At 37.0% G+C, this 144,179-nt stretch overlaps 4 protein-coding genes across 5 annotated transcripts; 3 read left to right on the top strand and 1 right to left on the bottom strand.

The window, feature by feature from the left end:
* The first annotated feature begins 34,596 nt into the window (after positions 1 to 34,596).
* LOC145681682 (zinc finger MYM-type protein 1-like) lies at positions 34,597 to 35,982 on the top strand. Its single transcript, XM_081753301.1, has one exon. The coding sequence runs from the start codon at positions 34,597 to 34,599 to the stop codon at positions 35,980 to 35,982; it is 1,386 nt and encodes a 461-aa protein (XP_081609427.1).
* An 11,928-nt stretch (positions 35,983 to 47,910) lies between these two features.
* Positions 47,911 to 100,289, top strand: LOC145680186 (uncharacterized). Of its 2 annotated transcripts, none has more exons than XM_081750429.1 (4): positions 47,911 to 48,192; positions 62,003 to 62,152; positions 64,259 to 64,716; positions 76,285 to 81,482. In XM_081750429.1, the coding sequence occupies exons 1-4, from the start codon at positions 48,019 to 48,021 to the stop codon at positions 77,084 to 77,086; spliced, it is 1,584 nt and encodes a 527-aa protein (XP_081606555.1). In that variant the 5' UTR covers positions 47,911 to 48,018; the 3' UTR covers positions 77,087 to 81,482. The 2 variants fall into 2 exon arrangements, with proteins under 2 accessions (XP_081606555.1, XP_081606554.1); XM_081750428.1 differs by lacking the exon at positions 76,285 to 81,482 and adding an exon at positions 99,406 to 100,289 and having other exon boundaries at positions 47,915 to 48,192.
* LOC145681313 (uncharacterized) lies at positions 93,777 to 97,155 on the bottom strand. The gene is made up of 2 exons (XM_081752975.1): positions 96,513 to 97,155; positions 93,777 to 94,286 (listed from the first exon to the last, which is right to left on the bottom strand). Exons 1-2 carry the CDS (start codon positions 96,741 to 96,743, stop codon positions 93,777 to 93,779), a joined length of 741 nt encoding a protein of 246 aa, XP_081609101.1. The 5' UTR covers positions 96,744 to 97,155.
* Positions 100,290 to 118,333: 18,044 nt separating the features above from the next.
* Positions 118,334 to 128,838, top strand: LOC145680185 (uncharacterized). The gene is made up of 3 exons (XM_081750427.1): positions 118,334 to 118,731; positions 122,677 to 122,826; positions 126,704 to 128,838. The coding sequence occupies exons 1-3, from the start codon at positions 118,531 to 118,533 to the stop codon at positions 128,327 to 128,329; spliced, it is 1,977 nt and encodes a 658-aa protein (XP_081606553.1). The 5' UTR covers positions 118,334 to 118,530; the 3' UTR covers positions 128,330 to 128,838.
* The last annotated feature ends 15,341 nt before the right edge of the window (positions 128,839 to 144,179 follow it).

The raw sequence follows: 144,179 nt of genomic DNA, 5'->3' as shown, positions 1-144,179 counted from the left end.
AAATATGACGCACAAAAGAACAAATGTTGTTGGAAGTTGTTATCTTATTTCATTGCTTTAAGTGCGCTCTTTGAACTTCACTGATTTACAATTTTTAATAAGATATATCTTGCGTTTGTTTGTGCGCACACTAAAAATATTATGTGCACTTAGGCGCACATATGGAGTATTACTTGCTGCAGAAATCTCAAGTTGTTATTCTTTGATTTAGAGAAAGTCATGAATTTTCTGTACATTTTTGTCTACGGATTTTCTTCGTTCCTGTGCGCGCACAAATGGAAATATTATGCGCACATAAGCGCACATATGGAATACTACTTGACAACTAAACATGAAGTCGTAATTCCAATATCATACTTATGCGTTTCCCTGATGGTGTACACTTTTATCGTCGTTTTCATGTGTTAGTATGTGCGCACAGAAAATGATATTGAGCGCACATAAAGGCAAATATGACGCACAAAAGAACAAATGTTGTTGGAAGTTGTTATCTTATTTCATTGCTTTAAGTGCGCTCTTTGAACTTCACTGATTTACAATTTTTAATAAGATACATCTTGCGTTTGTTTGTGCGCACACTAAAAATATTATGTGCACTTAGGCGCACATATGGAGTATTACTTGCTGCAGAAATCTCAAGTTGTTATTCTTTGATTTAGAGAAAGTCATGAATTTTCTGTACATTTTTGTCTACGGATTTTCTTCGTTCATGTGCGCGCACAAATGGAAATTTTATGCGCACATAAGCGCACATATGGAATACTACTTGGTACAGAAATTTGAAGTCTGAATTCGAATGTTGCACTCAGGCGTTACCCTGGAGTGCGCTTTTCTATCATCATTTTCGTGTGTAAATATGTGCGCACATAAGCTGAAACTCGGCGCACATAAGCGCACATAAGACGCACATAACAGCTGACTACAAAATATTCTACTATTTGAATGTGGGGGAGGGGGGTAACGGACCTACATTGGGGCGAGGTTAGTGGAATATCCTGGAAGAGTCAGGGTATTTGAAATTTCCGGGTGTTGTGCAATTCTTAGAATTTCTGCGACTAATCAGAGAGATTTCAAGCTTCTCAAAGCATAATGCCGGTTGTGTAACAGCGTGGACATTTTTGATCATAATTATTCGTCATCGCTTCCTTGCAGTATCAAACATGTTATTTCAAAAAGAATTTTCTACTACTCCTTTAACCTGTCATTTCGAACAGACAGTAGTTGATGGAATAATAAAAACAAAAATGTATGTAAAAAGAAAGTTCTGTTAACATTTGATTCAACAGAGAAAGGAACGCAGATATTGTAAAATATTTTACAAAACATTATTGAGTTTGTACACTCATGTCCAAAATTATTGTCGCATGGCGGAGTATAATTTGTTGTTGTAGGAGTATAATTTGGTAACGAATTCGCCCGGTATTTCTTACAATGTTAGTATGTGTATAATCGGTAAAGACATGTAAGTGGCAAATTTCATGTTAAAAGAGCAGCAAATAAGAACAATAAAACAAAAATAAAACTTTACTGTCCATTTAGAAATATTTTGTTTTACAAATTCTAATTTTTGTATTTATAATTCTTTTCCTATGAAACTTATCACAAATATACAATTTCCGATTATACACATAGTATCAGTATTAAAAGTACCCTGCAAAATCATTATCAAATTACATTCTCACAAGAAGACAGTCATAGATATGCGATAATCATTTTGGACATCAGTGTACTTTTTATAATAGTTAAATGTACCTTTTATAATAGTTGAGGTCGTAATGAAAGGAAAATTGTTATATTTGAATGAACAGAGGAAGAACGTAAATATTGTAAAATCATTTTCAATGCGTTTTTTTATTATTTTACTCGAGATTTCTTCGTAGTTTGTTATTAAAATACAGTACTTACCAACATATCCTCATTTTATTGTCCTAACAAACCAATATATGTTGATAGTAAAGTAGTTTAGATTGATTGGGTCTTCAGTGTTTCATGTCACGTCCCCCCCTCCCCCCGTTACAAAATCCTGGCTAAACGAACCAGTATATGTTGCAGTAAAATAGTTTAGAATGATCGAACCCCTGGTGTGATGACCACAGTATTTCATGTCACGGCCCCCTTCCCCCCCTCTTTCACGAAATCCTAGCTACGTGCCTGCAACTATCTGATGTGATGCTCGCAGTTTGGAAACATTCCTTCTTCTGTTTCACAAAATCACAATTTTCCTCATAATATGGATGTTGTCCGGTCATTTTTTTTCTCCAATTCTAAACTTGCATATGTAAATCATCCCTCTCTCTCCATGTTTGAATCTCTCTCTCTCTCATTGTCGTTCACTTTGAAAGCACATGACTTGAGATCAAACCTTCGACTCTTGAAACCAAATGTAAGCGTTCTGACAATAAGCTATCCTAACTCTATACGTTTGTTGCTGAAAGCAGTGTCATTTTAGATTTTGCCTGGGGGAATTCTCAGTCGACATACGAGTTTCACTTTTTTTTTTTTTGTATTACTATACACTTGCTCAAACAACATGTGTTTATTAAACTCAAGAGAGGGGGTAATTACACCCTCCTGTCCTGGCCAATGACACTCCTGGAGTATTTGCTTGTAATTACCTGAAAGAAATGAAATTAATCATAGAATAACACTCATTTCTGTGAGTAGTTTTTGTCTCTGCACCCGCATTACAAACTTTGGAAAACACAAAACCTACTGCCGTAATTGACAATTTCCATAGATTTCACAAGGACCAGCAATCCTAGCCTCCTAGCTCGCAATCTTTGAAGAAGGGAATGAATACAAATAAAGGCTTTTATGAAGCTATGGGAACGCTTCGTGACATTTTTTACTCAGGTTTTAAAAAATCACTTCAGAACAAAGGAATGAAAGAGACGGTTTTAAAGCTATAAACCTTGTAAACCTGGTTCGTTTTTTCTTCTTTTTTGTCTGAATGGAAAGAGTATATTACGTCACACTGCTTTACAAAAAGAGAAGTAGAGGAGAGAGATGAGTTGTATTGAATACCAGAAGGAAGCAGGCAATCGAGACGTGTTTTTCTGAATGCATAAGGAAACGGCGTAAGGGTTTGTTATTAATTTGGACAAAAGTTTTGTAACGATTTCTAATTTTTGTAACTGTACTTCCACACGTAAAAGAGAGGTAGATCCGTATTGCTTGGACAATCCTACCGCGGGGAAGGCTAGTCTACTGCCCGAGTGGTGACTGATCGGCGACTGGGATAACTGCCAATTTCAGGATTCTGCGTAACAATTTCTGATCCCTGTGGAAGGGAGAAAGCCTCTCAAGGCCTATCTCAAACTCCAATGGTGAGTTGACACTTACCACTGAATCCAGGACGATACACAATATATTTCGACGTGTTCGCGGTACACGCAAGGTGGTAGCCGTTGAACGATAGAGGTAGGTAGGGGTGGGTCCGGGAATGGTCAAGCCTTCCCGGGTTCTCCTTGGGCTGAATTCGGTTGAATTCTACCGGGATGTGGTCATACCTTAAGATTTGGTAGCTGTATTTGTACTAGCAGCTTACTTTATAACGTTCGGGTGCCATCCCTGCAGAACATATAGACCTTGACTCGCTAACAAAGCTGCCTCGGCAAACAGATCAACTGGTAGCCACTAAAGACTTCGTGCGCAGAGGGCGTATCCCACTTCCTGATTTGATTGAACGATCAGGGTTACATTCTTAAAAGGCATAATCAAGGTTGAAGGACAAACCTTGAAGGCATACAAGGACCTTGCAGTCCAATGTAGTTGATTTACGGGCTAGATGCATTTTAGCAGAGCCAGCCCGTAAATCAGGCCAACAGACGTAGAGATACGTAAACCATTATCCATCTAACGTATATTTCTACTGTGTGGCGTCGGGTCCACCCAACCGTAGCCATAGCTCTAGTTTCAGTGCTCCTGCTTTAACGACGGATATAGTTCTGGAAGCTAAACCCAAGAGAGATGCCCAAAACCTTAGGCTGATATTTTTCTTATATCTCTGCCCCTCCACTTTCTTATATCTCTGCTTCCCTATTCGTACCGAGCGGTATCAATTGAATTTCTGTAGCGCTAACGTTGAGAAAAATAGCATTCCCTTCATAGCTATCGAATTAGATTCTCCCTTAGCTGAATCGTCCAATATCTCTCCAGAAATTAGTTGTATCTACGTAATATGTTGCGCAGCGACTCGACGATAGTTTGATTACACTGTTCAACATTTTTTTACTTTTTATTTTTTTACAGAAACGAAAGTAACCGTTCTTTATTGATTTTTGACCACAGAACGCGACAATCGCACTTAAAATTCTCTCCTGGCTCAGGTTTCTGAGTAATTTAGCGTTTTATATTTTGCATATAACGCTATGGGACATTATAAGTAGCTACATGATTTGATATTATTGTATTACACGGTACAAAGTGTCGTTCTTGACAAGTATTTGCTGCATATTCGTCTTGGCAACGTTGTACGTTATCAACAGCTAGTGCGAGCATCTCATGAGTTACGTGAGGCATGATAGGAAGTCGCAACTAGCTCCAGTTAACGTCTCTAGTCGTTTTCGTGGCGTGCTTCAAGCAGTAGTTTGGCAGACTGTCTGTGTTACTGGTGAACCAGCAGTTTGAAAGTAGTGAGTGAGGACATTATCGATGTTGTACGTATTGTTTTCATTGTGAAGTGTCAGTGATTCAAGGAAAGTGCAGCAATGCCCCGCGATTGTAAAAATTCGATGGACATTTTGTGCTACATATGTGACGTGCTACATATGTGCTACATGATTTGTGGTTCCAGAAAGCGGCCATTGACTACTGCAGTGCGAAGAGCATATTTACTATACTTTCTTTCTCGTGTTGGAGACTAGGATAAATCATGAGCTCCCCACGTTTGTAGCACGAGTTGTTCATTTACTTTCAATGCCTGGATGCATGGGAAGAACGTTTCCATGCGCTTTGCTGTGCCCACCATTTGGCGTGAACTAGCAAACCATAGTACAGACTGCTATTTTTGCATGCTACCCTGCTTGAAGAAAGGTATAAATACGAAGAAGAAGAGGAAGATCGAATACCCAGTGATACCATCTGTCATTCGTCCAGTGGTCCATGGAAAAGGATTGTCTGTTCCCTTTCCCACGGCTACCATTCCGACGGAAACTGATACAGAGAATGAGAGTGAAGTTGAACCTGCTCCACATACCAGTGACACTGATCCTTCATTTGAGCCGGGAACCAACTATCCTGAACCACACCGACCCATACAAGCGGAGCTTCATGACCTGATTAAAGATTTGGAACTGCCAAAGAATAAAGCTGCGGTCTTAGCATCTAGGTTACAGCAGTGTAATCTTCTGGAGGATACCGTTAGGGTGTCAACTCTACGCGACCGTCAAAAAGATCTTACAAAATATTTCGCTACACCGATGAGTTAGTATTTTGCAATGATGTTCCAGGTTTGATGCAAAAACTGAAGATTCCGTACGAAGTAGAAGATAGGAGACTGTATAGACGCCTCCAAAACAAGCCTTAAGGCTGTGCTACTGTACAACAGTAAGGAGATATCAGCAAAAATCCCTGTTGCTTATGCACCCCTAGGTAAAGAAAGTTATCCCATGTTGGAACGCGTTCTGGATCTTATAAAATATTGTAAACACAAGTGGTTATTTTGTGGTGATTTTAAGATGATTGCAGTTTTGCTTGGTCTACAGGGTGGCTATACAAAGTACAGTTGTTACATATGTGAGTGGGATAGTCGTGCGAAGAATGCCCATTACACTCAAAAGGAATGGCCACGACGAACAGCTTTGTTGCCAGTCAAAATAAGCATTTCAAATGTACCTCTCGTGAACCCACAAAGCATTGTGCTACCACCATTACACATCAAACTTGGACTCATGAAGGCATTTGTGAAGGCTATGAACAGGAATGAACGTGCATTGGCATACTTGTGCCAAATGTTTCTGCATCTAAGTACAGAAAAGAGTAAGCAGGGAATGCAATATGTCACACACACTTGGGTGCAATATGTCACACAAAATGCAGTTTCTTCATTCCCATCTTGATGTCTTTCCAGTGAATTGTGGATCTTTCAGTGACGAGCAGAGAGAGCGATTTCACCAGGACATTTCTGCGAAGGAACAACATTACAAAGGAAAGTGGTCAGTTTCAATGTTAGCTGATTTATGCTGGATGATTCCAAGAGATGCTCCAGATATTCCTCACAAGAAACAAGCAAAGAGACTGCGTGTTTAAAACAGATACTTTAGATAACTTTTACCAATACAATTCTTGTCCTGTAGCGCAATGTGCAAAATGTTAAAAGTGCTATTACACCAATAGTGTGCCAGGAGGACGTTATATTTTTGATATTGATATTCAGTGTCCAAACATTTATAAGAGACAGCTATTTTTATTTCCGTAATTATGTTAATGTTTGTTACTTTTACCTTTACAGTTTCATTATCATAGCGTTATATGCAAAATGCAAATTGTGTAATTAGTACTAAATCTGAATTCCGAGCACGTATTTATTGTGTTTTTCGTGTTCAGCACCCCAAAAAGTTTAAGGGATGGATATTTCTATTTACGTAATGATTTCAAAGTTTGGTACTTTCACCTTTATTATTTTATTATAATAGCGTTATATGCAAAAGGTAAATTATGCAATTACCACTAAATCTGAGCTAGGAGCATATTGTCATTTTCATTTCATTGTTCAGCGTCCAAGAAGTTATAAATAATGGCTATTTTTATTTCCATAATCATTTCAATGTTTTGTGAATTTTAACTTTACAATTTCATTATTATAGCGTTATATGTAACATGCAAATTGTGTAATTACAAGTAAATCTTACCCAGGAGCACATTTTTATTGTCAGTTTCGTGTTCAGCACCCCAAAATCAATAAAGGGTGACAATTTACATTTCTGTAAAAAAAAAAAAAAAAAAAAAAAAAAAGTTGATTGTTGCACAGTGTTACTTGCATTATGCAAGGACGTACAGAGGGTGTGGATGTATGGGTCTAGACTACGGATGGGCAAAATAGGTTTTTATAAAAAACGGAAAACGGTTTCTAGAAAACCGAAACCCGAAGAACCAACATTTCGGTTTTCTCCAAAACCGGTTCCTTTTTAACCGAAACCGGTTTCGGTTTTCTCCAAATACCGGTTCGGTTTTCACCGAAACTGGTTTCGGTGAAAATTTTTGGAAATCACATAGAACTATTTCTGTGGAAACGAAATCGGTTTCCGGAGAACAACGAAACACTATTCTGATCACAAAAAGAACAAATTTTGGAAAAAACCGGAACCGGTCTTGAAGAAAACCGAACCAGGTTTAGAGAAAACCGAACCAGGTTTGGAGAAAACCGAACCAGTTTTGAAGAAAACCGAAACCGGTGTCAGTGAAAAAACGAACCGGTTTTTGGAGAAGACCGAAACCGGTTTTTGAAAATATTAAAGGGCAATTTCGTTTTTTTAAAACCAAAAAACCGGTTTTTGTGCCCACCACTAGTCTAGACCTACGAAATCCCGACTTTTCTATAAATTTAGTCTAATTTAGCGTAATTTTACAATTTTAAGGTCAATTAACCCTCATGTTGCATTTGTACCCTACAAAAAACTTAGGAGGCCTCCAAAAATATATCCCTGGTCACAGAGGACTCCCTGCACAGTGGTGCTTGGCTCGTGTCCTTCCAATCTTGAAACCAACTAGGTCTGCAAAGCTTGCAATTAGCTACAGATCCATTGCTATCACCAGTTGTGTCTGGAAGCTCGTTGAACGCTTGGTGAATAAAAGCTAAGTTTGGTATTCGTAGTCAAACCCTTGAGATAATTTGAATGTTATGTTTTCTCTATCTGAGCTACTTCTGATAATCTTGCTAGTGTCAAAAGCTAGATTGAAGAGAATCAATCTCAGCAGCCCAATGTTGATAATGGAAATATTATTCTCAACATTTTGTCAATAAACTACTCAGTAATTGCCTCGCCTACCGCAGCAGCAAGTTGTAATTCTGTTGGTTACGGAAAAGAACGATTATAAAAAATTAGTGTATATATCAAACTAAACTTAATTTCATGGTTAACCAATAATCGAAAATATACAGTTTCTAGAAAAGATAAACAGAGCTATAAATTAAGAAATACAATTTAACTCCACACAGTGATTTTTTAAACTTATAAAATGCTTAAGTTGATAAGAATAGTAGCAATTTGTGCTACACCTAAACGTTATACGTGTATTTGTTGTTCTTGTTCCAACATTGCATATAACGATATAGAAAAGGAAATTAAAACTTATTTTAACATGGCAACGAAAACAAATAGTGGTATAGTAAAAATTTGATGTTATGTAATGTTTTATTGAGTATTCATTTGTTGCTGAATAATTTGAAAATGGTTGCTGAATAATATTTCCTTACGGTAAATTTGTTTATATCATAACATCGTATATTATGTGTACTCGTAATTTGCATTAAATAATATTTGATATTTTATCTTTGAGATGCATGACTGATTGTACTTTTAATAATTACAGTACTTTTATTTATAGAACTACTTTCAAATATCATAGCGGTTATATTGCAGTTTCCGTACAATTCTAACCTCTCGGAGCAGAGTAATCCTATATTTAACCAAGCATATTGTTAAAAATCAGTGCAAAGTAACGCACGTATCCCTGTAACTTTGCACCAATTTGTAACTTCTGTAATTTTTGGTCCAGCCTGGTGTGAATCTATAAAATGTGTAGTAAATTTTCCATCATTAGGGATTATAAATACACACACAGACTCATAATTCTAACACAAATATAATAAATTATGTACAATTTGCAATTCTTTATTCCTGCAGTCAACAATGTTTTAGAAATTTACTGAACATTTTCTGAAATAAGTATGTCTATGCCGATGTTTTATATTACATTAGTCATGTAGATACAAAAACCTTAACTATTAACAAATACGATTATCATCAGTATATTTTGTGTTATGATATAATAACGAATTACTATCACTTCTATAACATTACAGAATTATTATGATAGTGAAACTAAGCAAGCATCGGGTTAAGTTTAGAGTTGCCCTTTCCTTTTTTTAATAAAAAAAATTAGGAAAATTGACAGGAGAAATAAGGTAAGAAATAATGATTTGATGTTCTTATGTGATGTTTAGGTGCGTAAGTTTGGCAGCAAAGTTATGTTTAATACGGGAAAAGATATGTACTATTTGCAACACGCGGAAGGTTTCGATCATTTAGCAGCATGTTTCTCGTATAGGATGGCGAATCGGTGCGTTGAATGTAATATTTTCAATTGAGTTTTACAGAATGATATAAGAATAATGAAAAGAATCTATTAAATTCTTGTGAGAACCACGGATTACTGAATTTAAGTGATAATTGAAGCTTCTATGAGAACCGGTTCCAGTCACTGCTCTAGTCTAACTTAAGTCTTACCGAGTAACCTAATCTAACTTAAACTAGCCAAGCCTAATCTAACAATGTTTAATGTTTTAGTTGCTTTTTTCTAGGTTTGAAACTGGAGGGGTAATTCTAAACTTAAGCCTAAGCATCTCATGAAATCTACATTCACTTCGCACCTCATTGCAAATTAGCCTATTACATAGGTCAGATGTTTTGTTGTAGCTCTGGAATTGAATACGATATTTGATTGGTTTTGGATTGCTGATATTGCTGATACATCTTCCCATAAATATTTCAAAATATTTTTACGGTCTGTCCACTTCCACTAGTGTCCCATTTTTGTCATGGCCTTCAAAATAAAGCCCTGTCTCCTTTGATCTGACCGAGAAACAGATCTCTATCATATCAAAATACAACAAATTGAACTTCAACTTTCTACAAAGGTTTTCAGTTATGCTCTATACTAGAAGAGTTACCGCATAATCTTCATCTTAAGACATCCCCAAATTTAGAGCATGTGAAAAATTTATATACACCGTATATATTACATGTGTTGATTCTTTATCTTAATGAGTAGAGACCAGTGTTTAGGCATTAAAACCCTGGAAAACAGGTAGACAAATAGGCACTTAAAATTTTAAAGAATAGACAGTAAAATAGGCAATAAACTCGAAAGAATGAAGATAAATACTCAATAATATTACAAATAAATTCAAGTTACAGATCATGTTCAAAGAATAAAGAAACATATCTGTTTGTTAATATTTTATTTTGCTGTATATAGAAAAACGAAGCATGACATTAATTCCATGTATATTTGGTAAATACATTCTATACAGCACTTATTACTACACATAACAGTCAAAATTTTATACACTTTATCAGTACGCACAGCAGTCCAAAGTTTTACAGCATTTTATCAGTACACACAGCAGTCCAAAGTTTAATGGCATGTTATTGCTATAAACAGAATTTCTATTTCTCGGAGAAAGAATAATTCTTTCTTGGAATACTAAATTATATTATTTTTACAATAAAAGTCTTAGGTTGAAAAAATGCATAGAATAAGCAACATTAGATACTAAAGCAATTATTTTGGCAGGAAGAGGTGAAATAGGCAAAATAGACAAAATGAAATTGGCTTAAATTGAAACTACAATACTATAACTTAAACTATAACTTTAAAACTTTATTTTTGATCATATCTTTACCATTTAAGAATAGCCCTTTTGAGTAACATTCAGTTTCTATTAACTAGTAATGTCGTAAACTTCCTTATTAGTATTACTACTATTCCTTTACATTTGGAACTAAAATCGTATACCCTTGACGTACCGGTACTAGAAGGGAGTCGTACCATTATATCCAGTTCTTGTAGATCATCATCTGCTACACGCTTACCTGATTCTGCTCATCGATCCTCGTTCTTGTTCTATTGTTATCGGTCTCAGTACTTTCAGCAACTGATGCTGCTAACCTATAATTAGTTTCCTACATTTCCATATGGTGCTAAGTAGCCCATTCTGGATTCTTAACTACACGTTCAGCAATCTTGCGTTTCGCTATTTTATTGCATTACTAAATGCACTACTTACTCCAATATCGTCTTCATTCATATATGTTGAAAACAAACTTAATCACTTACTTCTTCACAGTACATAAAAAATGAAATGAAATCTTCGAGTTTTACGTCCCACGTTTATGCCGGTTAGGCTAAAGAAGACGGTGATGAAGAGTAATGAATGAGATGGTGGAATGAAGAAACTGGGAGGAAATGGGAGAACCCCGAGAAAACCCACGCACACCATGTTTGTCCGCCACGAAGTTCACTTGGCAAGGGCTGGAATCGAACCCGGGACCCCCAGCACCAGAGGTGAACGCTCTACAACTGAGTCACCGCGGCCCTTCACAGTACATAAAATCAAGATAGATTCAGATTTATTTTGACTTATCTTTTGCGTAAATCTGTCAACTAAACTTCACTGTCTTTACATAAATCAAGTTACAGTTCAACTACTGCCACACTTCCAGTCATCCTCTACTTTACCGTTTGTGGTATCGTGTCATTTCTGCATCACAAAATACAGCAATGTTCCCAACACACACTAACGATCTATTTTTACTGTTCGATATAAAGTAACCCCTTTTGGTGCAAAGTATAACCAACTTTACAGCACATTAGTCCATCATTTACTTCTCATTTCTTGCTATATCAATACACCATGTGTTTACAACTTGTTTCTATCCCATGTGTTTCTACAACTTGCTACTACCATCTCACCTACGTGTACCATAAAACTACATAATAAACCTGCACCAATTATCACAAATACAGTAAGGAGATCACCTACATCAAGACGATACACATCTTCTTCACCAGCATAAGGGTTCCTAGCTACAACATCTCTATCTCTTTTCCACTTAAGTAACAAACCAGAAGACTTACAGCTGCGCAGAATCGTCGGTACGATATGAATAAACAAAGACTTTCTATACCAAAGATAACAGGCAGCTAACAAACCCACATTTCCCTTCATTATATGAAACGAAGACCTTCTGCCCGAAATTCTGAGAGTTTTGTTATACAGCAAACGCTCGGAAAAATCACGAGTCCACAAGAACGCATAATTTTGTGTTTTAATTACTTTCTCATACCCTGATTCAATGGAATCTACAGATACCCATTTATCACTTATAGTTTTACTAACAGAATCAGATAATAAACACCCAACGAGTACCCTCAAAATCTCCAAACGCAATACCATATTCAACAAGTTCCTCCAACGTATCAATAGGAGCAAGCATTTTGGGTTTAGTCAGAAATCGAAACAGCTTCGCCTGGTAAGCGCAACTTATCACGAGGGATACATAAACCCAAAGTAGGAAAACTATTCGGAAGAAACTACTTCCGATCGGAGGCGACGATACTGAAACTCCCAACATAATCGAGAAGCTGTTAAGAAATGTTAAACTGTGTTCCAATTTGCGAAAAGACAGTTTTCTGTACATGAAACGTGGAATAACTGAAACCAGAATGTAGATTATTAATATTAGGATCCACAAACTATTCTGAAATGGGAAATATGAAGTCATCCAGGAGGGATAAAAACTGGGAACAGGAACAGAAAAAAAACTCCATAAACAATTTTTTTTAAATATTGCTTCAAAATCCTGTAAATCTTCCTCTGAAATTGTTATACCAGTATACATTCCCTCACACTGACCCGATATGATATCTTTTTTCTTTCCAGTGTAAGTGCCATTTTCGAGACGAGTACCTACCTCTACCCAGTTATGAAATAGTTTCAAATCTAACGAACTATTCAGTTTTTCTGACCAAGTCATAATCAATTGCCCTTCGTCTCCACCCAAATCTATGTCCTCATCATAAAGGGCACTCATTTCAACTCCAGATATAAAACCAGTAACAGATATTGGACACTTGTACAAATTTTTGAGCTTGTCAGGAAACAAATCTGCTCTCTTCTCAAATTTTCCGTTCTTCCAAGTATCTAATAACATTATGTGTTTTGGTGTTTTACAAGATCCGTCATGAAAAGGAAAGAAAGTATATAAATTAATCACAGAGTTGTGATTACAAGAAAAGGAACAACATTTATAATACTTTCTAGTAGAGCAGTGTCGAAAACACTAACAAAATCTTTTTTTTCATATACAGTGTTATCAACAATTAGCATTTTGTTTTGTGGTTTCCAGAACGAATAGTGTCTCAATGAATTTATGGCACTTTCAAATGATGCGTTTTCCCCCAGAAATATCACACAAACCACATCTGAAGTTTTGCTGAATAACTGAAAAGGGTCCAGAACATCCGTTGGTACTGCAGACGAGTCTACTTTCCTCATTGTTAACACTGTTCTGTCATGATTATCTTTCAACACAGGATTTGAATAACCGTTTTCACCACTAAACACAATGAAACTGTTCGAGTTACTTAGATGGAGACTCAAAATATCGTTTACACGTTTCATAATTGACGTAGGTTCGCTTTACACCATCTCTGTGTAACACTCGTAAATAATAATTCGATATTGTGGTCCCAGTTCGATTAAAATTATTTTAATAATCACCAAAACTTATCACGATAATTATTTCAATAAATAAAACTATTTTTGTCACTTTTAAACTTTGTATTTCCTTAATACTTATCATTAATTTTGCAGAAATTAAAAATACACTTCAATCACTTATGACTTCCTCTTTTGTTATGTCTTTAACAGTATAAATAAAACAAGTTTAAACAAGTCTGGCCACAAGGTTTGTTATCATAAGGTATCGGACTATTGTCCTAGTTGCCCTAAAACTAAATATAAGTAAACGTTTTTGTTGCTTCTATTAGGCAATAAATTACCCCCAAAATATTAATTTCCAAGTCTTAACATTCTTTGTAATATGTCATTCATTCTTGAGTTTCTTTTTGTGTTATTCTTTATTTATTCTTTTATTTGTTACTTTCCGTTTTGTTCGTGTCACATGTGCAAGTATCTTGAAAACTAGAAGAAATATACAAGTTGCCACTTAAAATTCAGTACAAAAGTAATAATAATAGCCCAGACAATTAGGACAGATTAGGGAGTAAAAGTGAGGGGGAACGCGAAAGGACTTCCTTCCCCCACTTCCAAAAATATATATATGCCGTCCGCCCACTTTCTAAAAAAGTGCAATGGGCAAAAATAGGCACGGCGGACGGTGTGACCGTGTCGTGTCTTTTCGTCCCAAGTAGCGTTTCGTCCCAATCCCACCACGTGTCGTATCGTTTCGTCTCAGTACTGTTTGAATACGCTTATAGGTTTCGGCCCGCCATGTGATCGAGTAGCGTTTTGTCCAGTACTTACACACATACACACACACACATACATACATACACATTAGGGTGGTCCTTAATTACATGGCGAATTTTTTTTTCCGAATTTCTTTGCTCCCAACCTCTAAATTGGTTCCATGTCGGACCCAATTTATCCATGAAAAAAATGGGCTCAATCGAATAATATTTAACCGACCCTCAAGCTACCTAAAGTTTGAATGCATATCCAATATGTTAATATATAGGAAAAGTCTGGAATAAACCCTTCTTACTTTAAAGCGGCTGAAGGGAAAGGGACCAAATCTTGGATACAGGGATTGGAAGTAATCCACATCTGATCCTGAGAAATAGCATGATGGCGGCCATTTTGAAGTCCGCAATTTTGTATTCGGACCCAAAATTTAAAATGGAAATGATGTTTTGTGACATCGTTTTTGAGTAACCTTTCATTATAAAAACATATCTTCCAATATTTTCAACTTATCTCTAGTCATTTAATTCTTTTTAGCTTTGAAATAATAGTTTATTATCTTTCAATATTGTGTTTTTCTTTATAGGTTACTGAAATATTAATAAACTATTATAACAAACATACATGTAACAAGGAAATAATTATATATGTTGTTATATAATTACATCCCGTCGAAATACACACCAGCCTATACTGAAATTATTTATATGAAATGAAATTACATAAATAATATAATGATTGTTTAAAATAATAATAAAAGAACGCTGAAGGCTGTGGATAACTAGCCAAATTCTAATGTATCATTAAGCCAATTTTTGTAGCATCTGGATACTTTTTTCTGTGTTCACTGACTATCTGCAATATGTAGTATTTCTCTTTTTCGTCCTTTGTTAAAATGTTCCCGTATTCTTGTATCAGTTTCACACCTCTCTCTGCAACATCATTCACCACCACAATGTTTTTCAATATATTCAACCAATGTTGAAAGTTCACATCTTCTTTCCAAGTAGATGGGCATGAGCATTTCTTTCTTTACTTTATGGTTTAATTCAAATAAGGGAAACTATTCAACAATCTTATAAATCTGCAGCCCGTACAGAGATATAGACTCACAGAATATTAAGTTTTATTACTTCGGAGCTTTTATTTTCCATAGTTGATAATTATTACATGTTCAGAGATAAATGGAAAATAAAGCCAGACGTCTGTCGTCAAAAGCTACCTCAAAATGATATATCATACCATGTCATTTCTATTTAAAATTTTGTACCCGAATCCAAGATGTTGGACGTTAAGATATGCCTAATCTCGGTCACTACTCAGTATCAGGTATGGATCTACTTCTACAACATCTATCCAAGATATGATTCCTTTCCCTCAGCCATTTTTAAGTTACAAGAGTTTATTATAAATTTTTGCCATATACTATACATTGTAGATGCATTCAGATGTTTAGGTCGCTTGGGGGTCGGTTAAATATTCTTCGATTGAACCCACTTTTTTCACAGATTAATGTGGTCCGACATGGAACCAATTTAGGGGTTGGGAGCAAAGAAATTCGGAAATCGAAAATTAAGGACCACCCTAATACACATACACCCATTGATTATGTTTACAGTGCGATAAAGTCCATTGTTAGCACCAGACAGGACTCCGTACCCTCTTTTATTGCGTACCCTCTTCTGTGATACTGTGGATATGTAGCCATCCTTCCTCCACTTCTACTGCTTCAAAAAGGCTAAGGCAGCATACATTTTGATAGAGTCCCGTAATTCATTATATGCTATATACATATTTGTCAGACCAATGTTTTGTTCCCTATTATTACTAGCAGTGGTGGATCTAGCCCGGAGCAGGGGGACCTAGCCAACCCCCTAGTTTTTTTAGTGACAAAAATAATTTAAGCTATTATTTACATTTTTTAAAGTTTATATTAACTCATGATATCTTTATCATAGTCTGGATTCTGGCTGACTCCCTCAGTTTTAACCTTCAGACAAATAAAGATTGTTTCGTGAAAATTTAAGACTTCAAGTGTGTCATTTAAAGTTGAACACAGCTAATTTTCGAAAAATCGCAATGTTTGAAGACACATAACATAAAATCCAGTGCAGATATTGTTAATAATTTAATATATATATATATATATATATATATATATATATATATATATATATATATATATATATATATATATATATATATATATATATATATATATATATATCTTTCATCACTTCCGTGTAAGACATCACCTGTGTGTCGCTGGGACGAAATTCTACTTATTAGTCTGTTCACTAATCAATAAAAATAACTCGAAACGCTACTGGGACGAAACGCTACTACACCGGCACGAAATGCTACGGATTTTGCCTTGGGACGAAACACTACGGAACCGGTGTGACGTCGTCTCCCTTCCTTTTCAGATTCACTTATACACCTGGGACAGATCATATATACAGCGGCGGCCGCTGAAGGGGAGCCACTGTGCCGTGGCACTACCACAAATAATACAAAAAATAATATAAATAATATTTGCATCTTACTAAATAATAAACTTTTTTAAATTTTATGCACAATACTTTACATGCAACGTCATCATTGCTCACGAGAAGCCGCGCTCAGTGATTGAATGCGCTCAGAATTACTCGCACGCTAGCAGTACATAGGCCATCTCTACCCTGTTCGTGCCAAGTTCTCCCGTGCTCTCCCGACTGTTCTAAAAATGGTTTGTGCGCATGCTCGTTAGTTGGAGAGCAGAAGGAAAGTACGGAGAAATAACCAGCGTTTTGTGCCAGGGGCTGCTAAATATGCGATTCGAACTGGCATTGGTCGCTGGAAGTGTGACGTCACGCGGAAGAGAGGAAATCGCGTCTTCTGCTTTTAGCATATATTTTTTGTATGCTCCGAGCATACTCTAACTTCATTTGATTGTTGAAACTACATAGAGACAAAAATATTGCTAATTCTAACACTACAAATACGCAGAGTAAATTGCTATATTATAATAAATTTATATTAATGTTATCATCCACTCATTGTTGTTGTTTTATGAATATTGATAGGAAATGTTAGTGATAATTCTAATTGCAGCCCTCAGAAGTCACAGAACCCGAAACGCATTGATTGTTTTTCTTTGCACCGTGTTTCTTCATTATTTGGGCTTTGTTGTTGTTTTTTTTTTTAGGTTGAGATTGTTTAAATAAATGTTCTTGTTTTTACATGTGTTTCTACTATATTTTGGGTTTAGTTCGCGGAAAATGTGCCCGAATAAAATTCGTAAGCGCGAGTGCCATGAGGCTAATAACTGCAAGTCTCATTAAAGGATCTGAGCCAGAACCTGACTAAGCACGAGCCTGAATGAAGGATGTGAGCTGAAGCAAAAATGAGTACAAGCCCCACCAACGCCAGTGAGCTCGAGTCCCACTGAGTGTTGAAGTCTGTGCCCAAGTAAGCGCTTGCCCGAAAGAGATCAGAGAGCACGAGCTCCAAGGAACCTAGTTAGTGCAAGCCTCATGAAAGATATGAGCCCGGGGCCAAATAAGCACGAGCTTCAACGAGAATAATGAGCATGATCACAGTAAAGGTAATGAACCACATTAGTGAAAACTGCGCTGGTATCAGTGAGCTCGAGTTATATTGATGGTAGTGAGAACGAGCCCAGCTGACGGAAGTGAGCCAACACAAGTGAGCATGAGTCCAATCCAGATTAGTGTGCCCGAATCCAAGCAAGTGCGTGACCGAAGGAAACTAGACAGCACGAGTTCCAAGGAGCTTAGTGAGTTCGAACCTCATTAAAGAATGTGAGTCCTAGACCAAGAAAGCGCAAGCCTCAACCAGAATAAATAGCGCGAACCTCACTGAAAATATTGAACCCGAGCCCACATTAATACACACTGGTGTCAGTGAGTTTGAGCCCCATTGATGAGTGAGCTCAAGCTCAGTTGATGGGAGATAACACGCGCGAGTGAGAAAGAGTCTAGTTAAGATCAGTGACCCCGAACCTAACTAATCGCGTGCTCGCTCGAAATAGATTAGGGTGCTCGATCTCCAAGGAGCTTAGTGAGAGTGAGCCTCACTGAAGGATGTGAGACCGAGCCCGAGTAAACGCGAGCCTCATTGAAGGATATGAGCCTGAGTTTGAGTAAGAGCGAGCCTTAACGAGAATAGTACCCACTGAAAGTAATAAATTCATTGCAAGCCCCACTGATGTTATTGAACACGAGGTCATTAATGGCAGTGACCCTTACTGTAGTTCAGATTAGTAAGCCCGAGCTTTATTGAGTGTAATGAACCCAAACGTGTACTCCAATGAAATGGAAATGAAAATGAAATGAAATGAAATCTTTAAGTTTTACGTCCCACGGTTATGCCGGTTAGGCTAAAGGAGACGCTGTTTATGAGAAATGAATGATATGGTGGAATGAAGAAAGTGGGGGGAACCGGGAGAACCCGAGAAACCCACGAGCACGGTGTTTGTCCACCACAAAGTCCACACGGCGCGAGTTGGAATCGAACCAGGGATCCCAACCACCGGAGGTGAACGCTCTACCACTGAGCCACCGCGCCTCCACCCCCAATGAAATTAGTGAGCACGAGCTCCCAGCAGTCTAGTGAGTGTGATCAGGGCCGGATTTAGAGGGTGTACCGTGCACGTGCACCCCTTCATTGTAAATATACACTATCTAAAATGAGAAGCTAGCAGTGAAAATAGCAACACTTTCCGAAACTCTCTGCCATTATTTTTCCGTTTGGGGCTTAAGAGAAAGCAGAGCTTTGCAAAAGCAATACATTAAGTTGATTTTCTGAAGATTGAAGGAAAAGGATTAGCCAAGCAAAACAATATAACATTTGTCAAGTAGGACAGAAAACATGCGACCTTCTTTAAAATAACCGCCCCCCTCCCGTTCTATGTATCAGAGTTGTCAAGGGTAAAGAATATTGTCACATGTCACTTTGAAGAGTTTTAGTGAGATTGGTTAGTTTGGTAATTATTGGTGCACTCCCGCTCAGAAAATCCTGGATCCCACCCTGAGTGTGATCCTTATTGGAGGATGAGTCCTAGCCCAAGTGAGCACGAGTCTCAGCGGAAATAAGAACGCAAGCCCCATTGAAGGTAACAAACACGAACCCATAAGCTGCACATGTAACCATTTTAAACGTTAAAGCGAATCTTTAAATTAGAATAAACGCAATGAACACTACATATTGGTATACGGTAAACCTTGTTTTGAGCGAGCTATACTGGCGGAAAAGAGAGCAGCCAATCAGGTTTGTCTCGATTATTTTTTTGGCTTCACCGAGTTATGGGGACAAAATGGGCAAATCCTCTTTTCTAACATTTTTACTCGTCCTACAGGATCTGCATCCTTGACTCTAGTTATTTAAATTTCTTTCAAGATCTTTATATGTTTGAAAAACAAATTGTTTTCTCTTAACCTTTTACTCCTGTTCGCAGGAGCGTCATTTCAGACTTAAGGAGGGCAAGAGCACCAGCAACATAAGATTTTCACGTGTTGTACTAGTATATTAGTAGACAATCGATTAAAGTATATGTATTACTCAAACTCTTGGGGGGGGCATTTGCCTCCTCCTGCCCTCTAAATGACGCTCCTGTGTGTTTGTTCTTAACAATTCCATACCAATTCGATATATGCAGAGAAGAAATTGCATGAGGGCGGAACTTTTTTTCTTACAGATAGTTTATGAAGTTCGTGTTGTAAGTCTGTCTCATAATCTTTCGGTAAGAAATGCATAAAATAAATATTAGCATTGATTACATCGACTCTGTCTGCGCGTTTACACCGAGAAACTCACTGTCGTTGTATCAACAACATTTTAGGAAAGGGGTGCTATGTTATACATGGAGTCTTCCTTTCTCAATTCGACCATTGAGCAACAACAAAGTTATTTTTATTCATTTTTGTCTCAATAATTACCCATTCTTTATAAACTTCACGCATCGACACCGCTTACTGTATTCCCTACAATGTGTTTGTTTCGTGCTCTCTTCCACGTGACGTCACGTCGCGCAAGAATTCTGGGTATTTTTTTCTCTCGATAGCAGAAAATGTGCTACCTGTAATACTCTATATACATTGGTTTTGTGCCACGATCGAAGGTGGCTCGAAGCGGACGAAAGGAGGCTTAAGTCGGCTGGAAATCTAACACGTGACTCCTGATTCACTTGTTCCTAGTGAAGTGTTTCCAAACTAGTTACTTATTACATATCAATATGTACCATCTAGATTTGACCCTCCCAAAAATCGATTTGGAGTTTATTTCGTTATTGTGTTGTCAACCGAGGTATGACCCCCCACCCTGATTGAAACATAAACACATTGTGCGCCTGAGTGTTTGTGGTGTATGTATGTAACTTGTCAATTATATATTTTTGCGAAGTTTTGATGCTGGGTTTTTAATTGTAGTGTTGTTTTCTTCTTTCTCTATATTTGTAACTACTTTCCGTGAAACCAGAACAATACATTACGATGAATGCGACAAGTAATTTAGTGAAATATTCGTTTTCGTCCCTATCATATGACGACAAAGTAACTTGAAGCAGGAAATTTAGGAAAGCAAATGCCTAATTGCAAATTGTGTGTTGAGCAAGGAAAGATTGCATAAATTTAACATGAACATATATTTGAAAAACAGTTGAAATTTGTGGTTGTGATGTAGCCAATCCTTTATTTGGTTTTCCGTGTGTTGTTTGGGTGGGGGGTCGCAAGCTGGACAAAATCTGCTTTATGTTTATAATAAGTTAACTGTAGGCACAAACAACTTCATTCTAAATCTCTCTCTCGATATATATATATATATATATATATATATATATATATATATATATATATATATATATATATATATATAAATAATATGTAACTATACGGTTTGGCTCAGTCAATTTTTAAGAAGAAATTTTTAACTTTTTAAATGAATCTCGCATAAAAGTGCTCTCAAGAATTTTTCTCTCAGCCAACAAACGAATGTGCATATATGTTTGTGCGTCTCAATTGCCACGGAGATCGCAGACTTCCTCTCTCCTTCCCATATAAGGAGCTAAAATTCAGCACAATGGACAAACGTCGTCTCAAAACATTCCTGTCTATGGGCTGTCATGGCTATTTTTAGCTCTTGACATCACCAAACTGCGTAGCAAACTGATTCTTTTACCTAGCAACACGACGAGACGGAAAGAAAAGGTGCTTTAGTCTGACTTACGTACACGGGGAAGCAACCACGAATGAATTAGCTGGGACAAACATACGACAAAAATGAAGTATTTGTTACATACGTTTAGTAAACTCTTCATTAGTACCTAGAACAAACAATTACAGTGTACGAATAATGTCAAGTAATATTTGTAATGTGTGAATAAAATTGTTTTGGCGACATGGATCTGGAAAACGGCATACCATTCAATTCGCTACAAGGAGGATAAGAGGAGAGCAACCCGCAACCTACTGGATAACACCCCTGGATACCCAATACAGTCTCCCTTTCCAGTGTTAAAGTGAATAAAGTGTTAGTGAATTACGAAAATTTACCGAGTGACGAAATATAACGAACGATTCGTGTCTACCGCGACATCCGCGTCTTTCTTATTAAATGGGCCTACATTATTGGTTATTAAAAGTGAAGTGCCACTGTTTATGTATTATATGTTCATAAAGTTTTAGTGTTGTGAATTAAAAGTAAAGATAGAAATTCGAGTATCCTTTCAACATAATAATCATGGTTTAAATTTACATATGTTTATTTTAAGAAATAATCTAATTAATTTTTCTTTGCAGCACGAGTGATTAGCGCCTATGCAACTTAGTAATACATACATTAATAAATTGCATTAGCGCTATGGAATACAATTAGAGTTAACTTTGTGCCGGTTTCCCGTAACGTTCTGACCGAACTCTGAACCTGTTGTCCGACGGCTATATGGTCAGTTGCAATGGTCGATCAAACCCACTAGATAATGCTAAAGAAGACAGTCGAGCGGTGGAGAATCGAACCCCAGACCATAGTGAATGCGTAAGCCCATTTTGGGACCGTAGGACACGAACCACGTACAGTAACAAAAGGGTTTATCCCGATAGGGAGTGAGATGTACCTGGATCGAACCCAGTACTGTTATATATGAAAACAGACAGGGATAGACGAGAATCGAACCCAGGACTGTAATGTATGGCTTTCCTTTGTGGGAACGTACCAGGACTCGAACCCTGATACTGTCATAATATGGCTTTCCCGACCAGGGACGTTTAAGGTTCGAACCTGATACTGTCATAATATGGCGCCCGATAGCACAGGAACGTTCGGTAAAACCGCATAAAGGCGACGTTAATTGTATTTTATTGATTAGGTAAATTGTAGTGCCTTATTAGTGCTATTTAATTTTGTTGTTCTGGCATTAGTAAATTAATTATCATGTCCGTAAATAGAGAAATAATTCCTGTCTTGCATGAAATGCGAAAAATATGGAAAGAAACAGAGTATTTAATAGTAGAAAGTCAGTTCAGATATAGAAAAGAACCTTTTACATTGTCAGAAGTCGAAAATGCCTTAAAAGTAGACCAGGAAGTTTGCAAAATTCGTAAAAGAGCTAAACAGGAAATTGCAAAATCTCTTTTGGAAAGGAACATAGAATATAGGGCTGAAATTGAAGATAAAATTGTTGCTAAAATGTATGAAATACGCAAATCTGATTTCTATCGAAAGGTCAAAGATGAATGTATTCTTGAATCAGAATTTATTTCCTTGTCAGACATTAAAGGTAAATTGAAAGTTCACTATGAAAATTCAGACATTGTACGTACTGCTAAAGAAAGGTTAGCTGAAAGAATATATAAAAGATATTCAAAGCAATACAATGTTAGTTGTAACAGGGATTCCAGCGATAATCAGAAAATAAATTGTCAAGTTGTACCACCAAAACGGGTTAGGTTTGCTGATCCTCTCGAAACTGCAACTTTTGCGCATCCTTCTGTGAAAATTAATGAGTTAAAAAATTTTCAAGATCATGAGAATAGTAAAAGTAAAACAATACCATTAAAAATAGAACTTGCTGAAAGTAATTTAGAATTGGTTGAACGTGAGTTTGAAGGTATTTTGTGGGACTTTGCCCCCGTAGCTCAGAAAGCATACGCACGAACAGTGAAAAATGAGTGTGTTGAAACTTGTACTATTTTGCCATGTGTTAGGTCTCAGTCACCACCTATTGTAGTAAATCAAGCCAATATTGAATTTTTTGACAATGAATTTGAACAGGTTGAAGAAATGTCTGAGAGTGAATTAAAGGTAGAAAATGAAAGCATTTCTGTTGTCAGTCACGTTAACATTGAGTTAGGCCAAGCCAAAGAGTTTGTTTTGTCTCTGTCAAATAGTTTTGTAGGAAGAAAAAAGAAGAACAACCCAGCTGTCTTGCAAACCCTACCAACCAAGTCGATCACGTTTAGCGTAGCTCTGTGTGTGAGCGAGCGAACAGCTGTTCCAGCTGTCATTTGTTTGTTTTGTAAAGGAACAAAAAAATGCATTCATGGATGCAATGCGTGCTTCACTACAGAAAGGTTTATTAGAGTTGTAATAAATTGTGTTGAGGATGAAGGCAAAAGCGGCCTGCCCACGCAGTCTTGTAGTGTATGTTTATTAGAGGAAAATCGCCTCTATGGCACCTTGCTAACCAGTAAATTAGAATGCGTTCCGTTTCTCAAAACTTGTTTATTTTTTGTGTTTGTTAGGGTTGTAGAGATTTGTCAAGAGAATAGTAGTTCTTTAAGCTGTGAGTTGAAAGTTAAAAGTATACAGATAGGACAAATGAATTATGTCACCTTTTGCATAGTTACTTGCACTTTAATTGTGTATTTAGAATATAGTAGAAACGGCTTTACGCCAGGTAGGCCTAATGGTAATGAACATAACTCAATAACGTGGGAAAAGAAACTAAAAACCTGTCAAGAATATTTTAGTAAATTACGAAATGTTGTTTGTCAAAGGGCAAGAAAATATAGTTTACAGGTTCAATGTGGCAAAAGGCACCGGCAACATAAAAAGAAAGTACGTAAAGTCAGACGGAAATTAAAAAGAGTTAAATGTATGCTGTATTGTTTTTCAAAATTTTCCAAGTATGTTCGTAAATGTTCTTCCAGAAATAAATGTAACAGTCGCGTTAATGTTCAGACAAGTAATCGTAAATGTCAAGTTGTGTTGTCGCAGCACGGGGATCAAAATTTTGAATCAAATCACACTAGTAATTTAGCGATCCATGGCGTAGTAAATAGGTCAGGTGCTGACCATTCATCACCTACAATCAAACATCACGAACCTTTTCAGGAAGAATGTGGTAATCGGGTGAATAAATTTTTTACGTCTAAGCGATCTGAAAGTGAACGTAACAGTAAAATTAAATGTCAATCACCAACTATTGTCAGTGATGTGCCATCAGCTGATCGCAATGTCATAACAATAGCTAAGCATACAGGTAAATGGAAAAACCTAGTGAATCAAAAAATGCAATTTAGGATATACTTTGAATACCGTAAAACTGGTGCACAGCGAAAATTATCACAAAAGAAAAGTAATTGCAACTCAAAAAGTGATAAATTAGTCAATTTCTTGTGCTATGCAGCAGTCATACATATTGAGAAACCATTCACGCTATTTGTTTATTGGCAAATGAAACCTTTGAAAATTGTTTTTGTGTTGAAAAAGCCTCGAGTAGGTGTAGGATAAACGAAACTTTGTTAAGCCGGACTGCTTGTACTGTATGAAACCGACACTTGCAATGGTTTTAATATTTCAACAAAAAAAAAAAAAAATCTTGATATTTGAAATATACGTAATACGAAATTACTTGTAATAGTATATTTTTTCGTTAACGTATTTACAACGAAGTTTAATTTTTTGAATCATAGAAAATATAGTGTTTCCTTTCGAAGTGCAAGAGTAAATTTGCGTAGTGAAAATTCTCAAATACAGTGAAAGGAAATAAGTTTAAATGGTGAAGACGTAGAAAATCTATACAAAATATTTTATTACAGTGTTGCAATTTTACAAAATTAAAATGTTTTGAACCACGAATTTAAATATTTTGGTAAGAAATCTTTTGGTAATAAAACCTGAATAAGCATGCTTTAAATTAACGAATTAAAGATTTCAATTTTAAACAACAACCTTGCGTCAATTAATAGTAATGTATACTTACGATGTGTTGTATCAATTTATTTGTTTTAACCAATCAGTATGCCTCTGGGATTAGTAATCAGCTGAGGATACTTGAATTTTGGTGTGGTGAGTTATTGTAGCAGTATGGTTTTACACTTGTACCCACCTTCAGGCGCGTTGTTAAGTTAAAAAGAATATATAATGAGACATCTTACTATAAATCAGTACCAAGTAAGTTGTGTACATGTTAATTGTTAGCAACTATTGTTGCATTCACTTTGTAGTAATTTTTTCGTTGAATACGAAAACATTTCAAGTAGTACTTGAAGACATTGAAGCAAAGGTTCCTCCAATATTATGGGTTACTCATATTATGTAATGCCCGGAGTAGGCAATTTTCTTATTAGTCCCTTCTATATTATTTTTGAACTTTACCCAAATATCCTATCTTTTCACTTTGCTTCGGGGATGGAAATAAATGATATTTTGTTGTGGGTAGGTATCTTCGAAATTTCGGAGGGCAGACACTTTGAAAAGTGTAATGGTTTGACAAACCATCCACTGCTCAGTCCATTCTTGGTTAATATTTAACCGGAATGTAATAAATGTAAATATTATGATATTGAGTGCTGTTGTAGATTTAAGTAAAAATTTTCATACTGTAACCAATATTTTAAAAATATTTACGTGTGCTGATACTTGAATTTAATTTGTGTGCTATATATTTGATTTATAGTAGCAATGAGAATTGAAATAAGAATACTACTAATAATAATATTGATAAATGAAAGCAGATATACAGTCATTGTATTAGCTTTCAAGAATATTAGAAGTTGTTTTCAATGAAAGTAAATATTGAAAATGAATGGTTTTCGATAATAGTTAGATAATTAATTCAAGGTACATTTAAGAGTATAAGGCACTACATTAGTAAATATTTTAGGTTACAATGATTATTTAATATACTTGTAACGTTTTGTGTTTAATGGTAAACAATGCCAGTGATTAATTACTCCAATTATTAAACATGTTATTTTAAAGGAAAATAACAATAATTTTGTTCATGTTTTGATGTGTTTGAAATTGTGGCACTTAAATATTTTGAAATAACAGATAATAAGATAATGAAAGACATTGATAAACTTTATTGAAATTATGGCCCAACCGTAATCCGAATTTCGTTTCGTATGGCCCACGTGTTCGTTACCGTATTTCCGAAAGGACTTTGAAAATTTTTCGTTATATCGTCACGAGAAGAGTTAAGTGATGTTGACCTTTGATGGATGAAATTTGGTGACACTAGTGAAGTGATCAGTGTTGCAGGGTTCTATTTGTTTTTTCTCTCTCCCTCAAAACAAATGTCCTGCCGAGCGCCAATGTAACTATACGGTTTGGCTCAGTCAATTTTTAAGAAGAAATTTTTAACTTTTTAAATGAATCTCGCATAAAAGTGCTCTCAAGAATTTTTCTCTCAGCCAACAAACGAATGTGCATATATGTTTGTGCGTCTCAATTGCCACGGAGATCGCAGACTTCCTCTCTCCTTCCCATATAAGGAGCTAAAATTCAGCACAATGGACAAACGTCGTCTCAAAACATTCCTGTCTATGGGCTGTCATGGCTATTTTTAGCTCTTGACATCACCAAACTGCGTAGCAAACTGATTCTTTTACCTAGCAACACGACGAGACGGAAAGAAAAGGTGCTTTAGTCTGACTTACGTACACGGGGAAGCAACCACGAATGAATTAGCTGGGACAAACATACGACAAAAATGAAGTATTTGTTACATACGTTTAGTAAACTCTTCATTAGTACCTAGAACAAACAATTACAGTGTACGAATAATGTCAAGTAATATTTGTAATGTGTGAATAAAATTGTTTTGGCGACATGGATCTGGAAAACGGCATACCATTCAATTCGCTACAAGGAGGATAAGAGGAGAGCAACCCGCAACCTACTGGATAACACCCCTGGATACCCAATACAGTCTCCCTTTCCAGTGTTAAAGTGAATAAAGTGTTAGTGAATTACGAAAATTTACCGAGTGACGAAATATAACGAACGATTCGTGTCTACCGCGACATCCGCGTCTTTCTTATTAAATGGGCCTACATTATTGGTTATTAAAAGTGAAGTGCCACTGTTTATGTATTATATGTTCATAAAGTTTTAGTGTTGTGAATTAAAAGTAAAGATAGAAATTCGAGTATCCTTTCAACATAATAATCATGGTTTAAATTTACATATGTTTATTTTAAGAAATAATCTAATTAATTTTTCTTTGCAGCACGAGTGATTAGCGCCTATGCAACTTAGTAATACATACATTAATAAATTGCATTAGCGCTATGGAATACAATTAGAGTTAACTTTGTGCCGGTTTCCCGTAACGTTCTGACCGAACTCTGAACCTGTTGTCCGACGGCTATATGGTCAGTTGCAATGGTCGATCAAACCCACTAGATAATGCTAAAGAAGACAGTCGAGCGGTGGAGAATCGAACCCCAGACCATAGTGAATGCGTAAGCCCATTTTGGGACCGTAGGACACGAACCACGTACAGTAACAAAAGGGTTTATCCCGATAGGGAGTGAGATGTACCTGGATCGAACCCAGTACTGTTATATATGAAAACAGACAGGGATAGACGAGAATCGAACCCAGGACTGTAATGTATGGCTTTCCTTTGTGGGAACGTACCAGGACTCGAACCCTGATACTGTCATAATATGGCTTTCCCGACCAGGGACGTTTAAGGTTCGAACCTGATACTGTCATAAATATGTTATATATGCGTGTGTGTGTGACTGTAATAAAATAATGTTATTTATACCTTTACACAGTGGCGTATTTACGATTTTGTTTCGGGGGTCTTTGCCTGGACATGTGAAAATTCTGCAAGATATTTCATATACTTTACTATAGTAACATTTTGGGGGGGGCTTAAGCCCGGAAGCCCCCCAAATACGCCACTGCCTTTACATGTACTTTTTTTTACGGATATGCGCTTATTTATTGTGTACGTTTTGGCACTACCATATTATATACTCACGAGCCGCCACTGCATATATATATATATATATATATATATATATATATATATATATATATATATAGTTATAGCTATCAGTGAAAGTTAGGAACGCGTCAAAAAGCCATTCAACATGAAAATGATTTTGTGTGTTTCTGTCTGTCTGTCCTATTTTAGTCAAATTTGTTCCTGCTGCCTTTTCTCTTTCCAAGATTTTAGATCATTTCTTGGGGTTGAAATCAGTCAAGAGTTAGAGATAAATTCATCCCGAACTTCGAACTTAACATATAATGTCATAAAAAATAATTCACGGTAGCTTTAAGTATTAGATAATTAGAACTAATTTATTATTATTCATCTATAACAACATTTTTTTAAAATTATAATTTGGATTTTAAGAATTTTTGCACCATGTGTTGCGAGTAACAAAGAGGAAAGTATTATCACGGTAGTGTGTGCATGGTCTTCAATTTCCAGATTAGAAGATTATGAATAGTATATACCAGGCCCGTAGCCAGGGAGGGGCTAGAGCGGGCAATGCCCGCTCTAAAATATGTTTTGCCCGCTCTAATATTTTTTCCGCTCTAAAAAGGAGGTTGTCCAGAAGTTTCAAATTGTTTCAGCAAATCCCAAATAGGAAAATCTTGTGATTTTATTTATTAAATAAAATTGAACTTAGCGTGCATTTACTACTACTAACAAATGAAATTGAACGTGGCGTATATTTCTACGAAAAACAACAGTTACTGTTATTGCTAGATATAGGAAAGGGGGGCAAGAGTACGCAAATTTTAATTAAACTTATATATTTTGGTAAAAAATAGTTACAACGGAAAACTTTTACATGGAACATAAAACTTGAACTCTCCTTTACGAAATGTGAACTCAACTTTTATATACCTTTATTCTTAGAGGAAGTAGAACTCATAAAATGAAAACATTCAAATTCGTACTCTTGCCCCTATATGTGGGGCAAGAGTACGAAATCAAAGGGGCAAGATTACGCACCCAAAAGAACATTAACAATTATCACAGATGAAGGTGCTACTCCTTTATACGATGTGCATTGTTCATGCCACCATTCATGGCATCTTGCGCACTTCATCTAGTCTTCTATTTGTGGGTCACTGTAAATGATGTTGCATAATGGACACTCGTACACTACTTCCTCACTGACCTGAGGAGTTGTAGCTACAACTTCGGTTGTAGCTTTCCTGGTGCAAGATGATGTTTGCCTTTGCTCTTTCGAGGGCGCCGTTTCGAAAGTAAGTTCTGCTTGAAAGGAGAGGATGTCAGATCTCTGATTGACTTCGAGAAGATCAAGATCTACTGGTTGAGTGCTTGGTAGCAGTTGAAGGAGGACTGACAACCACCAAAGGAGTGCTTGGTGTAAATGGTCCACATGGGCCCCTGCTTACCTCCAGTTAAGATCTAGTTTACTGGTTGAAAGTTTGGTAACCGATGAACGAGCAGTCAGCAGAGAAGTGTTTGAGGTGGGTAATCCGCATGAGCTCCTGCTTGCTTCTAGTGAGAATCCAGTGTTACTGGTTGAAGGTTAGGTAACAGATGAATGAGAACGAGCAACCGGCAGAAGAGTGTTTGAAGTGGACAGTCCGCATGAGCTCTTGCTTGTTTCTAGTGAGAATCTAGCGTTACTGGTTGAAGGTTTGGTAACAGATGAATGAGAACGAGCAACCGGCAGAAGAGTGTTTGAAGGGGACAGTCAGCATGAGCTCTTGCTTGCTTCTAGTGAGGATCTAGCGTTACTGTTTAAAGGTTTGGTAACAGATGGAGGAGGACGAGCAACTGGCAAAAGAGTGTTTGATCTGGATTCACCGCATGGGTCCCTTTTTACTTCCAGTGAATCATCCGATGAACGATTTTGGGCTCTATTCAGGTCTGATGCTTGATTTTTTGCTTCAGGAATGCTTTCGTCTTCAGACCTGGCTTCTACATTTAAGTCTATCACATCCACAATAGAAGGAAGAAAATCTTCTTCAGTGAACACATCTGGATTCAGTAGGACAACTACAGATTCTTGAAGGCTGGATACCAATGGTTGCAGCGTTGTAGTCATCATCATCATAGGTATTCTACCTTTATTGGCAGGTCACCTGCCACAGCTGAGAAGCTTCCATGCTCCACGGTCCTCCGCTAACTTCTTCGTCTTCGCGTATGATCTTTCTGTTTTAATATCATACATTAAATGTAGTCTCTTTCGCCCCCTCCCTCTCTTTCCCGCCACCATACCCTCTAGGACGTCCCTCATGATACAATATCTTCTTAGGCAATGTCCCAACCAGTTTCTCTTCCTCTTCCTAATAATATCTAAAAGTGATCTTTTTTCACCCACCATTTCTAACACTCTCTCATTCGTTTTCCGCTCGACCCAACTAATTCTTTCCATTCTTCACCACACCCGCATTTCGAAGGCTTCCAGTCGATTTTCATCACCTTTACGTAATGTCCACGTTTCCGCCCCATACAGTACAACACTCCACACGAAGCATTTTATGAGTCTTTTTTGTAGTAAGCCTCAGTAAACAAACTCGCAACTTGGAATTATGTGGGATGGATGATTCCTCATCCATTTATCACACACAGTTAAATACCAGGATTTCATAGGGTCAAAAAAAGGAGCGATCCAATAGTTTCAAATTATGACTGGGATTTGGTGGTAAACTCAACATCACTATCCTATTTTGCCTGCAGAAATCAATCGCTTCGATTGAAATGTGAGAGGTCTGATTGTCAACAAGTAAAAATACTTTTTTCGTAACCGAATTTGATCGCACATGTTGGTGTAAATAATATAACCATTCTACGAAAAGTTGTGAGTTGATGAACCAGAATTAGATATTCCCACAGAACTTGGCGGCGAGCCATCGAATTCTTGTTTCATTTGTTTTGTGGGAAATATCTGGGGAATAAAGGAACCAGATGTACTCACTATGAAACAGCTGTTATGTTAACTCCAAAATCACTAGAGACAGTTTTATTCACAACTGATTTTTAGTCGACTTTTGGAACTTTATGAGGAACCGTATTTATTCCAGTATCGTACATGTTGTAGATATCCCGTGGAGAAAAGCCGTTTTGTCTTACAAGATCTTTTAGACAATTAAAAAAACATTCAACTTGTGGCTTGCTAAAACCACGAGCTCTCCCAGACTAGTCTTTGAAGGCTGTTGCAAAGCAATTGTTAAATGTCTACGACGGAAAGACTCTTTCCAATCTCTTTCTGCCATTCGATTCACACGACTAAAGGATATGGGGCACCTTCAGTTACGTTCAGCAAAATTGTATGCCATTCTTCTTAGATCTTTTAAAGTTAATACATAGAATTGATCCACTAATGTGATATATTACACTAATTCGTTCTCCATTTCTTGGGTAAATAGGCCTACTGGCTTTATTGTACCTAAAGACGTTGCAGATTCTCATTCAAAAAAAGAAAAGAAAAATCCTTAATTCTCCTTATATCAGTAATGGGAATGCATAGGATACAAAAAAAAAAATCAGACCCTTTATAAAAATATATTTCCAGCTTATTCCATCAGTTACAGAATGCTTGTCACCTACAAGGGTAACTTGAAAACTTCCCGACCTATCCTTGATGAAGCTACATATTGTCAAATGTTAGGTTAGGTTAGCTTCATATATATTTATAGAATCCCATACCAATCATTGGACTGATATCGCCTTATGCAGAGTCGTTTTAACGTATGATTACTAAAGGACTGACCACTACAGGAAACATACGGTAGTCGAACTTTTTAGTATGGCACTAATCACGCGTCAGAACGACTCTGCATAAGGCCCATTGAAATTTATTACTGAAGACTACTGGCATTTAAGATAAAAGAGGACAAAGCGTAGTATTTCTGAAACCTGAATAAAATAAGCAAGCGTAACGTTATTCAATAACTGCAGATGTCACTATCTCACACGTTTATCTGTTTCGAAAACTCAAACACCACCTTAGATACTGTTATGTAAGGAATGGTATTTAGAATAAAAAAAATACCCCTCGTACATAAGAAAATATCAGGATTCTTCAGAATTCTTAACGTTAGAGGCTACATATGGGAACCAGTATTCGTAAAGTTTGCCGTCACTCTCTATTACAACGGAATCTACATTTTTTTATTGTTAGTTCTAAATCAAATTGGATTCTTTTTCATAGAACAGAAGGGGCAAGAGTACGCACGCGTACCCTTGCCCCATAGGTATCTGCGTACCCTTGCCCCCTCACTACACAATTGACTTTCCCGTGATGATGTACAGCCAACTGTTGGAAGAAAGTCAATTTACTCCATCCTGTAAAACAATGGATGTGTTAGAAACTAACGCTTTATAGTACTTTGAAATCGTTATAAAATTGTGTAAGTTATTCATTAACTACTTATGTCCCAATATTATATCAAACTATTAGAAAAACATAAATAATTACCTAGATAGCTTGTAGTTTGCCGCAGCACACTCAAACTTGTTTAGATTCTAGACGCCATTAACATCAAACTCCACGTAACGCATTATTGCCATACGCGAATATATTCACCTGATTTTAGGGAATCGTATCCTTACCCCCCACGTACTCTTGCCCCCCTCTACTCTATACTCAATAATCTCCCATGTATTACTTTTCCTCATTCCAAAAGTTTGAAGAATCACAACCACGACAAGCATTCAAGGCGTTGGACAAGATGCCCTTCCAAAGAATACCCATATGAAACTTGACCCGAAAACAGGCTATGTTACATGAATGTGAGTGCCTGGCTTGTGCATGTGTAACATTCCAGGTAAAAAACATTTGTTTTGCCGACTTGACAGTACATGTCCCACGTGTGCCTGACGTGTAAAACGTGTAAAACATGCAACATGTCCATGTTCCTTATAGTGCAAGGAAAACGCATGTCTCATATATGAAACTGGTACCGAAACTGTGATGTCTGGAGAAAACGTAGTACATGCGCCTCTAGAATAGTCAGATACAAAAAAATCAGTGGGGAATTTGGAAGTTTTGTTTATTGTAAAAGCGGAAACAATGCTGTTTTTCACGTAATTTGAGTCTTTGCGGGGAGCACTCACGAAAATAAATCAATGATTGTAAAATATTTCTAAATAGCAGTTTGCATCGGCTCACTTTGTGTTTTCTGAGTGACTCCGAACCATTTGTTTCACGATTTGTTTACAAATATACGAAATGAAGAGAACGTTAATTCCTTATATGCACTCAGAGAAAAAAAATCAAGACGGCAGCAGAACACCGAACCTATTATTTTAAACAGATTTTGTCACACACCATTTAATTGCGCGCAATAATAAGTAGCAGAGTGCTTAGCGAATTTCCAGAAGGAAACAAAAACAGTAGAAAATGAACTACAGGCAAATGTACCTCGCCAGACGTTTCCAATTACTCTACTGACTATTATAACGCCATAAATATGAAGCAGGCATCCATCAAGTCATTTTTTGGTGCAAAAGTTATCGAAAATGAAACTAATTCAGAAGCAGGGTCATCTGTATCAACATGTGTAGAAGGTCAAGAAGAAACTAAACGTCAAACATCTGATTTCCACCATGTTGGTGTTGATTTCCACCATGGATCAGACCTTGGCGATACAAAACCCGCACAGCCGTATCTTGCAAATTTTCCAGGTTTCAGCATTTCTGGTTCAATTCGACGATTTCGTCCAATATGGTACAAAACGTGGGATTGGCTCGAGTATTCTGTTATGGTAGATGTTGCCTTTTGCTTCCCATACCGGAAATATCCGTCAAGAAATACTGATCCCTCATTTGTGCAGAATGGTTTCAGAGACTGAAAGCATGCAACCGAGAGAAATAAGGGATTTTCTCGTCACGTCGATTCTGAAACTCAGAGGCACGCTGTGGCTTGCTACTTGGAGCAACGGAAACGTGAGGACTCGGCGAAATGGTCGTGAAGAAGGTGTGTAGTGATGTAATTATGAATAATATAGTTATTCAATTCTTGGCTGTGAATCAGTTGTCCTTTAGGGGAGATTCTGGGTGTGAGCAACTCGGAAAACAATCAAGTGGTTTGTTCTTAAATTTGTTTGAATTTAGTATTCGTAAAGATCCGAAATTAGCAGAAATCGTCAAAACTGTCCCTACCAATGCAACATAAACTACGCCGGATATTCAGAATGAGATAATTCATTTAATGGCAGAATCTGTTAAGAGAAAAATAGTAAATGAAGCAAACGAAAGCACATTTTGTTCATTACTTGCAGATGAAACCAGAGACAAGCAACAAATCGACGATTTGTCTGTCGCAATTAGGTACCTTGTGAATTTTAAAGTGCAAGAAAGATGCGTAGCTATATTGAAGTTGGACAAACAAGACGCTGCCAGCATTAAGAACGCCATTTTAGATTGTTTAAGAAAAGTAGAATTCAAAACCGACACGATAATAGCACAGTGTTACGATGGAGCACCTGTCATGAGTGGACAGAAAAATGGAGTGCAAGCTCTTTTGTCTGCGGATTTGAAGAGAAACATTTTGTTTGTTCACTGTTTCAATCACCAATTACATTTAGTTATTTGTAGAGCCATTGACACAATTCCTGAACTGAAAGAGTTCTTTGATATTTGTCAACAACTATATTACTTTTTCAGAAAATCATGCGTTGCAGCAGATTATGCAGGAAGGAGTTTAAAGGGATTGTTGGAACAACGTTGGACTGGACATCTTGACACAGTGACTGTAATTCATGACGACATGTTTCACACATTAAGCGCACTGATGGCAATTCAAACTTTTCGTGAAGAACACGCCTCAATGACAATTGAAGCTACCGGTTTACTACATCAGATCTCCACCAAGACTTTCTGCTTCCTTACTGAGCTCATGTTCAGGGTTCTTGGATATCTAAAACTGGGAAACGCACTGCTACAAAGAAGAGATTTGGACAGTGATGCCGCTGTGAAGTTAATAGGATTGGTAACGCAACAACTCAGGTCTTGCCGGCAAGACGAAGGAATATTTGAAAATATCCTTCACGATGCAATGAAGGCATATGCCTTAAACACTTCGATTCAGCAACCATTGAAACGCAAATGCACACTCCCCAGTCGCTTAGCTGATTCGGTTGTTGATTTGGAAGGCATAAATTTGGAGAAGGGAAAGGAAGACGAGAAGGAGCTGAAAAGATTATTCTGCGAAGTTCTCGATATCTCCGTCGAAGAAATTCGGAGCAGATTCAGTGAGACAGGGACAGCTGTGATTGGTGCCATTCACCACTTACTGAGCGAGAAAAGAAGTGAAGAAATTTTGAAACCTTTGTGTGATGTTGTAAAGTACAAAGACCTGCATTGCAAAGTGATTCAGAATTTGAAGCAGGAAATAGATCTAGCAAATCGACTGATCAACAAGACCATTTCTGGAAGAGCTCACAAAACAAATTGGAAAATATGGCGAGGCTTTCCCGGGCCTAAAGATGCTTACAGAAGCTGCTTTAATTATTCCGTCTTCTACGTCCACGGTCGAAAACTGCTTCTCACATGTGACAGCTCTCCTTCGACCTCAACGTCTGTCTATGGGACATGAAAGAAAATCAGACCTCGTTCTCCTGGCTTACAACAAAGATATTCTGCGTGCACTAGATCTAGACCAGCTTGTAATTGAATTTGCGAAGTGCTCACGTAAAATCCTTTTGATGTACCGTAATTACTTACATAAGGACTGTAAAAAATATTTATTTTACTTATGTCAGGGTTGTTTCTTAATTTTTATACATAAAAATATACCATAATCTACTTGTAATAAAAGTATTGTAGTTCCAAAATACTATAATTTAGATAACAGTTAACACTAGTAAAGAGCTAGAAGAAGTCTTTCTTCTGTAATTGCGGAGAAGGGAGGTTAGGAGTAAAAACAGACATCATTGGTGCATCAATTTATGTAGCAACCGAGCAAGGAGTATGGAGACAGCTCACAGTCCATAAGTTTATATAAGAAAAAACCGGCATGAATACTGTACCGTACGTCAAGACAGTGACATAACATGACAGGTTGGAGCCTTTGAAAGCAGAAGATTTAGTATTACCTGCCGAACGTCATGGGAACAAAGTACCGAAGAATAGATATTTACTGTTTCATTTGAAATTTTCATTATAACCGTTTTTTTAATAATCATTGTTATTTTACAATTCTTATGTAATTACTTATGGATGTATCTAATATACTGAAAATGAAGTTGTAGTGAAATAAACAGTTAACAAATGTTCCTAAAATAAATTATTATTTTTTTACTTTTAGTACTACTTAGTGTATTAAAATATATATTGAATTATATACCATCATTTTAACCAAAAAATGTTAACGATGATATTTGATAGTGGTGGATTAGGTACTGAATATTTATCAGCATAATAAAGTGTTTCAACTTTCTTATAGATTCCATAAATAATAAATAAATATCTAATTGAACATAGACATTGACAACAACAAGCGCCTCAAGGAACAAAAACTATATATATATTAGAGAGAGAAAGCGTTTTTGTGTTCCTTGAGGTCCCTGCCATTGCCCCCTCAGTATTCATCATTGCCCGCCCTAAGCAATCAGGCTAGCTACGGGCCTGGTATATACTAAGAATAAAAGAGGCTTGAACAAGGTATGATACATTCGCAAAGTGTCCCCTCGGGATTGGTCTAAAATTGGCCAAATGGAGGACTGGCCTCGTTTTTTTATTATTATTATTATTCTTTTGCTTGAGTACTACGTACAAACAAGAATAAAGGGTTTTCAGCAGCCATATTTGATCCATAGAGATAATTGAAACGTTTCCAGACGATAAAATGATATAAAAAATAAATGTTTGGGCAAATTATTACTACTTTTATTTATATTTTGCATTTCTTTTACTATTTTTCTAGTAAGGCTTTTTGGTCAGCCTACTTATAACAATCAGGCGTAGAGCTATATCAAAGTTGCTTCAGTACAATTTACATCATCGTCGAAATTTAATGAAAACCTAAAGAAAGTAGTTTGACAAATAAGCCCAGTCTCTGGAAAAACAAAAACACAATTAAGTAAAACAGAAGAGTCTAAATGATTTCTTTTGCCACCAATCTGTTAACTAGGTTACTACCGTACATATTTAACTATTTTAAGTAACTCTTTCCTAGACGACGGGCATAGTATATCAGTGATAGTATTCATCTCTGGTGCTAGAAGCCCTTGGTTTGACCCCAGGCCATGTGAGTTTGTGTTGAATAACATGTACTGTAATTCCTGGATTTTCTCCAGTGATTTAATTAGGATAAAATATTTACCGGAACTCACCTTACGAATTTAGCAGTCTCCAAATGGATTCATACTGGATTTTAACATTATCTTAGAAAGATTTTCCGGAATGACGTTTCGGTGTGTTCTGGTCCAATAAACCACTAGTTTTCTCACAATACTCCAGCTTCCTCGGACATTCTCATTCCACCATTATTTTATAATCATTCACTCTCAGTAACCACTCGTCTCCCATAGCCTAGTTCTATAAAATCCCGGTTCTGCACCACGTCCCCTTTCTAACCCTTTGGCTTAAAACCCATATATGTACCACATTTTAGACTATTCAGGTAGCTTATACTATTGTATTTGACTGTTTTGGCAAGTATGAATGAGTTGTGTAAGTAGGTATGAGTGAAAAGTCTCCTTGCTGGATGGATACATACACCCTGTGGAGGTGGGTTTTCCTCAGCCCGTGGCAATTCTTCCCCAGACTGGGCGTAGAGAGCCGCAACTATAGCCCAATACCTTGTAAACATATAATGGGTATTCCACGTGCTTATCGCCCGTGTGTGTATATTTTACAACGGGCTGGGATCGAATCAGGGACCTCAATGACCAGGCGCTCTTCCATTAAGTCACCGCACCATTTATTTTATATGTACAGTATGATACAATTAATTTTCAAGACTGGTGTTGATGTTTTATGTGTGTTGTTTATATAAATATTTCAGTTTCAAAACACTTATCTTACCTTGCGTACACAAATAAAAATGGCCCATATCTACAAACGGTTCAAGATAAAGCAAACATAACGTCAAAGCTTCGTCTCATGGACTGCCATCGCTCGCTGACCACACCAAGAACGCAATATTTTGATGATCTCTATATCGGATGTGAAGCGATGGCCTTTCCTTAAACTTTGGGAACAGCTGAAAGTCACAGGAGACTTGGTTTTAAGGTGGATGCGGAATAACGTCCCTGAATTGAAGCCTCTGCAGTGTGGCAGTAATCTTCAGTTTGCGTACAGCCTTGCGCTGTCGTGTTGAAGAATGATATTTTTGTGAGGACCAACTCTATATGGACGTGGATGTAACTTCGTTAGTGTCTGCATGTAACGCTTGGAGTTAACAATGCCGCAATGTTCCAAAAAATAAATTAACACCACACCTTTACTGTCCTAAAAGGTGGTGACATGACTTTGTCTGCTGATCGCTGCGCTTTGAAGTTTTTAAGATGAGAAGAAGAAGAATGTCTGTATACCATTGACTGGTGTTTAGTCTCGCAGTCAAAGTGATTAGCCCAGAACTCATCCAGTTAGAAGATGCATGAGAAAAGCATCTCTTTTGTTTTAAAATGAGTCAAGTTTTGCTTACATGCGTTTTTCGGGATTCTTGCATTTCCACTGTGAGCTGACGCGGAATTCACCTTAAACTCATTTTCATGAACTTAAGCTTGTACCGCATGATGTGACTAACTTCGAATCAATATGCTTGTTTGTCTGCAATCTCCCTCTACTTAATGCGTCGATCACTACAAACCAGTGCATTAACTTGTCCCACTTTCTCTCGAGTGGATCCAATCGTTGGCCGTCCATCGCGGTCTTTGGTATCCAGGTGCCATACGGCTGGATTCTATGTGTACACAGTCCGAATCCCTAATGTCCACACATAGTCCCCCATACACAGCACTCATACGACGATAGATGTTGGCGAGTGTCACGCATTGCACAGTCAGGAATTCGATGACAGCAAGCTGTTTTAAGTGGATGCTCATGTAGTACATCACTAGTCTTGCGACTGCGTCGTTGTCAGTAGAGTGACCTGACAAACAAACATACGTTTGTAAAGCTGAAAATTCAACTTTTCTTTTGAGGTGAGATGAGGTGAATTTGAGTTTAACGTCCCTTTCAGAAGCTAGGCTTTATGAGACGGGACCTACTGATTAACGTGGAATCCGAACCACATGAGCTTCCGCCGGAAATCGAACCGTAGTCTCCCACACCAACTTTTCTTTTGAGAGAACAATGATGCACTTACAATTAATTAATTAAAATATTTGAAGTATCATTTTTAAAAAAAACAAAGTAGAAACTTTAGACGAAGGGAACAAAATTTCTAGTGTTACCGTAAGGAATTATCACGAAACAAAACCATCAATAAAGAAACCTCCGAGAAGAATATAATGAAAAAAGATAAAAACGCATCCCCTATCGGTTAAAGACAAGAGATGTAATTCTTTGGAGATACTAGTCATATCTTTGAAATCTTTAAACTTCCATTCTAACCAGGTTATTCTGGAAAGACTCAATAGTATTCATAAAGTATGTGGTTTCATTGTTCTAAATCACCGTACTTTATTCCAAATGAGAACGCACATTACACATACACGTATTCAACTTCTTGCTACCAACTTTTCTTCTGGCTACATTTTCAGTTGAATATCCACTGCGGCCAGCACAAGGTTATCGTCAGACCTATATATAAACACTGGAAAGATCATCGCGTTCTTCAAGCTATTCCGAAACTTGTCCTGGGTCATAATATAGTCTATTTATATTTCTCCATCTTCTGAGGATTTCCATGTATATCGTCTTCTCTTATGCTGATTGAACTAAGTGTTCCCAATTACCAGTGAATTATGTCTACAGAAATTGACCAGACCCTCTCCCCTAAACCATATTTGCTTACGACACTACGTACGTTCCTGTTCATCTCCCACAACTGCATTGAAATCTCCCATTACAATTACACATGCTACCCTCTTTTCCCTGTGGGCCACAGTGGCTCAGTGGTAGAGCGTTCACCTCTGGTGCTTGGGGTCCCGGGTTAGATCCCAACCCCAGCTAAGTGAACTTTGTGGTAGACAAACATCGTGTGCGTGTTTTTTCTCGGGGTTCTCCCGTTTCCTTTCACTTTCTTCATTCCACCATTTCATTCATTACTCATAATCACCGTCTCCTTTAGCCTAACTGACATAACCGTGGGACGTAAAACTCAAAGATTTCATTTCATTTTTTTTCCTCTTTTCCCTGTCTATAATTTCTTCTATTTTCTAATAATTTTCCTCTACTCCTTCAGTTGTATGCGAAGTGGTCGGTTTAAATGTCTGTGTCACCTTTAGTTCCCTCTTTTTTCATTTAAATCTTAACATCATAACTCTACTATCAACAAATTATGCTTTCAGTGTCTTCTCTTTTAAGCGCTTGCCAAGAATTATTCATACATCATTATGACTGTCCTTTTCATTACCCCAGTAAAACATTCTGCGTGGGTCAGTCAGAAAGTTAGTTGCACTCCTTCATAAATGTTTTCGGTCAAAGGCTATTTTAACGAAACTGTGCGGAAACACTGCAGACATGTAGCTGTATCTTGTGAGTAACGGTTTTCACAGGGCAAGTGCAGGTGTTCTGGTAATCAATCATAAACATGTCTCCATTCGTTTTTGTGCACTGAGAAAAATGTAGGTGGCGTACTTAAAAAAATAGGTACATGAGTAATTCCTGTAGTTTTTGGACTTAACGTACAGAAGACGTATAACTGAACACGCATGTTTTATAATACTTTCTGTATAAGTGTTCCATCTATACGTACTTTCCGTGTGAAACAATATAGGCAGTCAGGATCTCACATACAAATGGACATATATATATATAACATATAGCTGAGGAACGTAACATAAGTATATGCATGTGATATACAGAAAACTGTTAGATGTCAGACATCCTGCAACGGTATGATGTAACATCTAAGGGCAGTGCCTATGTAGCATACGCATAACGTATGCTTCGTACTCAATTCTGTAGTAAGCAAGAGGATGCCGTATATTTGTACAATATACCGCTATTCGGAGAAAGCATTTTTCTCAGTGTGCACGAAAAAGTGCAACTGCACTGAACTTTATCGGCAGTTGCATGAAGCATATGGTGAAAATGCAATGTCACTTCAAGCTATCGCGAAGTGGTGCAACATGTTTGAAAACGGACGTACAGATATTGTCGATCCTGAGCGCGAGGGAAAACCATCAACTGCGACAAATCCGGAAATCGTTGCTCGCATAAATAAATGCATTCTTGAAGACAGACCCATAACAATAGATGGAATAAAAAATGAACTGGAATTTCTCATGGTAGTGTGAATAACATTATTGCGGATCAGCTGAAATTTCATAAAGTTTGTGCACGATGGGTACTTCGTCTATTGACGGCGGAATATAAAGCGTTTTGCAAGTGCGTTTAACTTTCTGCAACAGTACCAAAAGGAAGGAAATGAGTTTTGGGACAAAATTGTGACCGGGCATGAGACTTGGATTCAGAATTTCTCACCTAAAACAAAACGTAGCTCCCTCGAATGGAAACAGTTCACTTCCCCGACTCGAAAAAAGTGTCGAACTGTTCCATCTGCGGGAAAGGTGATTGTGACGCTGTTTTTCGACAGAGAAGGTTTGGTGCATACAGAGTTCATGACGAAGAGTGCCACAATTAATGCACTTCTTATTGTGAAACTCTAAAACGATTCCGCAAAGCGCTTAGAAATAGACTGCCAGGTAAACTGTCCAAAGGCAATGTGTTCCTGTCTGATAATGCAAGACAGCATGCAGCACAACAAACATGCGAACTTCTGACAAAATTTAGGTGGGAAGTATGGCATCACCCTCCGTATAGCACAGACCTTTCACCGTGTGACTTCCATGTGTTTGGTCCAACGAAAGACGAACTTTCAAGGCGACGATAACACTCGGATGACGAAGCGAAAGCTGCAGCCCAAAGATGGTTATCGGGCATTGGACGGGATTTCTTGGCAGAAGGCATAGAAAAAGTTGTATCATGCGTCGATAAATGCTTAACTAGCAGAGGTAATTACGTTGAAAAATAGATTGTGAATCGAACTTTGCGATGCAAATAAAGTTCTTGTACAATTTTTATCCTGTTTTATTTTCTTAAGCAGTGCAATTAACTTTCTAACTGACCCTCGTACAAAGGACACTAGGAAAATTTTGGAAATAGAACAGAAAGGATCATCACGAGTTTGCAACTTAATTGAAAGTAGATTGTGAATCGAACTTTACGATACAAATAAAGTTACTGTAAAATTTATATCCTGTTTTATTTGCTTAAGCAGAGCAACTAACATTTTAACTGGCCCTCGTATATCCTTCCCTTCTTAAAACTCGTCATTATCTTCCCATCTAACGTCCTATCCTATCCTATCCTATCCTATCCTTCCCATCTAACACTCTTATCAAATCTAGATTATTTTGTTGCATTTGTTCTTTAAGGTTTTCTAGATTTCCTTTCTGTTAGATGGTACAGTCCGCAGCAAAAAACCTGCAACAGGAGCATGCAAGTTTATTGTGAAACGACTAAGTCTTTTGCTCCAAAAGAACGTTATATTAATTCCCTGCGCTGTTAGGCGTAGTTTCACATAAACTTACATGCAGACCCCGCATTGCGGGGGACCTCAAGTGGGCCCCACATCATGGGGGCCCCAAATCATGTAGTGGGACGTAGAGATGGGACCCCACTCTACGCTGTTTGCGGGGAAGCCCTCAAGGTTTTAGTTACGGAACTAATATCCAAGTTGCCATTCGAATCACTATGATTTCTGCCAACTTGGCTACTGGAGAACTGTTCTTCCCCAAGAACAATTTTCGTCTGACTGTTCCATTTAGACCAATTCGGTAGGGGTTGCTCTTCTTCTAGTGAGCTACCGCCGATATAGCTCTAAATTTCACTATATCACGCAATCCTCTCCACCAACACAGAAATTTGTTTGTAAAGGTGGGTCGATTAAGCTCTTACTTTTCGGACGGAAATATCTAAAAGATTATTAAAATTCTAAAATCTTCAATGAGAACGTACTATTACAAAGAACAAAATCAGCGGCTACTTTAATTTCTGAACTTCAATAAACTTTGTAGTTGAACATCTTCGAGCATGAAGGATTCAAATTTGCCAATATACTTGTATTTTGGAAACCTAATAATACAACTTTAGAAAACCGTTGGAACATTTCAACTTTTGATCATGATGACAGGTTCGGTTTTAAAAGTTTGGTGCGTGCCAATGATCAACATGAGAAAGACTTGGGAGCCATGATACAGGTTGATGCTAAAAACGGAGATCAGCTGTGATCAGTGGCGTATTTACGATTTTGTTTCGGGGAGGGCTTTGCTAACTTTCGGGGGGGGGGCTTTGCCAGAAAATGTGAAAATTCTGCAAGATATTTCATATACTTTACTATAGTAAGTAAGATTTCGAGGGGGGCTTAAGCCCGGAAGCCCCCCCTAAATACGCCACTGGCTGTGATTATAAATGAAGAAGACAAAGTATTGGTAAGTGTCAAGGGCGCCGATTTCTCTGTAAATTTAGGGGGGGGGGCATCCAGGTGAAGAAGGCATATATGAGGATTTTAAGACAAATTCCATTCAAATTATGCCAAAATATTGTAAATTCATAAATACAATATTGGGGCCCACATGAGCATTGCCCCCCCCCCTTGGGCCTCTCAAGGACGGGCGCCGTTCGTAAAAGCTCATTTGAATTCTTCATTCAAAGTTAAAATAGCTAAATTTCTAAGTGATAGGTAAGATGCTCATTCATAGAAATTTTTTTTACGCCTAATACAGTCCTTCTTTAGGATGGACAAAATACCCCGGAGTCTTATCGAAAATTTACGAGTTAATAATATAACAAATTTACACTATTGAAAAGATCAATAATTCAGAAAGCAATTACCCTTGAATAACGCTAATAATAATAATAATACTAACAGTATTGGTTACCAACTCAAGAAAAGGGTAACAATCAGAGGCGCCCAAAGAAAATTCTCTAGGGAGGGGCCCATTCCATGTTTGCTATACGAGGCCTGTCTAAAAAGTATCCGACCTTAATTTTTTCCACGCAAAGTATTGATTCTCAGGCGGCGCCACCGTGCACGGTGGAAGGAGGAAGCTTAATGCGCATGCTTGAATTTTTTCACCGCGTTCGCGTGTGCCAGTCGTGAGCTGGTGGTCGCGAAGTGAGGTGCTGTTGGTAGTGTTCGTCGGATTTAGTGTTTCTCGCAAGATGACTGAACAAATTGAGCAAAGATACTGCATCAAATTCTGTCAAAAGCTGGGTGATTCTCAAAGCCAAACAATTCGTAAGATTCAGCAGGTGTTTGGAGAAGATGCGATGGGTGTAACACAAATTAAACAATGGTTCAACCGATTCAAAGATGGCCGCACATCAGTCGAGAGTGAGCAGCGTAGCGGCAGGCCCCAAACTGCTCGGAATGCAGCTGTTGTTGAGCGGGTGCGAAATTTGGTGATGGCAGATCGCCGTTTGACAGTGCGGGAGATTGCAGAAGATGTTGGAGTGAGTAAAGATTCTGCACATGCAATTTTGCGTGACGATTTGAACATGAAACGAGTGGCTGCTAAATTTGTACCCAAGTTGTTGTCTCAGGAACAAAAAGACACCTGTTTTGACGTTGCACAGGACCTTCTGGACACCACCAACACTAATCCTGGGTATTTGAATTCCGTGATAACTGGAGATGAGTCATGGGTGTACGGGTACGACCCAGAAACAAAACAACAATCGTCTCAATGGAAGCATCCCGATTCTCCAAGGCCGAAGAAAGCGCGGCAGGTGCGAAGCAAAATCAAGGTGTTGCTGACTGTTTTCTTCGATGCCCGTGGAATTGTGCATCACGAGTACGCACCGGAAGGACAAACAGTGACAAAGGAGTACTATCAAGATGTTCTCAGGCGACTCCGTGACGCAGTCCGGCGCAAAAGACCAGGCATGTGGACAGCGAAGAACTGGAACGTCCATCATGACAACGCCCCAGCACATTCATCCCAATTGATCCACACGTTCTTAGCCAAACATGGAATTACAACCGTTCGCCAACCTCCCAACTCTCCAGATCTGGCTCCTTGTGACTTCTGGTTGTTTCCAAAATTGAAGACGCCTCTGAAGGGATCCCGTTTTGAGAGTAGAGAAGACATAATGCGGAACACGACGACGGAGCTGAACAACATTCCAAAAGAAGACTTCCAGCGGTGTTTCCAGCAGTGGAAGGATCGATGGGCTAAGTGTGTGGAAGCACAAGGGGCCTACTTTGAAGGGGATTAGGGTCCCAAATCTGTCAGGTATTCGCAACTATTTTTCTGGCCAAAGGTCGGATACTTTTTAGACAGCCCTCGTATTCCGTCTAGTATTTAATATACGTGTTTTTCTATATTACGTATACATTTTCGTGAGCCAGAGAGGGGCCCGGGACCACCCGGCCCTCCCCTTTGGGCACTCATGGTAACAATAGAATAATGGTGCCCATAAAATAAGTAACTCTAGCTCTTTTCAGCAAGATGTCTTTCTACCGAGGATCTCTTAATTTTAGATTCTCTTTTGTCAATTTTGCACGTACTATGAGACTGAAAGAGTTAACACGCATCTCCTGTCTGCACTCGAAGAGGGATGACTAATGATTGGAAACAGCTTGCATGGCGAAGGAAGAATACAAGCAGTTATGTGTGGAATCTATCTGAAGGTCTCCGATGAGATAGCGTAACTTCTTGTTGACTCAGTTGAAAAGTTTATAAGATGACGTCATCGAACGATAGAGCCAGAAATACAAACTACGATTTTTCTCCAGAAGTAACCTCAGTTCCAAAGACAGACAAGCAGCTTCGTAGATGTTGCACTCAGTATTGGAATGACGGCTATGTATCTAGAAAATAAAAAAAAACACGTATTCGCTTCTTTTAGGGCCTTATGCAGAGTCGTTTTGAAGTGTGATTAGTGCCATACTAATGAGTTCGACTAACATATGTTTCCTGCAGTAGTCAGGCCTTTAGTGTGACGCTAATCATGCTTCAAAACGACTCTGCATAAGGCGGTACATCTTCCAACGCTGTTTCGTTACAATTCTGCATGTACTTTAGGACTTCTGAACTACCTTCATGACCAATTTTGGCATTTTTTGGCAATAAGTTTGCAGGGGCTTATGGCTCACCCAAATGCTTTTGAAGGAAGATATGAAACACGAATTTCCTTATTTTACGTGTAGTATGCCTATGTTCAATTTCATTCGCTTCGGTATACCTTTTACTGCGCTTTTAGCGTCGAGTAATAGATTTTTCGGGGGGGCTTATGCCTTCCAGAAACCATTTTTCTGCAGAAAAATAAAAAAGAACATGTATTATTTATTTAGCGTAGTATTTTCCTGCCAAATGAACGAAATCGACTTGGATCACAAAGTTGTTTCCTGCCAGTTTGTTTTTGCAACCTATGTAAATTGCCGTAGAAGTTGTTTTCAATTGTGTGGCAATGTCCAATTTAAACGGCAATTATTTAAAAAAAATGAAAAAGAAGATTGGCTGAGTTCGTAAGTGAAAACCTACGTGTACATGTCATGTCCCCGTGGTACTGCGTAGAGGAATGGTGTCAAGTGGGACTGTCTTCACATATATACTACCCTTACGTCTCTACCTTCTTTGTACATTTACTGGTTCATACATCCATTCTTTCCTTTACACGTTTTATTTTCATTATCCATTTCTCACTTTTCCTAATCTTTTTCACCTTATCCTTCACTGTATGAACTTCTCTCCTGATTTTCTTTCCTTTTTACAGTTTTGATGTTTTCTTTATCTGATTATGACCTCTATTTTTGAACACTTTGGGTGGTATTCAGAGAGGATTCGTTAATCGAAGTTTAGTCATAGACTAGTTAGTAAGAATACTAACTCTTTAGTAAGGAAGGCGCACTTTTTGGTATTCCGAGTCAACTTTGAGTACAACTAAAATGATGATTTGGGTATGATTAACTTATATAACCCTAATGCATCGGGTGAGAAAAATAAATGTGGCAACTACGGAAAAGTAGATCGGCGCATGCGTAGTCTGTAAAAATGAAAATATATGAAATACGAAATGTTGTATCGCACGTTAAACCGTGGGTTAAAGATTAGCCTCTGCTCTAGTTTAATTAGTCAAATGTGATTAACTTCGTCAAATACTACGTCCTAATCAGAGACTCTGAATACAATTTTGGTAACCATCTGTTAGTCAATCTCGTAGTATGGCTTTAATCAGACTTCTAAATGACCCTGCATAAGGCCCTTAATTAAAAAAAAAAAAAATTCCTTGTGTAGTAGTATACATAAGACAATTTTACAATTTTAGCTTACATGAATTATGTCCGAAGCATATATTTAACCGATAGTGGTCTTAGAGGAGAAGAAAAGAAGATAATTGGCTCTGGCAGCATTGTTTATGAGGCGATACGCTTTTGTTTATATTTGTACAAGGCGATTACGTGTGCTAGCTTAAGTTGTTATATTTTCTTACGTCTAAAAGTTTTGGTGATATGAGTCCAAAATTGTCGTATGATTGCCTTCTAAAGGCAAAGAAAAGTGGAATAGATTATCGTAATTTATGTAGGTTTTGTTTAGAAGTTACTTTGTCAAAAGTTAATATATTTAGTGATGAAGGCATTCGACAAGAAATCCAAGGAAAAATTGTGAAGTGCTTGTCACTTATTGTAAGTAAATAGTATATTGATTATTTTGAAGCGTTATCCATGAATAATAATAATAATTTTAATAATATGCCATTTATTGATTTGAGGGGTATGTTTTTATTAATTATATATTTCTAAAGTCTGGAAACATGCGAGTTCATTAAGGGTGGTTTCAGTAACAATACAGTGTAGTTATCACTTGAATCTAAAACGGTAATAGTATACATGAGAACCCCCTGATCTGCGTTTCTTCTGTGTTCTATTATCACTTCTACATGAAATACCATAAATTTTCTACGTAGTGCAATAGTAAGCAGTATCCATGTGCACAAGACATGCGATATGCGTTAAACGACCCCCCCCCCCCGCTGTTATATCCTTTCCACATTTTCTGCAATTTGTTATTAGATTCATTAATCCGTGCTCTTCACAAACTTTTAAGCGATTTGGCTCGTTATCAACGTATTGCTTTTCAAATGTTAAAACTGTTAGTTCATTGCTGTTGTACATTCGCCATGTTGATAACATAAATGCTCGTTTCTTTCCCACAATGGAACTGTTCGGTTGCCTTGCGCCAAGCAGTTCCCTCCGCTCGCCGTGTACAGGCCTATGTTTATAGCTGCTTATATATAACAAATAAACAGATTTTTCGAGACTTATATATTATCAAGCACACAAACGGTCAAATTATCCATATCTTTCCTGTAGATTTTAAAAATTTTGCTAGAAACGAACGCCCCAAGAGTCTCGAAAAATCTGTTTATTTGTTATATATAAGCGGCTATAAACATGGGACTGTACACGGTGAGCGGAGGGAACTGCTTGGCGCAAAGTAAACGAACAGTTCCATTGTGGGAAAGAAACGAGCATTTATGTTATAAACATGGCGAATGTACAAGGGCAATGAACTATCAGTTTTAACATTTGTGAAGCAATACGTTCATAACGAGCAAAATCTTTTAAAAGTTTGTGAAGAGCACGGATTAATGAACCTAATAGCAAATTGCACGAAGTATGGAAAGGAGATAACAACGAAATAACGTGGCGAAAGCGGATGCCCAACTTCGGAATAAATGCCCATAAATTCATTCTATGTATACTTCTTTTTTCAGTAAATCTAGCCTAGTCTCTGTACTTTAAACTATCATTTTTGTGCTAGACTTGCATTACTCGGTGCAGATTGAATTTTGTAGCTACAGTGTATATATGGCGTAAAAACTATAGTGGAAAAAGCAGTAACTAATTTGTGCTAGGTTGTGACTAATAAACATAAATGATATTTAACCTAGTCATGGCAGGAACGCAGTAGGAGGGCCCGCGCGAAATGCATCCATATGGATTAGACGCGTCAGCGATGGTAAGTTTTCACAAACAAGGATAGCGCACATGGCATAAACACACTTTACGGGTCATTCCACGTCAGTTCAACCAAGGCTTTTAATCCACTGTCTTAAATTGATGAAATTTGGTAGTGTTATAAAACTTTTTATGCTGATTACAAGTGTGTAGATTTTATTGAAATAGCATCAGTGATTCAGAAGTTATTGCATTTCAAAAATGAGAAGAAAATCTATTTTTAACAGTCGCGACACGATATCTCCCCGTTTTGGAAGAACACTAAAACAATCATATTTCGGTTCCTATTAATGTCAGAAACATGATTCTTTTTCTTATTCAGGTTGTCTTGAAGTTGTTTACCATTAAAAACATGGAAACTTTCCTTAGAGCTGATAGAAAATTTATGAAGTCATTTGAAAGGTAACATTTTGAGAAAAAACTAGAACGCCATTTTGTAAATTTCAATCCTTTATTTCTCAAAATCCCCATCATGGATTTCAATGAATCTATTTTTGTTCGAAAGCTTATTACATCTAGTTTCTCATATAGAAAAATTGTGATGGGCCATCCAAGCACTGAGGAAATATCCCAGTCAGTGCTGCCAACTGATTGAGAAAAAACTTTTTCCAATAACTTCCATACGATTTAACATACCCCGTCTCAAAAAAAAAAAAAAAAAAAAAATGGTATAAGCACTCTTCAGCATCCTGGAAATACGCCTGCAAGCATTACCACTCCCAAGCAACCCAGTTATCAGAGTTGCCTGTCAGAGCGTTAGACTTATCTGTGCCCACACTTTGCATTATTACGTGCGACATTACAAATATACGAAATCGTGTGGACGAAATGCCCCTAATTACTGAATAACCAATTTCGTAAAAACAATATATATATATATAACTCTATGGCCTATGGAACCCGCAGGTTCAATGCCGCGTTCACAAAAGCTCTCCACTGACTTCTATCCTTAGCTAACTGCATCCAGTATATATATATATATATATATATTCAATTAATACAGAACACTTTGTTCGACACCTACTAACCTGTACGTAGGGCTCAAAACCCGTATTCACTCTGCTCTCATTTTCAAACAATAGCGAAATTTGTCTTTTTCTTTCTTTCTTTGAAAATGTCCGGATGTCACTAAAAAAATAACTACTACATGGTTCAACGCTCTAAATCTTTCCGAAAGTCAGAGTTAGTGAATGTATTTGAAAATGTTCCAAATATTGCTTACCCCGCACAACGGAGGGCGTATCAGCTAGTATATCTATAACAAGTAAAGTCTTATGCTGCTGTTCTAATGTTGTATAGTTATTGTTAGAATTAAGGAAACTATTGTATTCCAGTGTGATTTCCCAACTAATTATGGCTATTCAACGCAAAGGTTACTGCTTTCTTTCAGATGATATGGAATATGATGTACAAACAGTCTTTCAAACACAGAAACTGGTAATGTCGGATTTAAAACAAAATATTGCTCGCGTAACAAAAGTAGAATATTTCACTGATGGGTGTGGAGCCCAATATAAAAACTGCAAAGCCTTCTTTCTTAAATCTTTACTTCCACGCAATCTGTTTCCACGGTGTGGTGGCATTTTTTTTTTTTTTCTACCAGCCTTAAAAGGTCCCCATGCGATGGAATTGGTTGGGCTTTTAACCAGGAGCGTCATTTCAGACCGCTTGAGGGGGGGCAAAAGCACCACAGACATAAGACTTTCCAGTTTTGTACTAGTATATTAGTAGACAATCGATTAAAGTATATGTATTTCTCAAACTCTTGGGGGGGGGCAATTGCCCCCTCCTGCCCTCCCTAAATGACGCCCCTGCTTTTAACCGGGTTGTGACAAAAGAAAGCCTTCAGAGTATAGATGCAAAAAAGCCGGCTTTTATGGGAAGAAAACGAGATTTTGGGAATTTTTCATTTTCATGATTTTTCTGTTTAAACAGCTTTCATACAGTATACTCTATAGTTAAATAAAATTCCATGACCTAAATGCCATATTTCGCTCTGGAATTCACTATCATGATGGATGGAGCACGTGGTTTATAAATTAAAGTAAACATAAAGTACGTAGTATTTGAGGACAATTTTAGAAGCTATTTAACTTTATTTTAACTTCTGAATTATCGACATTGTTTTTCTTCTCTAGATCATTTCTTTTTAGTCATCCGTGATTCATTTCTTAGTGCTTAGTACTCTAGCTTCTAGCACATAATTAAACTTATGTTTTTCAATATATCCCTCAGAGCGTACGTTTTTCAATATGTCTGTCAGGGCGTACTTCCACATTTCCGTTATACTGTAGCTGTACAATGATCTATATATATAAAAGAGAACGCACAAAATCCTTTGTCCGCTCATCACGCTAATACGGCTGAACCGATTTCTTTCATTTTTGGGGGGTTGTTAGGATTTGGACCCTAGATGGTTTTTATCATATCACTTTAATTTTCAATTACCAGTGTCTTGAGATAATTGACCAATCAGGTGTCCATACGTACAAAAAATCCTTTGTCCGCTCATCACGCTAATACGGCTGAACCGATTTCTTTCATTTTTGGGGGGTTGTTAGGATGTGGACCCTAGATGGTTTTTATCATATCACTTTAATTTTCAATTACCAGTGTCTTGAGATAATTGACCATTCAGGTGTCCATACGTACAAATCCTTTGTTATTAGTTCATCATAGGTATAAAAATAAACGTATTTATATGCAACCCGCATGACCCTGTGACTCGGCGGGTTAACATAACTGACAGGCGCTATAAATCACTTGAAAGCGAAAAAGTAAAAATTATCTAAGTAACAAAGTTTATTGCGTTCCGGGATGACCGCAGCGAAGCGGGGTGAACGCTGCTAGTTTAATAATAATCTTCCGGACACAACCTTGAATACCATTTCATAGAAATAATCAGTATCGGATTTAGAAAAATATTTGGTAGGGTTTTTTCTGAATAATGTTTGGTTTTTCTAAAAATGTCTAACTTTTATTTAAGATGGGCTTAAGTTTATGAGTACAGGCATAACAAATATTTCGTTTCGTTTGTATATTCAGTTATAATCTTCCACATACAACCTTGAAGATCATTTTATACTGAAATTCAGTAGCGGATTTAGAAAAGTATTATTAAACTAAATGTATTCTCTCTCTCTCTTTGTGGTCACAAAAGCTCTCCATTGACTTCTGTCCTCATCCAATTCAATCAAGTTTCTACTCTGTATTCCTATTTCTGCTAGGTCCATCTTAATATTGTCCTCCCATCTGGGCCTAGGTTTTCCTAATGGACGTTTCCTGATTGGATTTCCAGTTAAAACTTTGAAAGCATTCCTACTTTCTTCCATTCTGGCTACATGACCTGCCCACTTGAGCATCCTTGACTTGATGACTCTAACGATGTTTGGTAAACCGTATAAATTATGTAGTTCCTTCTTATGAAGTTTCCGCCTTTCCCCATTCCCGTTCCTCTTGGGTCCAAATATTCGTCTCAGAATTTTATTCTCTAATAATTTCAGTCTGCGTTCATCCTTCAGCATAAGCGACCATGTTTCACAACCATAAAGCATAACAGGCATGATTATCATTTTATATATTTTAAGCTTTAAATTCCTTGACCGAATTCGCGATGGCAAAATATTTTGAACTGAATAATAACACGAATTCCCTGCTTTTAGTCGACATTTAATTTCTTTGTGGGTATGATTTTGGTCTGATAATACTGATCCAAGATATTTGAAAGTATCCACTGTGTCAAAAGTATTAATTGATATTTTAACGCATTCATAATTTGCTGTATTACGATCCTTGTGAACTTCCTTGTATTTAGATTTCTCTGTATTTACTTTTGTCCCTGCAAGCGTTTAATAAGGCCTCTGCATTTCTTTCGATTGTTCTCCTATCAGATTTACATCATCACCATACACCATAACCTGGTGAATACCATTCAACTCTAGGCCCTGGTTCCTATCTTTGATTTTTCTTATAGCGTACTCCGGAACAAAGCTGAATAATAACGGTGATAACGCATATCCTTGTTTCAGGACAATCTCGACGTGGAAGCTCACATTCTACTTGGACTTCACTCTGGGATTCATTTAAACACTTAATAAATCTAGCTTTTTCGGTATTCCAAATTCTGTAAGAATGTTGTACAATGTTTCCCTTCTAACCGAGTTGTAAACCTTTCTAAAATCAATAAACAGTTGCTGTACTGGGTAATATATTCCCATTTCTTTTCGAGTATTTGTCGAATGGTAAATATCTGGTCGATTTCGACTAAATCCACACTGCTATCTCCAATAATTTAATCTGCGTATGCGGACAATCTTATTTTAATAGAATGTTAAGAGAGATGCCTCGATAATTATTACAATCAATTTTATCGTCTTCCTTGTGAATTGGAAGAGTGATTGATTCTTCCACTCTTTTCAAATGTATTCCATAGTTTTTCTTTTTTGTTTAAAAAAAAAAAACGTAATATGTTATGTTGAATTTTCTTGTTAAAAGTTCAGGACTGGGTAAACCATGATGGTGGTTATATATTCTACAGCCTAGGAAACCATACTCTCAGATGAACCGTCTATTACGTATATGATCCATGAGCAGAAAATTCGATACTTTCCCTATTCTGAACAAGCTTAAGGAACAGTCAGTGCATTACAGAATTTGGAGCTTTACCGATTTTGCAGATCCGAAGCACCTGATAGGTGGTAACATTATTACGTATGTGATCAATCAGTGAAAAATTTGTTCGAAATATTCATATAATGTATATGAAAGTTAAAACTTAACTGAAAAATTTCGAGAATGTACAGAACCACCCGAAATGAAGCTCTTGATGTGCAGATTTCTCTCATGTTTTTCTTTATTTTGCTTGAAAAAGGTGTGTGATATTTTGAAGTAAAAATACTACATACCATTTTGCTAGTTATTTGTGTATCATTTTTTTAAAGTACTTATTGTATATGGGTGATTCCACGAAAAAGGGAAATTTTCACTTGGAAAATTCTTGTTCCGTTGATGGTCGCCTATTTCGAAAAAAATATCAGATGCACTTACTACTACTAAGTACATGTTAATTAGGTATTCAGCAGAGCTGAATCGTTATTGGTCTAGTAAATAAAAAACAATAAACTTTTCAGCACCCACGGAGTTGAGACCATAGGCCACGGAGTTGAGATTAGTTAACACGGAGTTGAAAACTGCTGTGGAGTTGAGAAACGTGATACATCTGGGTGATAAGTTTTGGTTTATAAGTGATTAAGCTTATAATTTACATAAAAATTGAAATAATTTTCCAATAGTTTTTGTAAGTTAGAATTATTCTCCTTATGTTGAATAAAATTCTAACAAAGTAGATGACACGTAATTTGTTATACAAAAATACTCCAGAAAATACTGCAAACATATGAAAATATATCTAATGAAGGTTCAAAAATTGAATATATATATATATATATATATATATGTGTGTGTGTGTGTGTGTGTGTGTGTGACGCAAATAAGAAAAAAGAAATACACATACACTTATCGAATATTGAAAAATTATTGCGCTTTCAATATGTTGACTATCATATGGAGAGGATAAACTTTTCACATCAGCTTTCGAAACTGACGAAGTAGTCACTAAACCTGTCTATTGTCTACTTCATTTGTTTTCTGAGCTTATGTAAACCGTCCGTCTTCTCTGTGCGATCAAGTCAACACGTCGAAATTGCAATACTTTTTCAACATTTGGTAAGTGTATTTGTATATTTGGTATATATACAAGGTGTTTCAAAACAATTCACACTCGTTTGGGAGCTGATTCCTGACACCAAGATAAGACGAAAAGTATAGACAACTGGGTGCACAAATGCTTCCTTTCGGAGTTATAGGCTGCCGAGAACATGAAAAAATGAACTTTAAAGGTCCATAGCTCCAAAACTATGAGACCTGCCGTAGTCGGGTCACGACTTCACTTAGGAACTAATATGTGCACTATCCAAAAATATGTTTCAGAATCCTGAGGTACTCACGAAGCAATTTTGATAGAGGGAGTTTGGCTACGGGCGTATAATCTGAAGTACTCACCAACTACTTCTATAAAAGTTGTTGTGGAAGTACCGCAAGATTCTGAAACATGGATATTTGGATAGCGCACATACTAATTCCTAAGTGAAGTCTGACCCGACTACGGTAGGTCCCATAGTTTTATGCTATGGACCTTTAAAGTTCATTTTTTTCATATTTTCGGCAGCCTATAACTGCGAAAGGAAGCATTTGTGCACCCAGATTGGTCTATACTTTTTATCTTATCTTGGTGTTAGGAATCACCTCCTAAACATTGTCGGTATTGTTTTGAAACGCCCTGTATAATGCACACTAAATAACAGTGTAAGGCACTCATTTCTGTTTTCTTTGGATAATTCGATGTTATTTGTTAAGTAGCCCTCATTTTCCACTCCAATGAAGGAAATGTCTTGAGGAAACAGGGAAGGGCTGTTCTAGTCTACACAGAATGACAACTCCAACGCTTTTTAAACGTCAGGTTTAGTAGGCCAGGAGAAATTTCTCCCGATCCGCGCCATAAAATTGACTGTCCGTACATTGCCCTCAGACTCTTCGACAATCCCTAAAAAGAAAACAATTAGCTGATCATAAGATTGAGACGTCAATAGGTTAAAAACAGATACCATCCATCTTGACTTGACTGAAGTTTTACCTCCGGCTACCTGACAGCCCCAAATCTGAACTTCCGCGAAACACTCCTTAAATGGGCTAGGACCCACCAGCCGGCCTTTGAGTGTGAATGACACGTGGTCAGCGTGTTGGCTCCTACGACCGTTGTGATGGTATGCGCGATCAGGTTTCAGTACATCTCTACTCAAATGAGTTTTTCAATTGCCTCACTGTGCGAAGTAAACACCATTAATTTTTGAGCTTCCACCGGGAAACAAACCCAGAACCACGCACGAAAGGCGAGCATACTAGTCACTAGACCATAAACGAGCTTTATTTCTATCAATATTGAAAGAACAAATATCTGGAAGAGCATGAGCATAACAAACACTATAGGATTCTCAACTCCGTGAACTTGTCTCAACACCGTGGATTCCTTAGTTTTCAGATGGACATGGAGTTGAGAAAATCGAATATAATTTATCTTTACCGGCCCACTTTTTAACCAATACATGTGAGTAATTGTGTACGAATTTTCTACGTTAAGGTGTATGTTCCTCAAGGAAAAGAAGGTATATACCATACAAATACATTCAGTAATAAATGCCATGGTGTTGAGTATCAATTAATATACGCACCTGCTTTCCACACACAAAAATATTTTTCGTATAGCTTTTAACACATGCACACAACTTTTTCTGTTCTTCAGTCAAACATGTCTGCCTTGTCTTCTTGTGGGTGTTGCGAATGTGGACGACCATGCTATCTGTTGAGAGCAATGATCATTTTTTCTATTGCCATGGAGTTGAGACGAAATAGAGGTGACAGAAACGAAGCATAGTCAAGCTTTCGAAAATAATCGTTATAAAGGTTTACTTTCCACAAAACTGAAACATTGAAGTGTTCTCTTCCATTTAATTACCATTAAATGATGTTTGATTTGCGACTTCAGTTGTAATTTATTGATTAAAATCAGTCAACTGTAATCTGTGACAGCCCACGGTGTTGAGAAATTGGGTAATAATTAATTTTTTACGTATGTTTCGTGTTATATTTGCAAATTGTTATACATGGCATACCTACTTTGTGACGGTTACTACCAAACAAAATAAAAATGAGGTGATTCTTTCTAGTAGTATTTTGAAGAGATGCCCGTGACAGAAAATTTCCCTTTTTCGTGGAATCACCCATATAAGGGGTTAAAATATTATTATATATATTCGTTAATCCTTTGGAATTCGTAATGCAAATATGTTAAGAATTTTAAAAAATCTTTTTGAAATTCATGGTTTATTTTCGAGGTTTCATATTATTATGTGCATCAACCACTAATTATTTGTATGTGTGTGTGTGTGGAGAAGCGAAACAAGTGTTTTATCAGTTTAAAGCAAAATTTTGAAAAAAAGCCCAAAATTTCCCAAGCAAAAAAGCGAAGCGGAAGAAACCGAGTTTTTTTTTCTTCAAAAAAGCCGTTTTTTTTTTCGAGCCCTTGCATCTCTACTTCAGAGACCATTGTCTGATCAAATAAATATATGTGCCCTTATGTTTCATTTCTATGAAGAAAACATCATTAGCACCACGTTTTTCTTGGTGTACAAAGAAGAAATGGCGGTTGTTCATGCCACACTTCAACAAAGATTTCTGAGAGCAAAAACTATTCCGGAACACGTGTAATGCATTGTTTTGAAAAAACTGCCCCATTAAGATTGGAGCGAAGCGTACAGGTCTGGATGAAGATTTCAGTTAATGAATAGTGATGAAGGTGATGTATCAGTAAATTTCCTACATCCCCATGGTCCGTCTCCCTAATTTTATTGGACTGAAAATGATTCCTGTTGTATTCCATTAACTCACATCTTGTGTAAAGTTGATATAACAACTGCTACTGGCAGAATATACCAGTTATCTCCAAAGTCTCTGCAAGTAGTTACTTCAATGTGGGAAACGTTTACAAAAAGTACGTGATGTTAATATCTAATTACAGCAAAACCGAAGATTTATTTTTTATGTCCATAACATGTAGGCCTATAATACTATGAAGCTTTATTATATTTGCTTCTTTGGTAGTTATTCTGATTAACATTAAAAACGCTAATGCCCATTTAGAGTTCAGATTGTTGTATTTCTTCCCTTACCTATAAATTTTCGAAACTCCCTACTTCTCCTCCATGCTTGGATGGCCCATCACAATTTTTGTATAGTGAAAATAGATGTAATACGGTTACTGCAAAATGTGGCAGAGATACGTGTAACACGGACAGGCAACTCTGAAATTGGTTGGCAACCCTGACAACTGGGAGGAGTGGTAATGCTCACAGACGTGTTTCTAGGATACCGAAGAGTACTTATACCAATTTTGGGGTGGATATGTTGAATCATATGGAAGTTACTGGAAAATATTCATTTCGCAATCAGTTGGCAATACTGACTGAGATATCTCCTCAGTGCTTGGATGACCTATCACAAGTTTTGTATATGAGAAACTAGATGTAATAAGCTTTGAAACAAAACCAAATTCATTGAAACTCATGATGGATATTTTGAGAAATAAAGGTTTGAAGTTCACAAAATGGCGTTCGTTTTTTTTTTTTTTTTTTTTTTCCTCTCTTTCTTCAAAATGTTACCTTTCAAATGACTTCATAAATTTTCTATCAGCTTTACGAAAAGTTTTCATGTTTTTAATGGTAAACAACTTCAAGACAATCTGAATTTTAAAAAGTATCATGTTTCTGGCATTAATAGGAACCGAAATATGATTGTTTTAGTGTTCTTCCAAACCGAGAAAATATCATGTCGCGTGTTCTTCCAAACCGAGAAAATATCATGTCGCGACCGTTAAACATGGATTTTTTTCTCATTTTTGAAATGCAGTAACATCTAAACCGCTGATTCTATTTCAATAAAATTTACATACTTGCAATTAGCATAAAAAGTTTTATAACACTACCAAATTTCATCCAAATATCTGAGATAGTGGGTTAAATTTCCCCAAAATTTTTGTTCGAATTGACGTGGAATGACCCTTACCTGTTGCATTATGTAGTTGTACACTACAGGTAATATCCCGATATCTTTTCATTGCTTACACATCTGCGTACAGGTTTAGTTTTGGCGCATCACTAGGAAGAATTGTTGACAAATTACACTTCTTTCACAAATTCGCTTTTTGTCACCTAAAAGGTTTCCACCCCGCAACATGAAAATATCTTACTTGGCATAGGTAAAATTCAAGGAGGCAACTAGAAGTAATTGTTGAAAAATTACCATTTTTTTACAATGTGTGTATTAATACAGCTTTCGGATGTGTAGCATAAAAACAAGTGTAAAAGACACAAATCAAGTTGTGCTAGGTATCCACAAAGAAGTAAGTACCTATGCTATCTAATCGAGTTAGGATAGGGTGAAACTGGTGGGCCCACGCGGAGATGCGTCCGAAAGAAGCAGGCGTGTCAGCGATGGTAGGCATGAGTGCAAGCAAGGATAGTAGAAGGTTTTGTCATGGTTTCATACTAGTAACGCTCCACTTGTAAACAAAAGACATGTTCTATACATTATAAAGATATATGCCACCAGTGAAAAATAGCCTCTAATAGAGCCATCTTTCATACACACTGATGTATTTTATCCGTCGTAAATCACTTGTAACGATTTTAGACTAGTAACCGTATACTTGTAAACCGAACGTAAAGTACAGCTGTTTTACTTTGTATTTAATTCTTTCGCCTGCAAAAATTTGTTGCTTACAAACATGTCTCTCCATACAAAGTATTGAATTTTACCTGCAAGTCTTCCAAACTGTGGTGTCCACATTTACATACAGTGAGAGGGTTTACCAGAGTTTTTATACCAATCCTATGTACTCGATCAAGTTCGTCATCCAGTAATTCTATTTGAAACCTATCACGCAACGGGTCAATTCACTTTTTTCTCTGTATCACTCCAGTTTTCTCTCATCCACTTCTGAAATTGGGTAATTGAATTATACTCCGCTGTGCGTTAAACATAAGGTAGTTGCCATTAGATATAGGTAGAGGCACGAGTTTTTCGCAATGCGCGATAAAACGAAATGCGTCAAAATTAAGTAGTTTTCAGTTTCTTGACGTTTTACGATATTCTGTGTGTATTTTCATTGGTTTCCGTTGCGCGATAAAACGCGAAATTGACAATTTTGCGCGAAATTTCTAACAATACGCGATATAACGCGAAATTTTAAAAGTACGTTTTCATTACTTTAAAAACTAGTTTTCCGCTGACGGAACGGTAGAACGTGGCATGAATAGTACATTTTGGGTGATGAGGACACGACTATAGGGAATATGTTGCCTGTTAGCTATCACCATCGCACCTGGATGGGAAGTTCTAAAATTATGATTGTTTGAAGTTTATTGTAAATGCAGTTACATATATGTGGCTTCCAACAAGTAATGCCAATTGTGAGAGATTTTTTTCCAAGTATGGACTGATAATAAGTGACAAATGTACAACAATGAAGGAGGAAAATGTGGAAACATGTAACACGCTTATGTTTAATGCTTAAATGTAACTTATGCCAATGTGTTTTCAGAAGACAGCAAAACTTTCCTACTCATAGTAAGTTTAGTTACTGACTTCCCTCTGTTTGATTTGAAAAAAAAAAAACTGTTTTCTATAAATGAAATTGACATTGTCAAGTGAAATATTCAGTATATTTTGTTTTCAGGTAATTAATAGTTTAGTTTTATAGTTATCTATGAATAAAAGGAACAATTGTAAAAATGTCAGGGAATTCTTTTCCACAGAAACTACAAAATGCGAAGCTTTATTTGGAAAATACGACAAAACGCGAAATTTTCAAATTCTTAGTGCGAAAAACTCGTGCTTCTAGGTACTGGGGATACATATATATGACAGCTACACTATGTTCAGCTCAGTTATCTAATCTCAGAGGTGGATAGTCCTACCAATTATTAATTTTGCCTTTAATTGATATTTTTTTCCATGTACACAAAAAGCATTAAGCATGGAAATATGACAGCAGTTCAGAATATAATTGTGTTTGCCACAAATTCCACGGCATACCACACGGATAACAATTTTTAATCTTCAGTATAATGTAGTGCGTGAAGATCCATATGTTGATGCACAGGGTGTTGCAAAAAGAATGGCCTGACTTTAAAAGTCCATATGTATTGATAAAAACATACTACAAAAATGGGATAAATTGCAAAAAATTTTACAAAATCAAGTTTTAGCTATGCTATTACAAATGCTCTATGTTGTCCACCAGCAGCAGCACGAACAACATCTAGATGATAGCTAAATTCGTCACGGTCAACGAGGCCGAACTGGACTCTTATCTTTGCACAAGCATCGTATCTCTTCAAATTGGCGACACCAACGACGAATGTTTTTGGGTGCAGGCGGATCAATGCCAAAACGCTGACGTAAAGCACGCTGGACTGAAATCATTGACTCAGTTTTTGCAAACTGCAGCGCACAAAACGCCTTCCTTTGAACAGACGCCATCTTACTTTTCACGAACTGCAAACTGAGAAGATGCATTGACTGACATCTAACGGCGATTTTCTGAAACTAGGCCACGCTCATTCAAACAAACACTCATTTTCGTAATTATTACCCGTCCCAAATCAGGCCATTCTTTTTTAAACGTTGTATTATCAAATATGACATTTTTTGTGTTTTTTATATAATTATTATGCTTATTTATATAATTATTATGTTTACGTAAGATAAATATTATAGATATCAACTATCAATTATCTCGACATGTTGTTAAGTGTTGCTTATATTTAAATGTTTAATTATTTTCTATTTTAATTCTTAATAGGTTAATCAGGATGATGATCTGCCGAAATTTGTTTGTTGTACATGCATGACACAGCTGCAGAATTTTCATGATTTTCGTACCATGTGTCACGAAGCCGAAAACCTGTTGAACACATTTTTGACTTCTGTTGAAAAGGAAACTCAAATGGAGGTAGGCAAAGTATAACAATTTTTATACTTACGCAATTCTGTATGAATGCGTATGCTACGTCACTAGAAATAAGAACGCTTGAATTGTTATTTCCGAACTACCCTGATTGATGTTTAGAAGTAAGGGTGTCAAAAGCCATACCGAAAGAAAAACTGCTGCTATCATTATCATTAGTAATAATAATAATCGTCGTCGTTTCCAGTATTTTTGTATTGCATTATCTAGTACATTTTAAAGCTAACGTCAAAATTAATTTTCATTTAACTAATAGTTAACCTATAATTTGCTTGGACGTTCTGGAAGGATTATTATATTCACAGTGAGCTTTCGGAAACCAATCCCGTTGGCTTCGACAGATAGATAGAAATGAAAGCTTCAACTTCAGAAACTTTTTACATTTTATTCACCTTACTCCTTTTCTCACACAAATCTCCGAACAAAACGCTGGTATACATAGTTATACACTGCATAATGTTCGCTATAACAAAAATACAGGTGACTCGGTGATACAACAAACATTTGTGTCCATGAGTTTTCTCGGGGTTCTCTTGTTTCCTTCCACATTCTCATTTCATTAAATCATCATTCACTTGCCGTCTCCCTTAGCTTAAAAGCCATAATCGTGGGACGTTAAACTGAAGGATTTTATTTCAAAATATAACAAAAAAAAAAAAAAATACAAAGAGGTATCCGGAATTCAGTGACATTCAAAATCACACACACCCTTACTAAACGCTTCGTACGTTACTAATACTTCGTACGCTTCGTATTACGTTACTAATAAATCAATAAAAGAGTCACACTTCGATATTTAATACTAAATACTACAGTATTATACTGTACGAATGCATTTTATGCTGGGTTGGAAGAGGGAAGTTGAAAAAGGAATCTAAAGAGAAATCCGAACTATGCAGTGTGTTTAAAGTTGTGAATGGCCTAGCTGTAAAAGAATTTAGACGACCGATTACTTTGTTAGATAACATCACAATGATCTTAAAGGAGCAGGTTTTTTTCACTCGGAAAACACCCTCCTCTCTCTCTCTCTCTCTCTCTCTCTGTGTGTGTGTGTGTGTGTGTGTGTGTGTGTTTGTGTGTGTGTGTGTATATATATATATATATATATATATATATATAGGACAACAATTGGCTGTGTGTGTATGTTGATATAAGAAAAGACGCGTGCTGGGATATTATTTCTATGAGCGATAGGAACGAATATGGGTGAATCAAACTGCAGAGACTTATAGAACGTGTAACAGGATTTTTTTTTCTGGTTTTATAAACTGTTGACTACGTCCAAATGTAACACTTAACTATTATGTATCCTGAAAATCCCAAATGGAATTATATTCCCAGTATAGTTTAGGCAACCAATCCTGTTGCTTTTGACAGCTAGTCAGTAATGAGGAGCTTCGGCATTAGAAATATTTTAACATTTTATTCAACTTAGATTTTTTTTCTTTTTTTTTTCCACAAAGCACAAGAATTTTAACTGTAAACAAGAAGAAAAGGGAGGCAGTGTGTTTCAGTCGTAAAACTTTTTTTTTTTCTGTTGAAAGACGTGCATGATTGCCAATTCACTTTTCATATAAAGATTATGCGTAAGATTTTTTTTTTTTTTTTGTTTTAATTAAATTTAAAATTAAAACCATTAAAAATTGTAATCTGACGTCGTAGCCGAACAATGTGAATAAAAAAAGAAAATATATAATGCTTCTTTTACATACAAACATCCTTGGTTAAACCTAGCTCGCGCCAGGTGAGCTTTGTGGTGGACAAACACCGTGTGCGTCGGTTTTCTCGTGATTCTCCCGTTTGCTCCCACTTTTTTTATTCCTCCATTGCATTCATTTCTTATCGTCGTCTCCTTTAGCCTAGTCGGTGATAACTATCGGAGGTAAAACTTGAAGATTTAATTTCATTTTATATTCATATTTCTAGTATTTTCTATCTACTGTAGATTTGTAAAAAAATAATGTTTCACGATGCATCGGATGCGTTTCAACAATTCTGTGAAGGTTAAATAAGTTTCGTTTGACATTTTTTAAAAGATCTTTCCTAATTATATAAGAAACCATTTACATACCTGTCTTTTCCTGCTTTCAGTGTTCCAACTCCTCGTGTGTTCCAGAAGGATGCACTACAAACGCAGAACAAAATTGTAAGAAGAAACGAAATTGTAACAACGAGCCAGTGGAGGAAAATGTCACTCCTGTAAGTGTAGTTGTTAAAACAGAATACAGTGATGTCGAAAATTCGAACCCGAAAGAAGTGTTTCGAGAAAGTAGTGAAGTGCCTCGTTCTGAATCCCAAAGGACAGAGGAAGTGCGCGTTCAGACGGAAAGTGAAGGAAATGGTTATGAACCGTATGTCGACAACCGTATATTGCCGTTAGTGAAAATGGAAGCAGACGAGTGTGGAGTTGCTGAAAATGTACAAATCGAGACGACAAATGAATTAACAATGGGAAATTGCAACAATGTACAAATGAACTCTGAAGAAGGATTACATAGAACAAAAACCTTATTGCAGAGGTCAAGACGGCGGTCTTCGAATAGCAATAGGTAGGTTTGCTAGACAAATATCTGATATTTCATAAAATGCTTTGGAATTTGTATGCATATGAAAATTTATTTTGAAAACCTATGTAATAAGTAATAGACATAATTCGGTAGAAAACACATCACGTTTTATCTTATTTATCACTTATGTTCTATGTGATTGGATAAGCTTTCTCATGATTAGATGATTAGTGTACGTGTCTTTGGAGCAGAAAACCCAGATACGATTTCCGGTCCAGGAGTTCTTGTGGTTCACATCCCACGATAAGCTGGAGGTCAATGTCTCATATAACCGTGGTGTTGAACGGGACGATCATCTGTAATCAATCGACCAGTGTATATGATTGGCGTTAATAAATACATCAAATAAGCCACATGAAGTAAATTTCTTCCCAAATCGGTTTATACATTACAGAAAAGTCTACCCGCGGTATTGGCAGAAACACGAATTCTCATGTCTTGCGTACCAGGTGTTTTGCTGTTATTCCATTATTATTTTTTATGCTATTTGTACATAGTATGCACGAAATAATGTAAGTACTTGTGTGAAAGAACATACTAAGGTTATCTTAAACTGAAATAGCCACCGTTGTTTGATTGCCAGTAGAAGTTTCAGTTCCAAATCAGGAAAAAGAAAAAAAAAATGTTGCTAATAGCGTAGTTGGTAAAGAACTGCTCAACAGGCGAGAGATCAAAGTTTGGGTTCCTGCCAAGCCAGCGGCCTGATTTTTAATGTTAAATGTTATTCAGTCCTGATTGTGTGCCTGCTAGTAATTAATGGAATCTTAAAGTATATTGAGAAAGGTGGCATGAACTGTAGATTCTGCAACGAAGATGCTATACTGTACAGGGCGTTCACCGTAAAATACTAACATTCTGCATATTATTACTTATTTTATTTATTTATATGCACTAATAGATACAACTAATTTGTATGTACTAATAGCATGTTGGACATTCTACACTGAAACAGAATATTAACAAAACATTAACACATATTTACTTAACAGCATTTATATTTAACTTCTTGCAGGGGCGGATCCAGGACCGACTTCTGTGGGGGGGGGGGCGGTGCTTTGTCATACTGCTACTTTTAAGGGCTCCAAACTTTGGGATGGGTTTTATTTATATATATAAAATAAGAAAGTTTCCTTTTCTGGGGGGGGGGGGGCAATCGCCCTCCCCTGGATCCGCCCCTGACTTCTTGTGTAGAATAGGAATCAAAAAATTCTTTCAGGAGTAAAGATATCTGTGGTAGATGGAAATCTGTTGAATTTAGCAAGAAGACTGTACATGAGCGAATTCTAGACTATTACAAATCTAGGTTTTGGAATTTAGAATAGACTTGTATTAAAATAATAATAATCACTGACGTGACGGCTATTTGCGGGCCTGAGCTTGCTCCAGCGCCATCTGTTAGCGATAGGCATAACTACAAAGAGCCTAACGATGAACACGTGACCAGCACGTCACGTCACCTTCATTCTAAGAGACGTGTCAGGAGCTTTCTGGACCTGGTGGTCGTCACGTCTTTATTCACGTCGTCACTCCCTAGTTTGCCTCACAGCGCTGAGTGGACGCCGAAAATCGAGTGCACCGGCCAGAAATCGAAACCGGGACCACGCAGATGTTGCTACCGCCACCTTCTGCCTGGTCTCTAAGCCCGACTGTGAAGTATACAAGCTTTGCGAAAAGACAGGTTGTTGAATACCTGTATATCTATTATTGGTGAAAGTACAAAGTAGCTAGGAATTATGACTTCTCAGTGCAACTAGATATAGATTGTTGGCCAAAGTTGGCCAATTAAAAAAAATAAATGTTTTATTATAGGAAAACAGAATCGGAACGAACTGAATGTACCTGATGGGCTTTCTTGATAAACTTAAATGTAATCTGCATAAAGTAATTCCGGTATGTGGTAGATTATGTTTTGTTAATTTGATTATCAGATTAATGTTCTCCAAGCCACAAATTACCATGAATGTCACTGTTCAAAGAAAAAAAAAATATACTTAGCCATACACAAACACTAAATATCTGATCGTAATAAATCCAAAAGATAATCTTCAAAACACATTTTAGAGCATTTGACACCATAACCTTCTGGTTCGAAATTGCTATTGTTCACATTTTACTTTTTTTCTTTGTGTGATTCAAGTCGTAACAAGATCGATCCACATTCTAGATCGCTGTAGCTGTTTAACAAGGTGCGCTCCTAGCGAAAACCAGGAAAGTTAGAATAGCCTGAAAAAGAACAGGTTTACACGAAATATGCAATAATATACATTCGTTACAGCTTTCATACAGTGTCTTGATGAATGTGAGATAGTTCAGGTTGACATCTCATTGGATATGTACTTTGTAAAAAACAAGAACCTGTTAATTAGCAATAAATATACACAAAAAATATCAACGTTAAATAATGAAACCTCCAAAATATAGACTGGTGATGGGGTTAATTTACAATGGATTCCAAATTCTAAATCATATTTCAAAATGTTAAGTGAACAATGAGCTAAGATTTTTATACTTAAATAGTTTTTCAGGGAATGTGCTATATCTAAGTAAACAAAAGGCAATTATCAGTACAATTACGATTAGTATTCTCATAAACAGTGTAGTACGTAATTTCATTCTTCAAACTTAATGTACTTTTTCAATATTATTATTTTGAATTTTAGGCAAAAGAGCTACCTCACTATCTAACTTACTCTATGGCCTATGGAACCCGGAGGTTCACAAAAGCTCTCCACTGACTTCTATCCTTAGCCAATTGGATCCAGTTTCTACTTTGTATTCCTATCTCTGCGAGATCCATCTTAATATTGTCCTCCCATCTGCGCCTAAGTCTTCCTAATGGTCGTTTTCCGATTGGTCTTCCAGTCAAGACTTTGAAAGCGTTTCTACTTTTTTCCATTCTAGCTACATGACCTGCCCACCTAAGCCTCCTAGACTTGACGACCCTAACAATGTTGGGTAAACCGTATAAACTATGTAGTTCCTCGTTATGAAGCTTCCGCCATTCCCCATTCTCGTTCCTCTTGGGTCCGAATATTCTTCTCAGGATCCTGTTCTCAAATACTTTCAGTCTATGTTCTTGCCTCAGATCTACCTCACTCTCTAGAGAAACATTACAATAGGTACTTCTACAAATATAAGGCAAAGTGACTCACCTTATCAGGAAACAATGCTTTCCTCTCTTTCCATTTATTCGTATGGTTATTCATGACGGAATTGGTCTAAAGCCCCTGACTTTTGATATATCCGGTATATAATTTGAAGGCTAGTACTCAAAAGTACCTCTAAAACATCTCAAATTATCAAGATCATCATCGTCTTCAGCGACTATCGGTTTGTGACTTGTCAAAAACTAGCAACAATCCCCAGCATGTTAGTTAAAGATTCAAGATAACAGTTGGTAGTGTGTGATGCAAGCGATGTAGACTTGATAGAACATGGTATTAAATAAGTGCAAGGGAAGGCTAGTACGAGGGGGTATCAGAAAGTTCGTGCAATCACCTAGAAAGAAATCCATTCTGGAGAACTCTGACACCATGATGGTATTAGTCCTTCTCTACGTAATCACCGTGCCTAGCGACACATTTTTTGCCAGCCGTTCTTCACTTTCCATAAGCCTGTTTTGTAAAAGTCCGCAGTTTGGCTTTGAAACGACAGTTCAACCTCAGAAATAACGTCATCCCTACTGTCAAACGACGTCCACTGAGTGGACGCTTCATTTCTGGAAAGAGAAAGAAGTCAGTTGGTGCTAGGTCTGGTGAGGATGGGATGGAGCAATATTTCATATCCTAATTCCACTGCCTTCATCATGAATGCATGGGCAGAATGAGCTGATAGATTGTCTGCCACTTCTTTTGTGACCAATCCACGACGTTTCTTCGTTAGTTTCTCTTGTAACTTAGTCGGGAGATGGGAATAATAGGTACTAGTAATAGTTTGTCCCTGTAGTAGGTAACCTGTCATGATGACCCCTTCACAGTCCCAATAAATAGAAAGCATCACTTTAACGGCAGATTTCTGCATTCGTACGTTTTTAGGAATGGGGGTGGAGGGGTATTTCCATTGTTTGATCATTTCTTTTGTTTCTGGGTCATAAAGATAAAATCCAACTTTCATCCATTGTTACTAGCCTGTCGAAAATATTCTCTTCATCCACCTTACAGGGATGCAACATTTCTCTTGCATAGGGATGTACCGATATATTGGTATCGGTAATATCGGCCACTTTTGGGAGTATTATCGGTATCGGCAAATGAACACCGATGTCTTCCAAATTATTTTGAATTTGTTTAATATTAACAGTGACACTTATATTTCATCGGTTTCTTTTAGACTTAGTGTACGCCTTTGATTTGTACTACTCACACTCAACGGATATTTTTAATCCCTCGATGCCAAATGAGTGGTGGGGAAAAGCCAAAGGTCGTCAGTCAGGATCATAGGCGCCCGAAGAAAATTTTCTAGGGGTGGGGTGGGGGGCATTCCATGGTTGCTATATTACGTCTGGTATTTAAAATACGTGGTTTGCTATATTACGTATATTAAAGTCTGTGCGCGAGATTTCCACACTCCTAAACATCCCTAGGTCCACTGTGTCTGATGTGATAGTGAAGTGGAAACGTGAAGGAACACGTACAGCACAAAAGCGTACAGGCCAACCTCGTCTGTTGACTGACAGAGACCGCCGACAGTTCAAGAGGGTCGTAAAGTGTAGTAGGCAGACATCTATCCAGACCATCACACAGGAATTTCAAACTGCATCAGGATCCACTCCAAGTACTATGACAGTTAGGCGTGAGGTTAGAAAACTTGGATTTCATGGTCGAGCGGCTGCTTATAAGCCACACATCACGCAGGTAAATGCCAAACGATGCCTCGCTTGGTGTAAGGAGCGTAAACATTGGACGATTGAACAGTGGAAAAACGTTGTGTGGAGTGACGAATGACGGTACACAATGTGGCGATCCGATGGCAGGGTGTGGCTATGGCGAATGCCCGGTGAACTTCATCTTTCAGCGTGTGTAGTGCCAACAGTAAAATTCGGAGGGGGTGGTGTTATGGTGTGGTCGTGTTTTTGTTGGAGGGGGCTTGCACCCCTTGTTATTTTGCGTGGCTCTCACAGCGCAGGCCTACATTGATGTTTTAAGCACCTTCTTGCTTCCCAGTGGTGAAGAGCAATTCGGGGATAGCGATTGCATCTTTCAACACGATTGAGCATCTGTTCATACTGCACGGCCTGTGGCGGAGTGGTTACACGACCATAACATCCTTGTAATGGACTGTCTTGCATAGAGTCCTGACTTGAATCCTATAGAACAACTTTGGGATGTTTTGCAACGCCGACTTCGTGCCAGGCCTCACCGACCTACATCGATACCTCTCCTCAGTTCCCCAAGAAACCTTCCAGCACCTTATTGAAAGTATGCCTGCGAGAGTGGAAGCTGTCATCAAGGCTAAGGGTGGGCCAACACCAAATTGAATTCCAGCAGTACCGATGGAGGGCGCCACGAATTTGTAAGTCATTGTCAGCCAGGTGTCCGGATATTTTGATCACAGAGTGTATCTAGTAGGTTAAAATAGTATTGTATACTTAAGGATCAGCTAGTATGTATGAGAAGTATATATATTTCTACACTTCAAACCAAATACTATATTTTAGACAAATATAATGTGAGTATAATTCAAGTTTATTGACAATCAGGAAAAAGTACGATAGAAAGATCCGATATTTTTTCTCTTTTGCTTTAGAACTTAGAAGTTGGTTTTGAACAATAGTTGTCGTGCAGTTATGACATTTTATTGTTTGTTGTATTATTTCTTACATCAGTGTGTAAAAGCATTTAGCAATTTTATCAGTGATAGATATAATGTGTACAGTCTTAACCAAAACTGAATGCCCATTTTGATACATGTTTTTCTATCAGTAATTCCGGAACGAATGGACTGATTCATACGGATTTCTGTAGTATACTTATTGTGCACAACACAAAGTGTACAAGAGCATTTAGTGTTTCGGAAAATTATTAGAGGTTTTGAACAAAGCCTGTCAGAAAATTATTACGAGGTTGTAACAAAGCCTGTCGGAAAATAATTACAGGATTTGGAATGAAGCATGTCGGAAAATTATTACGGGGTTTGGAACCAGCCTGTCGGAAAATTATTATAAGGTTGTAACAGGGTCTGTCGGAAAATTAATACGAGATTGTAACAAAGCTTGTTGGAAAATTATTGCGGAGGTTAGAAACAAAGCTTGTGGAAAATTAGTACTATGGAATTTGGAACAACGCCTGTTGGGAAATTATTACGGGGTTTCAAACAAAATCTGAAGAAGACAGTTCATTTTAGTTGCGATGCAAGTTTTAGATCGAATTTTTTTTTCCAGTAAGTATTAAGAGAGTGTTTGTGTTACAGTCGGAACGGTTTTATCACCTTCACCTCAAGCAACATTGCATCACAGGGAAATGATAAGCTTTTCTGCACATTAAAATAGAAAACTCAGAAAAGAAAATTGCATACTTCTTTAATGTGCAGATTATCATAACTGATTTTTTTCGAGTTTCATAAGTAAAGAAGCAGAGTAGTTTTCCCGCTGATAGTTTATTTATTTATTTTACTTACTTATTTACTTACTACTTTTTCTTTCTTTTTCTTTCTTTTGAAAATGAAAACAGTTTAAGATACAGCTTTCTTTTTAGCAATAGGGAATAGTATCGCCGAAAACAGTCAACGAACCAGCAATATCAACTTTACAATACGTTTCTACAGCTGTTGTTGCAGGCAGAATTACATTCTGGAAGGCATATACTCATCCTTACAAAGGATAACGTGTCATTCCATTGGTTCATGCGTTCTGAATTTGAATTAGCTGTCGTTAGAACGTATGTAAGCGGATATTCGTTTTTTGTTGTTGTTTAGTGTTGTTAAGGGTAATTCATCTTGTTGACTGAAGTATATAAAACCTTCGCCTGTGGTTATTACGGAAGATTTTACCTTCTGATTCCAATTTAATGAGAAATGTGAAAGTAGCTTTTAACTTACTGATCATTTAATGCTTCTTACGAGAACATGCTATCTAGGGGCAAGGATTTAGAAAGTGTGGTTGACATGATTTTATTCGGACATGGAGTACGACTTACACTTCTTACTTGTCTAAAAGCTCAGTCTGTTTTTAATGTTTCGATTTTCGTGTAACTGTTTTCATCTCAGAAACTAAGAGTTTTTTCTTTCTTTTTGTGTTAAAGCTATTGTGATTAAAGGTTTGTGTAACTATGATGCAAAGTACGTGGGACAGTCAGAAAGTTAGTTGCACTCCTTCGTAAATATTTTCAGTCAAAGGCTATTTTGATAAACCTGTGTGACAACACTACAGACATGTAATTGTGTCGTGTGACGTAGCGGCTTTCACGAGGCAAGTGGAGGTGTTCTGATAATCAGTCGTAAATATGTATCGACAGCTGCAAGTGGCGTCCAAATTGGAAATGCGTGCAGTGACTCGTTTTTGTGTGGGCGAAAAGAAGTACCTGCACAGAAATTTATCGGTAGTTGTATGAAGTTTATGGGGAAAATGCAATGTTATGTCAATCTATCGCGACGTGATGCATCATGTTTGAGAACGGACGTTCAGATATTGACGATGCTGAGCGCGAGGGAAAACTATCACCCTCCTTATAGCCCAGACCTTTCACCATGTGACTTCCATTTGTTTGGTCCCATAAAAGACGAACTTTCAAAGCTACGATACCACTCGGATGACGAGATGAACGCTGTAGCCCAAAAATGGTTATTGGGCATTGCAGAAAGCATAGAAAAACTTGTACTATGCCTCAGCAGATGCTTAACTAACGGAGGTAATTACGTTGAAAAGTAGATTGTGTATGGAACTTTACGATACAAATGAAGTTATTGTATAATTTCTATCCTGTTTTATTTTCTTAAGTACTGCAATTAACTTTCTGAGTGGCCCTCGTACAAAGGACACTAGGAAAGTTTTGGAAATATAACAGAACGGATCATCAGAGGAGTTTGCAACTTAGTGCATGTTTAGACATGTCTAAACCTGCATTGTAGAAGCTCTAGTCATTGTCTCAGTGTCAGTTGATTTTTAGCTGTGTTAGTGAAATGAGATTGAGATGTCGCTATGGTCAAAAACTGAATACCGGGCAATTTTGCACGTGGTTTAAGTGTTAACCAGTGTTTAGAGGAAATGACTCTTGTCCTTGGAGAGGATTGTCTTCATCATACAACGATTTAGGTGGTACCGAGAGTTTCAAAAAGGAAATTTTAGCCTTGAGGACGCTCCAAGGTCAGGTTGGCGATCTTCATCTGAGACTGAACAAAACATTGCTGCAGTAAGGAAGATGTTTAAGACAGATAGATGGGTTACATACTATCAAATAGAGGTGTGCTTGGACATTAATGCATCAGCAGTTCGTGTTATTCTCCGCGATCACCTTCGAAAGCTTTGTACCCTTTGGGTACCACATCACTTCACCTACGAACAGATGGCACACCGTGTTTCACGGTGCCGTGAAATGTTGAAAAAATTTTAAAATGGCAAATCTGCCTCTGTGAACAGATGACGAAACTTGTGGAGGTGTGACCGGAAGACGATACTGAAACTTGGCTCTATTACTATGGCGTCTCGATCAAGGCTCAAAACAAAGTGTGGGTGTTTGAAGATGAGCAGATTCCCGTAACTATTCGAAAGTCCATATCAGTGAAGAAGAGAATGATTGTGGTATTTTTTAGTGTGGGAGGAATTGTCAAGCTAATTGTCTTAGAAACACAGAGGACAGTCACAGGAAAGTGGTATACCGAGGAATGTCTACTTAAAGTTCTTACAGCTCTCAAACTATTGTGCCCAGACTTAAGGATGGACAAATGGTTTCTTCACCACACCAGCGCTCCAGCGCACAGTTCAGTAGTTTGCTCAGAATATTTGACCAGCATCCTCCATTTAGTTAAAACTGTTAGAGCACCCTCCATTTAGTCCAGATCTCGCTCCCTGTGACTTCGCGCTGTTCTCCTATGTGAAGACCATACTGAAATGAAGGCATTTTACAAGCTATGACGCCCTATTGAGAGGCTTGGGACGATGAATGTGCCCAGATCTTTGCCGAAAGATGACAGAATGTCTTCGACGACTAGTTTCGGAGACTGGTAAAATGTGTAATGTGTGGCGGAAGTACTTTGAAAAGAAATAAGATCGTATTTATTGCATAACTTCCCTAGTGCCTTTTGTAGAATCTGTTTTATGTAATACTAATTGTATAAAATGGTATGTACATTATGTAGGTTGTGATTGATTGACAATGTTGCCATAGCGTATTTTTCACGAAATCCACTTAAGTTATTATCGTCTGTAACAAGTAGTGCATGAAGATTATGTGTTTACATATACATGTATACACTGTATCTGTACTCTTAATCTGTGTAGAACTTAATATGATACGTTCCTATACAAGACCAAAAGTCCATAAAGTATCTAAATAGTTTTTTGTGAAGTATTTGAAAGAGGATTCGTGGTTTCGGGAGAAAAATACGTGCTACAAGTGTTTCTATTTCAAAAACGTAAGCTGAAGAAAATTGACAAGTTCTGTACAGTGTTCGTCACCTTGAACGAGCAGGAAATTTATCTCGCATTTTGGTGGAAGAAGTTTCTTTACAAATCCGAGATTATGATTTTGGAACACAGCTTTTCGTTCACATATTACACTAAGCGACTTTTATTAGTGATAGACATTTCCTTATTGTTTTAATGTGAGGATATATGTACAAAAATTACCGATTTGCTCTCGAAATAATCTATATTGGGGCAGTAAGGATAATTATGAGACAATGCCTATGGAGGCTAATTATGAGGCACCCCTCATTGATCTTCAACCACTGTAGGTAAATACAAATTAAGAGCATAGGCATTTAGTAACATCCTTCACTAACTTTTATATCTACTCGTGCAGTTCACCTCCGGTGTTTGGGGTCCCTAGTTCGATCCCAGTTCGCGCCGTGTGAACTTTGTGGTGGACAAACACCGTGCTTGTGGGTTTTCTCAGGTTTCTCCCGTTTCCTCCCACTTTCTTCATTCCACCTCTGTTGTAAAACCAATAGGTGTTGGTGGAAGCCTGGTAGGCATTTACAGGTTAAGTTGAATTTGTCTCTTGGGTTTTTGTTTCAGAGTTATTTTTTTAAAATCTCATTTTGGTTATATGGAGGGTAATTATGAAACGGATGCTAGATTAATGTATTTGAGAAATAACTGTTGTCTGTCTTTGTATCCAAGTATGTTAAGTTTCAAGAGTTTAGTAGTCGTATCGTCTTGTTTCTTAGTTAACTTTCAAAGTTGTAGATGTACATTGTTTTGTTGAAAATAGCCTAGGCTGCATATCAATATACTAAAACATAAAGAAATAGAAGTAGCCTAAGTTGTTTTTTAGTGAACAGCCCAGTACTTGGTCTAAATTTGTTTCATAAACCTGTTTTATAACCTGGAACTATCTAATATAGGCTATTAGCCTATAGGCCTATTATAGTCAACTCACTGAAATGTTAGAATAACATCAGTAGCTATTTCCACTTTCTTAGTTAGTTTCTTGTAATTCAGAAGTCAAATATTTGTATATCTTTATGTAATAAACACAAAATACCGAAGACTTCTTTGTCTCACAATTGGATTCCTTCATACCTCAATATCACATACAGAAGCCTGAGGACAACAAGTGTCTCATAATTACCCTTTTGGAGGGAAGTTATAAGACAGCAAAAATGTAACATTTACTCATGAAGTTATGAGGGGACAGGAAATTTCTTGGCAGCGAATTGTTAGTCTATTGGTATCATAAACTGCTGTCTAGGTTAACTGCTTTCAAAACTAATGTAAGCTGAGTAACGTGGGAAAGTTGCGAAATCTGTCTCATAATTACCCTTACTGATCCTATGCGAAAGTTTGTTAATCATTTCAGATGCATAATAATACAGTACACTGAATTATTAGTTATAGACTTAAGATTATTGAGACATTAGTATAGAAGCATTCACAAAGAGCTCCTTCCATACGCCAGTTTTACACTGTACTTGTACTTCTCTTTCATTCTGCTAGTGTTAAAACGGTTGGAGTTGGCACTCGTGATATCTAAAATTATAAGTTGTTCGCATCAAGAGCTCTAACTAAACTGCATATAATGACCACAAAGTTGATTAGAATTTTGTTAGATCATTTATTGAGTACCACAAATGTGTCATAATTGATAAAATCTTGTATAAAAGTCTTTCAGGTTTTACTTAATAATTGCTTCTGATCTCTACTCAGTATTTGAAATGTATCCACTTATAAACTAAAAACTAGAGTAAATGAAACATCCATGTTTAAGAAGTTCTCGCTCTTTGATTAGCATGAAATTGATTATATTGTGAAATATAGTTGTACAAAACCGCTTCGAAATGTCAACGGAATCTTTTTTAAGTAAGCTCCGAGCGCCACATGGTTAAGTGATAAACTGGTAGCTTGTTATAGAAACTTAAAATTCAGAATGAGAAGAGTTTTACGTTTGTTTTCAGGCCTCTGAGGAGGAGTTTGAGGACAACGTCATCTACAAACAAGAACCTTAGTGAACTTACGGTGCCAGAAGAGAATAATGTAAAGAATAACAGTGATTCATCAGCGCCATTGCGTGTGAAATTGCCAGGAGAATTCGAAACAAAAGTGATCAGTAAACGAAGAGGGCGTGGGAAAACTAATACGTCATTAGGAACAACTTGTAAGCAAAAGTATGTGTGCGAAGTGTGTAAAAAGAAATTCATTAATCACTCGTCGTATCGGAGGCATGTACGTAACCACAGTGGCGAAAAGTGTTTCGAGTGTTCTGTTTGTGCGAAGCGATTTTTCCGATCCGATCACCTGACCACCCATCTTCGTATACATACTGGCGAGAAGCCATTTGTGTGTCATGTCTGCAACGAAGCATTCGCTCAACAAGCAACGCTTTCCGCTCACTTGCCGAAACACTCGACCGAGAGACCTTACGTGTGCCCCTTGTGCGGTAGATCATTTGTCAGGAAGGTTTACCTGGATGTCCATGTGGAAAGACATATGAAGAAGAGAAGTGATCCCTTGGGAAAGACCAAGTGTTCCAGATCCGTTAGTAGACAGTCAGATGACAGTGCATCTTTTGATGTAGAAGACCACTCGGATGGTCCAAGTTCAAAGGGTAGTGGTGTAAAATTCAGGAGCCATTCTTCTGATTTGGGGTCTGAAGTCAAGTCCTCGGATAAGATGAAAGAGCACATTTGTTCTATTTGTGGCAGAGAGTTTAGCGAGGAGAGAGATTTGAATATACATGTTGTAAACCACATTGTATAGGCCTTCAGTATAGGTATTCGTTATATATACAGGGTGTTTCAAAACAACACCGACAACGTTTGGGAGGTGATTCCCGACACCAAGATAAGACAAAAAGGATAGACCAACTTAGGTGCACACATTCTTCCTTTTGGAGTTATGGGCTGCCGAAAACGTGAAAAAATGAAATTTGAAGGCCCATCCATAGCTCTGAAACTATGGGACCTACCGTCATTGGGTCAAGATTTCACGTAGGAACTGATATGTGCTCTATCCAAGTATCCGTGTTTCAGAACCCTGTGGTACTTTCGCAACAATTTTTATAGAGGTGGTTGGTGAGTACTTAAAATTATATGCCCGCAGCCAAACTCTCTCTATAAAAATGTTTGCATGAGTACCTTAAGATTCTAAAACATGGATTTTTGGATATGGCACATATCAGTTCTTAAGTGAAGTCTTGGCCCGATTACGATAGGTCCCATAGTTTTGGAGCTATTTATCTTTAAAGTTTATTTTTTTTATGCCTTCAGCAGCCTATAACTCCGAAAGGAAGCATTTGTGCACACAGGTTGATCTATACTGTCTGCCTTATCTTGGTGTTAGGAATCACCTTCCAAACGTTGTCGGTGTTGTTTTGAAACACCCTGTGTATATATTATGTAAATGAATGAATGCATTGGAGTAACTTGTAAGTCATTCTTTTCTTTTCTTTTTTTTTTTTTTACATGGTAATTATTTGGTGCCTATTGAAAAAAAAAACAATGTACAAGGCGTATCCGGAAAATTAAGTACCGTTTAAAAAAATTTAAAAAAAACTATTAAAAAGGTTTGTTCAAGCCAACTTTATTTTAACATGAAAGAGCACACCTTAAACTATTTTTCGATATAGTTACCACCAATGTTCAAACGCTTGTCAGCGGGTGACCACCTTATCGAAACCTTCCTCAACGAAACATCCTGCCAGTGAAGACAGCCATAATTGCACAGCATGTTTTCCACTTCACACAAAATAACCATAGCTCAACCGTATTGGCGTCAGTGAAGAGGCAATAAACCAGAGAAAGTAGCGCGCATGCACGGAGCGCCGATACTAATATTACTATGGCGTTCAAATGAAACGGTGCGTATTTGTCGGACACTGGCGGATTTTTTTTTTTTTTTTTTTTTTCAAAACGGTATTTACTTTCAGAACACGCTTCCTATCTGGTAAAGATCTTGTATTTACCAATAGATACTATAAGATACATTATTTAACAGGTTGACTGCCATGAGCATCGTATGTGGTGCTCACCCTATTTTTCTCTGAGGCCATGAGCACCATATATGATGCTCATGCTTGATATCACCAATTACTAACTTATTCAGGTTCTTGAGCATCATATATGATGCTCATGCTCATATATGATGCTCAATTACTGTGAGACAATGAGAATCACATAAGGTGCTCGGTCCCATTGGTACATTTTCGCGAGAAACAAAATATCGCGACAAAAATGTGATATAACTATCCATAATCGAGCCAAAGGTAAGATTAAATTTTTGGCCTCCTGGGACCAGTACCCTCAAATCACCTTGGCAGTCAACCTGTTAAATATACAGTGTTTTTTACCTTGTATCCCCAAGTTAAGTGATTTACTTCGACTGTTTCAGTGTGTTGTGCTAGTTTTTTTCAGTAACTTAGTAAAATTGCTAAGCTGGACACATTGTTAGATTTTGTCATCTCTATAGAACTATCCTAGAAGAAGTAGTTCCAAATTTTAAAAACTTTATTTCTTATTAGAAACTTGTGTATTGTGTTAATAAAGGTTATTCCTAGTGTTGGTTCTCAAAACGTCATGTGAATACGTTAACAGCTTTATATGAAAAAGTAGGACAGAGCCCATATTCATTAAAAATTTGGTTAACGTTGAACGGTTGTAAAATCAATATGGAAATGTAGCCGTACTTAAAAGACAGTAATGTAATGATTAAAAAGAAACCTTCTCTGACAAAAAAAGAAGGAGAAAATCAAGAAAGGAAGGAATATTATCAACAGTAATAGAAAATAACAGTACAAATGAAAAAAATACAGTAAAATCAGGGAAAGCTAAAAGTAAAAATAACAGGAAAACTAAAGAAGTACAATAATAATGGCAATGACGACACGAAACGGTGTTTCATGGGCAGGGTGGCTCAATGGTGGAACGCTTACCTCTGAATCATGGGGATCCTGGTTCGAAACCCAGCCAAGTAAGTTTGTGGTAGACAACATCATGGTCTATGGATTTTGTCCGGGTATTTACTTTTCCTTCCGCATTCTTATTCCAGCGATTCTTCCATCACCATTCATTTGTCTTAATCATCCGTGTCCCTTGTCTAAAGGGCATAATCGTGGGACGTTAAACCGAAAGATTTCATTACGAAACCATGTTTCGCGCCAACAGAGAATTGGAAACTTTCGTGCGAGTGAAGAAAATGAAGGTGGGTGTGGGTTTTACGGTTGAAATTCCGTAAAACCCAAGGATCTTATAAAATAGAGGATATGCCCGTATGTATCTTCATCCTATTAAATCAATGAAGCCAAAAAACAACCGAGAATCGGCGCGTCTGATTGGCTACTCTCGTTTATGCCATCGTCTGATTGGCTACTTTCGTTTCCGCCATGATTGTTGGCTCAAAACATTGGGCGGAGTGGGCAGAGTAGGGGTGGCGAAACTGTGACGTATGGCTTCAAGATTTTATTGTAAGGGCAGATCCTCTATTTTATAAGATCCTTGGTAAAACCATTGATCACTTATTACTCTTCAACCCAGCTTCTTAGCAAGGAAAAAAAAAAGATACCAATTAACACTGAATTTGTAAAACTTCCTGTGAGTACAGAGAAAGATATAATGTCAGTAAATCAGTTAACTTAAAAGATACAAGGTGAAAACGTTATGGGAGCCATAGACGCGCACACTTCATGACCAAGATGCATGAAAGGTTTCTTTCATCATGCATGTTGGAAGAATTTTTTGCCCACACATCTAACAATTTGCTGTCCAACTTACTAGCAGAATGAATCGGAGGAAAGAGTCGTGTGATTTCTTCCGCTGTCGTGATGGGCAGACCTACATATAAAACAACCAACTTGCATGAACGAACACATAGACTGTAAACATGCATGAAGAACGGCAAAACCATCATGCATGTTTACAGAAGATTTTGAAAACTTTCAACATGAATGAACGATCTACTTGCCAGTGGTTTTATCATTTTTCATGCATGTTGGAAGGTTTCTTTATGCATGTGTCTGCGTGTATGGGGCCCTTTACATGTAAACAACTTCTTTGTAGTCTTTTCTCAAAAGTGTTCAGAACAGTTGCAATTCTAATTCGAATTTCTATAAAATCAAACCAGTCGTTAAGAAAATGTGATACATAGCTACATAAGAGAAATGAGAATATGTGGTTATTGTGTAATCGCATTCAAAAGTTGATTTCCTCTTTCAGAAAGTATTTTATCAGTAATTTCTGAATGATCTGGTCAATGGGAATAAATTCTTTGTTAATTTTTCTTGGAAACTTGCCGACAAAAGGAAAGTTTATCTTAGGTGAATCTTCTTTTTGAACGTTAGTGTATAATTACAGTGTAAAAAGATGCACACTCATGTCCATAATGATTTTGCAGGGTACTTTTAATACTGATATTATGTGTTTAATCGGAAAAAATATATTTATGATAAGTTTCATAGGAAAAGAATTATAAATACAAAAATTGAATGAGTCAAACAAAATGTTGCTAAATGCACAATAATGTTTTATTTTGGTTTTATTGTTCTTATTTGCTGCTTTTTTGACATGAAATTTGCCACATACATGTCTTTGCTGATTATACACATACTAACATTGTAAGAAATACCGGGCGAATTCGCTATCAAATTATATTCCTACAACATGTTTATAGATATGCGACAATCATTTTGGACATAAGTGTACATATAGTTATGGTTAAGAAATCCGGACCAACTTTTCTTTTCAACCTTTGGTTCGACCGGTCCCGGATTCGATTCCCAGTGGGGACACTCGGTCGAAAACGTGTAAAAGCTTTTCCAGGCTTTTACGGAAAAGTGAGGTTTTCCTGGAGTTTTTCTTATTCCCACCAGGCAAATGCCGGGATGGAACCTAACATAATGGTCCCAGACCGCTTCCTTCCTTCCCTGTCCTCGGATCGCCGAGGAACGTTATCCCTTATACGTAACGAACTAACATAGCCATAGATGCCGAAAGCCCATAACCCTTATTCCTAATTCCTAATCATTTTCTTTTCAAGATGTTATTGTTAATTTGTGTATTTGTAATGTATTTTAAGTTTATTTCTGTACTTTGTACCAATGAATTTTAATTGCTAATAGAAAGTTTGTAAAATGGCACAGCATTAGGAGTTTGATTTATAGTACTTATCTGAAAAATGGTGAAGACTGTCATTTCTTTAAAGTGTCCGTTTTGAAACATAATTAAGGTAATGGGTTGCCTGGAATGAAATGAAAATGGCAGCTGGTTTGAGTGGGTATACTAGCAAATTACTAGCAAATGCAGATATTCTCTTTAAAAAAAAAATATTTTGTTAATAATTGCATTTGTAATGCATAAACAGATTTGGTATTACCAGAAGACTGTTCAGATCGTTATATCTACCTCAGACATATTGATCTCCCAAACAAAGAGACAAATCTTGCTGTTCTTATGCAACAGCGAAGTTATTAAGCACAAGAAACGTACAGAAGGTTGGTCGATTCATATCCGACCAGTTTTAAGAGATACCGCAGCGCAACACTGATCATGTTCTGTTGCATCCTCAGTATTGTGGACTGTCACACGGCATTAGAGTTTCCACTGTAGCAAGCTCCGGTGCAGGACAGGTGTGGGAATTCTGTCCCACTCCTCCCTGCAAGCTTTCCATAGACCATCATCCAGGGTGCGCGGGCGGCAATATTGAAGACGACGTTTCAACAATCAAAATGCGCAAAAATCCACTGGATTGACTTCGAGGCTTGTCACAGGAATGTCTTCAAACTGAATGACACGGAATCCTACTTCCTCTGGCATTTTCTGATAAAAACGTAGTGATGTTCTAGCGGTAAGACTCGAAGTATTGTCCATATCGATCATCGCCTAGTTTGCGTCCATTCCAGACGATTGTGGGATGTCTCTCCGATAAATGTGTGCCAGAATGTATTCTTGAAAGTATCTTGCATTCACCTTCACATTTTTGTCTACCATGCGTATCAGCAACTTACCCTCATATCCGAATTCCGTAACAACCATAAAGCCACGAGGGAAAGTTTCCCTGAACTGACGAACAAAGTTGCTGCCCTCCTTGCCGTCAGTGTCACGGTATGTGATCGCCCGAATGTAACCACCAGCACTGAGATGGAGATATGATTCATCCATTGAAACAACTTTCTTCCAATTGGAGCCGGCCATATACTTTTCATACAGTTTTCTACAGTTCGGTGATGTGATACGGGAGCAGTTGGTGTACACGGGCCTTCTGCATACACTTCAACCTGAGGCGCTTGCGAATTGTTTTGTTCATAGTCTGAGGTGCAATCTGTAGCTTGTATCACGTTACATCGGGAGATTTTCTTGGCACAGCAATCGCCAGATTCCCCTTAGTACTACGTGTGTCACTTTGCTTGCAGCCCTTTTCCTGGTGGTTTTCATGGGTGAATGTTTTGCAAGGGAAGCATGTTGTGTGTAACGGGCCATAATAGCTCTCACAGTAGTAACTCCAAGTGTTAACCCATTCTCCCGACACTGTCTCACAACGTACGAAAAGTTAGCTGGAAAAGGGTCATTATATAACTCTGCCAATACTGGTTGATTTTCGGCACCATGTGATAATACTTGCATACTTACAATGTCAGACATAACACAGCTCCCGCCAGCAAATCCATAGTTCCAGCATGATACGCCAGGTGGCAGCACAGACTCGAAAATGGTCGAGTATACAGCGAACAACCTTGTGTATTAAAGTGCGATCGACGCATTATTTGGGTTTGAATTTGCAGCGGGTACGTAGCAACTTGCATACCGAAAGAAAACCCGGTAGTCGAGAGGTTACTTTAGCCGTAAAAGATCCTATGTAAAGAGTATCTATGTATCCGTAATCAGTAGAGTATAAATGTTAAATTAAGTGAATATAAGAGTCTTCGGTACGTATACCCCCTGTTTTTTTCTTTCTTCAATTTTAGTGGATAACTTAAACACAGTGATAAATATCAAAAATGTAGAAAGTAAGCCAGGTAGTCTCTGCAAAATGTTATTAAATAAACTATAGATATACCACATTGACTTGACACCTAATCTTCCGTTCCGAGCGCTGCTATCGGCTGAAGGAATTCCACTCCCTTTGGCTCAACCGCGAGTGTGTCGAGGGTGTGAGCTTTAGTTCGCATATTTGCCACGGCTCAAGACATTTTGGCAGCACTATACTAACAATCAAGAGCACTCTCTTTACGAAAGGCCTTGAAAACAGCTATTCAATTCATTTATTATTATTTTGCGGTTACTGTCTGACCCTGTTATATATTTTTTGTATTATTAATTGTCTGTTATTTACCAAAGTTTCTAAAATCGTAGCAAACACATTTAATTTAAATAACTTGACTTCTAGTGTTATTGATGAGGTATTATATGTTCAAATCATAATCTATTTACCATCTCATTTGTTGGAAGGCTTTAACAGCTTGTAATGTATGGGTTACTCGAAAACTTTTTGGCTCATTGGTGGAGCGTTCACCTCTGGTGCATGGGGTCCTCGGTTCGATCCCAGCTCGAGTCAAGTGAGCTTTTATAGTGTACAAACACCGCGTGTGTGGATTTTCTTGGGGTTCTCCCGTTTCCTCCTATCTATCTACGCTATATAACGCAACCTCGTGAACACATTAACTTCCGTAACTGGGATTGGATTTCAGTGACACGTTGCTGATACATTGAATGCCTTAATACCGCATTCCAGTTCGACAATGGGTGTCGTGGGTGCAAAGGGGAACTAACCCCCTCTCCCATGTAGACGTGACAATGACCATAGAGCTAGATAGACGGAACAAACGTCACTGGCAAGCTTTTGCACAGATGAACACGAACGGGCATGAAACATATTCAAACATTAAAAATTTTCCGGGTTACGACCATCGTCACGCACGTGCTTTCTTCGCACTTCTAGCATGTCCTCACTTTTTTCCCCATGTAATATCAGTCACTTTTTTGTAATAGTTTGTTCACATACAGAATTACTTTGTGGCTTAAGCAGCAGTTTTCGTCATTTTGCCTTCCTCAGATATTACACCCCAAAAATGTCATAAAAATTACGAACTTCAACTTTCGGATCCCCATAAATCTATCTGCCAGTAGTATCATAGGTGTGGATATTTCTGAAGACTCTTTACATGCAGTAGTATTCAGCACAAAATTTATAAACACCTCCGTTTTATGCCATTCCAACATACAACCCCTTTAAAATGTAATTTTCTGTACTGTTTCTGGTGATTTCGTATATTGGTTTGCAACCCTGCATATTTATTTAGAAGCAAGAGTATATATTCTCCGTGTGGCTTAGTCTCTCCTCTAAACATTCGTGTTTGTTTGGTGTTCGTCTGATTCGTACGTCCTGAGCAACTGTGGTTTTCGTACACGTTTGCAAATGCAAAAGATGGCATTCCCACCGACAGTAAAGATGACCGCCATTCAGGAACTCTTGTATATACGACAACGTGAATAGTGTTATTGGCCTTCTCATACACAAGGTTCATCACACTCCAAGTTTTATCATTTTCGGAGATGGTCGAGCAACTATTTTTACCATCTTTGGACCACTTCAGATGGATTGACCCAGTAATAAGCTTACATGGAAGTTGATTTAATCTCCCTCAAAGTACTGTCCTTAGCTAGCAGTGCATTTATCCCAACGTTGAATCCATGACTGGAAGCATTTCCGGAAGGCGTTCAGTCGCTCTGTCGTGGCGCTCACAATGTCAGGAATGGTGTCCAAACGTTTTCCTTTAACCCTTTCGGCATCCGGGGTTTTTGGGGTATTTTTTAGACTTTCAGTCAAGCAGCTACTGCATCGTCACTATTTATCCTAGGATCCTGGTTCATACCTTATTCTATTCAGAACGGAGCTGGCTTTCAAATGGTACCACTTGCATGTTCATACAATATAGGCCTACCAGGAGAGGGAAAACTGATGTCAGAGGGAAAATTTCGGGGGGAATTTTTTTTCACACTTTGGGCCCCTCTGGAACGGCCCTGTGTGAACGTAGAGATATCAAAAAATCTGATAAATAGTACTTGGTAGACTGAATGTGTGTGCCAAATTTCAAGTTTCTATCTTGAATACTAAGGGCGGGAGAAATTTTATCAAGAATTCCCACAATGCCCCAAATTACCGCAAAACACCATGATCTCAGGTAAAAAATTTCCTGAGACATCTCTATTTACCCTATGACTATAATCCGCCAATCATTCTCTTCAGAATAGAACTGCCTTTCAGGCGGTACCATTCACATGTCTCCATCATGTATCTAAGGCGGGAAAATCCCGGAAAAAGGGATTTTTTGGTAAAAAATATCCCTTTTTTCAACTTTTTGCCCCTCTGGATCCCCCCCTGTTTTAACGCAGAAATATTAAAAAAAAATCTGGTAAATACTACTCGGTGGAGTGAATGTTTGTGCAAAATTTCAATCTTCTACGTGCAAAAATAAGTCTGCCAAAAAATAATGAACATAGGCTTAATAAAAGAAAATATATATTTTAGAATTATGACGTCATCACCTCCTATGTCTCGACGCAGGAAGGTGTGAAACCATACGTAATGTCCTCTACAATGCCTCTGGACTCGAAAAACAAAAAAAAAAAAAAAAAAAAAAAAAAAACGGACGAAAAAGCTCAAATAGGAGAGTTATAATGCAATGTACCATGAAACACCCGTATGGTACAAATTGTACCATGGATGCCGAAAGGGTTAAGCACAGTTTTAATTTTTAGGAAGAGCTGAAAATCGCGTCATGTTATATCTGAAGAGTACAGTGGACAGACAGGAATATTTTTTCGGCCGAAAATTCCTATTCGTCAGTCCAGCTCGGGGAATGTCGCACTGACTCTTCTCATTTCCAAATCGATGGTTAAAATGTTTTGTACGAACCCGTACGAGATGTTTAGTTCTTTGGAAAGCCCCTGAATAGTTATTCGTCTGTTTGAACGAAATATTTTTGTCACTTTTTGCATGTTTTCTTCTGTTTTTGAGATTAATGGACGACCCGAATGTTGCTCGTCTTCTGCCGACTCATTTCCGCTTTTAAATCTCTCATACCATTTGTAAACAGTCTTCATATTTTACAGCATTATCACCGTACACCAATTTCAATGTTTCATGAGTTTCTTTGGCACTTTTATGCAACTTGAAACATAACTTAATGTTCACACATTGTTCGAAATCCATGATGTGTGACAGACACGGTAAACACAACCTTACTCTAGTGGCTCTGGACGCTGAGTGACTAGTCAGAACATGTTCTAACTTGACGCTGCCTGTCTCAAGGAATCAGACTATCGGACAAATTACATCAAATGGTGTTAGCTTCAGCATTTCCTGCTTAAAAAAACAAAATCATTCACAGTATTTTTAGTCACACCTTGAATCTCTCTAAACACCTTAATGAGTGTCAAGAGGTGAAAACAAAAGATCATTACACAGAAATACAGGGTGACAAGAAATAACCCGTACAAAGTTTGCCATATCCTGTCAGGAATGTAGTGTCCTGTAGCAAGATAAGTGTTGTTTTGTGTACTTTTACAATTTTTTTCGGCTTCCGCACGAGAAAATTATTTTTTGTTTCAAAATAGCAGCCAAACGCAGAACAATGTTGGAACTGTTACGTTAATTAAAGTGTCAATGAAAAATTGTACGTTTGCTTATGTTCCAAAAACGACAGTCTCAGACGCAGTTCGCGATTTCAGGAGCTCGGCTATGAAGGTGACCGTCCTAGAAGAGGAAGAAAGCGCACAATCAACACGTCCAAGAACCGCAAGATCATCAAAAAGCGAGTATAACGAAATTCAAGGGTCTCCGTGAGAAAAATCCTCGGATCAACCGCGAATTGGTGCGGCAAATAAAGAAAACAGCTCAATCTCAAGCCTGCAAGCTCTAAGAATTTCAGTTGCTCACGGACAAAAACAAACGCGTGCGACTCGAACGATGCCGCCTTCTCAAGCGCCGGACCGTAGGTCAGCGATAGGAGCGCATTCTCGTAACCCTTCGAGAAGCTGTTCACCGTGGAGCAGGCGCAGAAGCACCAAAAAGACAGGACCTGGGGCCCGTTCCACCATTTAACTTTGCAACTTTTCACTTTTCACTTTGCAGTAAGTTTTCTGTTCCACGAAAATTTAGTTCTGCAAAGTGCAAGTGCAAAGTGAAAAGTGATAAGTTACGAAGACTTTGCAGAATTTTTGAGGTTATGTTCCACCATCTTATTGAAATTGAAAAGTGCAAAGCGAAATGTTGCAAAGTTTTGCCGTTTTCTGCAAGGTGAAATTTGACTTTGCATAAACGGTGTAGTTGTCTTTTAGTGTTAAAAAATGATTCGGTTTGAACGGTTGTATTCGTCTAGTGATGAAAGTAGCGATGAGGATATGCCGCACAAAACGTATAAAGATAGAATTAACTTTTGTGGTATGAACTTGTTCCAATTTAAAGAATGTTTTCGTTTAACAAGTGAGCAAGTGGAATTTGTTTTGCAATACATTGGACCGGCTTTAGATAAAGGGACGATGAAAAGTAAAGCACTTACACCGCGACAGCAAGTCCTTCTCTGTCTTCACTGGCTTGGTAATGGTGCCCAAATGCATGGTGTAGGACAAATGCATAATGTGGGAAAAGCTACTGTTAGTAGAACTGTAGATAGCGTAGTGAATACCATTATTGACATTATGTTCCCAAATATTGTGAAGTGGCCAGAGGATACAGGGGATATAGCAAGGGAGTTTCTGAGAAGTGGTGGCTTTCCATCAGTTTGTGGCTGCGTGGATGGAACTCTAATTAATATAGACGCTCCTCCTCAGCGTGAAGAAATATATGTGGACAGGCACGGGAAGCACTCAATAAATGTTATGATGATATGTGGTCCAAATTTTGTGTTTTATAGTGCAAGTGCAAATTGGCCAGGGAGTGTGCACGATTCCCGAGTGCTGCGTAACTCTGCGATAAGTCGTCTTTTTGAAGAAGGTTGGAGGCCATTTCCTGGAGCGGTGTTACTTGGCGATAGTGCATATGGATTGAAAAAATGGCTTATTCCTCCCTTACACAGAAATCCAGACAATTTGATTGAACAGCGTTTTAACAGGGCCCACAAAAGAACACGGCGCATTATTGAGAATAGTTATGGGATTTTGAAGGAACGGTTCCCTTGTCTAAATCATTTGAGAATGACACCACAAAAGGCTGCCAAAGTGGTTCTGGCGTGTGCAACATTTCATAATATTGCTTGTACCATTGGAAGAAAAGATGTATTGATTGAAGACAACGTGCAAGAGAATGACGATGAAATTGCCGAGGTCGAGGAGGAGGATTTACCCCAACAAGCAGCAATTGATCGTTTGAATAGCCTACTGCGCTATTTTTCCTGAACTGTGACTACAAAAAATTCTTCATTTTAAGCTAGGTTTGGTTTCAGGAGAAGATACGAGAACTTTTTGCTTATTAGTTTTTTGTTTGGGGGGGGGATACTTTTGAGACAAACCTGGCGGTTCTGTGATGAAGCTGAGATTTGGTAAACACGTTGGTATATCGTTAAAAATTTTGTAACAATTATAAATAGTTATTAAACACGAAGTATTTATGCTGTAATTATATTTTCGTTTCATTTCAATGTTTATTTTACTGGTACATAATTGACGCTCAGGTAGCTTCGGGTTAAGTATGGAATCTGGGAGTCCTAATTTGCATTGTTTACAAGGAATGAAGGGTTTGAAATTTTCTTTTTAAGAAAACGCAATAAAGGTTAATGTAGTTAATGAAAGCACGTTAGAATGAGGTTCTAGAAGAATCTCTGTAAGCATATTTCGTTATAAAGGGGCTTTCGCTGTGGTTAGTTATAGGGTATTAAATATTTAATAAAAGCAAGAAATTAAATTTCAATAATATCAACAAAAGTGTTTGGCAGCAATTGGATTGTTTAAGGATGAAAGACGCAGACCTACACTGCCATAATTTTGTTACTTTCAGTTTCAGTAAGCAAACATACAAAGCTATTCCTAAATGAAACTGGAGAAATATAATTGGGATATGCAGTGGGAATTTTCCAGTCAACATACTGGAGTACCGTGTATACAAGATGTGAATAAGTACCCTACAATACAAATCCAGGACAATTAAAAAAAAACTGCAATACCCAACATGTGAATGCAGATTAATAAGTTTCTTTACATCACAACTGAACACTATTTTTTACAACCTCGTTTGACTTTCAGTAATTCTGGATCGATGTTGCGGAACAAATTTACGTCAATGAAAATATATATGTAGAGCAAGCGTAATAATTCTTTGTAGGCATTTGAGTAGAAACTAAAATGCGAACGATGCAAAGAAAGCTAGCATCACATTTACTTCTTCCTCATTTACATGTATTAATAAAATGTTGTTTAGATTGTTAAAATGCGGATCTATTTAAACCAAGAGCACTGGTTTGAACCGTAAAATTCAGTTTTTTTTTGTTTATTTTCAATAAAAAACATGGTTTTTGCCAACTCTGTTCACACCTGGCAACAGAACACCACTTTTTTCTTTATGGCTTTTAGTCAGGGTTTGAAAAAACCCGTTTTTTTTAAAAAAAAAAAAAAAAAAGCCCAACCGACCTGAGCCCATGTGGGTTTTTTCGGGTATTTTCGGGTTTAATTGGTTTTTTCGGGTTTAATTGGGTTTTTTCGAAATATTTCAATGTTTTTGGGGTAAAAGTGTTAAAATGTGATTTATATTTCAAGATTATCATTGTCACAACTTATCACAAAAATTTTCTATTCACTGCAGTTTTGAAAAAACGGCCGCCATTTTGAAATTTTACGTTGGATCGCTGCCAAAGTATATACAGCTAATTTAGAGTGTCTCGTGCTTCTACTCTGAACATGTCAACTTAAAAGACCAAAAATTGCACTTTATAGCGTGGATATCCGCTATTTTGAAAAAAGAATGGCCGCCATTTTGACATTTTACGTTGGTATGCCGCCAAAATCTATACAGGAAATTTAGTGTGTCTCGTGCTTGTACCCTGAAAATTTAAACTTTAAAGTGGTACCCTGTAGTATTGTAGTATATGTGGTACAGGCAGACGAACGAACAAATGTAGATCGAATCATCCCAGGAGTCTCAGTGACGTTCGCCAAATATATTAATTTAAAACAAAGATATATAATTCGTGTTTTATAAAATGAATGTTTCAAAATGTCTTACACGACATGAATATTTTCTAATGTAAAATAAATAGTTTTATTGTTGGAGTCATGGGCGGTGATTAGGGGGTGGGCAAAAGGGGCAGTTGGCCCCCCACTTTTTTGAAATTACCCATTAATGTATATAGTTTCATCTGGAAATATAAAGTTTTGTAGGTATTATTGGTTCATAGAATAAAAATAGTGCCATAAAATATTTGTCGTTCCATGAGTACATATTGGTTGTCTTCCCGTGGAATTGCGTTTACAGAAAGCTACAGGAATTGCGTTTAAACTGCCACTAAAAATGGCCCAAAAATTAACCTATTGGAGTGCCACAATTCGAGCGTACTTTAATTTCTTCTTACAAGGGCTCGATATGTTAATCAGCCGCTCTGGAACTAATTGAGATAACATTTCGCAAGAAAAGAAGTCCTTCACAAGTTATTCTTTAATTGCACAAAATTCAACAGTTCCTAATATGTATTTTCTTCTTTCTAATAATACGGAACAGGGTGGGGAAAAATCATAATTTAAAAAAAATGTTGATTTTTTGGATTTAAATTGATTTTTTTATTTAAATCAAATACTTTGTGCGTTCAATTAGAGGAAATTTCCTGAGCACTTGTTGCAAGACGGCTTTCCAGAAAATTAATTTTAAAAAAATTAAAACAGACATAATTCATATTTTATAAAATAAATGTTTCAAAATGGCTTAAATGAAATTCAATATCTTCCAGCGTAAAATAAATAGTGTTATTGTTTAATTATTCAGTTGCGACGCTTTGTGCGTTGAATTGCGGGAATTTCCCGAGCATTTCTTTCGTGACTTATTTTTTTCTTTCTTTCTTCGAAAATGCAGCTTTTTCTTGGTGTACATCGAAACTTCCACTAGTAAGGAAGTTTGAATTCAGCATTTGAAATAGTAAGAGTTACTACGTAATCTTCGGAACTCCGAGCACTGCATATTTTCTGGTAGTACCAGCACCTATGGCCTTAAACCCGATGAGGGACAACGTCCCTCGGCGTCACCGAGTCAGAGAGCACACTTTTCACGAAAAGTATTTTCTAAAATATAAAATTGCATATCTTACTTCAAACAAGCTATAAGCATAATCTATACATTAATTTGTTCTATAAGTACCTCAAGCTAAGGTTTCTTCTTTTAAAATTATTTTTTTAATTAATTCAGGGCATTCAGAAGTTTATAAAAGTCTTATGTTGTTGTATACCTTAACGTGAAAGCATCTAATTCGCCCAGGAAAGGCCAAAATCTGATAAAAAATCACTTTCAATGTAATTATTTTAGTTGTACCAACAATATATTAACAAAAAGCTCAAAAACCCAGGTGGTTTTTTTCAGGTGGGTCCAACCCGAAAAAACCGGTGGGTTTTTTGGGCTGGGCCCACTTGGGCAAACCCTGCTTTTAGTACCTAACATGTGTGCGAATTGGGAGGGAGATTGGATACATCTTTGATGTATTTTGCCCGTAACAGTGTACCTGAATGCGATATTATCCTTCACAAAGTCTTTTTGTCTTGAACCAATAAGGAGCAATTGTGCAAAGTTTCTTCTACTTCTGGCAACTTGAGTGGTACCATAAAAAAAAAAAAACATATTTTCAAAATAGTGACCCGTAGAGATGACAAGTCATTTTTTTTACAGGCATGGTACCTTCTTTGACCGAATTAGCCTGCAGTATGACTTGCATTTACGAGCAAGCACGATTAAATTCTACCGTGACCTATATCAACTTACCTATCTACCTACGAGCTTTGACACCAAATCCAGAAGCAATGGATTTGGTATAAAAAAGTCAGAAACCATATTCAAAAAAAGTTTTAGTTTACAAAAAGAGGGGGCCGATAAATGAAATGCTGTGGAAATCAGTTATTAAATACTTGAAGAAAAGCATACAAAATGTTCCATAGCTTCGTCCGCGATTCGAACCACGGATCTGCTAATTACGTGTCAAGCGCTCTAGCAACTCGGTTAGCTAGACCGTACGTATTTCTATGCTTATTTGGTGATTCCTCTTGACTCAATCTAACCAACTCTTTTGTATTGAAAATTCAAGATAACCTTTTTAACTGCATGAATTTGCAGCTAGAAACACTTGATATTGTTGATTAATTACTTGATTGATCCTAAAAGAAAAATCACTACATCAGCATAGAAATGCTCATGCTCTCGACAGCTCAATTGGTAGAGCGTCTGGCGTGTATTAAGAGGTCCGTGAATTCTGACCAAGGTTGTGAGAGTTTTCTATGCTTTTTAAAACTTTTTCAGCCTTCAGAGAGCTTTTATCTGAAAAACTACGAAGATTTTTTCTGGTTTTTGTATCGCACTTTTACTGGTAAAAACGCAAAATATGGTGGCCAAAATTGAAGGGGTGTAACAATTCATGACTGTGATCGGTAAGGCGAAGTGGCCAAAATTAACTATTAAATTTTAATGGATATTAAGATCCAAGTATAAAGATATGCTTATAAATAACAACGGTATTTCATCTCCTGTGTACCTTGGAGAATCTTACCCACATATCAGTGGTATTATTCTAACCTTTGAACAGCCAATTTTCATTTAAATAAATCTGAATTTCCATTATTTTTACCCAAGCTGCACCTAAACTGGAATTTATGTATTTTGTAACTGTTTTTTCAGCACCTTATTGACGTGCCAGCTGGACATATCTTCTGCGTAATCTCTTCTATTTGAACTTTTTATTCTACGTCCTGAAGAAGCTCCAGTAGCGAAAACTTGAAAATATATACATGTCCAAGTGTACGTAAATGTATCTTTTTTTTAAAAAAAGAAAAACAAGACCGATCCATAGAAACAGAAACTTACGGAAAGCTACCAAAAAAAAAAAATCCTTCTGTGCCTATAGTTACACAAAACTGATAATTTCTAATTGATTTGCATTCTTTAGTATGTCTATTACAATATTATTACCAGTTGTGTAATTATAAGTACAAAAAAGGTATTGTTGCTTCCCTAAAGGTCCTGTTTCTGCGGATCGCCCTTTCTACAAAATCCGGTTCAATTATATTACACCCTCGATTGTGGGAATGCAGCATGACCATTAGCCGAAAGACCAATGTTTGCCTAATCCTACTGGTAACATTTGGAAATGGTATGCACTGTTTGAGTCTGCTACAAAAATCTATTATGGCTATGCCAAGCTCGTACAACCTAACTATTACTCATCATCATCAAAATAACAACAATAACAAATTCTGAAAGTTGTTTTTAATAGTATCCTTAACTACATTCCAGTTGAAATTTCCGGTATGTTAAGTTCTATAGAACAATAACTACTTTGATCAGCAAGATCTTTCGTAAATTCAGAGGGTGGTATACCCAATTCCTTCTCCTGTCTTAAGGCTTTTAATTTTTGGTTATAAATTTCCAGTCTGAGAAGTTCACAATTTAAACGTTCCTTTTCCGACGCAGAACTTTCTGTTGTTCTAACAAAACTTCTCTTCCTTTTTAACACGTTCTTGCGAGTAGCCGAACGCGAAACGCTGGGTTCCGCTTCAGAGACAAGGGATTCGCTCTGAACGCTTTCCCCAGTGTCGGCGTTAGCCGTTGCCTCAATTTCCAGCAGACTTTGAGGTTCAGTTGACTGAAGTTCCGCATACGATTCGGGTACCCCCAGACCATCGATTAGTTCATTGTCTTTCTCCAAGATGTGGAAGATATATTCATCCACAGGATCTAATTTGGCACCTCCTCCCCCTTGCTGGCCAGTTGTCCTTGCGTTGTCCCGTTTTGCCTGGAAAAGAAGTTATGAAATATAGATATCTAGTATGTCAATACACTGCAAAACAATTTAATACAAAATGTTGATGAATTTGTGAGAAAGACTTACTAGTGTCCACAGAAGAACTTATAAAGAGGAAATAAAAATGAATACTAATTTAAGAAAAAGGAATACTAATACATCCAACCAAAGGGTTAACCATTCGTTTCACAACCTTAGGCATTTATAAATCTCGATTTTAATATATTTTTTTTATATTTGAAATTTGATTAACAGTTCTATAAAAACATCTCTTTATGTGCACTAGACAACAATATTCTACATTCCTTTTTTTTTTTTTTTTTTTTTTTTTTTTTTTTTTTTTTTTTTTTTAAATCCGAGAGTATTGAATGCCGTGGTAATAGCCTTTTTTGTAGTTTTGTCTCAACTCACTTAGCCTCCTACAGCTGAAATTTGACAAGTATCATATAGATTATTAGGTCGGTATTTTTTTTATTTTACAAATAGTTATAAATAGTTAATTACAAATATATTCAAACATGCACTGCATAGGTGGCGCCATCTTTTAAAGGATACGATAATCATGCCCGCCCTGTTAATTAATGTTCTACTTTTTAAAAAAGGAGATAAGTAAATTTTGACTTAACAGGGTTTCTGTATGAAAGAGAAAAGCCTCATCAATTGATTTAGGAAACTAAATTATATCAGTATCTATACGTCAAATGACCCCCTTTCATATTAATGCCATTAAAAATGTTGGTTTTCGAGATAACGAATATTAATATCAAGCAGCTTCAGCTTGATCCAGTTTTGAACTCAATTTGTGAGCGTGAAATTGAGTAAGGTCTACGGGAAATAAACATCTTTGTTGTTCTAGAATAAAACTTTGAACTATCTCACAAAAAAATGTAGTTTCAGTTCTATACATAGTATAACTAATGCAGAAGTCTCGCTCCTACATACAGGATAGGCTAGCAGTTACAAATGTCTATTAGAGATTAAATTTGATCGGTAGAATGGCAAGATTGAGTATAGCTACTTAAAATATACAGGAATACACATTGTTTGAAACTTGGATCTAACACTTACACCTGACAATGAATTATTTAGAAAGGGCCAAGTTCCGAAGTTGGTGGGCGAAAAGGTTGATACGAAAATCTAACTGAATCTAACCTTAAACTATCTTAATCTAACTTTACCTAAAGTAAACGCTTTACATTATCTAACGTTTTACATTATTTAATCTAAGATTTTCATTTTTTTAACTTTTTAAGTATATATTTTTCGTGCAAAACAAGGCAACCCACCAACATGGGAATAAATGCCTTTAGCAACGTAAATAATAGCAGGTTGTAATCATAATATTACAACTTAGTTAGCTTCAAGATAATTTTAGAAATTAGTTAGCTTCAGGATAAAATTAGTGCTTCTACTCTAATTAGGCATAGAAATAGAATACTTCAATCTCGTCATCGTGAGAAAATGTTTACTTAAAATAAATAAATATATCTGGACAACGCAATTTAATCAGAACTAAAACTATAGAATAGTGGGACAATTTCGCCAGACTAACTTCTGACTTCTTCAGACGCACACCCTAATTCATTATTACTAAAGCAAAGAACCCAAGTTCCATCCGACCTAAACTATATTGAAAAGTTCTGCTCAAAGTAAAGACTTGCCATGAAAATAGAACACCAATAATATAAAGGTACAGATAACTGGCCCACTTTACATCTAGCCCCAAATAAAATTGTTCTGAAACACAAAGACAAAGTCAAAAAGATTTGGGTCATCGTTTTTCATGAAATTTATCTAGAAAACACAGATATCTCCATAGAACCCACGCTTGTTAGAATTTTGTGCTGAAATGAATAGGGGTTGAGTTAGGATCCATGAAAATTGCAGAGAGTCACGTTACTGTAAATCACGTAGTCCTTGAGCCCCTTTTTAAAGTACAAGGGCCAGAACTATTTTGTGGCATTAGAAAAATGTACGATTAAAAGGATTACAAGTTTATTTTCTTTCTCAGAGTTTAAAAACAACAGTGTTCCTGTTCTGCGGTATGCTGTGTCCAATGGCATCAAATAGAACTAATATTCGACACATTGTATGTAACTTTGGAGCAATAGTTATAATGTACGCTAACCAAACTTTACTCTAAAGTCCAATGTGGTGGACCAGTTACGGGTACCTTTATAAAATTAATTTATCTGTATTAAAACTATAGATACTCACCAGAGCACGACTTTTCCACAGTCCAAACAAATTGTCCCTGGCGTATGTCCAATCTCTATTCTCCCCTGCAAGTTGAAGAGATTTGGCCTTCTCCAAAATCTCTTTCCAGGCTTCCTGTTTCATTTGCTTGGTCAATTTATTGTCTTTAAATGACCCGAAAAGAACACTTCTTTTTTCTCTTACAAGATGTAACAATGCTAGTTTTTTCTCGAGAAGTTCTTTTTTCCCCATTATTTTTGTTTGAAACTGATAATTTAACAAATACAATTAACAGTACAACAGCTTTCTAACAACAACAACAACTAAAAGAGTGCTCTCGCTTTCCAGCATTCAATTGTCCCCACTTTGCAAAGACTTTGCAATTTTGGACTTCCGGTTCATCAAACTGCAAAGTATTCACAGAAAAATGGTGGAACGCGAAAACTTTGCACTTTGCAATCTTTGCAAAGTGCAAAGTGAAAAGTGAAAAGTTGCAAAGTTAAATGGTGGAACGGGCCCCTGGTCTGCAGAGGCTCCCGGCACCTCAGGCATCGTCAAACACCGCCAAAATCCGCAGTCGGTCATGGTTCGGGGTGCAATTTGCGCAAGCGACAAGACTCCTATGGTGTTCGTGAGTCAAGGGTCAAGATCAACCATGAGGTGTGCCGACGCGACATTCTCGAGACGGTGGTACTTCCATGTGCCAAGCGGCACTTCGGTGATACGGAATGGACTTTCCAACAGGACTTTGCTCCGCCCCACAGGGCGAAACGGACAAAAGACTGGTGCAGAACCCATTTTCCAGATTTCATTTGGTCTTCGGAATGGCCGCCGTACTCGCCGGATCTCAATCCCATGGACTACAATGTATGATCGATTTTGGTGGCCAGGGCATGCACTACATACACGCCACAAAAGATTGGAGTGGCTGAAGCAATCCCTGCGTCGTGAGTGAAACCGATTATCACCCTAGGACCTGCGGCCAATCGCCGAACATTTGAAAGCACGTTTGGACCTCTCTGGCCACTTCAAAACCGGTTGAACATGCTGTTCCTAAATACCCATCATCTTGGTATTGCGTCTTATTTTGCTAAATGTATGGTAACAAACATTTGTCCGGGTTATTTCTTGTCACCCTGTAAAGTATTTTCAAAGAAATTTAAAACACTCATATAAGTACCTCCTATAATATTGTTTATATTTCAAAAAGTTTAATTAATATTGCTCTTAAGGTGATCTTGTAAGTATTCGGTAAATTATGAGCCTATATCTGTAACTTGAAAGTTCTACTCGCTAGGATGTGAAAATGTTAGGTGTGTATCGACGTGTTTGTAAATATTAACATTTTAATATTCTGTTCTTGTGTTTGCGTTCGGCGGTGTATTTTTTTCTTTTTTAAATTCAACTTGGCTGTTTGTTCTCTTTAGCTTCATAAAAGAAATTATTTTTTCTTCATGTAGCAACTAAATTAATTTTATTATTTTCATACTGAAAGTTTTTTTTTTTTTTACGTGTAGTCTGAATGCGAATATTAAAAGAAACTTCTTTGAAGTAATATATATACGATATATATATATATATATATATACGAGATATATTCAAAAAGTATTGAACCTTATTTTTTCCCCGCATAAACCAATGAAACGTGGAAAACTTTCTTCAGTGTAGATGTAGAGCGGACACTCATGCGCAATCGTGATTTTTTCCCGCCCGCAAAAAGCGTGTCAGTCTTTCGTTGGCAGTCGGCCAGCGAATGAAGACGTGTAGTAAGTGGTCGTTGGATTTCAGTTTTTGTAAAATGACAGAAAAACTTGAGCAGCAATATTGCATCAAATTTTGCCAAAAACTTGACAATACCTAAGCGGAAATGATTCAGTCAGATCGAACGAGAATTTGGGCATGATGAGAGTGTTTGTGAAATTTGATTCAGGCTTTCATCCCCAAACATAACATTCCTGTGTGTCATAAGGCTCCCTACTCACCCAACATGGCTTCGTGTGACTTTTGTTTATTTCCCAAACTGAAAATACTAGTAAAAGGGACACAATTTGAGTCCAGAGAAGACCATCATGCGGCAAACGACGATATGATTGCTCACCATTCCAGAAATGTTCCCAACAATGGCGGGAGTGCTGGTAGCTACTTTGAGAGGGATTAGTGTTTCGGATTTTCAAATCAATAAATGTATTTTTGCCAATCAAAGATTCGTTACTTTTTTAACACACCTCGTAAAGAAAAGATATTGCTTCTCCTATTGGATGCAGACATGCTTAGTAGCTTTTAAATACTTGATGCTTTATGTATTGAAACTAACGTAGTGTAATTATGCATGACATTAATTTCAATAAGTTATTTTCTTACTTCAGTTCGACATACAGAGCTCGTTAAAAAAAAAAAAAAAAGTGTACACATTTTAATAAATGAAAAGTTTGTATTGTATGTTAATACTAAATGTATTAATACATCTTAAGTTGAATGCTAGTTACGCTCAGCATCTATGACTACGAAGTAACCATGATAGCTGCTGTACAGAACGTTTTGATTTCTTCTGTGATTCTGCGGCATTCTTTAGCGTCCCTCATAAGTAATACTTCACGGGTTTAAATCAGATTCACTTGTTCGTCCTATTCCAGTATCTTTGCAAATGTGCTTACCCTTTAAACGCACTTTGAGTTGCTGTATTATGTCACGTTCGTTTTGCACTCATGTAAAGAACGCCATCTGTTGAGAGGAAACCATACTACGCACTGCAGCTTCGATAGAAGTCCACAAATATAGTCTTTTAAAGTGTGTGTACATTTTCTTTTGACGGAGTCTTTATGTATTTATAATAGAAATGAAACGTAGTTTGGTAAGTGAAAACTTGAACTTTGTTATAGAAACTTACATTCTCAATTATTATGTTCATTTGTAGGCTTCCAAGAAGAAGCTTGAGGAAGACGGCAGCAAACGAAAATTTTAGTAAACTCTTGGAGCAGGCAGAAGAGAGCGAGACAGAGGATTTGTCTGGCAACAGTAGTAATATGTCAACGCCACTGCATGTAAGGATTCCCGGGGTTGGTGGAATAAAAGTCAAAAGTGAACGAAGACGACGTCGGAAAGCTAATAAGTTGTTAAGAATTGCTCCCAAGACGCCAGGTGGTATCTATATGTGTGATGAATGTAACAAGGAATTTGTGTGCCACGCTTCGTACCGGAGACATGTACAGAACCATAGTGGTGAGAAATGTTTCAAGTGCTCTATCTGTCGGAAGGGTTTCTTTCGATCCGATCATCTAAAGAACCATCTTCGTACCCACACCGGCGAGAAGCCTTTCGTATGTCATGTCTGTAATGAAACGTTTGCTCAGCGGGCAACACTTTCCAATCATTTGGCAAAACATTCAACCGAGAGAGCTTATGTCTGCCCTTTGTGCAACAGATCGTTTGTAAGAAAAATCTACCTCGATAAACATGTGCCAACACATATGAAAAACAAAAACGGGCCCTCAAGAACGGCCATGCATGGTATGAAAGCTAAGAAGCGGTCACGTGATGGTGTATATGCAAGTCTTGGCGCAGAAGACACTTTGGATAGTCCAGATGAAGTGAATAATGGAGTAAGATTTAGAAATCATCCTTCTGCTGATTCGGGACTTGAAGCCGAAATCTCGAGTGCGGAAAGAAACCATGTTTGTTCTATTTGTGGTGAGGGATTTTCAGACGAAAGGGATCTTCATATGCATATAATGAATCATATTGTATAGATATCCAGGTTCATATTTTGTGAGCGAATGAATGAATGATGATTGCAAGTGACGTATGTTTTCACTTTGTGATGTTTCGGTGCCTATACCAAAGAAATATATTGTTACACACAGTGCCGTGCCGTGGGGAAGGCGGGCGAGGCAATGGCCCCGGCCGCCAAAATAAGGGGGATGCAGAATTCGGGAGGGAAAAAGAGAGAGGAAAAATTATTTGGAATATTTTAGAACAACAGGAGGAATTTCGAATCTAATATTTAATTTTCCAGGGTCAGATTTATACTTTTTGCGTCTCTAGACACTTGCTAAAACCGCCCCACCCGTCTATTTATACCCAAATCACTAAGGGCGCCGTCGTATACTCTCGCCCTGGGCTCTGATTTTCCACGGCACGACACGGGTTACACAATCGGTAAGATGCGTCAAGGTAGATTTGATGTGGAACTGTATAAACAGGTGCAATCTTATTTTGAATTCCAAAATACGTAGTCAAGAAGGAAAGCAAGTATGTTCTATTATTCAATTAGTTCAGTCTTGGTTAAAGAAGTGATCGGTCAAATCCTGCTCTCTTAGCCCAATTGGAAGTTGTACAATCGTAACAAAGCATTCTTTTGTCTGTTTAACCCTTTTAAATTATAGCTTTTTTTTAAAGGTAAATTATAGACTTTCAGTCAAGCGGCTACAGCATCATTTCTATTTATCCTAGGATCATGGTTCGTACGTCATTCTCTTCAGAATAGAAAAACACGGTACCATTCACATCATCATGTATCTGGGGTGGGAAAATCGCGAAAAAAGGGATTTTTGGTTTTAAAAATTCCTTTTTTTAAACCTTTTTACCGCCTCTGGACCCCCTGTGTTAACGCAGAGATCTGAAAAATACTAATCGGTGCACTGAATGTCTGTAAAATTTCAATCTTCGAGGTGCAAAAGTAAGCCTACCAAAATATAATAAAAATAGGCCTAACCAAAAAATACTTTTAAAGTTATGATGTCGTCAACCCGTCAGTAAAGTAATGTCTCGACGCAGAAGAGCAAAAACCGTACGTAATGTGTTCTACAATTCCTTTATGCTTGAAAAAAAAAAAAGGAAGTAAAACGCTATTGGATTTTTTTTTAATCGAATAATTAACCCTTTGGGGATCCTATGGTACAATTTTGTACCCTACGCGTTTTTCATGGTACATTGCGTTATTTCTCTTCTATTTGAGCTTTTTCGTCCGTTTTTTTTTTTTTTTTTTTCAAGTCCAGAGGCATTGTAGAAGACATTACGTATGGTTTCAGGCCTTCCTGCGTCCAGACATAGGAGGTGATGACGTCATAAGTCAAAAATTTATTTTTCCATTTACCAAGCCTATATTCAATATTTTTTGGCGGGCTTATTTTTCCACGTAGAAGATTGAAATTTTGCACAAACATTCAGTCCACCGAGTAGTATTTACCAGATTTTTTTTTTCATATTTGTGAGTTGAAACAGGGGGGCAAAGGGTTGAAAAAAGGGATATTTTAACCCCAAAATCCCGTTTTTCAGGATTTTCCCGCCTCACATACATGATGGGGACACGTGAGTCATACCGTCTGAAAGGCAGTTCCATTCTGAAGAGAATGACGGTCGAATCATTATCCTAGAGTAATTAGGGACGTCTCAGGGATTTTTTGAAAAATATACTTCTATATAAAGAAAGTGGGACATGGTCGGTATATTTTTTTGTCGGGCTTACTTTTGCACCTAGAAGATTGAAATTGTGCACAAACATTCAGCCCACCTAGTAGTATTTATCAGATTTTTTTCAGATCTCTGCATTAAAACAGGGGGGTCCAGAGGGGGGAAAAATTGAAAAAAGGGATTTTTAGACAAAAAAATCCCGTTTTTCACGATTTTCCCGCCAAACATACATGATGGAGACACGTGAGTCATACCGTCTGAAAGGCACTTCCATTCTGAAGAGATTGACGGTCGAATTATTATTCTAGGGTAATTAGGGACGTCTCAGTGATTTTTTTCAAAATATACTTCTGTATAGGGTAACATGGGGTATTTTCTGACTTTTTTGGCAGGCTTATTTTTGCACCTAGAAGATTGAAATTGTGCATAAACATTCAGTCCACCGAGTAGTATTTAACAGATTTTTTTCAGATTTCTGCGTTAAAACAGGGGGGTCCAGAGGGGCTAAAAGTTTAAAAAAGGGAAATTTAGACCCAAAAAATTCTTTTTTCGGGAATTTCCCGCCTTAGATACATGATGGAGACATGTGAATGGTACCGCCTGAAAGGCAGTTCTATTCAGAAGAGAATATGGGCGATACATGACCCTAGGGTAATTAGGGATGTCTCAGAAGTTTTTTCCCTGAGATCATATTGTTTTGTGGTAATTTGAGGCATTGTGGGAATTCTTGATAAAATTTATCCCGCCCTTACTATTCAAGATAGAAACTTGAAATTTGGCACACACATTCAGTATACCAAGTACTATTTATCAGATTTTTTTTTTGATGGCTACGTTCACACAGGGGGGGGTCCAGGGGGGGCAAAGTTCGAGAAAAAATTTCCCTCCGAAATTTTCACTTTGACATTTTTTCCCGCTTCTGATATATGGTATGAGCATGCAAGTGGTACCATTTGAAAGCCAGCTCTGTTCTGAAGAGAATGAGGTATGAACCATGATCCTAGGATAAATAGTGACGATGCAGTAGCTGCTTGACTGAAAGTCTAAAAAATAGCCCAAAAAGCCGGTATCCGGAAATTGTTAAAGACACTACTTTAGCACCTACAAATAAGCACTATAACTTAAAAGGGTTAAAGTTTTTGTGTAAGTCCTACTTTTGTTATGCTACTTAACGTAGAAAACTTAAAACATGGGAATCCTTTTGAGAATATGTACGTCTTCGTGTGTACATGAGAGTACATTAATTTTCTTACAACATAGTTGCATATATGAATAAGGTTTCTAATATTAATTAACAGTTGTTTTGGATGTGGCTATGGATGGCTCATGGTAGAGAGAGAGAGAGTTTAAAGGACAAGCTACAGAAATATTTTTACAAGTGTGCTTCAATACTTTTTTTTTTTTTTATACATACGTTTATCAATTCATACACTACGACATATGATTTGAAAAGCTGTAAGAAGATGAGTTTTCATTTTGTTCAATGGTTCTCACATTTGAGATTAAGTATTAGGGAAATACTTAACTATGGAAGAAAGTGATTGAATCCAGTGGTGGTGTTAGTTACAGTAGAGTCTCGATTATCCGAGCTAATGTGGACCGGATAAACAAAAATTATGTTCACACGGATGGATACATAGAAAATTTTGTACATTATTTTTGATTATTGTTTATTGATTATTTCTCTTTATTAGATTATTTATTATTACTGTATATATTCTTTTTATTGGGCATACAGTACAGTATAAAGTACACATACATACATAAGGAATTAGCCATAAAACACTAAATAAAAATGCAGTTTGATATTGATACGTACATAAGTAAAACAAAATATAAATAAGGTACTGTTGAGTATACACATTAAAAAAAAAAAAGTATTTCAAAGTCTTTTGCTTCATTAAGCTGTCTCGGGGCCGCGATGGCTCAGTGGTAGAGCGTTCACTTCTAGCGCCTGGGGCCCTTGGTTCGATCTCAGCTCGCGCCAAGTGAACTTTGTGGTGAACAAACACCGTAAGGCCCGTGGTTTTTCTCGGAGTTCTCCCGTTTCCCCCACTTTCTTCATTTTTCATCATCGTCTCCTTTATCCTAGCCGGCATAATCGTGGGATATAAAACTTAGTTTTCATTTCATTTCATTAAGCTGTCTCATTTTTTGCCGCTATATTGCACAAACATAGTAACATCATATTGTCAGATGGTGCCTTGTCGTCTTGCTGTTCGACGTAGAACACTGCCTTCTCAAACTGAAACTTAAGACGTACAACGATTAACTTGTGGCAACCGTTGTCTTTACTTTGATTCATTTTGCTTTCTTGCTGAAACAAAAGCCTCCGGACTGATTACTGTTGCAACTAGATTAGTTTTTAAATTTTTGTTTGTTTGTTTGGATTAAGCTCGGATAACACGGAACCTCGGATAATCGGTATTCTACTGTACTTTGTAAATTGTCAGCTGTGACGTCAAGGATGCAGGAGATCAAAAGAAAGAAAAAAAAAAGAAAAAGATTGAATGGCAACATCTCGGACATAACCTATCGTTTCATCTTCTAGTATTACTTACTAGAACACTACTAAACAACAGATCGCAAAAGTGTCGTTGCTTGTGTAAGTGGTATTCAAGAACACCAACGTTTTTCATCCTTCTGAAATAGATCCATGTTGAAATTGTTAGACTTGTTTGTAAAATTGGTAAACCTCGTTAGGAACGATAGAGTATAGAAATTTTCTCAGAGGAAATAGGTAAGAATAAGGAGCTATTATCAGAAAATTTAGAAAAGAAAAATGTTGTTACACTGGTGATTCGTTTGTGTTGAGTTAAAAATGGTTCTGGATTGGTATTATTACAAGTCTCTTAGATAATTATCTCGTGAACAAGAACTTATCAGCATTTCTTCGCGGTATTATCTCACGAACTGCAAAGTTTCTGTTTCGCACAAAAATAAGTGTCGCTGAGTGAGAGAAAGCACGGAATGTGAAGTCTTCTCAACGTTGGAATTCCTTTAGAACTTTGATCCAAAAACTGCAATCGACAACTGGTACTTCAGTGCAGAGAGAGAGCGTTACACAAACGAAGTCTTAAGGTAAGATATTTTTTCAACATGTATATGAATTGCACAATTCAAAATTGATTATCCTGAATCTGATTGTCTGGTTTTGAAATGTTATGCCCTGATGTAATCTCTTTCTCTGCCAAACCAAAGGCCGTGGAGAAGTGGGAGGGAGGACCTCTCATAATTTGTACGTGAGAAGTACTAGCTACCATCATTTTTTGGATTAGCGAGTGCGTCTGACTGAAATTTTGCGCCCTGCATCAAGGTCTGTGACAATAACACGGTAAAGTAGATAGTATGGTTTAGAAGATAATGGTCCCAAATTACCATTAACTGTCTGAACAGAATGACGTACTTGGAGTTAAATTCCCATGCAGAACTTTTTTGGAAGAAGAAAAAAAAAAGCTAAAAATTTTTCATTCATTGTTAGTAATAATTTGCAAATTTTATCCTACTGAAAAGATCGTTCATTTTATGTAATGTATATACAGGGTGTCTCACTAGTCCCGTGAAAGGGTAACTCTGTTATTATCAGAATTACAACAAAATGTAAGAGGAAACACCGTCTCCAAATATGATGTTTTCAATCTATAGTGAAGGAATTTTTTAAATCGGACGAGCCATTTGGGCTGTACACTCTGTATTCGCCCAATGTTAAATGAAAATGCAACGTTGCCATTTACCTGGACCCACAACATAAGTGAATGAAGTTACTGTCTTTTACACTAACTTGTCGATGGCCAGCCCCTACTTCAAACATGTCCCCATTCACTTTATGTTGTGGATCCAGGTAAATGATAAAATTGCATTTTCATTTAACATTGGGCGAATAAAGAGTACAGTCCAAATGGCTTGTCCGATTTAAAAAAATTCCTTCATTTTAGATTGAAAACATCATATTTGAAGACGGTGTTTCCTGTTACATTTTGTTGTAACTCTCATAATAAGTTACCCTTGTCAGGGAACTTTTGAGACACCCTGTATAAAAAAAATAGCGCTCTTAACAATCAGATCGCATTCATTGTTGTTTATGTTGTAGTAATGACGCATCTATTACTTGTAAAAGTTTGCTAAAATGAATGATTTTTTTTTTTCGCAAACGGCAAATGTACTACTTTATGTATTTAGTTTTCAATTTTAAATTGCTGTCGATACACCATTCAGTTATTTCTTGGAACTTACTAGAGCGAAAAGACTTCATCTGCGTAGTGTACACTTATTCTATGACACACTATCATTTCTTTTTAAAGTTACTTTAGTTTTCTGTTGAGCGTTCATTTGCAACGACAACTGTAAGGAACAAAAGTTAACGCATAAGAATTGTTTAAAAGTCTACAAAGGAGCTGGTGGACGTCCCTCTCTATATGTAAATATAGAATGAAAGCGGTGTTTGTCGCCTTTCTTTTACGACAAAACGGCGAAACGGTTGGAAATGAATGTTTGAACATGCTTAGCACTTGCGTTGCGGTGAGATCTTTATCATTTTATTTTGATAATCAGCTACCCACAATTTCAGATAATTCATCTTCGAAGTGTCCATTCTACTGTGATGGAGCCAATTTATTACTGTTGATCTGATCAGCATATCTCCGAAATGGTTGGGTCTAGGAACTTCAAATTGTACACCAATATTTTCCTCGTTGAACTCAAGGTATTCGATATAATGGAACGGGTGTTTCCATAAACTTTATTTTTTCCAGCCGAAGAAGTGCACTGTTGCAATCTATAAGCTTCAGCTGTGTTAGAAGTTGCTCACTGAGATCGGACATTAGGACAGTTGTGCTTTTTGAAGCATAACTTGTTGATTTAAATTGAAACTACTTAATTAATATAAGTAAATAAAACTTCCTGTTAACGCTTATATACTAAGAGTCTTTGTTATATGTTAAGAGTCTCTTCAATTAGTTACGGTGATGGTAAGACCTGTGAAGCAACCGTTGGGATAAAAATAATTATATAAACATGGCGTCAAAACGATGATTGATTATAGTTATAATGAAATTTCAAAAATGTTTAAAATTACATTTTTCTCACTTCTCAGGTGAAGAAGCATTTAAATCAAAATTATTAAACGTTTCATTGTAAATAATTCTCAAAACTTCATACTATAATCATTAACCAGGATATCCTACCTTGCAAGTTGAAGTTATGGATGGTTTCGTAAGTTCAATATTATTAACGTTCGGAAAAAAAAAAAAAAAATCGATAGAATTTGATTCAGGTGAACAGAATGATAAACGTGAGTGTAAGAAAGTTCATGTGTTGTTTACGAGAAAATGGAGGCCAAATGAATTTGTTTGTAAACGTAAATATTGATCCTGTACAAGAACCGTGACGCTTACTAAAGTAAAAACTCCCCTCCCCTCATTCAGCTCTTCATTACGACGCTAGCACGATGATGGACTTTACATAACCCGAAATTATTATTACGATTTTTTTTAACCTATAATATTGTCAAAGGATAAAATATACAGGTTGCACAAATGCTTCCTTTCGAAGTAATAGGCTGCCCAAAACATGAAAAAATAAATAAATAAATAAATAATAAAGTTTCATAGCTCCAAAACTATGAGACCTACCGTTTTACTATCATACGGGTCAAGACTTCGCTTAGGAACTAGTATGTGCCGTGTCCAAATGTCCAAGTTTCACAATCCTATAGTGCCCACGCAACAATATTTTCATGGAGGAAGTTTGGCTACGGGCATATAATTTGAAGTACTCACCGCAGGGTTTCGGAACATGGATATTTGGATAGGGCACATACTAGTTCTTAAGTGAAGACTTGACCAGACTACGGTAGGTCCCATAGCTTTGGAGCTATGGACCTTTAAATTTATTTTTTCATGTTTTCGGCAGCCTATAAATCCGAAAGGAAACATTTGTACGCCCAGGCGGGTCTATACTTTTTGCCTTATCTTGGTGTCAGGAATTACCTCCAAAACGTTGTCAATGTTGTTTTGAAACACTATATATATATATATATATATATATATATATATATATATATATATATATATATATATATATATATATATATATATATATATATATATATATATATAAATCGATAGATCGCATCAACCTAAACAAAATGAGATACATGGAATGAATTCTGATGCGTAGGCTTTGAGAAAATCGAAAAAAACTAACTAAGGTACGACGCAGTAATATATGCCATTCGTTCCCAATAATAATGGATACTTTTTATGTAGTTGTAAGGAATTGTTATTTATATACTGTGTATATGGTAATTCCCACTGTTAACTAACAGATTTGTATCTAACATTATTCGTCTTTTCCTACCGATAACACTATACTACTTGTGAGTTTGTGATTGAAAGAAGCTACGATCTATTACTTTTTTAAAGTTATAAATATACAAGTGTTGTAATGTGTTTAAGTGTATAATCCCAGAGAATATTTTTATGAAAATGAATGATGTACAATTATTTTTGCTTGTGCAGACTATACTCCTCGTATGAGAAGCAAATGAACGTAACTCCAAGAATGGGATTTTTGTTTTCTTGGATTATGTACGAAATAATGAAAACCCCACTTGGTGTCTGTCATTTGAGTGTTATTGAACCTTACGTTGCCATGCCTTCTCTAGCTTTCAATAATGTTTTTACAGTCTTGTTAAAACAACATTATTATTCTTTCTCTCCTCAACCATAGGTTGGTGAGAAATTTTAGAACTTTTCTATTTCTTGGGAGAGCTATTCTATACTTTGATAAGGTCTCTTCTTCGTAACTGCATCTAGATATTCTTCCTTGGTTTTCCTCTTCCTGGTTTTCCTTCTTCCTTTCCCTCTATCAGCACAGTAATCCAGTTGGAGTGCCTAATAAGATTTGCCAAGCATCCTTTTTCTTCTTTTTTCTTTTATCTTCATGATCTGTCATTCTTCATTAGCTTTCTGTAGTACGTCTTCATTCCTTTTTCTTTCGGTCCATGATATGCGCAGCATTCTGCGCCAACACCACATTTCAAATGCTTCCAGCTTAGATATATTAGCTTTTCTTAACAGAGGTCCTACAGACAGCTTTTCTTAACAGACACATTTCTTGATGTTAGCAGTCCTGTTTTCCTGTCGAATGCGTGTTTAGTCTGCGATATTTTTGAACTAACATCTTGTTCATTCCTTCCGTCGGAGGATATTAAGCTTCCTTAATGGGGGGATAATATTGCGTTAGATACATTCTGTAAACCTACGAAAATGGAGTCACATTTAGTCTGGTTTTCATGGCATTTATATATATTTACATATTTCGTATTGTGCGAAAGACATTTGTTGATACTGTGTATCAGTAATTCCAGATTATGAGACACGAACGATTAAATGTTAGTAGTGTAAAAGTAATAATTTCATTGGCAACAAATGAAGTATGATGCACATTAGATCATCATGCCGACTAAGAATCACAATAAAGCTTTTTTTTTCTGTTTCGTTTTGTAATTTTCTCTAAATAAGTAATTTATTAATATGCTAATAGTGCAACGATATATTGTTGGAAAAACAAATTGTAAATATTTTTATTGTATGTTGTGTGTCAGATCTCTTTACTAATGAGAAATTTATTAATTTATTACGGACTGTTGTTGACTGATCAGTTTACTTCCTTTTTCAGCTCTCTACGAAGCCTTTATTATTTTTTTATATTGTTATGGGTTCATTGCAGTGGCATATTTAGGGGGGTGGCTTCCAAGCTTAACCCCCCCCCCCCCCCGAAATCTTACTTGCTATAGTAAAGTATATGAAATATCTTGCAGAATTTTCACATTTTCAGGCAAATTCCCCCCGAAAGTTAGCAAAGCCCCTCCCGAAATAAAATCGTAAATACGCCACTGGTTCATTGTGTAACATTTTATGAGCTTGCCATGAATTGCTACATCGTAATATTTGACGAATTTTACTTCCATTTTTAATTTATATCAAATTCATTTTGGATCACAAGAATTGAGCAGGAAATGACCTTTTTAAAACGTGTACTACAGAAAAACGCAATACGGTAAATGATTACAGCTTAGGAGTTCGAACAGAGTTGTAGAACATACGTTATATCCTGTACCATTCGTTCTCATTGTTTCTTCTAGTTCCATTAATCAATTGTTAAATTGTAGCTATTTACGTTCATTTCGAATTTCTTAATATAAACTACAGTCTGTCCGTAAAGTTGCGCAACCCAAAGTTTGATTGCATATATCTTTTGAATCACGAACGATAAAGATCTGAAACTTGAAACAAATTGTAAGCGTGTTCTATGTAGAAGTTACAGTGTTGCCAGAAAAATAACGCCCCTAAAATCTAGGTTAAGGCAGCGAGTAGAGGAACGAATTGAACTGCATTTGATTACGTATCATGTCTTGTTATCCTTTGAACTACTTTTTTAATAATAGTTGTATTTAGTATGTAATAAACCAAACAGTTATTAAAATTAAATAATAATGTTATTTAGAAAGTAGTTCACAGGATTCCAAAACATGATACGTAATCAAATGCAGTTGAGTTTGTTCCTCTAGTTGTTGAGATTTCGGGGGAATTGTTATTCTGGCAAAATTGAAAATTCAGGTTCATATTTTCTGTTGTTAGAATAACATTATCTATGATTATGGTAAGTTGCATTTCACTATCTCCTTTCACTTATGAATAACCAAGCAAAAGAAAAATGGTAAATTTTGTATTATTTTTTAGAAAGTCAGACTCTTAACGCACGTTTTTATTTAAAGCAATATAGTGGGAGTAATTAGTGTTATTTAGAAAACAGTTGTAGGCTACTTTGTCAAATGGATTGCCATTTATAATAATAAAGATAATATTAACAGTTGATTGTTCTAAGGTCCCAGTGTAAACTAGCTTTACATTTCTTTTTTCTAAAACTATGAACAAGGTTTTATTTGCTAAGAGCAAGTTACTTGAATGTAAAATTAAGCTTAACGTTTACGGTAATGGTCTTAATGATTGAGGTGATGGAGCTGGTGATCTTGATATGTTCTTTCTATGTGCTTCTTTTTGTAAGTAAAATGTCGTATTTCAACAGACTCGGCTAATATTGTTAATAAGTGTGTTTGTATATAGATCACACATTTTCTATTTATGTAATTTGACGTACTTTGTGCAATATATAATTTAATGTGTAAAAAAAGATTGTATTTGGATGCTGGAATAAGAATAACGTATTAAAATTTATTTTTATTTCATATTTTTCGTGTGTTGTTTGTATAGTATTTACTAAAACACATGGACTCTAATTCTCTTTAGATGGTGGGGCCGCGGTGGCTCAGTGGTAGAGCGTTCACCTCTAATGCTTGGGATCCCGGGTTCGATCCCAGCCCCCGCCAAGTGAACTTTGTGGTGGGCAAACACCGTGTGCGTGGGTTTCCTCATGGCTCTCCCACTTTCTTCATTCCACCATTTCATTCATTACTCATCTTCACCGTCTCCTTTAGCCTAACCGGCATAACCGTGGGACGTAAAACTCAAAGATTTCATTTTTTCTCCTTAGATTGTATTTTCTTAAATTGTTGCATTAAATGTACTTTCTGTGTATTTTACAGGTGTCCTTTAGCTTTTGTATTACTACCGTATTTTACGGACTATAACACGCACTTTTTTCTTCAAAAAATTGTCTCCAAAATTCAGGTGCGTCTTACATTCGAAATTAATATAAAAGTGTCCAGTGTTTGATTTAAAATTCTCACCAGTCTTAAAAATGACCATATATATTCTATGCCGCGGGAAACTATCTCTATTTGGCAACATTGGTTTCAATTGGCAGCAGCAGTGCACCGATGCGACGAACATGAGTTGCGAGGATTCACAAGTTTGTTAACACTGTCTCTCTGCCGCCCCACCTTCATAAACCCAGAACCACAGACTAGAATATACAGAAAAACTGAAAACAAGGCGAACCGTAGCGCCTCTAACATGCGACGACGGAACTAACTAGTCGATCTGTTAGTCGACAACACATGACAGCGCCAACTGATGGCAGCACCAACCCACTTATAATGAAGTATCGTTCTCCACCGAACATTGATTGGCTCTTTCGCTGTACAGACCATACAAACAAATTTCAATAGTGCAAACTAAGAATTTTATTTTTAGTCTGGCTTTTCAATCTCATAATAAAAATGGTAAAAAATGTTACGGTATTTTAAAAAAATGCTTAAAAATTAAGTTTCATATAGTCCGTATAGTTTCATATGGTGCTTTTTACACAGTAGCATTTTGATAAGCAACTTGTCGTGACGTAGCAAATAAATCACTGGAGAAGAGCGCAATTATGACTCCAAAACTAAAAACAGAGATTTCAGCCCTTTGTCGCATATGCTTATTATGATACAAAGAACTTTTAACTTTGTACAGATAAGGATGCTCCTCATATTTTTTCAATTAGCATGATAATAGGTAGTATCCCTACTCCAACTCATTTTTCCTTTACTACAATTCAATTTCCCACAAAACAAAGAACATGTATATTTGGCACAAAATTTTTCGCTTAATTTTAACACACCACGGCGCTGCAATCAAACCAGAAATGCTACGAAATAGAGCAGGTTCTATCGACAAGAAATGCCAGACGATATGCCATGGCATGTACATTTCTCTATAGCATTTGCTACTTTACACGGTAGGATATCGATGCTACCATTTTTGCTACGAGAAATGCTTCCGTCTGAAACTAGCCATAGATGCTAGAAATCTCTGCCAAAATAAAACTGCCTGTGTATGAAAGAGATCTGAAACATAAGTTTGAAGTTTAGAGTGAACGTAAAATAATAATGAGATTGTTTTGAATAAGTATTGAGAATTACGGCTAAAATAGATCTTATCCAATTGAGATGTAATTTAACAAATGATGTACGATGTTTATGTATGGTGGTATCAAATAAATAGTTGTATTGTGATCGGAATTGAGAGTGATTATATCATAGTTCACTTGGAAGTAAATAGGATATCTAAGTTGTAAAGATGAGAATACTTGGCACAATGTATTTATTATCTCTAGTCTACGTTCCCAAATCGAAATGTCAAAGTTATCGATATTTTCTCACTAGATGGGAAAACAAGTAATTATACCTGGAAAGATTTGATCAACTTTGTCTTGCTACCTTGATTCCAGCAGAGCGAAAAGTTGCGTCCTTTTGGCAGTGATTGGGGAGGGAATATATGATAAAGAGGCTAGATTTTCCAGCAAGAAAATCGTTGGCTATTTACCTTCTGAGAATAAAAATGGAGGGTACGGAAGGTCTAGGTTACCTTTGATATCGATAGCATATAAATTGGGAAGAAAGGAAGCTCGAACATTTGCAATTCATTTGTGTTATTTGTGTGTTCAAATTTGTTAAACAAACACGTTTTTGTGAAAAGAGAATTTCTCTTCCTTAGCCTTGGAACATAATCGTGGGACTTAAAACTAAACGACGAAGAAGTCATACCACACCCAGTTGCGATTTGCGGCATGGAAGAAAAGAATATTAGAAATAATTCCTCTGAAGCCAGCTTGAAGTTCTTAATATTGTAGATTGTTAGTTTGAAGGTATTATCATCCAAACTTAGATATCTACGTCTGCCAAGAGGACTAACAAATTAATATCTATGCTCTCCCGTAAAAATTGACAACACACGTGTTCTCGCTGGAATTATTGATGTTAAAAACCTCGAGAAGGATGTACCGGCAGAAACTTAAAATACATATTAACACGCGCTGATTGAAGATAATAAGAGAAAAGTCTATAAATCTCTTGCTGGAGACATTTGCCAAAAACAGTCCTTGAGATACAATTGAGGTTTGAGATAGTCGATTATCGTCTCTGCCGTTGACTCTTTGCATCTTCACGTCTTATTCTTGGACCTGAGTAACCATATAAAATGGCAGTGTCCGTAATGTTGCTGAATGTAGTATTTCACAAGCCAGAAACATATCTTACGAAAGTTATCCGAGCGTATCCACATTATACGACGCAATAGGAAACCTACCGATACGTTGATTGTATTTACGTGATCCAAAGATAATATGTACTGTGTCATGCGAAAACGAACTAAGCGCCACTTTCATACTTTTAAGAAAATTACGTATAAAGGTTGATGTCCAACATAAATGTAGCCGTAATCAAAAGTGAAATTATGTTTTTTTATAGAAAGGTGTTGGTTTTCCTCTCTTTTCGATTGTGCAAAGCGTTCTAATGCGTATCAGGAACCAATCGTTGCATTTACGTGGATTTTCAAAGTTTGGCGCTTAGTTCATTTTTGCATAACACAGTACATATGTTCTCTAAAGGTGCAATTTCTTCGGAAACAGCGACAAATACTGATTTTTGCCTTTCCACATTAAAATACCGGTACTATCGAAAAGCGTAGTTGGTGTTCTCTGGTCAATTCGTACTTCAAGTATTAGTTCAATTTTTCCTCGTTTCGCACGACACACAGGATACGATGGAAATTGGATTTGGGCTAGTAACATTTCTTTCTTTAAATCCTATAGTTTCAGCTACACTTTCAAATGAAATAACTTTGTCTCGTGCTTAATATGGACGTCACTGAAGCGTTAACTCGCAAGTGATTTGTTCGACGCTCACCTTGATCTTGGACTTTATCACAGACCACACTGTCATCACCCACTAAGCCCTTACCAATGAACGTCAGGAGATTTGAAGAGGATTGTGTAAACGCAGGGAGATCACCATCCTCTGAAGATCCTTATTGTCTCTGACTTTCCGATATTCTCTCACAAGGAATGGACATGAACGTGCCATCTGGACAACCGAATCAAACCTAGTCCATTCGATAAATATAACAAAGATATGTTCATGTATAAAGAACCCATAGGTCCCATGGACAACGGAGTAAGTTCCTCGGGCCTATTGACCTCTTACGAGGAAACCTTTTCTGGTGTCACACGAAATGTGAAACGAGACTATGGTCAATCGATTTGTGTTAGTGAACACGAAACTCCATAGGCGAGAAAAACCCTCGATCGCAACCGTTCCGTACTTATGGGGGAAGACTAGGGGCACTACCAACACAATACGTTGTCGATAATGAGAAGAAATATGGCGCGAGTACGATGAAATATGCATAGAAGCGCAGTTAAACATATACTACAATGTGACATTACATTCGACAATACTCTTACAAGTGAGGGCAGTGGCTGAGGAAAACGAAGCAGCAAGACGTTAGGGGAATTGTATAGTAAAAATACATGATCAGGTAATCAATCACAAATTATAGGCAGCCTGTAGACGTCAACGTAAGGCAGAAAATGGAAGAAAGAGAGGTATGGAGGGGATTAACCGTAGAGTCCGGACTCCCTCTGCCGTCACTTCAGAGGACGGCACAACTCTACAATAAAGCTATTTTGGAAAACATTTTTGCAACTTATCCCCAATTTCCCTCTCCATATGCCACGGAACAATATGCGTGATAACTATTGTGACGTTTGCTTCATTCTACAGAGAATGTGGTACAATCTTTGATATCAGGATAAATAGTACTGAGTTTATATTTTTCATATTATGTTCTCTTTATAGCTCAGGTCGTAAGTTCGGTTTTATATGTACAGAGCTATAACTTTCCCCTCATACCTATTCCGTCTATCAAAACAAAACTTGGTATACTAATTTCTTATCCTCTGTAGTATTTTTCGAGATACATTTGGATTGTGAGCTTTTACCTGGGGCCACGCCAGAGGAGGCCAAAGTTAATAGGAAGGATTTCTGGAGGAAATTTTCCCGACATTTTCCCAGTTTTCTCTTTTCAAGTACGTTATGGGCCCCAATACATAGCACCTCTGAAAAACTTGTTTCATGCTGAAGAGAATGAACTATAAATCATGACTTTCCAATGAACAATGTTGATGCAATAGCTATTTCACTGCAAGTCTACGATTTTCTTTATACTAAAAGGGTTAATGGGCCCCAGGGACTTACTTCTTTGTCCATGGCACCTAATTTTTTATGCATGAACATATCTGTGTTATGTTTATCGAATGGATTAGGTTTGATTCGGATAACACGTTCATATCCGTTCCTTGTCAGTTTGATGTGTTTCTGGCGTGGTAATACAAACACTGCTGAAGTTTTTGACAGCGAATATAACATGTACTAATGCAGGCATTGCACATACTCAGAGCGCATACATTTTCGGCCATTCATCATCTTTGTATCAATCCACTTGCAGTCTTCGTCGTACACATGCACATCGTCGTAGCACCTTGATTGTCATATTCTGCATTCTTTACCTTTTTTTTTTTTTTTTTTGGCTGTTCTAATTGTAAAATAACTGTAATTCAAATTCTTTAAGTCATAATTGTTTCTAGTTTTAGCAGTTGTTGCAAGTAAATGTGGGCGACTTGGCATAATTGTAGTAACCCAAGCATTCAAGAAAGGAATAAAGATGGAGGTTCGTTCTAAAGATGACTGGACGTTGTAAAGATAAAGGCTGTAATGAAGATACGTACAATGTTCACTATTTCGAAGTATTAAACTTGCACACACAGTTTGCGGGTTCGATTTGAGAGAGACACATTATGTAATGCTTCTTGTAGCATATTGTGAATGTCCAGTAGACATTGAGATGGGTCTATGTTTTCTTATGTTATTATGTTTGATTATCTTATTCATTCATTGAGTAAATAATAATTGAACAAACATTATTATGAGTGGGGCATTTATCTAATTAGTAATTAGATATCAACAAGAATTATAAGCCCTTATGCAGAGTCGCTTTACGTATGATTAGCGTAATACTAAAAGCCTGACTACTGCAGGAAAACTGTTAATCGAACTCTTTAGTATGGTGCTAATTACACGTCACAACGACTCTGCACAAGACCCATGGGGCCTTATGCAGAGTCCCTTTGACGTCTGATTAACGCCATACTACGATATTGACTAATGAATGGGTATCAAAATTGTATTCAGAGACTCTGATTAGGACGTAGTATTTGACGAAGTTAATCACATTTGACTAATTAATGTGGAGCAGAGGTTAATCATTTACCCACCCACGGTTTAGCATGAGACACAACAGTTCGTATTTCATGTATTTTCATTTTTACAGACTACGCATGCGCTCATCTAATTTTCCGTAGTTGCCACATTCATTTTTCTCAACCGATGCATTGGGTTTATATTGGTTAATCATACCCAAATCAACGTTTTAATTGTACTCAAATTAGACTCTGAATACCAAAAAGTGCACCTTACTTAGTAAGGAGCTAGTATGACACTAACTAGTCTGTGACTAAACACCGATTAACGAATTCTCTCTGAATACCGCCCATGGTGTCTGATAAACCCAAGTGAATAGTTCGCAAAACTCTCACCTCCATTTCCAGTTTGATTTATCATGGCGCACCATGTAACGTTAATTAAATCATGTACTTGTTCACTCAACATGGATTTATATCCGCGACTTTAAATAACGAACTTGAAATTTGTATTTCTGGCATGGTATCGGAAATTCACAAAACAGTTTCCAATACCGATTATCGTAAACTGAAACGCAAACCAGTTTGCAGTCGAACACCTGACAATAGTCTTGCTTAGGCTGTAGCACTAGAGTTTCACTTTTTGTTTTATCTTTTCAAAATACATATATTTGTAGATATGCAGTCTGCATTTTTGCCGATCCCAAACGTTTCAGCATTCTTGCCAATTTGATGTCGAGAACAGAATCCAAACAACCCCTGCGGGGCTTCTAACCCGTTCCTACTACTACTACTATATTTGCTGTGGATCTATATAGTACAAGAGCAAACTTATTTTAATGAAAGAAGTTTAATGAAATTTTTTAAAAAATGATCTTTAAATCACTTTTTGAATATTATTTTTAATCTTATTTTAACGAAAGAAGTGTTATAAAATTTTTTAAAAGTAGTAAAAAAAATATCCGTAGGCAGGATTCGAACCCACGCCAAAAACACTTTCTTTACTAGCATGTTACGCTAGACCACTTGGCTACCACAGCCAACAACATTTGCCGTTTACTTTGTTCTATATGTAGATCATGTCTTGTGATATCGCATCTGTATCGAGCAATCAGATCAAAGGATATCTGAAACGTTTGGGATCCGCAAATATGCATGCAGTCTACATAAAAGTCGGATAAAATGTTGCTTATACAATACAGGGTGGCCCAAAAGTAGGTATACAGTCCCATACTTATCAGCTCACTGTATTTTGTATCATTTCTTATTGTTATCAAACAGGTAGACCTAGTTTCTTTTTGTGCTTAACGTCTTTTTACTTATAACGTAAGAGCGGAAAAGTTGAAGTCAACAAATTCATAAACTAGAATGTTATACTTGATCAATACAGGGGTACCTACTTTTGGTCACCCTGTATATAAACAAGTCTATAGTGACTCTGTAGAAGGGAATCGAGGTTTATCCGTCATCTTTAATTTTCATCATTATTTACATTAAAATTAGAAAGTAATTTATTACAAAACTTAATGTAAAACTTAATGTGATAGGTAACTGGGATCTATTTGCACCTAAAGATATAAAAATCAAAAAGGAGGAAAATGTGATTTTTGAGCACATTATTGTAAATTAATTAGTAAATCTCTGAAGAATGGCTCAAGCAAAATATTGCTCTGTTATGACGTCGAATCTATTATATGAAAGGTTTTTCACTTCCCAGGTGTGTGGTGAAAATTTCCATAACTTATGTCGATTTTGCTTGCATAATACAAGCATGAAAATCCATATCTTTGGTTCCGAAGGATTGAATCGAGAAATAGCAAGAAAAGCTTTGCATTGCTTATCTCTGGTTGTAAGTAATCATTTAATTACGTTTTACTTACATTCGACGGGTTAACTGTATGAATTAAATATATGTCAACTTAATATGTTTTAATTATATTATTATTGTCTAACATGTTCTATACGAAGGTGAAATTGGCACGCGTATTTGGTACACTGAACGCAATAAATACAATACAATACGCTTACTCTCCCAGCGGAAGCTCGTCGTTCTTAATATCGTGTTAAGCTGTAGGTTCATATCTTACATAGTCTCGCGGCTAAAAGGGACGCTAAAAACAAATTCAAATGTAAATATAATATCTAGGTATAATTATAACAATAGTGTGACTATTTTAGCATATGTGGAGATCTTATATCTTTGTGTATCTTTATGTATCCTACGTATTATCAATACTTTGTTATGTGAGGGTCGTAACATGATATAGCCTATTGGTAACTAACAAAATATTACATTATTCCTCCTACCATATAACAAGGAACCAGGAATACATGTAACGCAAAGATCTGGAAAAACTGCTGAAATTGAGACAAAAACATTAATTAATACGTAGTATACATGAGAACGCCGTGATCTGCGTTTCTTCTGTGTTCTATTACCACTTCTACATGAAATACCATAAATTTTCTACGTAGTGCAATAGTAAGAAATAGCCATGTGCACAAGACATGCGATATGCGTTAAATTCCCCCCCCACACACACACATAGTCATAGATAAAGTACAAGGGCACTACACATGCAGATATAAAGTACAGGTACGTTCTTTTTAATTTTCGTATCAGTCGATAAGTAAATCAAAGTCGCTTTGTTACCCCCTTGGTAAGTTTGTAGATACTCAATGAATAATCCCTAAAAGTATGAGCGTCCAGCTTCTTCGGGAACTGACGCGGCTTTACGTATACTATATCCCTTCGTTTATGCGCGTTCCCACAGAAGCTAAGTCCCCTGCACTATACTGACCCGCTGAAGCTCACGCCCCACCTCCGCCCTGCTCTGAACCATCATAGATGCAAAACTAGTTTGTAATGACCAACTCGTACAAGTTGACCAAACGTGGTTATTGTAAAACTGTTCCAGGCACTGAAACAGTCGGCGCTGGTAAAGAATGTGTCAGTCAATTTAAAGGTGAAATATATTGCTTCATAAAGAAAGTAGAGCAATATCTAAAAAAAAAAAAAAAAAAAAATAATGTATGCTGACGACTGCGACATGCTTTAGAGTAGACTACTAACGCAAAGCAATCCCAACCTAACTTAATCTAATCGATAGTAATCTATTATACTCTATCTATTCTGACCTAAGGTACCGGTAAGATACTTTAGCCTATTCTAAGCTAATCTATACTACATTTTTTTGCTATTCTACCCTATTCTACGCAATAATTTACTACGCTACTCTACTATACTCGGTTACTTTATCCTACACCGGTGTACTCTACTATACTCTACCTTATTCTACGCTGTGCTTCTCTAATCAACGCTACACTACTGTACTACTCTACTCCTTTCTGCGCTATCTTACTCTAACTATGCGTAGATGCTACCCTACTGTACGCTAATATTTTTAGTTAATGCACTATGCCTTACTTTACTTACATCTGTCCTACGTTACTCTACGCTATCCTACACAGCCAAAAATGATGGCGTTAGAACAATCAATTTTAACTTAGCTCAGTGGTTCCAGCATGACTTCCACTTCAACATGTTATTTCAAGACCAAAGGTCTGGTGTTGTAGTTAACACACGCTAATAGTTCCAGCATAACTACCGCTTCAACGTATTTCAAAACGAAGGGTCCGATGTTATAGTTAACACAGGCCCGTAGTTCCAGCATGACTACTACTTCAAAGTGTTATTTCAACGCCAAGGGTCTAGTGTTATAGCCTACAGTAGTCTGCAAATGACCTGTTAACACAGCCCAATAGTTCCAACATGACTATCATTTCAACGTGTTATTTCAACAACAAGGATCCAATGTTGTGGTTAACACAGGCCAATAGTTCCAGCATGACTACCATTTCAACGTGTTGTTTCAACAACAAGAGTCCAATGTTGTGGTTAACACAGGCCAATAGTTCCAGCATAACTACCACTTCAACGTGCTATTTCAAAACGAAGGGTCTGATGTTATAGTTAACACAGGCCCGTAGTTCCAGCATGACTACTGCTTCAACGTGTTATTTCAACGCCAAGGGTCTAGTGTTATAGCCTACAGTAGTCTGCAAGTGACCTGTTAACACAGCCCAATAGTTCCAGCATGACTACCACTTCAACGTGTTATTTTAACAACAAGAGTCTAATGTTGTGGTTAACACAGGCCAATAGTTCCAGCATGACTACCATTTCAACGTATTATTTCAACAACAAGAGTCCAATGTTGTGGTTAACACAGGGTAATAGTTCCAGCATACTACCGCTTCAACGTGTTATTTCAAAACGAAAAGTCCGATGTTATAGTTAACACAGGCCCGTAGTTCCAGCATGACTACTACTTCAACGTGTTATTTCAACGCCAAGGGTCTAGTGTTATAGCCTACAGTAGTCTGCAAATGACCTGTTAACACAGCCCAATAGTTCCAGCATAACTACCACTTCAACGTGTTATTTCAACAACAAGGGTCCAATGTTGTGGTTAACACAGGCCAATAGTTCCAGCATGACTACCACTTCAACGTGTTATTTCAACAAGGGTCCAATGTTGTAGTCAACACAGGCCATAGTTTCAGCATGACTACCACTTTATCGTGTTATTTCAACACCAAAGATCTAGTGTTGCAGCTAACATAGACCTTCTGTTACCGATTTGACACAAACGGTGTTGAACGGCGTGAAAATAAGACCGCGGCTATTTACAAAAGTAAGTAATTGAACGAAGGAACGTGGAAATTGGAACAGCGTCACGGTAATCTTTCTATATATACCATGTGTTGATTGTAACACTCAAGCTCAATGCAAGCGAGTCATTTAGATAATAATATTACCGTAATAATTCTGTATGCGTTGTAAGAACTAACTTTCAAACATTCGCCGTAGACTCAGACATAGGCCTATCTGATTGTAAACAAAAGGTAATGTGGAACAGGAAGATCATTCTACAGAAATGTCGAAAGCAGTGAGTGGTTTAAGAAGAATGTACAGAAGGGGTTACTGCCAATCAGAAACATAAAAAAAAAAAAAAAAAGTTAAGGGTAGAGATAGGAATGGGCCTCCTAGCGACGATATGATTTGTTTCAATCATTTAAAAGGATAAACGAATATAAAAATGTATAGATTGATATGCGTTCTACATAATCTATGTCATGAAGAAAAAAAATGAAATGAAATCTTTAAGTTTTACGTCTCAGGGTTATGCCAGCTAAGCTAAAGAAGACGGTAATGATGGGAAATGAATGAAATGGAGGAGTGAAAAAATGGGAAGAAACGAGAGAACCCCGAGAAACTCACGCACACGGTGTTTGTCCACCACAAAGCTCACTTGGCGCGACCTGGGATCGAACCAAGGACCCCATGCACCAGAGCTGAACGTTCTACTACAGAGCTACCGCAGCCCGTATTTGTTATGAAGGAGTGGTGCCTAAGTGGTTAGATGTAACTCAACAAAATTTACTTCTTTCCCCTCCTAAAAAAAGAAAGAATACTAGAGGAAACCGAAGTTGGTTGTGATGAAACTAAGATAACTGTGTACACTAAAATTTATCCAACTTCCGAACGTCATGCCCTTCTTAAATGCCCCGTAATGGTATAATACTGGTGTCATCTTCAATGAAAAATTATGTCCCACCCTTTTAAAAAATTCCCATGGGTGTAAGCTGCGCCCTAAAACTCGCATGCGGTCATCCCTGGTATGAAGTATGTCCTAATCAGAATTAAGACTATCAACTTAGATTTTCTTATACCACATAAAAGTCATGTTGATACATTTTAACTAATATGGATGTTTCGGTTGCTTTGCAGGTGAATCAGGATGATAATTTCCCTAAATTCGTGTGTTATCAGTGTGTTGACAAATTAGAGATGTTTAATGAGTTCAAAAATACTTGTGACAATGCAGAATCTATTTTCAGTGAACATGTGGCATCTTTAAGACAAACTTTTACACCGCAGGTAGGTTGACAATTCGAAAAATAGTCCTAGATCAAATTCGTGCAAAATAAGTATTATTTTTCAGATTTAAAGCTATAAGTAGATATTAGCTTAAAATAATGGCAATTAATTTGAAATAAAAACCATATATATGCCAACAACAAGGGAAGTCCTATCTGTCGCCAACTGAGTGAAATCTAGTTTATTTCTTACTCAAATAGCATTGTCAGACCGGTTACTTCGATGACAACTGAAGCCGTCCCTACAAAGTGACAAAATTGGCAACAACGCATGAGGCCAAAATACGAGCTAATGTAGTAAAACGGCTATCAATTTCGAATTCAGCATCCTGAAATTAGTCAGAATCAGAGGGTTTCCTTTCTGTAACTAAACTGACGTCGGCTAGTGTAAAAATAAAATTAAATTCCAGAGTTTATGCACTCAGAATACTAAAAGAAACGTTAAACGTTTCTTTTACAATAGATAGTTTACAATTCTTTTAAACCCTGATTCTCGTTAACTATTAAAGAACCTGGCTTTAATAATGATACACAAAGACTTCTCTTTTACAAATTATTAATTTTTATATCTCTATTTTATTCTTCCATATAAAGATCTCTTGGAACGAGTCCATTTTTCAAGAGGTAACAGGAAAGTCCAAAGACCACTCGTTACAGTCGGTAAGGCGCGTCTGCTTACTAACAGGACATCCTGATTTCGATCCTCAATGGAGCGGGGATTTATTCTCTCGTTTTTCCCTAGTCCAAATGTGACAACAGGTCACCCGATCTCTGTGAATCGGATACTTGCGGAAGCCTGGTGGTATAGGCAGCCGTAATGTGGTGTAAACCTCATCAGCTCCTGTCAATACCGAGGTCATGAAAATATAAAATGAAGAGCGTACCTGTATCTTCTACTTTCATTGAAGTAAGTTTTTCATCGTGTATCTGTTCTGAATTACAGCTACTGAATTAAAGATAGACATTAAAGTTATTTTAAGTAACAGAGTGAACATCAGGAATACTTTTCCTTATTACATAAAAATCACTTGGAGCAACAGTCCATTTGAGGGCTTGAGCCGCTCCAACGCCATCTGTCAGCGATCGGCTGAACTACGTCCAAGCTAGCGACGAGCACGTGGTCAACGCTCTGCGTCACTAACCGGCGTTTTCTAGACTTAGTGACCGTCACGTCTTTTATTTACGTGACTCCCCAGTTTGCCTCACGACATTGAGTAGACGCCGAAAATTGGGAAGCACCGGCCGGGAATCGAACCTGATACTACGTGGATGTGAGTCCAACACTAGCCACTAAACGACGGTATCCCACGTTTCCTTATTTCGTGGATGTAGAAAAATCTGTTTAACAATGAAGTAATACTAATTTAACTTTTTCCTATGTTTAATTTGGCAGAAATGGAGTTCTACTTTAAAATTCTACAACCTTGAAAGTACATTTAAATTATAGGGAAAATTTGGCGCCCAACTTGAAAGTGTTGTGATACAGGGCTGCTGGGAAACAGACTCCCGATATTTTTGCATACGATGTTTCAAATTTAAAAGTAGTCAAAATTTAGAGAAACTAAGAAAAAAGAAGGTAAGAATCTCAAGATCCCCTGGCTACTAACCTGAGACTAGGGTTTGGACAAGTACTCGTATGTTTGGACAAGTGCATCATTACAATCTTGAAAAATTTCACTGAATGAAAATTGGCACTCTTCTTTGTTAGCTTCAAAGTAGTTGAAAACATAACCCATGGCATTTGAATCAACATTATCTTTCGGAGACCATGTTTCATTCCAGAAGAAATCTTGTAGAACTTTTTCATGCATAAGGAATAGCATCTGGCTTCAGCAGCAACTAAATCATAAACACTGCCAATTCTAATACTAACTTCTTTGACCCAGTCGTCATTTCTTCTGTCGGCTGCTTCCATAATAGAATCTTTAACTTGAATGGTTTCGATGCGATGTACACTCTCACGCTCACTCATAAGTTTTTTTATTCCGTCTCTTTAAAAATTCATCTGATGTACACTCATGTCCAGAATTATTATCGCATGTCTATAAATATGTTGTTGTACGAATATAATTTGATAACGAATTTGTCCGGTATTTCTTATAATGTTAGTATGTGTATAATCGGCAAAGAAGACATGTATGTGGCAAATTTCATATCAAAAGAGCAATAAATAAGAACAATAAAACTTTCTTGTCAATTTAGCAGCATTTTGTTTTACTCATTCTAATTTTCGTATTTATAATTCTTTTCCTATGAAATTTACCACAAATATACATTTCCCGATTATACACATAGTATCAGTATTAAAAGTACCCTGCAAAATCATTATCGAATTATATTCTTACAAGAAGACAGTTATAGATATCCGACAATCATTTTGGACATGAGTGTACATTGTCTACAAAACAGCCAGGGCTTCTTGAAAATTAAATTTTAGTACTTCTGACCTAAGGGTTATCGGTGTAGGTGACGAAGTACCTTGTAATAGCAACGCTTTGCTACTTTTTTGTTTTTGTGAAAACTTTCTACATTTTTCATGAAGTGTAACACTTCTCAGTCTCTTAAGTTGACATTCATTTCCATCTTTCACTTTAATACTGCAATCTACTAATGTTTTCAGTCCCTTTTCTTTTACTATACATGTAACACCATCACCGAGAAGTTTCTCACAGATAAAACATTTTTCAGCTGACATCTTGAACATAGATGATCTAATAGATCTGATTACTTATCCTTAGTCACACCTGCAATGAATGAAAGATATATATTAATTTATATTTTATATAAAAAATCACTAAAACAAAATAGTATCGGATTTTTTCGTTAAGGTTCTGCTACATAGCGATGCTGAAAGAAAAATGTGTACTTTGGCACTCCTGTAACATCTAAACGGTGCATCCTAGAGAAAAAAATGAAGAGAACATTTCTTATAGAGAATTTAATGTAGATTTAATTTTTGTAATAACATGTTTTGCTCTAAAACGCTAAAGATATTTACAAAAACTAATTTTTGGCGCCATTTTTCTAATATGGCGGCCAAATCCGAGATGGTGGAGTGGTGCAAAATTAGTATGTTGTTACGGACACTTATATAAAGAAAATAAAAATTTGTTCCAGCTTTCCACCATTTTTCCTTATTCGACCCTAAATCATCCCTTATTGACGGGTCTATGTGGTATAATTAAAGTGCTTTTGTTCTATTTTGAATGAAAAATTACGCTTCATCCTCCCAAAAAATCTTGGGTTCAACTACGCCCTAAAGCCCCCCTGTAAACACCTCTGGTTTGACAGTTGATGTAACAAGGACACAGACAAATTTACTGTATATTGTTTTTGTGACAGCATGTCACAATAGCGGGGATTTCTGAAAAATTTAATTTTGCAAAGTGAAAGATACTGTACGTTCTAATTGGAATATAGTTAAAATCTACATATATCTTGATTGAGTTGCAGTTAAGCGAGGTTTCTTTTAATGCATGTTAAGCTTGACAGAACGTCCAAAAACGAAGAAATACAGGGATATTTTGAAACATTTTCTGAAATTCCCACATTCATAATTTATTCGGTTATTATTACTTGGCAACTCTGTCTGTGAGACACATAAAAAAATTAGTATACCCCTTTTATGACCTATTCGTATCCTGTAACTTTCGTGTGGATAGCTCTAAGAGCATCTACCTGAGAATAAATTTAGATTATTCGGATTACATTGTCTATTTTCATGCAAAGTACCCGGGTAGAGTAGAGGAAAGGCAGTGGCTGAGAGTAGGATTTAACTTATTGCATAAGTATATTTTAAATGTCTGTTATTAGAATTAGGACGATTTTTGATATAATAAAAGTTACTAATTGCTCGTATATTTTTCCATGTCTTCTAGTACCCAGAAACTCCAGAGATCACGATTACACGCATCACGAAACCAGACTTAGGAAAGGGGAAGGAGAATGTCCCTTCTGGATGCTTGAGTACTCCAAGTAGCAATCAATCGACTGTTAACTTGGAATCTAGAACAGTGGTCTTGAATCGAAGTACCACTAGAAGCATTCTAAAAGAACTTGTTCCTATACGAGTAATCCCAAAAAGTGAGAAAAATGAAACATTGGCCAGTGATGCTCGATCAAATAATACCTTTATTGAGGGAAGTAAACAAAATCCAAGAAGTATAGATGAGAATAAACAGAGTAACATAACTCTCCAAGGAAAGGTTACAGAGAAGAGTGTTCATTTAGCTGTTAAATTGCATACGGAAGGGAAACGTTTAGGCAGTAGCAACAATAGCAAAAGCAACGGAAAAGAAGTAGTTTGTAAAAAGAGCAAAGTGATGAATAGCCAAAACAATGTAGCACAAAAGCAAGCGACCGCAGTGGAATGTGGTGTTAATTCAAACAAAAGAAATGAAGCAGATATGTTGAATGATCGTATTTTAAGAAATACAACAAAAACAGCAACTGAAGGAAATATAGAGAACAGAAACGAGGAATACTGTATGAGAACACGAATTTCTGCTGGATTCAAAGGTTTTCAAGGCGAAATGTTGGAACACAAAGGTCGTTCTGGAGATACAAAGGCAAAAAAGGCGAAGAAAGTAAGCAACAGAACATTACATGGAAACGTCAGAGATGAGGTACAAAAAACAGTGAAGAATCATCAGTGTCTGAAGAAGGTTGGAAATTCAGTATCGTCAGCTAAGAGAAAGGTAGAAGCAGACAAAATGGAAAATATTACCAAAGAGAAACGATTAAAAGCTGCTGCTGATTTTGAGCAGAATAATCTCGAAACAAATACAAGGAAAGAAACCATTGTTAGGAAACAATCTAACAGCAACGCGGTGAGTAAAATTGTGAAAGATTTTGAAGAAATAAATAGAGGAGGCGTTGTTACAAGATCTGAAACCCAAGTACAAGCAGAAAGAATAAAACTTTATTCGTTTTCAGTAAGCACTAAATGTCCAAAGCAGACACTCATTTCAGTAGATTCAGGAAAGAAATCATGTACAACGATTATACGGGAGAAGAAAGTGTCAGATAATAAATGCACAAGGAAAGCAGTGGTACTGGTTGAAAATATTTCCGGAAAATATCGGTCGAAAAGGAACTGTTTAGAAGCTTACAACAGCAAAAGGTCAAACATTACACCTTCACGAGGGGTTGTTGTAGTAACACATACAAAGACGAAGAAGACACTCAGCAATGTTTTGTCGTCCGACCAAAAGGAGAATGGTTCTGTTTCCGAACTAAAGAAAGATTCAAAGATGTATCAGAAAACGAAGAAACAGGCTGATAATCTCGAAACAAAAGTAGGAATAGATACCAATGTTAGCAAACAATCAAGCAGCAAAGTGGTAAGTAAAATTGTAAATGATTTTGAACGAAACAATAAGGCATGTGTTGTTCGAGCGTCTGAAAAGAAAGTGGAAAACAGAAGAGTGAAAGAGAAGAGAAGAAGAATGAGTCCGCGCTTAAGAAGAATACCTGGTGGTCTCCGAAGAAAGATATATATCTAAAATTGCATTGAATTTTAATACTGAAAGTTGATACAACAACTAATTCGAGAAGTTTCGCAGCCAAGTGAAAGATTTAGTAAGTTTCCTTGAAGTGTTTTTCGATTTTCATATTTGTTAGGTTAAGCTCTTATTTGCCGAATGCTTGCCATGAAGCAATCTTATTAGAAATGACATCATAAACGACGTACAACACAGTTAAAAAAATCATTGTTTATTGCAAATGAATTGTATAATGTAAAGTCTCACAGTATATTCCATAATTTTGTCAGAGATTTCGAAATATTCAGACATAAGTTAAGCGTTCGGTTATTGTAATTGAATTCTATCTTTGTTATATCGCTTAGTTTTATTGTTGATTTATAATATGATTGCGATTGCAGAAGTTGTTTATCTTGTTCTTGTAATAAATGGATTATTTCTTGAGTTGTGCATACGTATAATTGTGCTTTCACTTATTTTGTTTGTGTCTGTTATGCTTCGAAATAAAAAAAAATCTCTCAAATACTTTATTTCTGATTATTATTTTGATATTATGCTCTAAATACTACTTAACGAATGAGTGTATACTATTTAAAGTTCAAAGAAAGATTCAAAGACAGAAGGTAATACATAAGAAAACACGAATTTTAGAAATTATCAAAAAAAAAAAAAAAAAATGGATGAAAAGATTGCTACTTTGCCAAATAGTTAGTTTTTGGATCAGGGGCCTCAAAATTTTTGAATGTCCCCCAAATCGAGCTTTCGTATTATTTTAAGGAATAAGGACATCATACTGAATTAAGTGATAGTTTGGGTTTGGCTACACTACAGGGTGGTCCGGAAGTGGCGTACTACCCCTTTAGTTTCAACAGTATAGTGTTAGTTATGGTAGAATGTCTATACACAGTTACCTTGAAGTATTAAGAATCTTAAACATCGGTATGATCACCATCCATGTCGTAACACACAGTGACTTTAATCACATATTCTTGATTACTCCAACTTCATTGCGAATAACTGTTATCAAGCAGAAAATAAATGTACATGGATAGAAATGTTGCCAGACAATGCCAAGCAATGTTACGAAACAAATGTGGGTAAAACCTAAAACCGTCAGAAAGCACCAATTAGGGGTACGCCCACTTCCGGACCACGCTGTATATGAAGTTCTCCAGATATAAGGCCTACAAGAAAATTTTTGATTAAAATATATTGGATCTTTTTATGTATTTTTGGATCAGGGGCCACAAAATTTTTGAACGGCCCCTAAATCGAGTTTCCGTTTTTTTTTTTTTTTTTTTTTTTTGCGAAATAAGTACATCATACTGAGTTAAGTGATAATTTGAGTTTGGCTACACTATATGTAGTTCTCCAGGTATAAGAAATACAAAAAGATTTTTGTCTGAAATATATTGGATTTTTTTAACCAAAAAGTGATGACAGATCTGGAGCTGTACCATATTATCGCAGAAAAGAATGTGTGAGCGGATAACAAATGACGCAATTGTAATGAAGGTGAATATATTTGTTATTTTCCTTGCTCTTTCTCTTCAATTATTTTTTTAAAAAAAGAATTTAAAGGTAATTAAATAATAAAACAATATTGAAAAGAACTTGATAAATTAAAATTTTATGTTCGACAAATGCTTGATATTTGCAGTCTCTGAACAAAATACATGAAGGGAACAAAGAATAACACCACCATTTTATCATTGCTTCTATTCACACTACAAATGGAAGCTTTCGAAATGTGGGTGTGGAGAAAAATGGAGAGAATTAGCTGGGTCGAGCGGATGAGAGAGTGTTAGAAATGGTGGGGGGAGAAAAGAACAATTTTAGATATTATTAAGAAGAGCAAGAGAAACTAGTTGAGACATTGGCTTAGAGGGAACTGAGTCATGAGTGACGTGCTAGAGGGTATGGTGGCAGGAAAGAGAGGGAGGGGATGAAGGAAACTACAATTAACGGACGATATAAAAAAATCGTACATGAAGACGAAGAGGTTAGTGGAAGATCGTGGAGCATGGAAGCTCTCAATTTCGGCAAATGACCTGCGAATAAAGGGAGAATACCTATAATGTCGATGATCTATTCAGACTAGAAACAATGAGCAAAATTTGAGTTGATAAAGAAATGTACTATATACTGTATATCAAGGATGATAACCAGCAACAAACACCATCTTGCCGCTATGAGCCCGAATCTATTGATGGAATGAGAATGTGAGGAACCAGGAGAACCCCGAAGAAGCCGACGAAGACGATGTTGTCCACCACAAATTTTCTTGACCGAGAATCGAATCAGGAACCCCAAGCACCGGGGTGTAAGCGCTTTGCCATTGAGCCACCGTATCTCCAATTAGTCGTTTGAGAAGCCAGACTTGTCCATAAAACTCTATTTTTGGTACACTAAAAAAATATCACGTCCATTGCTTCATATTTTTCTCTTGGTTTTTGACATTTCAGTGTCTATTATAGACACTTTCTATACACCGCACAATTTGGATTTCTCTTCATAACGCTTGATTTATTCTTGCACATCCTATTTAAACCATAAAAAAAAGAAAATAAGATTTTCTGAACAATAGGGATGCGCTGTCTCGTCTCGAAAATGTGCTGTAAAAGTGATGTCTCGACTCGAAAAACGTATATTTTTCTATTGGAAGAGCTGTGTCTCGACTCGAATTTTCTGAGAAAAATTCTGTCTCGACTCGACTCGTGCGCATCCCTACTGAACAAGTTGGGTTTCTCAAATAACAGTTTCAATTATAAGATATGTTTTTTTTTTTTTTTCCGGAAAATAACATCCGTAGAAATCTCACTCCAAGAGTAAGACATCTTTTGTGGATATCCTCATGAGAAATTGCCTTTGTCATACTGTACGATTGTTAACGAAATTCGAACAAAAGTGTGTGTCGATTTTTCTTATTTTCTTTATCTTTTTTCTTTCTCTTTTCTTTCTTTCTTTTCTTTTTTTTTTGGGGGGGGAGAAATCGTCCTAAAAGAACTTCTCTTTAAGAGGAAAATTACTCTTTGTGGATGTTTTCATGACTAATAGATTTTGCCTATTGTAGTTTTGTTAATGAAACGTTTATTTATTAAATACAAACAACAATCACCTGAATTGTTATTGACAAAATCGTTCAAAATACTCTCTCCATTTCTGAACTTTTCGCTGAAAATGGCTTGCTTATAATATATTATAGGGTTCTCAGTAGAATGTTGATTTACTAAATATATAAAAAAAAAGAAAATTGTTAGAGCTGTTGCGAGAAAAAATAGCACTTTTAAAATTATTTTATTTAACAACTAGCAGCGTTCACCCCGCTTCGCTGCGGTCACCCCGGAACGCAATAAACTTTGTTACTTAGATAATTTTTACTTTTTCGCTTTCAAGTGATATGATAAAAACCATAGAAGATTGCAGTAAATCTTAACATTATATCGCCTGTCATTTATGTTAACCCGCCCCGCTTCGCTGCGGTCATCCCGGAAGTTTTCGCTTTCAAGTGATATGATAAAAATCATAGTAGATTGCAGTAAATGTTAACATTATATCGCCTGTCATTTATGTTAACCCGCCGAGTGACACGGTCATGCGGGTTGCATATAAATACGTTTATTTTTACCTATGATGAACTAACAAAGGATTTGTACGTTATGGACACTTGAATGGTCAATTATCTCAAGACACTGGTAATTAAAAATTAAAGTGATATGATAAAAACCATCTAGGGTCCAAATCCTAATAACCCCCCAAAAATAAAAGAAATTGGTTCAGCCGTATTAGCGTGATGAGGGAACAAAGGATTTGTGCGTTCTCTTTTATATATATAGATTTGCTTATTTATTTAACACTCATCAGACACAGCTCAGAGGCCATTTTATACTGGGTTTTTAACAACAACAATTGCAAGGGAAAGAATTTGGGAAAGTATCGTCCAGAGTCTGTTTAGTAGGTATCATCCCGGCATTTACCTGGTAGGACTAAGGAAAACCCTGGAAAACCATCCGCAGTCAGGATGGTCGGCAGCGGGAATCGAACTCACTATCTCCCGAATACGAACCCAAAACGCTCTACCATTTGAACTTCATCTTGCAGTAAACTACTTTTATTTGGGGAGGTGGTCGGGGTAGGAACAAAAACAGAAGAATCTTATGAAAACCTTTAGTTTCAAATTTAGTCTGGACACTTGGAACGGTATGGTATCTAGGCCAGGCCCGTAGCCAGCCCGAAAATGTAGGGAGGGCGGTGAAAGTTAGGGGGCCCGATCAAAAAATATAGTTCATCACCATATTATGGTTCATTTGCAAGCCTACTGTGAAAATTTTATGGGGACCAGTAAAAATTTAGGGGAGGCCCCCTAGACCCCCCCTGGATACGGGCCTGATCTAGGCGGGACGAACGGACGGTCGAACAAACAAACTGACATCCAGGAATCATTTCTTCGATATATATAGGCTAGGAACCATGAAACGTATACATCCATTGAAACCTCAAAACTTGATATTTCCTTATCAGTTGATTACCTTACTTTTCTCCCCATCCTATCATCTCTCGAAATGAAAATAAAATGAAATCTTCGTGTTTCACGTCCCATAGTTACGCCAACGAGGCTAAAGTAGACGGTGATGATGAGAAATGACTGAAATGTTGGAATGAAGAACATAGGAGGGAACGGGTGACTCTACGCACATGGTGTTTGCCCAGTACAAAGACCATTGATGCGGGCTGGGTTCGAACCAGGAACCCTAAGCACCAGAGGTGAACGCTGTACCACTGAGCCACTGCTGCCCCCTATCGTTTCTTGAAAGTACAAATAAAAGTAAATAGTATTACTGTTATGTTTTCTTCTTTTTCCTGGAAAATACTTTTACAAAATGTTAACAACTCTCACCCACATATACAGATGTCCCATACATGTGATGAAATCGTACCCGTTCCTGAAACTGAATTATTGTTAACGTCAAATGTTTCACACTCTGTTTCAATACCGTACGAAATCTTTATTCTTGGTTCTGCATGTAAAAATTATCATTTCCTTTAACAACTTCTCGCAGAATTCTAGCCAACTTAACAATATCTCACAGTCAAAAAGGGGAGAAAAATTTAAAAACTGTACTATAACGGAATCATTCACAAAACGAAGTGCGGTATATTCTTAGCGTTCTTTGTGAACAAGAATTCTTATGTAAAACATAAAGAAATATACATTTTAAACAGAAAAGAGTAAAAACGAAAAATTAACGTTGCATCTAAATGTTTTGAATACATTAACCTTTTCTGCCCATTGTATCTGTAAGGAAGGATTCACGACAGAGACCATTGAGAAATGTAAAATATGGAAACTGAAAACTTCATAAAACTTCTTTTTTTTTTTTTTTTTTAATCTGTTTTTATGTTTTTCTGTAAGCGTGAAGTAAGGAAGACGCCGTACAGGTGCTCTGGATCATTTATACATTTCGATTCGTTTCACCTCTTTCAGAAGATACTCAGGTTAGTAATTTCCTTTTGAAATTTTGTTTTTACGATAATTACAAATAGTATATCTGTGTCACAGTTCAACAATACATACAAAATGCTAGTTAATAACGCATATTGTGAACGTAGCCAATGAAAATGAAAATCAATATTATAATATTATCGAAATCTTTTGTTTATTTCACGCACGTGGAATTTTTTTCTTTTCTATCCAGTTAATAAATTATCCAGACAAGCCAGAAAAGAATAGCTTCATGTCTAGATATATGAATTGTGTTGTTTGTCTTCATTGTGTAACTTTCATGTCACGTAAAACTTTCTATGTAACAAATTGTAACAAACTGTAACAACTTCCTACGGATTTATGCTAACAACCGTACGAGGTGTGATCAAAAAATACAGCGAATAATTTTACTAGAAACAAAGTAATAAGCTTACGTCAAGGTGACCAGACGTCCCGTTTTAGCCGGGACACTCCCTTTTTTTCAACCGTTGTCCCGTTTTTTTCTGATACTCAAACGGGACGCCTAAATGTCCCGTTTTTAAGCAAAAATGACCCAGGTGTCCCGTAATTATTATTCAAAATATAAATGGTCAATGCAAATTCTACACTTTTCCGTACCAACACTCATTGGGAAGATTCAGTCGTGTATGGAACTTCTGAATGTTCGAATGGGAATTCAGTGTTCTGTGGTTTAAGTGGGAATTGAATGGGAATTCTGAGTGTTCAAGTGGTTAGAAGCATTGTTGGGTAGTGCTTAAATTAGAAACAATGTGTTATCTCTTTTACTTGTGTATTTTGTAAATTGAAAACACTACTGAGTTCCAAAATGCAATCTGAAAGTCAGATATTTACTCCCCCCCCCCTTGTCGATTCGTATGCATCCCATTTTTGCAAGTAAAAATTCTGGTCACCTTGGCTTACATGGAATTTGATTTAATCTCTTTCAAAGAACTGTCCTTGGCTAGCAATGCACTTACCCCAACGTTGAATCCATGACTGGAAGAATTTCTGGAAGACTTCTTTTGGAAGGGCATTCAGCTGCTCTGTCTTGACCCTCTTAATGTCAGAAATGGTGTCCAAACGTTTTTCTTTAAGCTTTGTTTTAATTTTGTTGGCAAGAGCTAGAAATCGCGTTATGTTATATCTGGAGAATACGATGGATGTGGACAAACAGGAATATTTTTTTTTTCGGACAAAAACTTCTATTCGTCAGTCAAAAGTCGGGGAATGAATTTTGCACTCACTCTTCTCATTTCCAAATTGGTAGTAGAACTCGCACTTTTATGTAACTTGAGACAGAACTTAATGTTCACGCGTTGTTCCAAATTCATGATGCGCGACAGACGGTAAACATAACTTGAGCGTGTTTGCACACGATACCGACAATGTCGGCAGAAGCCCCAACAATGCCGGTGTCGGTGCCGGCGTACTTTGAATACGTCGCCGACAATGTCGGTGGAAGCCCCGGCAATATTGGTGCCGGCAATTGGTTTGCATACGTGGCCGACAACGCCCGACGCTGCGATGTAGCTTAGGACGTGAAAGAGAACATGAATCTAGCTATCAACAAGAGCAGTGTTTCTCAACCACTGTGTGTCGTGAATACATGTCACGTATGTCACGAGATTTTCTGATAGTTCTGATGATAATATTTCTTTCCCATATTCCTGCTTAAGAGTTGTAAGTTTCTTTTTATGTTATTATGTTCCTGCTCAAGCATTTTAAGTAATTTGTTTTTGAGATTTGTGTCTCATACTCGTCCCATAATATATAAAACAAAGTATTGTATGTATTTTTCTTCTTTGTATCTAGGAAAAAAATCCCATGCAAGGACTTGCTTTAGTGTGCTACAAAAGGGGGGGGGGATATTGAGAAACGCTGAACAAGACATAATTCCTTGCCTTGTTGTTCTCAGTACCGGATTTACGTTTAAGCTAAACAAGCTATAACTTAGGGCCCCACGCTCTTGGGGGCCCCAAAAATTAAAGAAAGTAATTCCAAAATACAAGAAAAACAATAAATAGAGCAAAATCTGCATATAGCTACATTGCTTCATTTGTGTAAACCCCTATGATGTAAGTAATGGGGCCCTTTTAGGCCGGTAGCCAGCCCAAAAATGTAGGAGAGGCGGTAGAAGTTAGAGGGGCCCTATCCAACCATATTATAGTTCATCACCATATTATAATTCATTTGCAAGCCCACCGTGAAAACTTTAGGGGGGAAGCAGTAAAAATTTATTGGAGCCCGGCCCCCTAGACTCCCCGTAGATACGAGCCTGGGCCTCTTCTGCTAGCCTGGTTCCTAAAATATCACTGAAATATATAAAATATCGGATTTTAAAACAGTTGTAACAAAAGTTGTTAAGTTTTGAAGAGGGACATCCAACAATACCACACTCGACCTCCTGCCCCACCCCGCGGGGGAGGGTAAGGAGGGTCAAGTTTGAAATCTTTAATAGGAAACCACCATTTTTCATTAGAGATTCGGATTCTCCGGGAAAAGCTACATAATGTTTGTAGTGAAAATTTTGTTCGTTGCGTGATCAGATGGCGCTATAATCGATAAAAATGAAAATGAGTAAACACCGCTGACAAATTATAAGAAAATGTTCGAAATTGTGACTATTTTCTGCGATACATTTTTTTTACCATTCAAATTACCGTCTATGAAGGAAGAATGCTATCATGCATCGCAGTCCGTGGTTAGACTCTCGTTGTAGGTGTAACACTTACAATGTGCATTGTAGAAAATGGGCGCCACTTCGAACATTCGTTTCATTAAACAATGGAGATGTGTGAGAGGCAAACGGACTCACCTAAAACAAGCACCTAATGATGAGGGGCAAGGCCGTCTAGCCTATTTTCTTCAGAGGTTGTTGGCAACACTGATCAGGCTGTTGGACAAATTACATCAAATGGTTGTAGCATTACCAGTTGCTGCTAAAAAAAATCATTTTGATCATATCTTGTATTTCTCTCAAACTCTGGACACTGACATTTTCCTGTACACTTCGAGATTTTGTATTTGAGACACCACAGGTAGTACTTTTCCACGTTTCAGTACTATCTTTATCGTGGTATATTAAACCGAGGAGATCCTAGTTTTATTAAGTTCGGTCTCTAGTATAGTCACCCACCCGTAACTAGCAGACCAACACCTTAACCTTTCAGAAATAAATAGCCAAGTCCGCAACGCTATCTCTGAACTCAACCTATCCTCTGAGAAGAAGTAATATTCTCAATTACCATCTATACTAATTCTCTGTTGCACTGGATAAGTAGTGAATCCACTGGACTTCGCGTCTAGTACCATTCATCGATCTACAAGTAGGGATGCGTACTAGACAAGATTTGTGGCTGTCTCGTCTCGAAAATGTGCTGTAAAAGTGATGTCCCGACTCGAAAAATGTATATTTTTCTATTGGAAGAGCCATGTCTCGACTCGAATGTTGTCAGAAAAATCCTGTCTCGACTCGTCTCGTGCGCATCCCTATCTACAAGGACGAACCGTTTCCAGGTTTATAAGAAGGAAGCCATTTTACATAATCAACAGCTGATTAATGAGAGAGAAACATGTTTTCTGCCAGGACCGGATCCAGGATTATCTGAGGGGGGGTGCACCAAATAACTGCAAGTACATTTGAATTAAATTTGAGTTTTTTAAATGCCTTTAGGCATCTGTGGTATGAATGAAGAAATGTCCTGGAAATGCTAAGTCTCTGCTCTTTGATGAATTCTTTTCCTTCAACCTTCAGAAAATTGACTGAAACTATTGATTTCGGAAAACTAGCTGCTAGGCTCTCACTTTAGATAGTGTATATTTACAACGAAGTGGGGGGAAGGAGCGCACGTGCACCTTTGCACCCCCCTAAATCCGGCCCTGTTTTCTGCATACACGAATTCACTACACTATTTTAAACACGCTACATTCCTTAAATGTTCACGGAAAGACTATTCAACTCAAATTTAAAACATGCTTGTGTGTCAACCAATTCATTCCTGCGAAAAGATTAACATTACTAGTACGAGATTGTTACGTCTTTGTGGCACTGAATATTGTAATATTTCAGCTGTACCTTCATTGCTATAACAGTGGCATTAAGGCATGTCGTCAATATTTTTAATATTCAGAACACAAATAAATAAGCTATTACAGCATAATAATAATAATAATAATAATAATAATAATAATAATAATAATAATAATAATAATAATAATAATAATAATAATAATAATAATAAACACTCCATTACATTGACAACGAATGGCATACATTTTAGTGCCCTTTTCTCCGATTCTACTTCAAGATACTTTATCCTCAAGCATCTCATTATTTGTTCAGCTCAATGGGAAATGTTGGAATAACAGGAGGCGTATCTCAGAATTTGAGTTGAGACGGTAACTGGTGCTTTATTCGATTTTATGAGATCTCACCAATCCCTTTAAGAATCTGTAAGTCATAGGCGGAGTGATTGGTAAAATTCGTAAAATTATATAAAGTACCAGTATTAGGTCAAAATCCTAAATTTTGAGATACGCCTACTGGTTATTTCAACGACGATATCGCTGATATACACGAGGAAGGATCAAAAACTAAGGTTACAATCCCAATATTTCTGGAGTTTCATTTGATATAGAGAATTGAGGAAATCTGAGGTAATTTTAATACATGGAGTTGGCAACTCTGCAGAATTTCAGCTACCCACCACATATGGCGCTAGTTGTAGGTAAATAGAAATGTCGACTCGTTTGGAAAACTGGTCTCGCGAAGAAGTCCGCTCAATGATTTGATTTCTGTGGGCGAAACATGTAACCGCGACTGAAATTCACAGGTAGCTGGTTGAGGTTTACGGAGAGACTATAATGTCTCGTTATCATGTCGCAGAATGGTGTCGAAAGTTTACGAGCCCGCATATAGCTTAGACCAGCATATTGTTGAAGCAGTTTCTCTAGGACATCATCAACCACCCTCCCTACAGCCCAGACTTCGATCCAATCGACTTTCATCTGTTTCCGCACCTGAAGAAGCACCTCGGAAGCCGCCGCTTCTTCACACGAGGATGTGAAACACTTCGTGACAACGTAGCTGAACACGTAAGGACAGGATTTTATTAGAAGGGAATCTCCAAAGAAGTGTCTCGACCGATATGAAGACTATGTCGAATAATAACCGAATGTAGTGTATATATGAAGTAATATATACACCTTTCACTGCAGGCTTTGTAACCTTATTTTCCGATCATCCCTCGTATATACCATCTTTACAAAATTTTATTTCAACAGAAATTAAAGTTTAACAGTTAATGATGATTCTGGCTACATTTTATTAAGATTACTGTGTACTGGCGTCTTGTTTTTAACACAGTGAAAAGCTTCATGGGAATACATTTCACGATTACTTTCACTTTTATAGGAGGCGTGCCTCTTGTATTTTATAAAGAATGGTTCTAAAATTTATCCCTGACAAAACATCTCTGTTGAATGTGCTAGACGGTGTGTTGTTGGTTGTAGCGAAACGCAATTTTAAATGAGACACAGCCAACAATGGGTGAAAAGAAGGCTGCCGTGTGGCCAGCGCCGTAACTTAGATTTTTTTCTGGGGGGCAAGCATTAATACGCTTATTTGGGTCCTCTAGAAAAAGTAGTTTTTCTAATTCTTGGGCTCCCCCTTTCCATCTTTCTCTTACTCTTTATGGGCCTTCCGTAACCTGTGGGCCTTCCCACACGACAAGGTATGCGGGGCCGTTAGTTACACCTCTGGGCCCGTTCCATACGTGACAAATTAATTAAAGGGGACAATATTGAATCTCAAAGTCATACAGATAAATATTATTTCTAGAGCCCCTAATAGTAGACATTTTTTTTTTTTTTTTACTAAAATGGATCAGCGACACATTTTTGTTTTATTTACCTTTTGTGTCCTGTTTCGTTTATGTAATGTGGTGAACCTGTTTGATGCTTCATTTTTAATTTCATGTTCATATCGTATATGGAGTAAGAAATTTTTGTCTTAAAGTGGGCCCCTTTCGAACGGCAGGAAGCTTCCCTAGGGGGGGCAGTTGCCCATTGCTCTCCCACAAGTTACGACCATGCCTGTGCATAAGCAAACGCACTAGAGCACAATTAGGTGAGCAGGTGACAAATATAGGATTATTATGAATGATTGAAGCGATTTCATAAATTCACTGTAGTTTTAGTATTTGAGATATTGGAACAAAACTCAACAGTAACGTAGAAAAACTCAAAAAGTCTTGTTTGTTGCATGTGTACTTCAGAATTTTTCCACGAGAGCGCAGCAGTATGCAGTGAGGCAAGATGGCGACAGGGGCCGACAAAGCATTTCATGTCATGGCCACCACGCTCTCCTGGCCTAACCCCATGCATAGATATTTGTGTGGGAGGGGGTTATATGAAAAATTCAGTGTTCAAACCTTCTCTATCAGCAAACCTACTAGAACTGCGAGCCCGCATCAACAATGCTTTTGAACTCATTGATAGGGTCATACTGCGCCGTGTGTGGGAAGAACTTGATTTTCGGCTTGATGACTGTCGAATCAGTAAGGAAGCACATATCGAACATTTGTAATTATTGACAAAAGCTTTTTGAGTTTTTTTTTTATGTGTGTGAAAAAAGTTATCGCAATATATACAATAATACAGTTATTATAGAACTGTGAAATCGCTCCAATTATTTGTAATAACCCTGTATATTCCATGAATGTATACAAAGACGTGGCAACACCGCGTTTCTCTCATTTACTAACAGCGTTTAAAGTAAACTCAGAGCAGGGGGCTTGAAACGGGTCTAGGTCAAAACCCCCACAGCCAAAACCCCCACACTCAAGAAATGTCAAAACGCCCACACAAACGGTCATAACCCCCACACAAATGGACAAATCTCCCAAATACACGAACGGTCATAACCCCCACAGCCAAAACCCCCACACTCAAGAAATGTCAAAATGCCCACACGATCGGTCATAACTCCCACACAAATGGACAAATCTCCCAAACGCACGAACGGTCAAAACCCCCACAGCCAAAACCCCCACACTCAAGAAATGTCAAAACGCCCACAAAATCGGTCAAAACTCCCACACAAATGGACAAAACAGCCACACATAACAACGGTCATAATCGCCACATAAATGGACAAAAACCCCACACAAATGTTCAAAACTCTCACATGCAGAAATTGTCACAACTGCCACACAAATGGACAAAACCCCCACACAATCGGACAAATCCCCCACACTCTGAAATGATCGTGATTGCACGTCTTTGTTGCGGCTCTTTATGACGCCCACTTTAGTGTTTCTGTCATAAGAAAACAGTGCAAGAAGAATAGTTGTAACATCAGTTTAAGTGGAATAAAAATGTTATTAAAAAGTACAAGGGCAAGACATGCAACCAGGATCATTTCAGAGTGTGGGAGATTTGTCCGATTGTGTGGGGGTTTTGTCCATTTGTGTGGCAGTTGTGACAATTTCTGCATGTGAGAGTTTTGAACATTTGTGTGGGGTTTTTGTCCATTTATGTGGGGATTATGACCGTTATTATGTGTGGCTGTTTTGTCCATTTGTGTGGGGATTGTGACCGATCGTGTGGGCGTTTTGTAGGGATGGTATCGAGACGAGACGAGACGAGACTTTGTACAGTCTCGGTCTCGTCTCGGTTGATAAATAACCGTCTCGGTCTCGGTCTCGTCTCGAGTAAAAAATCACCGTCTCGGTCTCGTCTCGGTCAACAGATGCTTGTCTCGATCTCGGTCTCGGTCTCGAGTACCAAATCTCGGTCTCGTCTCGAAAGTCTCGAAAGTCTCGAAATAAATACTGTGAAATTAAAATAGTGAAAGTATTATTCTCGTACAGTCTTTCGTTTCCGCTTATTTTTTCCATTCATTTTGACATAGCATTATGATATGGTGTACCTCTTCGTAGCTAATTTGCTAGTGCTAATGCTTTCCATGCGCATATTCCAGGTTCAATGATCAGTGGGTATATCACGCTAAAACTCTAATAGAACCCATATTTCACTTTTTTCAGCAATAGACTTTGTCTCATATAGCCTCAGAACTGCGTATACAATTAAACTCTATTAAATTAACTTCAGTACTATACAATAGTTTATTTCCTTCCTTTGAATCAGAATTGTTCAATACCTCCTAACGGATAACGCAACACATAGCAGCACGAATGTATTCAATTGATGAAATACTATATTACCGTTTCACACCTCTGTGTTTAATTGAAACTTTATAACACGAACGTTGTGAACCTTGTGGTGGTAGCTACTACACTCATCTTTGCTATGTTAGGTCTCGAGTTGGATCACAAAACAAGTTAGATTCAAAGTCCGATGTTTCGCATAGTTCGCGTCTCATTTTAAATGCATTCTGTTTCTTATACAAGTTCATAAGGTCGTAATGCATTACGTAAGCACATATCCAGTGCCGTAACATAGATTAATCTTATTTCTGAGTTTTCAACGGTGCATGCAATCTTTATTTGAGAAAACTAATCTTGCGTTCATTACGTTGAAATTTTATAATGATTAAAAATTACTTGCGAAACATGGACATACATATTATACAAGTATATAGGTAATTCGAGTTATCTGTATCTATTTTTTCTCACTCGCCAAAACAAGTGATTCTTAAATTTCTATTTTTCTTTTGTATTAATTTTCGTAGTTTTGCTGCAACATAATGGATTGAATAGTCAAAAATATGTTTTTCGCTCTATGATTTTCATTAAATTTTGGATCCATTTTTACCCTACCTTACCTAGTAAAAGTTATGTATTTAGTCTTAGATGAGGAACTGGTTTTTCGCTTCTGTAAAATTACGAAATTATGACTTGGTTTAGTTTACCTCCAAGGTCCAGATTTAATAAAATCATCACCATCATCATAATCAACCATTATCAATCCATTGCTAAATGAAGGTCTTTCCAAGTCTTCTCCACAACTATCTAACTTGGGCAATTTTTTTCCAGGTTACTCCTCAGTGGTTCTTGATTTAGTCACACCTTCTTGTATGCGGAGGTTTCCTAGGCTGTTTTTGTCTCGTGGTATCCAGGCTAGAATTGTTTTCGTCCGTCGATCATAATTTCTTCTTGCAATACGTCCAGCACACTTTCCAGTTCATATTAAATTATTTCATTAGCACCATCAGTATTCATTTCTATATATTTGGGCTGCAAATAGTTCGAATTCGCCACTTTCGGAGTACAGACACGCTACTTTTTAATCTTCAGATCTGGCAACACTGACTAAATGATTTAAATCAACACAATGTGAGGACCCCATTTGATCTAGCGGGTAGCACTCTTGATTTCGGTTCGCGTGGCCCCGAGTTCGATTTCCGGTAGGGATAAAGTTGAACGACTGAAGTGGTTCGGATTCCACTATAATCATTAGCTCCACGTCTCGTTTAGCCGCCCTAGCATAACTGTGGGACATTAAACTAAAACAAAACAAAACAAAAGTGAACACTGTGTATTACTAACTGTAAGTCCTTGAATAATTGCATATAGCTATATGGTATGGATCGAGTTTGAGGTGGTCGGTGGTCAAACTAAAGCAAGTGAAATGTAATTAGGGTGTGATTAGAACTTTTAATAAGCACGGTCTTAATTTAAAGTGTACACCAGGCCTCCTCTAAGGCTTAGGGGGAACAACTAGAGTTACTGAAAATGTATCAGTTACATTTAATTTCAGTTACAATTTGCATTTACATGTATTGCTGGAACGAAGACTTAAACATTAACATTATAAGTAGCCCAAAGACTATGAAAAGCGTCATCTCTTGAAAGCATTCTTGCACCATGAAACAAATTACGAGTAATTTTAAAATATTTTGAAGTTTATCTACGTTATTTGCACATATTTAGAATAATATTTTGCAATTTATTTAAGTGGGCAACACTGCTTAAAATAATGTAACTGCGACTTATTGTAATTAAAACCACCAGAAACTATTGTTGTAATGTTATAGAAGCAAAGGAAAGCAATAATCATTATAAAAATTTAATACAAATACGTCATTTTAAGCCGTATAACAATCACTACCAATGTGTTTGGTATCTCTGAAACGCTTTGAAATAACAATTGTTGTAAATGGCGTTATAAGTCTTTTGGAAGCATCTGCATGAGACGTAATATGTCAACGCGTTTTCGAAGTAAAGTCTTTAGAAACATTTAAATTTTCCATCTATATATATAAAAGAGAACGCACAAATCCTTTGTTCCCTCATCACGCTAATACGGCTGAACCAATTTCTTTTATTTTGGGGGGGTTATTAGGATTTGGACCCTAGATGGTTTTTATCATATCACTTTAATTTTTAATTACCAGTGTCTTGAGATAATTGACCATTCAAGTGT

Source organism: Thermobia domestica, chromosome 3 (genome assembly GCF_964235325.1).
Source record: "Thermobia domestica chromosome 3, izTheDome1.hap1.1, whole genome shotgun sequence".
NCBI lineage: Eukaryota > Metazoa > Arthropoda > Insecta > Zygentoma > Lepismatidae > Thermobia > Thermobia domestica.
The sequence above is the reverse complement of the archived record's forward strand: the minus strand, read 5'-3'. Positions and strand labels throughout refer to the sequence as shown.

Bases quoted from the DNA above. Each gene is read 5' to 3' on its own strand.
- LOC145681682 (XM_081753301.1), top strand. From the start codon at position 34,597: ATGGCAGAATCTGTTAAGAGAAAAATAGTAAATGAAGCAAACGAAAGC.
- LOC145680186 (XM_081750428.1), top strand. From the start codon at position 48,019: ATGAGTCCAAAATTGTCGTATGATTGCCTTCTAAAGGCAAAGAAAAGT. The intron at 48,193-62,002 runs GTAAGTAAATAG...AATTCTTAATAG, and splicing joins TGAAGTGCTTGTCACTTATT to GTTAATCAGGATGATGATCT. The intron at 62,153-64,258 runs GTAGGCAAAGTA...TCCTGCTTTCAG, and splicing joins AAAAGGAAACTCAAATGGAG to TGTTCCAACTCCTCGTGTGT.
- LOC145681313 (XM_081752975.1), bottom strand. From the start codon at position 96,743: ATGGGGAAAAAAGAACTTCTCGAGAAAAAACTAGCATTGTTACATCTT. The intron at 94,287-96,512 runs GTGAGTATCTAT...CTTCTTTTCCAG, and splicing joins TGTGGAAAAGTCGTGCTCTG to GCAAAACGGGACAACGCAAG.
- LOC145680185 (XM_081750427.1), top strand. From the start codon at position 118,531: ATGGCTCAAGCAAAATATTGCTCTGTTATGACGTCGAATCTATTATAT. The intron at 118,732-122,676 runs GTAAGTAATCAT...GTTGCTTTGCAG, and splicing joins TGCATTGCTTATCTCTGGTT to GTGAATCAGGATGATAATTT. The intron at 122,827-126,703 runs GTAGGTTGACAA...CATGTCTTCTAG, and splicing joins GACAAACTTTTACACCGCAG to TACCCAGAAACTCCAGAGAT.